The 114,152-nt window shown below is 31.4% G+C and overlaps 2 protein-coding genes and 1 long non-coding RNA gene across 6 annotated transcripts; 1 reads left to right on the top strand and 2 right to left on the bottom strand.

Annotated features, from left to right (window-relative positions):
• Positions 1-17,941: 17,941 nt before the first annotated feature.
• On the bottom strand, positions 17,942-53,996 carry LOC143082602 (uncharacterized). Of its 2 annotated transcripts, none has more exons than XM_076258362.1 (15): positions 53,976-53,996; positions 45,954-46,085; positions 42,424-44,991; positions 41,233-41,327; positions 40,604-40,683; positions 39,825-39,978; positions 39,101-39,241; positions 34,810-34,955; positions 28,580-28,695; positions 27,897-27,994; positions 27,132-27,197; positions 25,691-25,804; positions 24,432-24,527; positions 23,087-23,173; positions 17,942-21,461 (listed from the first exon to the last, which is right to left on the bottom strand). In XM_076258362.1, the coding sequence occupies exons 2-15, from the start codon at positions 46,042-46,044 to the stop codon at positions 21,423-21,425; spliced, it is 3,891 nt and encodes a 1,296-aa protein (XP_076114477.1). In that variant the 5' UTR covers positions 46,045-46,085; positions 53,976-53,996; the 3' UTR covers positions 17,942-21,422. The 2 variants fall into 2 exon arrangements, with proteins under 2 accessions (XP_076114477.1, XP_076114476.1); XM_076258361.1 differs by lacking the exon at positions 53,976-53,996 and adding an exon at positions 53,840-53,972.
• LOC143082600 (uncharacterized) lies at positions 53,967-107,205 on the top strand. 2 transcript variants are annotated; one of them, XM_076258359.1, is made up of 24 exons: positions 53,967-54,263; positions 54,393-54,481; positions 55,607-55,713; positions 56,119-56,302; positions 61,654-61,793; positions 62,101-62,253; positions 63,303-63,434; positions 65,054-65,170; positions 66,370-66,489; positions 67,163-67,255; positions 67,925-68,059; positions 70,989-71,243; positions 72,265-72,363; positions 74,578-74,977; positions 91,920-92,009; positions 92,415-92,553; positions 93,326-93,449; positions 93,841-93,881; positions 94,204-94,295; positions 94,817-94,943; positions 99,388-99,593; positions 101,244-103,115; positions 103,821-103,928; positions 104,834-107,205. In XM_076258359.1, the coding sequence occupies exons 1-23, from the start codon at positions 54,257-54,259 to the stop codon at positions 103,917-103,919; spliced, it is 4,821 nt and encodes a 1,606-aa protein (XP_076114474.1). In that variant the 5' UTR covers positions 53,967-54,256; the 3' UTR covers positions 103,920-103,928; positions 104,834-107,205. The 2 variants fall into 2 exon arrangements, with proteins under 2 accessions (XP_076114474.1, XP_076114475.1); XM_076258360.1 differs by lacking the exon at positions 103,821-103,928.
• LOC143082603 (uncharacterized) lies at positions 80,015-84,032 on the bottom strand. 2 transcript variants are annotated; one of them, XR_012980420.1, is made up of 3 exons: positions 83,973-84,032; positions 82,412-83,244; positions 80,015-80,712 (listed from the first exon to the last, which is right to left on the bottom strand). It is a non-coding gene; the product is annotated as an uncharacterized LOC143082603 (long non-coding RNA). The 2 variants fall into 2 exon arrangements; XR_012980421.1 differs by lacking the exon at positions 83,973-84,032 and adding an exon at positions 83,441-83,548.
• Positions 107,206-114,152: the final 6,947 nt, after the last annotated feature.

Genomic DNA, 114,152 nt, shown 5'->3' on the forward strand with positions numbered 1-114,152 from the left:
ATTACTAGAACCAATGTGATTTGAATAACATCGGCTTGACATTTCTCCCGCAGTATAGTGCAGACAACTCAATGTGTTTTGAACAAATTGACGATGAGTTCATCAATACGTAACGTATATATCAGTAAATAAGTGTTCTTTATTGTTGATGTAGAGGTTATTGTACAATGGTCAGTGCATAAATGATGCAAAGTAGACATCATAATGTTGATGTTTTATCTCTTATTCACGATAAATAAGGTGTAGTTCAAGAAGACAAATCCTTCCACAATATTGTTTCATATACATAAAACATTGTTTGAATACTTGTAAGCAACACCAATTTAGAAATCCCATATAAACCAACAAAATACACGAAAGAAAAGATTTTAGAATAAAACAATTTCGTCCCTTTCTCTTTTTGGTATTTTAACCAAGTAGGAATATGAAAATCAGACGTCTTTCTATTGGATTCCAAACCTGAACAATAACGATGTATTACAGGATTATCGAAATTATCTACAGAACATCTTTATCAAAATAATTAACTACTATTCGTTCTACAGTACGAGATGACGTTCACAATATATATGATAAGGTAAGTATTCTCAGATAATGGTTCAGGCAGAAGTGAATTCTTTATAATTCTAAAGACCTGTTTACGGCGAAACTTAAATTCTTTATAAATTAACTTTTTACCAAACTTTTGATTTTTTGAAATACTAAGGCTTTTCTACCTCAGTAATAGATTACCTTAGCTGTATTTGGCAAAACTTTTTTGAATTTGGTCTTCAGTGCTTTTCAACTTCGTGCTTTATTTGGCCTTTTGAACTTTTTGGGATTCGAAAGTCACTAAGCAGTCTTTTATAGACGAAACGCGGGTCGGGCGTAAATACAAAATTTAATCCTGGTATCTATAATGAGTTTATATGCACGCAAATGCTCCAAGCACATTTATTACCATTTTGCTTTTGCAATAATATCAAAACTTTTTGTGCAACACAGTTCACTTCCTTTCCTTAATGTTTAATTAGAAAGTCAACTCCATCTTCTGACTAGACGTTAATTTTTCTACCAATATAGAAATCGAAGATTCCAATTTCTAGTTTTGGTCACGAATAAACAACGTACTTTGAAAAGAATCACATTGATGTAACAAATAAACACCGATAAAAAAATCATCGATAGAGGACGATATCATTATAATATGTTTTTCATTTAATTTGCGTTATATTTGTCTAGTTATTGTGGTTAATAGATGAGTTTCCAATAAATACTTAGTGTGCACCCTTACTGTAGGACCTGGTATTGTATTCAAACGCAGTACAATTAAAACAAAAGTGTTAGAGACTATTACAAAAACCATCTACTAGCCAAATACTTGGATGTCATGTTCAGATATACTGATTATAACCTGTTGCTAATTAACTGCATATATTTCATAAATCACAGTCAACTTTGCATATATGATACCTCGAACGTTTGTTTCTGTCTGTATCTTTTTCTGAAGTTTTACATTGATGAAACTTGGATATATTACAAGCATGACGCTTTAAATTTCACCATTGTTAGCTTCTCAGTATTAATCATTAACATATCTTCTGACCCATTGTAATTTGTATGGCGTTTAAACATATTAGCTGATATCATAGGCGCGTGAAATAAACCAATCAAAGATATGATTTATAAATAAATATAAATTTGTAATGTGGGAATACAGTAGAAGACTTCTACTGATACAACATTTTTTGATAAAAACAATTGGGTCTTTATCCTTGAGAAGATTTTGTATAGATTTTGTTTCATATGAATACTATAAATACAAATTTAAAAAAAAAGGTCGGCCCATTGGGATGCACAAATAATATGTTTACCTATGGAAATATGAAAAATCAATCCATTGGTCTAGAAAAAAAACTATTATCTCTTTCATCAATAACTTCCAGCAATCAAATCATATAATGTTCGGTATATTTGATGTTTGGGTAAGTGGTTCATCACAAACGATGTAAATAATATTTTATTCGAATTCCTTTAATCTTCAAAGAAGTCCAAATTGTATGTGTCGTAGCTTTATCTTCTTTTTTTTTAATAATTTACAAACTGACGTATAGTTGTTAATGTCTGTGTCATTTTGGTCTCTTGTGGACAGTTGTCTCATTGGCAATCATACCACATCTTCTTTTTTATATGACAATATCAACAAGAACTGTTTGCCATCGAGATCAGAATAGTTGCTAAATAGGCCTAAACCCAAAATGGTTTTCAACGAGATAAAAGACCATAATATAAGAGGCCCCCTTATGGTGGTGTCCAAGTAATCACATAATCACATTTTTTTTTTTTGCCAATTTCATCACATCATCATTTAATTTATTTCTTAGTAAGGTAATCAAATAATCAAATAATACAGTCCTAGATTATCACATAATCATATTATCATGAAAAATTTGGTCTGATAATCAAATAATAAATACAAAAATGACCAAGTAATAACATAATCAAAAACGAAGTTCACATACAAAAAACATTAAAAGATTTATGTCAGGTATGAGAGACAACTAGGCAGAAGCCACTTAATATGCAAGTTAAATGAAATTATTATTAAGACAACGAATTCCTATAGAACATTATTGTTCCATTTCGTTCATTGAATATCTAATTAATGACCATTCAGACATCATGTTATTAGTGGCTGTTTGTTTTATGTTCAAAAGACTTCATTACAATGTTTACTATTTATTAACATAGTAGTCAAATGAAACATCTTACATATAATCATTAACATGGCTCTATGTCGTGTTAATGTTAATTTCATATTATCCAGGCTATGTATGTTCTAAAATAAATCCCAATTGTGACATATTGAATGAGTATATAATGTCTTGTCGGTTGATGCTTGCATGACTGTCGACACACCCGGGCTGGATCTTCTTTATGCGGTTTCCTCAGATTTTATTTTCTTTTTCCTTACCTTGATTATTATCTTCTTGAAGAATTTATGAGTTTTGCAGATCACTTTAACCGTTGATTCCTAGAATTGCATATGCAAAGTATAAAATTGAAATATCAGTGAAACTTTGATAAAATCCTTGAAATCAGACATGAATGTAAAAATCACGGAAGCATTTGCTCATCACCTAATTATTATTTTGTTTACATGATAACAACATTTATAACTTATTACAGGAAGGGAACTATAACGTGTATTTTGTAGAATTGAAAAAAATGTAGCACGTATAGCATAAATTAATATTTTGAATGATGCTTTAATTGTTTGTCTCATTAAGGTAAATCATAAATGTACATAAGACTAAATGAATTATATTAAATAGTGAGGAAGTATTTACAACATTTGAATAAAATATCTCAACATTTGATTGGAGCACGTGGGTGTTACAATTCAACACTATATATATGTATATATATATATACATTTATATAATAATTCAAATCGATATTCAGTTCTGGGTTTTAGTCTGCACACAAACTGTGGCACGATTCTGATTTGGGACTATATTATTTATTATATATTTATTCTAACCTAAATTTGGCAGACTGTTTTAATAATCCATTTATAATCAGACATTCTTGAAATATAAAAGATTTATGAGTTTTGTTCATTGGTGATTCACAATAAGAGACGACTATCGATACAACCGTTTTTGGTGTAAAGGAATGACAATGCTAGATTACATTATTTTATTTGGATTTTATTCTGCCATCGTTAGCTCTTCAGATTTTGAATTTGGTAAGATATGTTTTATTTTGCTTTTATATTTATGTTCCATTTTTCTGATAGATTTTTTATAAAATGACAAAAATCATGCTTCTACATACTGAACTTTTGATTTTCATATATATATATATATATACATATAACGAATTAGGTTAATGCATCGTTTAATATGCTTAAGACATAAACCTTTTGACTACTAAATGATTTTACATTTGCATTAGTATATAAATCTATATAAAGATGACATGTAACTTTTATTGATATAAACCTTTTATATGGAAAAGAACACTCAATGTATCAAGTTCCAAATTAATAACTGGTAAATAATATGCCGTTCAACTGGGAAGTCCTATATATCTAAGCCTGTAAGAGCCTATTTAAAAGCGTCAAATTAGCATGTTCCTGAATTGAAAAAAGTACACAATAGTGATATAATGAAATGGTATGCTTAATATATTTTTGGCAACTGTACTTTACTTACAAATACGTCAAGGTCCTATTTATATATGAATACAAATAAATTGTATATTGAGAGTACTGGATATATCTGTAATTAAAAAAAAAACACATGCATACTCTTTAATGTTTCACGTCTGTTTATTTATTATTTGAGATACATTTGCATTTCTTATAATATTCTATCTGATTTGATGATAGGTTTTGGGACCCAACATGGCATAGCAGTGGTAACACAAGTGGTATCAGACAATGACCAGCATTTAGAAAATGAAATGCCTGAAACACTAGACATTAAATTAGACCTATTGTCAGATGAAGACGGTCCACATGCAATGCGGCTCGAGTTAAACAATGACGATCTAGAATCCAAAGCAGTATATGTCGTCAGAGAAAATTCGGACGGTCAAAAAACTATTGTGAAAGAAAATATTGCCATAGAACAGGTAGCTTATTCTATATGGTTATTTTTTGTACTTTTTAATAATTTGTAGTAGTTTACCCTTGCCCTGATTGCAATCTATCATAGTAAGTACTCGCTATAAAATTAAACATTATTTTTATCATATGCAGTATTCGATTTTTTTCAAAGTGTATTTACTCTGAATTCGTAATTAATGATATACTAGTATATGAATATTAAACATCAGAATGTTCGTTATTTTTTTGAGTTTTTTTTTTTCTTTCTTTTCTTGGATATCGCTTGTTACAGCGGCGACTTGCTACTTTAATAGATGTATAAAATAACGTTTATTCACAAATGTACTCATTTACCCTGGAAAAAGCTATATAACGTTTGACTGCTTCGATTGCTTTTACTTTTAAAAAACGTGTTTAACTGTCAATCACCTTCATCACCATGACAGACATAACATAATTATGTCGATATCCGCCCTTTTTTGCTTTTAAGTTTGACTGATGCATAAATTTTTGTGTAATATATGAGTTTGCGGTTATAATAACACTGACTTCTGATTTAAGCTTTACAGGTCGTACAATGACTTGATGAATTTATTGTTACACTTAAACTTGTAAATGTGATTTATTTAATTAATTATTGGCCACCTGTGTTCAACATGATTTAGTTACTGAATGTCTTTGAAGGTACTTGCTAAATTTCATTTTACAAATTTCCCCAAAACTGCCTCTTCATTGTCATGTTAATCTCATGCACAAAAATGTTCCTATTGATACATATTATATGTCCAGTATTTTTTATCAATTGTGTCCGAGATTTTGCTACGTTGCAAAAATCATTATATTATAATTTTTTTATCTTCAACTCCAAAAGGGCATATAAAGCACCAAAAAATTTCCCCGGACTTTTTGCAACCTATTTTTAATGTTATTTTTATAACTTGCTAAATGCTAAATGAATGTTAAGGCTGTTTCATATATGCAAATGATTAAAATATTAAGTTGGTAGGATAGATATAATGTACAAGGTGTACATTTTTCATAATGAAAAAATGATAAGATACCTTAAACCCAATAAAAATATAAATTAGATAGCAACACAGACAAAAAGACAAACATGACAAAGAACAGATTACTTAACATGCATGCATATATTTAGCGACACTAACCAAATTAGGGTGAATATTAGTGTTTTTCTCATGCTCATGAGAATTGAAAATCAGATGACACGTCGTTTCAAATGATGCTACAAACGAGGTTAAAGCAACGGGATTAGTTATACAATGAATGAAACCTATTTTAAGTGTATTAGATGGGAACACGTGTTTCGATATTTACTAACATAGGGCTAATAGATGTATATACTATTTCAGAATGTTGGATTATACCAGTGTCCTGATTCTCTGGCGTCTTTTACTGTAACGTGTGAGGGATTGGAATATGGAATGTGTAAACCTTATATTGTAAGCATTTATTTTACTTACCCTGTTTAAGTTCTTAATGATTTAATGTTTGTTTTTCTTTGCTGTTAGTTCGTCTACTCGACGCCTGAATAAAACTCTAAATTTGTAAATGCAACTTGTGGTATTAAATTTTTGTTGAAAAACATTACTTGGGATGACTGAAATAGTTGTCAAATATGATACATGTGACCAATTAATCTGAAACTCTAGGCATACGTTACGCATTTTAACTTGTTTTACAATTAAACTTTCAAAAATAAACACAACACGCATTTTTAATACCTATTCATATGCAAATTGATAACATTAGAAAATTATTATCTTTCAGTTAGGATCAATCAACCTAAATGGTACGGATTTCGACATAAAACCTAACAGTGATATGGCAAATACTGGTTTTAACAGAAATTACGTGTATAATGTATACAACAGAAAACAACCAGAAACAGAAGGGAAAACTTGCATAGCTGGAGGTACTGTTTATTTGTTGTTTTTTTTTATATAATTTTACAGCTAATAATTGCACGTGTGTTCATAGCTTGAGCATTTTCGACTATATTGCAAATTACTTTCGATCTTTACCTTTGACTTCAATGTAAATAATTGGTTTTTGATGAAATTTTATGGCAACTCAAAATCATATATATTATGTTCATGATGTTAGATTGTTTCAAGTGCGCATTAGATGTTGTCCCTAGTGATCATTCACGTACAATTTGAAATGAAATAACTGGATACCAAAAAAAGACTTTTCTTTTTCCTAAACTATATTTTTTGTCTTCATTCAAATTATCATATTTTCTTCTTTGTTTCCATATTCATACTATAGTAACATTTGAATATATTGGACATTATGTTCCACTTGTATCGAAACAGAGCTGCATGTATTTAGTAATATTCTTCTTAGTAATGCCAATCAATGAACAATATAGAATAAATATAATTTAAGAATGTTTTATTCTTACTTTTTAATAGAGGATCAAGAAATTGCAGCTGTTACTACAGCGTTTCAAAATGAGGAACAACAGACGGAATTTGAACATTTTGCAATGAGAAAAAGATTTCGAGCTATTAATAATGCCGCTGGATCTTCTTTCACTGGTCATCAGACCATAGGGATGGGACAACATGGACAGACGTCCGGCTCCTCTAATACATATGCAGTTGGACTACTTATTTTAGTAGATGATGTCATATATAGAAGGTAGTGAATCTATTCGGTGCTGTCTATCAAATACGCTATTATTGTAAAGTAAGACAAGATGTGGGTTTACATCCAAAAGATAACAGTACATTCTAAGAACATAGTTCAACAAGAAAAAAACGAAATACTTTTAATACCAATATTAAATTGTATGTTCGTACCTATATAACTTGTGTTTTAATACCATTTTAAGATGTTTGATATTGAACCCCTTTAAACTATAAACTTAACTTAACAAACGTTTGCTTATTTTTTTATATATTTATTTTTAGGTTTTACTCTATGAGTAAAGGTTATACGCATTCACAAAAAGAAGCAGACACTAAAGCATTGATTCGACAATATTTTGCTCATGTTGTAAACGCTGTAAGTAGTTTCCTATTTTTATTTTTACACGAATTTATACTTTTATATATATATTCATGACCAACAAAAACATTTACGATCTGAGAACACTGGAAAATAATGTTTGGTAATACTGCGTCTTTTAGAGATTTATTAACTGAAAATATTACTGAAATCTTTGACACTCAAAATTATTACTTTGGTATTTAAAAAAGAAAACTCCAAAAGAACAACTTTTATTTATAGCATATTATTTTTTTTCCAGATGGACATTCGTTACAGAAATATCCGACATCCAGTATATGAAATCCGAATTGTTGTTTCTGGATATCTAATCGATGATGTAAGTTTATATTTTTTTCCATTGATGTAAAATGAAAATGAAAATAACCAAAAAAATATTATTTTGTCTGTCTCATAATTTATTTTTTTGAAGAAGTGAATAGAGAACGCAGTTCTTAATAAAAGTAGAAAAGATAAATCCTTCTTTTTTCTTTTCGTATATTTAAAAATATAAAGCCGTATGTCACCTTGCTTTTAAGTAATTTTTATTTTTTGGATCTAGAACCAGGTGGTTAACATATGGAATGATCCAGCAGAGGCCGCCGTTGAAGATGCCATGTATAGAGCCATTGAATGGAGGAAAATGATGACGTCAGAACTACCTCCACATGACCATTTAATGATTTTCACGGGGTAAGTGATTATCTGTTTGAAATCGTTTTCCACTTAAAGTTAAACATTTGAAAATTAATCTGATATAGAATCGTATTCCCGATTTGTTATAAAATATAAGAACAACCTATGGAGTAAATGGCTAAAATAAACCAAAGGAGACCGAAACCAGCAAAACATGCCTTTGCAGATGGAAGATCAAATTTTTCACCAAAAAATACATTTTACATTTATCAACATCACGATACAACAAGTGAACCAAACAATTTTATATTAAATTCATTTGGCGAGATGGTATTGCTCATTCATTGTTTCTGCTGTGTATTTTGTTTCGGAAGGTTTTGTTTTACTCTTCGTCTTTTTTTCTTAATCTACATAATTTTGTCATGTCTTCGCTGTCATTTTTGTACTTTAATATCATGGTGTTTTCTATCTTGTAGGAGAGACCTTTACACCAAAATATCACGTGATTACTCTGTTACTGGTAAGTAATGTTTTGTATTTTTGTACTTTTCGTAAAATTTCATTGTATTAAAATACTTCAAGATTGGGTCATTTAATCTGCTTTATTTGTATTCTTGACTTGAGTCTATCCATAGAGTATTCGTTACAAAACACAATTTCAGCAATGAAGTAAAGATATAGATTGCATTTCCTCTATAATCTGATTATACTCTAATCAAGATATTTTCTTTTATATTTAGGATTTGCCAGTCTCGATTCAGTATGTAGACAAGATAGCGTGTCCATTATAGAAGACAAAGGTGGATTCGATTGTATTATAACAGCTACTCATGAATTAGGTCATAGGTGAGTGCATTTTATTTATCTTAATCTGTTGACGATATCCTCCGTTTTTCATATTTTGATTTGCTATTGATTATTTTCCCTTTTCAACTTATTTCATTCAGTTTCAATAAAGAAAGATTGCAACTTAGTAAAAGCAAAATATTACAGTATCATATCTTTTAATGAAATTGCCATATTATATTTTGGCTTTAATTTCATTTCATTTGTACTTTATTTCAGTCTGGGAGCTAGACATGACGGAGATAGAAATATCTGTACTCCACAAAACAAGTATATTATGACATCGATTGGTGGTGGCGATGTAACAAAGCAAACCAGACTCAATCCATTTCGTTTTTCTGAATGCTCAAAGAGTTACTTTCTAGACAGATTGCAAACATTGTAAGATATAATATTGTTTTCTTAAAAATGTCCTGAACCAAGTCAGGATATGCCAGTTGTTATCTTATAGTTCGTTTTTGTGTGTGTTGCATTTAAATGTTTCTGTTGCTTCGTTGTTTTCCTCTTATAGATTATGTGTTTCCTTCGGTTTTAGTTTGTAACCTGGATTTGTTTTCTTCCAATCAATTAATGACTTTCGAATAGCGGTACACTACTGTTGCCTTTATATTTCTGATTACTACGCATATTCAGTCTTGATGTATTAGTACACTTAATTAAAGGAGATCATTAAATATATTAGTGTCATCTTCATAAACTAAACGGATATCTATCATTGATAAATCTTATAATTGTGTAACAACTTATCCGACTCAATTTACAAATACGAACAAGCAGGTATCGTATAAAAACAAAAGTACAAAGCAATTATGTTCTGTACCTTTCTGTTCAGCAGTATGATCCTTATCTATCGGAACACTCCCACTTGGGAAAACATATGAGGATATCTACAGAGTGTGAAGGGATGCTAAAATTTGTTATCAATCAAAATTAAAGTAATATAACAAAATGAAACTAAAATAAAATCGATCTCTGTCATTGTTTTGCTATAATTCACCATTTCTTTCTACAGAAGTAACCAGGGACACAACTGTTTATCTGTGCGAAAATCATACTACGATCCAAGAGAGTTTGCAGGATTAACAAGTGTAGCAACTGGTCAATTATTTAGCCCCAACAAGCAATGTCAAATGAAACTTGGCGACGACTCTTTCTATGGATGGGTACGTATATTTAATTATAATTGTTCAAGTCTTTATTAATGCTTGCCATATTAGCATTTTGTTTATTATAGTTGCATTCTTTTATTATTGTTCGCAAATTATCAGTTAACATTGAAGTTGTTATTCATGTCCAAATTATATAATCTAGTTTGAGGTATACACTGTAAAGCAATTACATGTTCTTTGTCTTGACGCAGGGTGTCTCTAATTGCATTATGTTTTAAAAGTTCTTACTTTTATTTATTTTAGGGAGGCAATCTTGGGTTATTCAAAGATGTATGCACACATATGGCTTGTAAAAGTAACAAATCGTCAACCAGTTATAATCTGTACAATGCAGCACGAGGAACGTCATGCGGCAATAAAAAGGTATTTACCTTATATCAAAATACGATTCGATGTTCTTATCTATTGTTGGTGCAATTGCATTTAAAATATGTATCTGACCATGGAAATATCATATTCAGTTTATCAACTCATAAAATGAACAATATGGCTGCGTTCGATTTGGCTTGTCAAATTTTAGAATGATATACCCGAAAGTACATAGTTAATGGACATCTTCTTTTTATTATTTATTTGTTTCGGATAAAGCCAGTGATGGCTATAATATAATTGATAATCAAAAACTAATGGGAATGAAACTGACAAATTGATTTGGTCAATATTTATTTTTACGAAAGAAAAACTTGAGCTTTTTCTTTCTTAAAATCTAAATGAAATTCTAATTGATATGGAAGTAATACAATTAATTTTTCCATGTGTCACTCAACAGAGACGTGAAAATATCCCTGATCCCATTTATATGATAACTAAAATGTTACGATCACAACATAATTGATTAATGGTTACCAGTGAATAAATTATTCTAATTTTTATATAATTGTAAAATTTGATTGCCATATAACGTCCAATACATGTATATAAATTAGTAACAGGTTTTGATGTGAATTGAAGTTGCGCTTTTACTTTTTTAAAATTAACAAAATATTAAAGATGGGAGTGATTTTGGACAAGGTAAAGCGAACAACGCAATTGAGTCCACTTGGTATGTTTGAGTGGGAAAACCAAAGATATACTTATACAAGTATATCATATTTGTCTATATAAATGTATCCTTTAATGTTTTTTGTTCCAATTAATCGTATGGATATGATATCATGCTACCACGATCTACCAATAAAAATTAAATGTGAAAGTTTATAATTTCATACTAAGTATTTATTAAAATAATGTTATTTTCTTTTTTCAGTGGTGTGTTAATGGTGAATGCATTTATGACCAAAAAGCTCCGGCAAAAGATGGTATGTTAAAATACTTGAAACTTCACTGTTGGCACTGTTTCTATAACTCGATAAAAATATTAACGGTAAAATTAAAAATGGTTCAGTAATTTACAATCCCAGCTTTACGTATAATTGAATATGTGCACTAAATCCGTACTTTCCAGACCTTTTATACAGTTTAAAGAGTGTGTGCTACATATGATTAATATCGCTTCACACATATTCCAAAAAGGTGAAAGCTGTTAGTCTATTCGATATTTTCGCCATCTTAAAATTTAAAATTCAGAAAATATTGATTCTGATTGGTTTGCACCATTCTAAGGTTCTATTGGCTAAAATGAAGAAAAAAATGACAACATGTTCCTGAAAGGAGATATCAAATACGGACGATTAGCAATACAACTACAGTTTAGATATTCAAGACCCGATTAACAATTATCCCGTACCTTTTAAAATAGGTTTAACACGTATGCATTAGTCTTTACCAACGTTTGGTGCCTCACCTCGTTCGTTTGCGTCAATGAGACAGTAACTACAGATAAAAAACTAGACATTTACTGTAACACAAAAATATTTGTTGAATAGATATTTTTTAAATTATCAACTTTGATTTATCTGCATTAAAACACATTAAGTTTAATCTAAGTAGCTGTAGACTTTAATGTATTAATAAATCAAAATAATATTCTTAGTGTTTTACGCTTCTTCTTGTATAATAAAGTCTTTTCTTTTTTTTTCTTTTACAGAATCATGTATACACGGAGATTCCCTACGATCCTTTGCAGCCTACTATTCGTGTTCCAATATGATTTCTTCGGATCCATCTAAATGTACGGATAAATATTATCGACAGTTTTGCTGTGAATCATGTAAACAATATGGGTTGAATACCTTTACCCTTCCTGGAGTAAATACTAGACGAAGGGCGCCAAATGTTTTGTCTATTCCTGTAACACAGCACATGCAACGAGTTTTACCAAATACCTTTTCCGCCAGAGGGCGTCAAGGTGGATTCGGAAGTCCAAGGAGTTCAAGTCAGCACGTGTTTTCAGCTTCTCCAGTCGTTAGAAATTTTAACGTTGCAAATCAAATACCCAGGAATCGTGGAAATACCAATGATAAATTTAGAATATTTTCCACACATAATAACATGCATAGTGGTATGTCCGGGCCAGGGCAAACTGCAAATCATCTTACAGCCCCGCAACATCATCAGCACCAATACGACCAGAATCAGTTCCAATCAGATTCTAATACATATGGTCCCCAGACCGATTCTAACCAATATGGACTTCGTACCGATTCTAACCAATATGGAGTTCAAAGCGATTCTAACAAATTTGGATATCAGTCAGATTCTAATACATTTGGTATGCAAGCACCTAGACCAGATCCATCCATCACTTTACCTGACCATCAACGTCTCGGGTCTTTACAGTCATCATTTTCTTCTATGAATCCTGGTGATTTGACATCTTTCAGAAATTTGATTATGCGAACATTACATCTCCTGGCGAGAACTGATGGCTCACAGAATAATCAGTATAACCAGGTGCCTTCACATAACCATCATAGTTCATATTTTCAAGGTTCAAATCATGAACAGCTTAGTCCATCTAATGGATTTTTCAATATGCGAGAAATTCCACGAGTGGTTGTTGAAGGAGGAGCTATTGCTACAAACGATTCATTAGAAACAAACAGTACGTCAAATAATAGTTCTAACAATACCGTCGTAACAGAACCATTATCTTTTTCAAAATCGAAACTAGAGGAGGAATTGCGAAATTTTAACTTGAACATTGCTTTGCCTGAAACCGGAGCAAAATCTACCTCAAAAGTAGTTATTAATTCCAATTCTCATAATGATAAAACTATTGTGAATAGGTCATTAGATAACATTATAGACCCGTTCCTTAAGTGAGAATGAATCAACTGAAGAGTGAAATATCAAAAGTTAAATACTACCTTCTGTGAACGATCGACAACCCAGTCGAAGCAATCATCCCGGTTGATTGCCATAACAACGACAGATCAGTTCGTGTTACAAGTACATGAAGTCAGGGTTAGGTGAAGTACAATAAGACAATCAGTTACACGGAAAGCAAAAGAAATTCCAGTGATAATATGAATTTTCTAGCCATTGACTATTAATTGGTGATTATGTTCTGAAAACATTTTAGAACCTTACTGAAATAACTATAAAATATGATAACGTTATTTCTACCACCATGTTTCATCAGAAAGTAGAAAAATTGCCTCATGATCTATTAAGGTATTAAAATTGAGTGCGAATTAACATTCTACAAGTGGCTATCACTGTAATTTCCAGAATGGTCAAAGGAAGAAAAATTTGAAAATGTCAGTGTTTTGTTTAATCTTTAATGTCTGTGATTTCTATTTATTACAACTTTCTCGTTAATTTTTTATCCTAATTGTGTTATATTTTGTATATTTCTATTAAATTTGTTACTGTTAGTGCTGGTGATTCTTTTTATTCGCCATCATCATTTCTTGGTTTGTTTGGTTTTTTTCAGTATGGGTTGGGTTATCGCAAAGCAACAAATGGAGCAGAATAGCTATCATTCATATAGCGCTATAATAACAAGTAATTGCAGATAAAAAGAATGGATTGAATGCGGCTATAGGCAGACAGTTAGATGAAAAATACATTCTAAACTTACTAAGATTGTAGTTTTTCTACGAAAAAGGATGCACACATCTTCCAAATAAGAACAAGAGTAATCTATTGTTATCCTAATTTATAACGTTTTATATGTACAAGAACACATGTTTTGTAATATGAAACCGCTTGGCGATTGGGCGCAGAAGAGGGTCTAGATTTGTTCAAAATGTGTCAATCAGTTGGCATTTTACACGTTATATATGCAGAAAATTTTATAATCTGTTTGTCGTGTTCCTCATTTGAAGATACTTCAAATTTTACAACTTTCGAGTCAAAATTAATCGCGTTTGGTCAATAATAACTCGTGAAAGCTTACGCTATGAAATTGGGCGGCTTAAATGCAGTTTTAGAGATGATGATATATAATGAAACAATTAAAACTTGATAAGCATTTCAAAAATAGGGTATATAAAAATCATCAAAGATACCAGGCTTGATATGTTACTCCAAACGCGCGAATCTTCTACACAAGATTCATTACTGGTGCTCAAATCAAGACGTATGGAAACGTACGCCCTGAACTAACCATTATTCCTTTTTCAAATTCAAACTTAAGGAATGGAATATGAAAGAAGGGGAATATGATGTGAGAGAAATGAACAATTAGTAGACAGACAAATGACTTTTGCAATAAATATATATAAATTTCGTTCAAAATTTTCAAAACAGTGTGATGAAAAGCTAAAGCAACCACAATGTTTCGCAGCCAGATATAACAGGAAGAAAAATTGAGATCTTAAACACTAATAAAAAAAACCTCCGTAATAGTTTAAGGACTCTACTCCAAGTAACATGTTCTAAATAACTAGAACTGACTAACAAAGAATGTTGAGACCTACTACTTGATAAGGTACTTTTGAAAGTTTTAAATTATCAGTCTTAGTAGGTACAGTTATACTTATTCTCGACGGCAGAAAATGCTCCATTATGGAAACTGTTCAATAGCAAATGACAAGCCAGATACACGAAATATATCATTTTGAAACGTTGTGGAGAACGTTAAATTAACAAACAATGCGTAATATGAACTATAGAGATATTGTCTTGCATTAATTTATTTTGTTCAATAGTCAAAAATGTTCAGGAACCTAATTAATTGAGGTCATATATTGTTTGTAAAAATATGTTTAATTAAAAATGTAATTATGCTTTACATTTCTGTTGAACCAAATATTGCAGCTTTGACAATTTTTTGTAAAAATTAAACTTTGACCAAACTGACACGATTGTATCTGAAATACATAAAGGCAGTAGTATACCGCTGTTCGAAATTCATAAATCGATTGAGAGAAAAAAAAACAAATCCAGGTTACTAAACAAAAAACTGAGGGAAACACATTAACTATAAGAAGAGAACTACGACACAACAGAAACACAACATTAAAATGTAACACGCATAGAAACGAACTATATGTCTTGTGTATAACTTGGAGTTTAGTATGACGTCCATTATCACTGAACTAGTATATATATATTTGTTTAGGGGCCAGCTGAAGAACGACTGCGGTTGTTGGAGTTCCTCGCTGCATTGAAGACCTATTGGTGACCTTCTGCTGTTGTCTGTTCTATGGTTGGGTTGTTGTCTCTTTGACACATTCCCCATTTCCATTCTCAATTTAATATAATATAACAAATACGATCATCAGTAGAATTTTGGTTTAAACAAAGGATTTTTAATAAATTTAAATGTGTTTTTTTTTTCGCTGACACTAACATTTTTCCAAAATACTAGTATATTTATATGAGCTGCGTCAGATCGACCTTAAGCAAGTGCACATTTACATAAACAGGTAAACAACTTAGATTGGTTCTAGGATGGTTCAACATGTTCAAATACGAAATGAAAGATGGATGTTGATCCGTTTTATAGGGTTCTTATCACAACTCATTTTTTCAAATAGTAAGAGACTGTTGATAGAGATTTTATTTCAAGCCAAAAAAGATAACATATATATTGATATTTGCTTGCATAAGGTCGATTTCTATCCTACGGAGCCAATATCAAAATTCAAATTTATTCATTTTCCTTATACTTTTACTTGCAAAATTATGCCATTGGCTCCTTTTGGGGGCATGTGTCATTGAAGAACTCCCTCCATCTAATTCGATTTAGCGCCAGTTTTTCTTAAAGTGTTATTGTTGTGTCCCTGTTGCTTTATTTCAAATGTGTTCCAGTGCCAGGTGTTTCTGAGTGTTCCTCTGTTATTAATTCTCCCAAGTGTTCCATATTAGTGTCTACCGTGTAATGCTGCTTGTTGGTTTTCGCAGTATGTAGCCTATTCATACCCATTTTCCTTTCTTGGTTGTCAATGGGTTAGTTGTCATCTCTTTTCCAGATCTTCATTTTTATTAATTTGTTAAACCATCTGATGTTCATGATTCTTCTCGTGCAGTAGTTAATGAACCTTTATGAGTCTTGACAGCATTATTTCAACTGTTCCCTGTTTTTCCTGTTCAATCAAGAGCACAGATTATATGTTGGAGTTTAATATTTTCATTTCTGTGCTGCAGATTGTTTTGGCACTCCATACGTTTCCTAGAATATGACTTCGGCTTTGTTGATTTTTGATTAAATATGATTTATCAGCTTTTGTACCATATCCTCTTCCTATATTGACAATGCTTACGAGATATGTAAACTCTTTTTGTTCTTCTGTTTGTGTTTATCATTTTAATGGTTGTTTGCTATTTGTATTGATCTTTATTATTTTTGTGTTTCTGTTGAGTGCAAGCTTCATAGATGTTGAAGAAAGAAGGTATGTTCGTTCTTGCATATTTTTTGTTTGTTTTTTGGTGTGGATATTAAGGCTATACCACATCCACAAAATCCAAGTCTTTTAGTTGTCTCTTTCTTTTACCTTCAGGAGTTTCTGCCATGATGTAGTCTATTGCCAAGCGGAAAAGAAACGGTAATAGCACCCTAGTTTTACTCCCATTTTGACATCAAATCTCTCCCTGAGCTTGCCTTTGATATAACTCTGTATTACATTTTGTCATAGGATTTCATTGTGATATTTATGAATATTTGCGGTATTCCATGAGCAATGATATTCCAAAAGGTTTCCCTGTAAAGCTGTCAAATGCCTTTTCAAAGTCTATAGCCTTAATCAGTAGGGAAATTGTCCAATCTAAAAGACTGTTCTATTACTATGACAGCAGTTGCTATCTGCCACTGATAGTTTTGGGATTCCTCTGAAATGTTTGCTTTCTTTTTAGTTAAACTTTCTTTGATAATTTGATTGGTATACCTCGCTCCATTCTTGAGGCATGCTGCCATATATCACTGAATATCTTATGAAAAAGGTTAGCTATTAGTTCTCAGCTGGCCTTTAAAGATTCTGGTGGAAAGTTGTCTTGATCTGCTGCTGCCTGATTTCAACTTTTTTACTGTTTCTTTGAAACTTGTATTTAATTCAAACTTTAGATTTTACCCCGTTAAAGCTGATAGGCAAGATATGTTTTAGTGCTAATTAATTTTGTAAAGCTAGGATGTTTATTCTTAATCAAGTAATCAATAAATATATCACAAAATTGTTTTCATTAAAAACTATGAAATCATTTCAAAATCTATCTATGCTATTTATGATTCCAATACATATTTATATCAAATCTATTAAAATTGAAAGACAGGTCTGGTGTTATCAAGGTGCTTTTTTTGGTATTCAATATTGTCCTTTTGGAGGTTAATCAGTCACCATTTGACAATAACAACAAGTGAAACTGCAAGCTACTGCTCACTGATGATACCCCCGCCGCAAGTGGATAATATTAATAGTGTAAAAATATGCAAGTGTTCGGTAAACAGGAAGTTGTCGAGTGATGAATCTGAAAACGCATCACACGGTATAGCTGACTTATAAAAATCCTGAAACCAAATTTCAGAAATCCTTGTATTGTAGTTCCTGAGAAAAATATGACGAAAATTTTTAACTTGGTTATCATGTGTAAAATCATACAAGTGTTCGGTAAACAGGAAGTTGTCGAGTGATGAATCTGAAAACGCATCACACGGTATAGCTGACTTATATAAATCCTGAAACCAAATTTCAGAAATCCTTGTATTGTAGTTCCTGAGAAAAATGTGACGAAAATTTTCAACTTGGCTATCATGTGTAAAATCATACAAGTGTTCGGTAAACAGGAAGTTGTCGAGTGATGAATCTGAAAACGCATCACACGGTATAGCTGACTTATATAAATCCTGAAACCAAATTTCAGAAATCCTTGTATTGTAGTTCCTGAGAAAAATGTGACGAAAATTTTCAACTTGGCTGTCATGTGTAAAATCAGACAAGTGTTCGGTAAACAGGAAGTTGTCAAGTGATGAATCTGAAAACGCATCACACGGTATGGCTGACATATATAAATGTTGATACCAAATTACAGAAAGGGTGGATGTGTAGTTCCTGAGAAAAATGTGACGAAAGTTTCATGGGACGGACTGACTGTCGGACTGATGGACGGACGGACGGACGGACTGACGGACGGACTGACAGACAGAGGTAAAACAGTATACCCCCCCTTTTTTAAAGCGGGGGTATAAATAAGACAAGAAAGATTTTTTTTTTAACTTTTTACTAAAACAGTATTCTGTACATCAATAAATCTGATATATAGGTTCGAATGCAATGATTCAATTATAACTAAATGTACATTGGTAAAAATACTAATGATAAATGAAATGAAAGGTATTAAAAAATGTTACCTGAAAAAAATTCAGTAACCACAAGTATAAACAAAACTCAAGGAAACTGTAACTGCTACTAACTGTTAATTAATTGATCACATCCATGTGAACATAGCTTTATTATAAAGCACATAAAATATGGACATACTTTACAATACAATAATGAATTAATTAAACCAACTGAAATTTTCATTCTTTTTACGCCAAAGTTTAGTGTCTACATTCATTTACATAGAAAGATATTTCGTAAAAAAAAGAGCTAAATGCATTTCTGATTCCAACTTTTTTTATTTAAATTAAAAAACGATTTATCCACATTATGACAAATGATGATATTTTATAGCTCTTAGTTAGATGTGTTCACTGAATTGCCTCTTCTTGCAAAACAATTATCATAAAGGAACATTTCATACAGATATAAGGAAAATGATTTGATAATAGATTGTTATCGAGTGAGATAATGACTGCTAAAAATACAATGATAACTTTTACAATCTGGGCTGGTTCATATCGAAGTACAACAACACATCAGATATACTTTATTAAATGAAGGAGTATGTTTGGTAAGGCCATATTTGGTTCCAAATATTAGCTCATTTTTGCAAGATTAAAGTGTTTCAAGTTGATGAACAGACATGTAAGAAAGTGAAATATACTATTTTTGTCAAGTATTTTTAAATTAAGCATTGACCAAGTATAGGAATGAGGAGGTTTTTTATGAGATTTGACCAACTTGCTGGATTTCAAATACATTTCAGGCCAGGACTACTAAAACCAGCAATCTATCATGTTTGAACATCAAAATATTGTTAGTTTCTATATCCCTAAACTTCAAAAACAAGCAGTTGTTAATATCTGATGACATGCATGTACCATTATAACTTAATGTTGCTTACTAAAATTAATTTGGCTCGTTTAATTTTCTTAAAATTTTGACAAAGTATTTACTTTGACCCTTTGACAAAAATATAAAAAGTTCAAAAAATTTGAACCAACCGTTTAATCAGAAAAATTACATTGGTTATATAGCGGTTTGACAAACACTTATTTTGATCATTGAGAAGCTTGATATTCTCCTAAGAACACAACGTCATTAAAACGTTCTGCTGATTTTACAGAGTTATCTCCCTGTAGTGTTAGGTACCACCTTAATAACTAATGATAAGTAAAAATTTCAGAACACCATACTTTATAAAAATCATTTCAATAACAATGTTAAAAAGTTTCCAAAAATGCTCTTTGACATGTAGGTATTGTAAAAATAGAAGCATGCTTTTATGCTTTTAAAAATTTCGAGGAATACATTTTTATAAAAGAATTCTAGATGGACTCATAACAAAAAAATATTTTGTGACAGTTTCAATAAAATTTCATTTGTAATTAAATATTTTTTTACTGTTTCTTTCAATCATATCTGACACACAATGAGGGTTAAATAATTCACACACTTCTGTTTCATAAATAATTTGATGTAATTGAATTGAAAAATGAAGTATGAATGCATCTTAATTAGTGACAAAGATGCGTATGGCACATTTCCCCCTAAAAAGACATAGATATAATGAAAAAAAAGCTACAAAGCACAACCGTTCTTAGTGCATCTATCTTAAACCACCTTATACAGGAAATGCAGACTTATACCCCTCTCATAGACAGGTATCTTAAAAAAGAGACATAACAAAATATAAATGCATCCCTTAGCTATCTTTTTCAAACTTAATATGTTCTGTAAACAAAATTAGTTGGCACTGAAACTGGGTTTTCTAATAAAATTGCATTTAACATCTTGCAATTCATAACTTATTCAAATCCTTGGGTAGTTCCCAATATATTAGTAAACAATTTGAATGAAATGAAAATAATAATTCATTACAATTAAACTGATAAAATAACAAAATTGATAAATTGATCATTTCCAAATCTGAGAATACTCACCTTATTTTGAAAAACAAAAATAATTTCATTCACCTGATTTGTTTGAAATCAAATCAAATAAGAATTCAATAACAGTAAAAAATATATCCATTTAAATCAACAAATCAAACATTAAATCAAAGTGGTTCATTTTTATATCAATAGTTTTTGAATGTAAAAGTATTTTGTAGTTTAATTCACTGGTGGTTTGGGTAATTTTGATCTTAGAGTAGATATAAGGAGATGTGGTACAACGGTATATCTTATCTATTCTATTTTTGAAACAGACAAAAATCTATCATATAGTGGACTTGCATCCTTTCAAATCTTTGTTAGATTTAACAAACTATGAAATCATCTTTCTAACAATAAATAAATTGTACAACTTAATAAGTGATTTGTGCCCATTCTCAACATATCAATAACAATATTGTCCTGGTTTTATATTAAAATAACAGGACAATTATATTTAATCATATAATTTCTGACATACATAAAGCATTCAATATTCTCTTAATCACTCATAAACATCAGATCTCTATCTCTCACAACACTATGATGAATTGATTGCTTTGTACAATGTTATGGTCAATCTTCTTCATCCTTTTTCTAACATATTTTTTAAGTCATCAAATATCTGTAATAAAATAAAAAAATAAATATATTCAATGATTGTGTTTTCAAAACAACTAAAAGTACAATGCTTTGTAAAATAAAATTAACACTGTGTCTAAGGACACAAATGCCCAGCTCAAGCTTTGCAATTTTTCAAGGTAAAAAGGACCATAACTCTAGAACAGTAAAGACTCACAACCCAAATTTGAACTTTGTTTGTGTGTTGTGGTTCTAGGCATTGTTAATGAGTTTGCATAAGTCTTTTATAGCTTACTATGTGGTATGGGTTTTGCTAATTGCTGCAGTCTGTATTGTGACCTGTAATTGTTCACCTCTAAATCACTTGGTCTCTGCTGAAGAGTATTCTCATTGGCAATCATACCACATCTTCTCATTTTTATAATATAAAGCAGGGCTTCCAAAATTTTTTTGAGCCAGCCGGACATTTTATGTCTGATTCGGATTTTAATCCCTAGGACTAAGTCACAAAAGGCAACTATGGTAATCAGATGGCCATCTCAATGATTGACATTAGATTAAAAAAGAACGATATTAAACTTTACTTTGTTATGAATTTGTTGTTCTGACGTAAACTGTTAAATTGGCAGTGCATCATTCAAAGTGTGCACATCAGCGTGATCATATCTCCTGAGACTCTTTATTTGTGGAAAATGACTTTGTCTAAAACTTTAATTTCGCTTTTAAAGTCACATTTTCAAAACCGGATGTTGACTTGACAATGGTAAAACATGGACCATAAACGGATACCTAAAATCTGTGTATGTTACAAAGCACGACTGAGTGAAGAAGTTCTTTTCATGTTATTTCTTCAACAAAATACTTGAAATGAACGTTAGATTCAGGTATCAATGATAATTTTAGCATTTTTGAAGAAATGTAGGATGCATAATTAAATTTCCCAATGTCTGGTACTGAAAATAGTTTACCTGTCACCTGAACAGGTAGTTTTTAGCTGGATAACAACTAATTAGCCTTGATTAAAATTAGAAAGGATTGAAGGGTTGTTTTGATAATAATTAATCGTCATGTCACTTTTATGACCCGAAATGTGTTGCTGTTAAAGGCAAAAGGTTGGGTCAAAAAGATTGTGAATTATGTTAAAATGACCGAAAAAAACTTGAAAACTAAAAAATATATGACCGTTTCATGCTTTGCCCAGCAGGACTTTTACCGGACATAATACCATTGTCCGGAATATATGACCATTTTGGAAGCCTTGATATAAAGTATGGCATTTGGCAAATGAAGCTTGGTGCAATATATCATAAATGATGACATGCAACAGACAGAAAGACCTAGGTGAACTTGTATACCCAAACGTAGACAGGAAAACTTTTTTGGCTGTATTATTTCTAACAATTAGCTTCAATTAATTGTTCTGAATTTTTTTCTTTTACTGTACATACAATCTTCGAAGCAGAATAAATATTAAGGGAATACTTGTGCTTCATTGATCTACATGAAACGTTTTTATCCTAGATCAATACAGGGGTACCTCCTTTTCATGAGTTGCTCTTTAAGTTTGATCTTGAACTGGATAATGCCTAGTTTAATCACTTTTAGTTTTCTTTAATAAGTATAGGAATGAAAGTCAATGTGTTGTAAGGAATGACATATAACACTTACCTTAAGCACCCATGTTCTATTATTTAAACATTTATCGAGGATTTCAGAATTATCTAAATTTGTGTTTCCTTCTCTTACTATATCAACCTATAAAATATCAAATTATCTAACCTTTCAGATATTGACAATGTGTACATTTTCAAAAATAAACATGCTTATATGTATATATTTTTTCATAAATAAAAATGCTTATATATATATTTTTAAAATACATGTTTCATAATCCATATAACTCATTTAAAAAGACGCTCTCAAGAGCCTGAATCGCTCACCTGTTATTTTTTGCTTAAAATGTTTCCACAATTGTAATTTTGCTTTTCGATATATATTAATGAGTGTCTTAAAAATTTCATTCAAATGTTCTTTGTATCTTGTCATATTTTCTTCAAAAGAGAAATAATGCATTTTACCCCCTTTCTTCCATACAAAATTTATACTAGATATTCTGAAATTCATTCAGCCCAAGTTTTGCTGAAATTGATTCAGCAGTTTTAAAGCAAGCTAACTAGATGAACAAATTCTGAAAAATTGTCTTTAAAAGGCAGCAACTCCTTAAGGCGTCAATTGACAATTTTGGTCATATTAACTTTTTTGTAGATCTTACTTTGCTGAACATTTTTGCTGTTTACAGTTTATATTTACATTAAGAAAATTCAAGAAAAGCAAATACTGCAAAATTTCCTTAAAATTACCAATTTAGTGGCAGCAACCCAACAATGGGTTATCAGATTCATCTGAAAAATTTCAGGGCTGATAGATATTTACCTTATGAACAATTTTATCTCACATCAGATTTGCTCTAAATGATTTAGTGTTTGAGATGTAAGTCAAAAACTGTATTTTACCACTATGTTCTACTTTAGTCATGGCTGCCATGTTTTTTGACGAAACAGAAAATAAAAAACTTTATTCTAGATACTCTAATGATCATTCAGCTAAAGTTTGGTAGGAATTGGTTCAGTAGTTTCAGAGGAGAAGATGTTTGAAATAGTTTAAATCAGATCGACGTCGATGGACAATGACAGACGCCAAGTGATGGCAAAAACTCACAGTTCCTTCAGAATGGTGAGCTAAAAAAGGTGATTGGCACTGATTTTCGAATTTGTCCCAAGACATTGCTGACATAACATTTGATATAAATTTGATGGACATCTGGCAAAAATTGCAAACATGCAATGGCTAACAATACAGTTGTTATTTGGATCGTTTTTCAGAACGCAACACTTGTTCAAAGCGCCTCTACTTGAAGTTGAAAATAAGGCCTAGCCCATGTTGCTTCTACATTTACCATCTCATCAAGATACTTTTCTTTAAAACAATACAATATATACTTGAAATATCCTACCTTTGCTAAGCACCTTTTATACAGGTTATACTTGAAATGATGAAGACTATGGTAGGCCCCTATGTAATGTGATGCTGATTTTCCTAACAGGTATTCCTACAAAAAATAATATACTTAATACTTATTTTTGAACTGAACATCAGTAGCTGCTAGGACTCTCAGATAGCTAATTTGTATCACAAGCTGTTTTAGTTAGATAGTTATTTTTTATTTTTTAGTTGCTTGATATCTCTCTGATGAGCGAATATCCTTTCAACTGATTTCTATAGGTTGTTCTTCTGCTGTTACACCACTGTCAGTCTTGTCAGCATAGTTGGGCACCGGCAAAAAATGTTTAGCCCCTAGGGTATTGCACATAGTTGAATGCAAATCAGTGAGTTATAGTTGCTAGCATCTATGATATTTGGGTCTCTAGTGGATAGTTGTCTCAAGGGTAATCATACCACATCTCCTTATTTTACATGATCATCAATGCTTTTTAAAACTAACTATTGTATGCCACAATCTTTTTTACTTTTTGAATAAATAACTTACTCAAAAGAAAACAAGTGAAAGGTGGTCTCACAGAACTAGTTTAAAATTGCATTATGTTCCTATGCATGTAAATAACCTTGTTATTCTTTTAAAATAATGTTGTCCTCAAGGACTGGATGTTGTGTTGTCTTAGCTAAAATAATCTAACTTGCATAGACCCACCATGATTCAACCCTGTCCAAGAGTGAGCACCCAACAGAACCTATAGATATCTATTTCTGAAGTGCTTGTTTTCTTTGTTTGCTATCCCATGCATTGATGTTAAAAAAAATCTCCTTTTATTTCTAGCTAATGCTCATTATATACAGTGTGACTATTTATGTTCTGGCTTTTTAATGGGTTGCTGTCTCAAGACATAACATGACACCCAATAAAATATATAATATATGTAAGTTTTTGTATGTTACTTAAAATGTGAATGATGGTGTATATAATTTTATCAGTTTTCTTACCACACTGCCTTGGTGTGATGTATTATGAAATGTGAATGATGGTGTATATAATTTTATCAGTTTTCTCACCACACTGCCTTGGTGTGATGTATTATAAAATGTGAATGATGGTGTATATAATTTTATCAGTTTTCTTACCACACTGCCTTGGTGTGATGTATTATGAAATGTGGATGGTGTATATAATTTTATCAGTTTTCTTACCACACTGCCTTGGTGTGATGTATTATAAAATGTAAATGATGGTGTATATAATTTGATCAGTTTTCTTACCACACTGCCTTGGTGTGATGTATTATCTGGAATTTCTTTCAAAGTTGTTCTATCATAGGGTTGACCAAACAAGTGCACAGACTTTATGGCATTCTGTGTGGCATTCTCTGTAGCCTGCAATATACAAATTGACATTCCATTAATATAAAGGCAAAAACAAATACTGTAGCAGGATTGAGTTTAATTTTTGTGATTTCTAGAACTAGAAATGTGAGTGAGATTTTATTTTTTTGTTTAACTTTTCCTATCTCTTGATCTTCCTTTAAAAATACTTTCTAAAAACAAACATTTGGTATGATTACTACATGAAATTCATCTTGATAGATCTCAATTGATAAAATCTACAGTACATTACATTTTTATAAATGATTTGCTACAACAATCTGGTATTTCTAGATAAAAATTCTGTTAATAGAAAATTACTTCTAATCAGGTATATGTAGTTTTATACAAGTTAATCGATAATTGAACTTAATATTGAGTATATCTTTTGCCCTGTTCCTCAGTGTACCCATGTGACTATCTTTAATGCTAAAGATTTCTGACAAAGAATATTGTTCATGAATTTCAAATGGGAAAGTGTATATTTTCACACATTGATTTTTAGTATTTTTTTGTGTACAGTGTTATAATTCCTATAAAAGATGTAGTTTTGGGGTTATAATATTTTACCTGACACAAAATTTTGAGGTTATAATATTTTACCTAACACAGAGTTTTGAGGTTATAATATTTTACTCGACACAGAGTTTTAATGTTATCATATTTTACCTGACACAGAGTGTTGAGGTTATATTTTTCCTGACACAGAGTTTTGAGATATAATATTTTACCTGACACAGAGTTTTTTATTATATTTTACCTGACATAGAGTTTTGAGGTTATAATATTTTACCCGACACATAGTTTTGAGGTTATAATATTTTACCTGACGCAGAGTTTTGAGGTTATAATATTTTACCTGACACAGAGTTTTGAGGTTATAATATTTTACCTGACAGAGAGTTTTTAGGTTATAATATTTTACCTGACACAGAGTTTTGAGGTTATATTTTACCTGACGCAGAGTTTTGGAGTTATTATATTTTACCTGACAGAGTTTTGAGGTTATAATATTTTATCTGACACAGTTTACCTGACATAGAGTTTTGAGGTTATAATATTTTACCTGACACATAGTTTTGAGGTTATAATATTTTACCTGACGCAGAGTTTTGAGGTTATAATATTTTACCTGACACAGAGTTTTGAGGTTATAATATTTTACCTGACAGAGAGTTTTTAGGTTATAATATTTTACCTGACACAGAGTTTTGAGGTTATATTTTACCTGACGCAGAGTTTTGGAGTTATTATATTTTACCTGACAGAGTTTTGAGGTTATAATATTTTATCTGACACAGTTTACCTGACATAGAGTTTTGAGGTTATAATATTTTACCTGACACAGAGTTTTGAGGTGAGGTTTGTCAACTTCTCTGATGTGAGGTCTTTTCTCAGCAGTTTTCTGAAAAAAAATGTTATTTATTAGCTGTATTTTTCCATAACTGATCAGTATTCACTATGGATTATTTTTTTTTTTTTTTTTTTGTGGGGGGTGTTCACGGTCTAATATTGAAAATAAAAACCTATTTTGTTATTGTTAAAGATTGTTTGTTGACCTTAAGATAAAAAATAAGTTTTTGTGTAGTTAGTTTGCTGTTTCAGTGACGTTTACCTGTTCCATAATTGATTCAATGCAACATCACTCATACTTATAGATAATAGTTATTCATCTCAACGAGAATAATTTTCTCTTTTGAACCTGTACAGCGAAAGTGAGAAAAACAATTGAGTTGAGATGACCAATGATAATCTGTGTATCACTATGCTACCTATGATCATTTTTCATATTACTCGACGGTGAGGAGAAAGTAAATTATCAGTCAGTTAGATCAAAGAAAAATTTTGTAAAATAGCGATAATAAAATTTTCTTGTCATATCTGATTATCATATCCAATCCTTCTTCCGATATAGACTTCACTGCTGTATAGAAAGAACTATTATTCTGTGATCATATACAGTCGAGACATGCAAATCAACTTTATACACAAACAAAAAAGGGATGACTGCAATACCAGGTGAATTGAAGAAATAAATTAAGGTTATCTATTAAGTTAGTACATGTATCCCACTTATTAAATTTGGCCTTTATCTAATACCAACCTTAAAATCTGTCATCCATCTTACTTTACTGTTAATTTCTAGCAGCTTTTTAGATATGATTTGATCAATCTTTTTCAATGGTTTCAAATAGAAATCATCTGAAAAAAAAGGTACATATGTATACTGTAGTTAAAGACATCTATACCATACTGAACATTAAAACAAAGCAAAACTTGTACATAAGGGAATAATTTATCAAAATTTCTCTACATATGTTTCTGAAGTTTGCAGGTGACAGTGTACTGGAAAAGCATCTACTCCACTGTCCCATATTTAGTGTTTAATGCAGAATGTAAAATAATGTAAAATAGTAACTACATTTACTGTGTTTTTGGGGAACTAGATAGGTAAGTCAATAAAAAGTTTTGGAAGCCTGAGAGAATTATATTGTAGACTTCTATGAGGATTTTGTTGACACAAAAAACCAAGGTTCCACAAATCTAATCTATAATCTTCCTTCAAGCCATAAATATTGGTACCTATGAATATTATTGATTTCTTAATATCTTGTGATCAAATGTGATTCAATCAAAACCTTCTATTTGAATTTATTAGCATAAACTGTCCCTTCTAAAAGCAAGCATACAGTTAAATTTACTGTACATCAAAAATTACATTTCTGTATGCTTTTCATACAAAATTTAAAAAAAAATGGATTTCAATTATTTTACAAATAAACTTACCACCACTTTCATGTATAGCTTCCAGAAATGTTGGCTCCATCGCCTGACTTAGGAATACTTGCATAAAGACATTAAACATGTCCGCTAAAGGATCCTTCTCGTACTCAGTCTCTTTACTGAAAATATCTAATATAGATGAGCAATAAACACATCAACAAGGTGATCACACTCCTTATAGCTAACTTAAAATACTTCATTATTGAACAATATAATATAAGGATTTATAACTACAGGGTTGGCAAAGTATTACCCGCCCGGGAATTTCCGGATGGGAAAACCTGGGTTTTCCCTGGGCTGGGCAATACTCCCAGAAATGGGTACTACTGGGCATTACTAGGCAATATGATTTTTTAAAGGGAAATTCCGCAATTTTTTACTTATCATCTAATTATGTTCATCTTAACATAAAAAACACATTTGCTAAGTTTTAAATTTATATTCCTTCTAATAACGGAGAAAATCAAGTATTTGTAACTTTTTTGGTTGAATTCTCGAGTGGGTCGTGACGTTTTAGCCCGATTTGTTGAATTCTGGGAAAAAATAAAATCTGTTTAACTCTTATAGCTTATCGACAATATACGTAATTAAAAGCGCACAGCTGACGAATGGTCGTAGTTATTAACCACAATATAAGAATGAACGAAAATGAATATGCATATACCGTTTTGTATTGATTGAATTAAACTCCTATAAAATTATCTCTAGTAAATGTTTTCGAATAAATTTCATTAATTATTGTTGAGATTTTTTTCATAAAATATTTATTGAACATTTTTACTGATATTGAACTGAAAATATTTCAGTTCTATTTACCGTTATTGTTTTGATAATCATTTCAATGCAACTAATGTGTGAGCAGAGTGTGTATATTATTTTGTAAAGGTCACTGTATATTTCTCGGCTTGAGGTCAATTCGTTTACCTTGTAGCTATTTAGCCGCAGGTGTGAGTTCAAGCGTACACAGGTATGAATGTTTTTATTTGGAAAGGATAAACAGAAAGGATTAGAAAGAGTATGCTGTATTTAATACACTAAGATTTAATACACGATGAGAATAAAGATACAATAATTAAATTGTGTAAATTAATTGAAAATAAAATTCAGATTCATAATTCCGAAAGTGTATAAAAATAAAAGGAAACAATTTTGGATTACTTTCTTAGCGGCAATTGGCGTAAAGATTCAAATATGAAGTAAAAAATAGTAGTTTTAATCTTTAATAAAAACTAAATGCAATATTTCCCAATTTGATATACCATTGCACATCTGTTTGATATCATTGACTTTACCGGAATTTCTTAACTTGTATTCAAATCTGGCTGTGTTTAATGCTCATAAAACTATCGCAATCACAATACAACATACAACATGCATGATTGTTTTTTGTTTCTTTTTAACATTTCATTCTTACATAATTAAATTTATTTGACAATCATTTACATGAACTTTTTGTGAAAAGAATACCAATGATCTAAGCTAAGGCATTATTTTTATTTGAGGATTTTTGTACATTTTTTTTTTAAATTCTATGATAATATTTGTGCAATGTTGAACATGATAGCCGTCATTAATCCAAATAAGTAATACAGTAGTTGTAATAAAACTTATATTTTAGTCATGCATAACTGATATTGACGAATTTAGAATAGTTCGTCCATACATCGTTGTTCTTGAAACAATCATTATTAGTATACATGTAAGTTTCCTGACGTATAAGCGCCATTGAGGATGAGCTCTAGAGAAAGCAGACTAGTAGCGTTTCGTTAGTTTGTTTGTTGGGAAAGGAGAGGAAATGCAACCACTTGTACAGATAAACGACAGAATTACCATACAAGCATTTATAGTCAACACAACCAGAAAGAGTTCCCATCGTTGGACGGGGAATATGAAGGCTTCCAAGAATGAACAAGTGACATGTCTAACTCTGAACAGTTAGAAAACGGACTATCGACATCGACCGCTTGTTCTTGATATTTGAAACTGCATGCATATATACGTATACGTTTATGATAGTGATGAGTTCTTGCGTCTGACAAAAACTAAATTCCTTCATGGCTATATCTTGCCATACGTTTATATTGGTTTGTAAGGTGATTACTCAAAATCGTTATTTGAAGATGTAGATTCATTTCAATACAGAAATTTCGTCTATATATTAATTTTCACAAGTGTATACCACAGAGAAGCTCTGAAGGTACATTACTCCCATTTTGTTTGGGTGTGAACCATCGATGTTTACAGCAATATCAAAAAATAAGATGATGATGGTAGAAAGAACTATGGGCGTCATGTGGCAAATATTACATGCATATCGGACCATGAGTTGTCAATCTGTATGAAAAGATTTCCAATACAACCATATTATTGAGAAGGAATGTTTACATGCTATACTCTCGTACTAGTATTACAGGGTTCTTGTGGTGTTCACCTTAGACACACATCTTTCTAACGATGTTTAAAAAAAAGACAGAACCAATTTAATGTCATATTTCCCTTGAATATACCAAGAAAGAAAATAAATCCCGAAATTAATTTGAAACTTTGATACTCAATAGTTTCCCAGCAAAATATTCACATCCCTTGGGGATAATTAGTGTTTGTCCAGTGGCATATATAACAATTGTGATGACGAATTCCTTCCTTTGTTCGAGAACAATCTTATTGAAATATAAATCTGTGATTTTACTATGTCCACAACTTCGATGAACCAAAGCAAATTATACATCGACCTGTATTTAAATCAAATTGGTTCTCTTCTTCTTCTGGTATACAATAGTCTATCGACATTCGATGATTACATACTGTTGGCATACGTGGACTAGTCTATTTACAAAACTTTTACCCCAATTTATTCAAAATATATGTTTTTTTCTTATGTTCAATGTATACACGTATATATTTTAAATTGCGCTATAGTTCCGTAACTTTCTACCCAGTCGTATAAACGAATCGTCGACAAGTGCGTACATTTTTTTAAATCAATATTTCTGGTATGTTCCAATCTGTCCTTCACTATTGACAATGAGTATATATTACATTTTCCCAAATTCACCCTTGGAAAAAATATTTAAATAGATTTTAATTTCATCAAATCTTATTTTTTGGGTATTATTTATATTTTTATGAATAATATTCTTTACACCAGAAATGTTATTTATAAACAAGCGTATGAGTTTAGTAATGACAAGTAAGACAGAGTTGTATATTATACATCTGATAGTTCAAAATGGAAAGTTATAAGTTATCCGCTGTGTACACTGATCAATACCTGCAGAGGTGAAACGATGCATGAACTTGTAAGCCTGACAGGAAATCGCTTGAATACCTGGACATGTCACCTCACACCCCTCACAATACCTTTGGAAGTAATACCTTTAGCCATGCTGGTGATCAGATGAGGGAAGATCAGAATTTATTTGAAAAAAGTTTATTACTTTAAAGAATTATGAACAAACTAGATTTTCGAAAACAACTTTCACGGAACAATTATTTATGATTTCAACTTTGACTTTTTACCTAATTCCAATATCAACAGTTTAAAAACATAAGAATATTTTCCGTATCAAGTTAGTTAGTCGGATAAAACAACCGTACGATAAGATATCGACACGCAATTACGACTACATCGGTTACTGTAGTTTTGTTCCTTTGTGGTTTATAGACATATCGTTGTTATTAATCGGGAAAGAAGACAAAATGGCCGAACGCAGAGAATTGATACTCTAAATTTAAAATCGATGGTGATCGCTTATCTAGCGGAATAAAACTTTAATAACTATGAATTTGAGCATTTTTATACTGAATGAACATAATATCAATTTTTGATTTTTTTGCGAAGTTTCCCTTTAAGCTCATTTTAGCACAGAATAGTTAACACTTTGGTGTAGTTTCATAGTATTACAGCTAAATATATACTTTTTGAGTTGATTCTAGAAGAATGAAAAATTCAATTTCATTCTGTTCTTCATTAATTGTATATGCATGATATGTAAGCAGAATACAAGATTTGCACATTTAAGGATAACTTGTTAATTACAAAGCAGTGCTTCCATAGGTTCATTCCCTCTATTCCCACTTTTTATAAATCTGGTAAGAAAAGGTAAAATTTCATGTGGGAATAGAAGGAAAACTTGTGCAAACAAAGGATTATACTGTACAAACATTTTTTAATCAACTGTTAATTGACCAGTGTTTTTTTTTATTAGAACAGGTAATAAGTTATTTTTGCATCAGTTTGATTTTTTTTTTTTTTAAACAAAATAAATAATGAAGTAAAGTTAACAGTTTTCACCCATTATTTTATATCTTTGATTATTGGTCCAAGTAATTATATTTTAAAGTATACTTTTATTCCACATCTTAAGCCAACAGGAATCACCAAAAGCATTAAATTATCGTTTATTTAAAGTTACTTTGGAGTTTGAGAAATATTTATTTTGGATGACCGGCAGATATCCTTATTTCTTAAATTTGGAACTTTGAACATGAAATCTCCAATAGAAACTGGAAGATGGCAAAACATAGAAAGAGAAAACAGAAAATGTGTATTGTGTAATTCAGATGCCATTGGTGATGAATACCATTACATTTTTAATTGTTCAGCTTTCGATAATTGTAGAAAACAATGTATTGCATATTACAATAGAAATAGAACAAACACATTGAAGTTTTATGACTTAGCGAATTCCCCAAAATGTACAGAACTGAACTAACTTTGTAAACTTATTAAGGAGATCAATAACAAATTGAACTTTTCTGGGTGAACAATTGTGAATGCCTCTATCTACTTTCGTACATTATTTATTTATGTAATTGTATTGAAATGTGTATAATTATCTCTATACCTTTCTGTAATTTGGTTTGTGAGAATAAAGATATATATATAAGATTATACTTGGTTATAATATTATATATATCATGATTTATTAGTAAAGCAGACAATTTTTTAAAGTTACAAATTCAAAAATTTAAAAATAAATCTGACTCCAATCTATTTATCATAATTTTTCTTTATTTTTAAGTACAAATTCAAAAGTTTAAAAACAAATCTAACTCCAATCTATTTATCATAATTTTTCTCTATTTTTAAGTATTTATTTGATGAAACATATTACAAATAAACAAGGTATTATACCTAAACAGTGTACCAAATATGTTATGCTTTAAAAAAAAATACAGGTAAATCTTAAGTGAAATTCTAATTAACCCTGATTGTTATAAAAACAAATTATTTATCAAATCATCTACTGTTATTTGCAAGTGGGAATAGAAGGAATAGTATTTTTTAAAAGTGGGAATAGGAGGAAGACACCCTTCCATAATCCAAACTTTGATAAAAATACATTTTTTTAAGTGAATTGTTATTTAGAATTGTTATACATTCATATTGCTTAATAAACACCCTAAGGGTCATGACATTAATATTTATAGAATTGAAAGGGCTGATAATTGTTACATAAACAAATCTGTGTTCTAATCTGAATAATTACTTGTTAATTAGTGACAGTACATATACATTATTTAAATGTAATTTTTCTTACATGTAATTGTTAATTCTTAATAGGAGTTATACTTATTTGAAAAACATGATTTTTTGCTTTATATTTACAGTTTGACCAATCTAGACAAATAAAACAAGTTATAAATATCTTAAATGTATTACATAAAATGTGTTTATTCACTGAAGCCTCCATAAAATTTAGACCAGTATTTTATTACCCAGTATTGCCCAGTATTACCCAGTAAAACCCGGGTTTTCCCAGTATTTCCCACTGGGCTGGGCAATACTCATAAAACCCTGTATAAATAACAAGTTAAGTTTGAATACCGTTTAATCTGTGAATTGAAAATACTTTAGAATTTTACTCACAGATGGAAAGTTGTACTCTATTTGCTACACTTTTTCATTAGAATCTATGGAAGGGATTTTTTAAACCAAATGTTTAAAAGATATTTGTTGACAAAATTACATCATAAAAAACATTTAAATATGAAATTCCTAACTCAATATTAAAATGCCTATAATTTTTTTGGGAGTTAAGAAGGTATTTGATTTACATTTCATAATTAGTTCGTCTTTTCAACAATTCACAATGTAGGCATTTTCAAAACTGTAGATCAGAAATTGATTTCTGGTGAATCATGCAAACCAGTTATGTATGGACTTAAATCCTAAATATTTACTTGAAAGCTTTTCTTTTAGAAATAATCATAACATAGTATTTAAATACCCTGAATCTAGTTTTGGTTTAGGCCTATCTTCATCTAAGACCTGTACAATATACTGACTATCTTTAATCGTGGCACGAGTATGAGGGATCTGTTTAGTTCTCACAGATACATAGTTCTTCTCCATATTTGGTAGCCAGCTGGAATACTGAAATCATATTCAATAATATTTTGAATAGCAATAACAAAAGATCATTCACTAGTTTTACAGAGCTGTGTGAAATAAATAAGATTAATGGATTTTTTTACTTTTTGATACAGACTTATTCAGCAAATATATCAAGCTATCCTTCTATCAATAATTGATAAATTAACACAGATGGATATGAAATTGTGATGTTGGTGCATTGTTAAGTGACATCATTGCCTAATATTGTAGAGTATCACATCCTGTCCTAAACTGAAGAAATATTGTGCAGTAGGATGAAAAGAACAATGTAACCAGATGCTCTGCAGGGCACAGCTTTATACGACCACAGAGTTGGAACCCTGAACAGTTGGGGCAAGTATGGACACAACATTCAAGTTTGATACAGCTCTGAATTTGGATTGTGATTAAATAGTTGACACAACATAGGTTTCTGACACAGAATGAATGTGGTCTAAGATCTTAAACTTAAAGACTTTAAATTGGACATTTACCTACAATGGTCCAATATCCAAAATCTAAATACATGGTTAGATTCAGCATATCAAAGAACCCCAAGAATTCAATTTTTGATGAAATCAAATAGTTTTATTTTGGACCCTTTAGACCTCAATGTGGACCAATTTCATAACCAGGCCCTAATATCAAAAATCTAAATACATGGTTAGATTCAGCATATATCAAAGAACCCCATATATTAAATTATTAAAGGAGTTTGGTTTTGGCCCAAGAAAATAAAATATTTGATAACTATTTCAAATTGGCACATAATGTTTAGAAATACATAGGGTCAAGAAATATTAAAAAAAAATATAAAGATTTTTATCTGATGACGTCACAATTATATCATAATATGTACTGTTTTTCACAAAAAAACGATGAAAAATACAGAATTTTTGCAGTTTTCTATCTATATTTCCATCACGGAAACATCGTGCGCAGCCAAGAAACAACAAAATAACTTAACTAAAGCTTTATTATAACTATTGACATAATCTCACCAAATATAAAGTTGTTTCTAGGGTGCGCATATACTTTTTTAATCTAAAATATACTCAAAATATGATGAAAAACAAGGAAAATCATGAAATTTTACAAAATATGCAAATTAAGTCATGTTGTGTTGCCACGGTAACTTGTTCAATGTCAAATTCGTTTTGTTTTTCTTCATACCTTGTACCTTAGTTAAGTTTTCAGTAATTTAAGAATTTATATGATAACTTTTAAGTTTGCAGTAATTTTTGGGCAAAATAAGGGCCTTATTGCCCTACTCCTTTAATTTTGGACCCCGATTTGGACCAACTTAAAAACTGGGCCTATAATCAAAAATCTTAATACATGTTTAGATTCAGCATATCAAAGAACCCCAAAGATTCAATTTTTGTTGATATCAAACAACGGTTTAATTTTGGACCACGATTTGGACAAACTTGAAAACTGGCCCCATAAGCAAAAATCTTAATACATGCTTAGATTCAGCATATCAAAGATGTCCAAGAATTCAATTTCGTTGAAATCAAACAAAGTTTAATTTTGGACCCCGATTTGGACCAACTTAAAAACTGGGCCTATAATCAAAAATCTAAATACATGTTTAGATTCAGCATATCAAAGAACCCCAAAGATTCAATTTTTGTTGATATCAAACAATGGTTTAATTTTGGACCACGATTTGGACCAACTTGAAAACTGGCCCCATAAGCAAAAATCTTAATACATGCTTAGATTCAGCATATCAAACATGCCCAAGAATTCAATTTTGTTGAAATCAAACAAAGTTTAATTTTGGACCCCGATTTGGACCAAATTCAAAACTGGGCCCATTATCAAAAATCTAAGAACATGTTTAGATTCAGCATATCAAAGAACCCCAAGAATTCAATTTTTGTTAAAATCAAACTAAGTTTAATTTTGGAGCCTTTGGACCTTAATGTAGACCAATTTGAAAACAGGACTAAAAAATAAGAATCTACATACACAGTAGGATTCGGCATATCAAAGAACCCCAATTATTCAATTTTTGATGAAATCAAACAAAGTTTAATTTTGGACCCTTTGGGCTCCTAATTCCTAAACTGTTAGGACCAAAACTCCCAAAATCAATCCCAACCTTCCTTTTATGATCATAAACCTTGTGTTTAAATTTCATAGATTTCTATTTACTTATACTAAAGTTATGGTGTGAAAACCAAGAAAAATGCTTATTTGGGCCCCTTTTTGGCCCCTAATTCCTAAACTGTTGGGACCAAAACTCCCAAAATCAACCCCAACCTTCCTTTTGTGTTCATAAACCTTGTGTTTAATATTTATAACTTCTATTTACTTATACTAAAGTTATTGTGCGAAAACCAAGGAAAAATGCTTATTTGAGCCCTTTTTGGCGCCTAATTCATAAACTGTTGGGACCAAAACTCCAAAAATCAATCCCAACCTTCCTTTTGTGGTCATAAACCTTGTGTTTAAATTTCATAGATTTCTATGAACTTAAACTAAAGTTATAGTGCGAAAACCAATGTGTCTTCAGACGATGACGCAACACCAACGTCATACCAATATACGACCGCAGTCGTATAAAAATTGCCATTAATGTGTTATATGCAGTCTTGTAAAAACAAAATATGTTGTATTGATCTAATAAATATCATCTGGTTGAACAAGTGAAACTGCGAGCTACTGCTCACTGATGATACCCCCGCCGCAAGTGGATAATATTAATAGTGTAAAAATATGCAAGTGTTCAGTAAACAGGAAGTTGTCAAGTGATGAATCTGAAAACGCATCACACGGTATAGCTGACTTATATAAATCCTGAAACCAAATTTCAGAAATCCTTGTATTGTAGTTGCTGAGAAAAATGTGACGAAAATTTTCAACTTGACTATCATGTGTAAAATCATACAAGTGTTCGGTAAACAGGAAGTTGTCAAGTGATGAATCTGAAAACGCATCACACGGTATGGCTAACATATATAAATGTTGATACCAAATTACAGAAAGGGTGGATGTGTAGTTCCTGAGAAAAATGTGACGAAAATTTTCAACTTGGCTATCATGTGTAAAATCATACAAGTGTTCGGTAAACAGGAAGTTGTCAAGTGATGAATCTGAAAAACGCATCACACGGTATGGCTAACATATATAAATGTTGATACCAAATTACAGAAAGGGTGGATGTGTAGTTCCTGAGAAAAATGTGACGAAAGTTTCATGGGACGGACTGACTGACGGACTGATGGACGGACTGATGGACGGACTGACGGACGGACAGACAGAGGTAAAACAGTATACCCCCCCTTTTTTAAACTTGACTATCATGTGTAAAATCATACAAGTGTTCGGTAAACAGGAAGTTGTCAAGTGATGAATCTGAAAACGCATCACACGGTATGGCTAACATATATAAATGTTGATACCAAATTACAGAAAGGGTGGATGTGTAGTTCCTGAGAAAAATGTGACGAAAATTTTCAACTTGGCTATCATGTGTAAAATCATACAAGTGTTCGGTAAACAGGAAGTTGTCAAGTGATGAATCTGAAAACGCATCACACGGTATGGCTAACATATATAAATGTTGATACCAAATTACAGAAAGGGTGGATGTGTAGTTCCTGAGAAAAATGTGACGAAAGTTTCATGGGACGGACTGACTGACGGACGGACTGATGGACGGACTGACGGACTGATGGACGGACTGATGGACGGACTGACGGACGGACAGACAGAGGTAAAACAGTATACCCCCCCTTTTTTAAAGCGGGGGTATAATAAATATATGCAGGATCCAGACTAGACTTGAGTTAAAGTAATTCAGGCACAAACTTAAGACTTGCATATAAGGCACGTCAAAGTGTAAACAACTATTTACAGCAGTAATACACTATAATACATAAGCATTCGTTATATGCCATTAAAATCACAATAGCTTGACACAAAAACAGTTTTATTGAATAATAATATCCAACTATAGTATATTCATGACCACTAAATCTGTTTTATCTGTACTGTATTTCTTTATTAGACAGACATAGGCAACCAGGATTACAAGAAGATGTATGGTTCATGGCTAATCTTTGTTCAGTAAAGAAGAAATTCAAGCATCTGTTGTCCTTAATTTGCTCAAACAAGCTATAAAGTATACTTACTGTTGATAATGATCGATGTAAGATTTCTCCTTTCTCAACATATAATTCATATTTTCTCATCATTTTACCAGCTTCAATTTTCCAGATAGGAAATCCTTCAAAATTGTTGAGATCTTTTTTATTAATGACAAATGCACCCATCTGAAAGATATAACATATTTGACAATTTGTCAGGACATACTATGATATCTAACATAACAGCTGTTTTTGAGTCTGTAAATTGAACATTTTAAAAAAAAAATTTTAAAAATACAAATTGGACCAACCAGTGAAGTTCAACTTCAACAGATATCATCCATGCAAAAAAATGTTGAACAGTGTTTTACACTATAACAGGAAAGTAGCAGAGAGTAAATGATTAATAGTAAGTTGTAGATCTATAAAAAAAAGAATAAACATGCCCTAAATATGACACTTCAATGAAAACAGATTATCTATGGTATTACAAGTCTGACAGTCAACACTTTGTTTGTGAGTTCACAATCAAGACAAAAAGTAATATTATATCATTTTATCTGGGAAATGCACTTTCTTAAAGTACTGAATGCTTTAAGAAATTCATTAGATAATTGACTTATCCATAAATCTTTGGATTTTCTTGTGGAGACAACTTTGTCACAAATACTTTCAAGTGGAGATACTCAAACTGGATATTGCTGCTAAGCAACACAATTATGAACTTTTTTTTCTATCTGGATACAACCTATAATATAAATAGTAATACCACAAGTGCTTGTGATGCTGTTGCATTATCCTCGTCTGTATCTTCTGATGATGACTCAATTTCTGGACTGGGAACTCTGGGATATGCAACTCTTTCCACCCTTGGCGATTTAGCAGGAATAGATTTTACTGCTTTTGATGGCCGTTTCAGTTTCCTACAAATGAATTTTAAGTTTCATTTCATATATATTGAACTTCAGTTATTATATATCCAATATATGCCTCATTTTATCTTCGGTTATTAGATAATCAAAAATCAATTATTGGAAATATTCAGTGATTTATAACTGATTTTTCATCGTTTGTATTTTATTTGCATGCATTTCTTACGATTAGAAAATAAAAATAAAATTTGATTTGTATTCTTTCTCTATTTTATTCCGTAAAAATAGTTATTGAAAGGCAACAACTCCTATAAAGAACTGTTTGACAATTCAGGTTAAGTTGACAATATACCTATTTGTCGAATTTGTCTTGCTGATCGTTTGTGCTATTTAATTTTCTTTCATGGTAAAGTTATCTAGATAAAAAGCAACTATTATTACAGAAAAAGGTAAAATTCATCATCTAAGGGCAATAACTCTGGAGAGCCTTTAAGAGTTGCTCTAATAAATTTTTCTCACAACGGACTGTAGGTTGATTTTTACACTTTATAAATCCTGCAACAGTGAAATTTTCTATATCTGTAGAAGTTTCCAAGATAATAGACAAAACATGCTTTTGGCTAGATGATCTAATTCTAGGAAGGACAATGAACAAAAGATGATTTCAAATATTTACATTTTGATTTTTGTATTTCTTGAACGACCTTTTCTCCGTGAACTGCCTAAATCTCCATCAAATGCAGGCTCTTTTTTATCCTGTAAATAAAAGAAAAATATACAGATCGTGTTAATAAAAGGACTGTTTTGCTGGTATTTCTAAATTAACAAAATAAATCAACAAGTTAAAAGAGTTTTCAATCTCATTAAACTGACACAAGAAGTTTGTAAAAAGTGTAAAGAATATTTTCAAAATATTCAGTAGCTTTCAAATGAATTAAAGGCTACATGAGGTAAAACACATTGATTCAATAAGGAAGTAAACCAACTATACAAAAAGATGCTTACAGCTAATTTCCTAATGCATGCAGGGTAAGTCTTTGGTTAGCTTGCTTTCTTTGTTTGAATTTTGACAATTGTAATTGGGATAACATTCAATCAAATCTAAATATATTAAATACTGGTTTGATAATGCCTGTCTATATTGTTTGCAGATGTCAATCTTAATTGCAATGCTTGAGCTAATGTTTATAAAAACAAAGCAAGCAAGACAGCCAAAGTTTTACTCTACAGGCATTAGGAAATTAGCTGTAATGACTTCGGGAGGCTAACATCCTGTATTCCACAATACATTGATTGTTGACTTACATCTGCCACTGGTGTCCATGCTGGGTCTGAGTCAGAATCATAGGTTTCAGGAACTTTGTCTCCTTCATTCTCACTTTCACTGTCTTTATATTTTTCTGCACAAGAAAATTCATTACTTCATACTATGAAAAAAACTTGTCTAGTAATTTTTTCAACATTCAAAATTCTGCGGGAATTTACAATGGACAATTGTTTAAGATTGTGTCTATGTGTACCATTTACAAAGTTTCTGAGTAAAATGTACTCAGAAATACAGTTGCTGATTTTTTTTGTAGGAAGCTGAAACAACTTCAGCTTGCTTCCCGACAGTAAAAGCCATTATATTCATCATAGTTTGGTAAAATATTGTTTACTGTTGGTTTGCTTAAGGGTTTTGTTGTTTATTACAAAATTTTATGGGTTTTTCTTATTTGATTTTTAATCGTGTGATCTCAAAGTCTCTTCTGTTAACTAGCCTGGGGTCCTGGCTAATCTTGTCAGTATAGCCAGGCGTGTATCAATGTACTGCCTGTCAATGATTGGTTAATACTGCTTTTGTCGCGCAATGTTTGTTTTACATCTGTATCCAATCAATTCTTGTGTAACATCAATTAGTAAAAATTAGACTAATTTTTTTTCTTTATGAATTGATGTATAGTGTTATCATATATAATTATTAGTATGATGATAATTAGTAAGCAGAAAAGGGTTCATTCTTTTCAGCAATCGCCTGGTGAGAAAGTTAAAAGTTTAAGATTTCACATAACCAAGGTGTGAATTGGATTCAATTTTGCTGGTTTACATCAAACATCAAATTTATGCAAATATTTATTCAGCCTCACTTTAGATTCGGAGTCAACTGGCACTGAATCGATCACATGGTATTTGTTCCCCACCTGGCCCTTACGACGTTCAGCTAGATTGGGCCGGATGCCAGGCTATTCTGTTAACCTGCTGATTGGGGTCGTCTTAAGTTATATCTGAAAGGTTTTGTCATTTATTTTTAATTTGGTGTTGAAAGTCGATCTTTGATAGTGTCTTAAATTCATTCACAACTTTTCTAGACTTTTTACGGGCAATAAAGAGCTTGACACTCTTTATCTGCCCATATCCATTTTTGAAGGTTGTTTGTCTAGATTGTTTTCTTTTATGTATTTGTTTTGCTGTCTGTTTGACCCCTCATCACCTCTAATTGTATTGAATTATACTTACTCGTTTGAGCTAATACTTTAGCTTTTCTTGCAGAAGTTCTTCTAGCTGGTACTACAGGGGAAAGAGTTCTCTCATTTTCTTGTTCTTCTTCTTGTGAGGAGCCAACCTGATATTCTTCCCCTGAGGACCGTCCATGTTCATCGTCACTTTCTCTGTAACTCCTGGAACGTTTATGTTTGACTATTGACTGTCCAGATGTTTTTGACCTCTTCTGTTTTGGAGGTGTTTTTTGTAACTTAATTCTCATTTTTAGACTAGGATGGTCTTTATCACCAGTGTCAATATTTTTTACGGTACCAGTTAAGCCAGTACTTGCTTCATCATCATCATCTGACATTTTTGTTTTAGAACTAGATGTATCTCCATTAGATAGAGAATTAGTATCTGATTTATTGTCAGTGTCAGGTTTAGGTGTGCTAGCAGCACTATCACTACTCTTTTCCACTGAAGTTTGACGTGGACGTTTTGGTTCAGGGATATATTTAGGAAGTTGTGGTTTTTTGGTTACAGCAGTATTTACACTAGATAATGTCTCAGGTTTCTTACCTTGAATGAAACTTAAAAATGAGTCCATAAATGCATTATTTTTATTACTTTTAGCAGGTGGTTGTTTTTCAACAAGTTTTTGAGGCTGAGGAGGTTCAACTTTAGCTTGACCCTGAAGTTGAATTTTTGGTAATTGCGTTTGTTCATTGGTTATTTTCTCAATAACAGGTGGTTTTTTTAAATGTTGAAATTCATCATCTTCTTCTACTGGGTTTAATACAGCAGTTGGTGGCAAAGCCGGTTCGGCTATAAACGGTTTATTTTGTGAATAATCTTCTGTAAATCCTTCAAAGAGTCTCCCATGTGGATTTGGCGGCTCTACATGTGGATGATCACTAATAAGACTTGATAATGCTGCTTCATCCACAGTAGAGGATGGATTACTTTGTGGATTTGCACAATAATTTTGTTGAGTCAAATTTTGACCATATGAATTAAATGTGTCTAAATTACAAAGGTTACCATTTCTTGAATATACTCCTTGGTCCATTTCTAATGCATCAAATTCACTTGAGTTTAACTGAGCCACAAAAGAAGATTGATTTGGAGCATCTTCATAGGAATACTGATTATTATCCATAATCCTATTTTGTCCTTGTGGATTTTGCATTGGAACATTTCCATCACTGAATCCATGTGGATTGTTTGCAGACATGAAATTATTTCTCGATGAAGCCATCACTTGGGGGTTAAAGTTTTCATTATGAACAGGAGAATTATTATATGAATCATTGTTTATATTTCCCTGTCCTAAATTTCCCATCATGGTCCCACTTGCAGCAAAATCATAACTTCCATGTGCCTGTGAATGTTTAGAGGGACTTTGGGAATATCCAGCACCCATCATATTTTGGGAATGAGATATAAGCTGACCCTGAGACATATCTGGAAGTTTTGAACTTGTAATTTGTGAGCTCTGCATACTGAAAGGAACTAGGTTTTGGTTATTGCTTCCATAATTCTGTCCATAAATATTACCTGACATTAATGATTGACTTTGTTTATACAGATTTTCTTGACCTCCTGTATGTGAGAAAGCCTTTAATTGTTGTTCTTGCTGAATATAAGAGTCAACTAATTTCTTCTCGTTGGCAGATTTTGTTTCTTCTATAATAATTTCTTTCTTTTTCCGACCTCGTCCCTTTTTTGGTTTTGTTGTAGAATCAGCTACAGCTTGAATTGTCACTGGTCCTCGATTAGAATTAATAAAAGAATCAGAATTCTCCTCAGAGACAGATATTCTTTGTGAGTTGTAAATATTTTGTTGATGATTGGTAGAAACTATTCTTTGCTGAGATTGCTCAGTACCTAAACTTTGTTGTTGTAGTGAACCTGGAAAAGACAAATGTTCTGAAGGATTTCTGTAGGCGTTTCCTGTTGAAAAATATTGATTGAAATTGTCTCCCCTGTGGTCAGGTAAAGACACAATTGGTCTCACTTGTTCAAATTGTGAACCATGTTTTACATTATCTATATAAGGCTGTGAAGTAGGTAGAGAATAATTATAATTTCCTTCTGATGATCTTAACAACTGTTCCCTCCTAGAATTTGAAATGTCACTTTGTTCCTGTTGAAGATGTTGTGAATTTCTTTCAAAATTATCAAATCTTTCAGAAAACTGAGGATTAAATGCAGATGAAAGTGTAGAATTTATAAGGGTGTTCTGAGTTCGACTCTCTTGAATAGAATTATGATGCAGGGTAGAAACTCCACTATGTGCTGGTGGTGGCAAAAAGCGTTGACCAATGGGAGACAAATCAGTTGGTAAACTTCCAATTAAGTTATGTGAAGTTTGTGCTAAATTAGGCTGTCTCCAACTATGATTTCTCTCCTGTGTAAATGATGGTTTTGGAGGTGATAAATCTAGCCCAAAATTAACAGGCTCTCTTTGTCGAACTCCCTCAAATTCAAGGGGGGATAATGCTGTTGGTTTAAATGGTCCTGTAAATCCTGTGGATGGACCAGAAAGACCTGGTACTGGTCTAGTCCCAGCTAAATGAGGATGAGGTGATAAGGCTCCAACTGAAAGACATAAAATAATAATGAATGTACTATTCAGGTTGAATAAAAATGTTCAAGATGATTTAACATAAATAGTGAATGTGTCAATAAGACACAGATGATCCCCCGCTAGTATATCATATTAAGTTATAAAGTGACATAAATGAATTAAAAGTTATGCTACCCAAATTTGTACTTGATCTTAGTTTTGTGGTAATAAGTATTGTGTAAAAATTTCATACAATTTGGTTGAGGCAAACTTAAGTAAAAGAACGGAAATGAACAATTCAGCTATTTTTTTCATTTGTAAAGGGGCATCAACAGTGAAAGCAGTGACAATACTAAAATTCATATATGATATGTGTTTTCTGGTAATAAGCACTGTATATTATTTTCATAACATTTGGTTGAGGCAAACTCAAGTTAATGAAAAACTTAAAATTTCAGCAATTGTAAAGGGGTATTACTCTAAAACAGTTATAGTGAAACCACCAACATTCAGTTTTGATCTGTTTATTGGTACATTGTAATGAGCATTGTGTATAAGTTTCATAACATTTGGTTATGGCAAACTAAAGCAGGAGAACGGAAACCAATATCCACTTTCCTATGGAGGGGCATAAAAACCAAAGCACCTTCTAGGATTTTCAGCTGTAATTACATTGTACCCAGATGGCTTTAAAGATCTACTGGAAATTGAAAAACATTGCATTTAAAATTGTGAATCAATCATCTTTTAGCCATACACAATTATAAGAGATTAATAAATGTTGTAGATAATTTAACCTGATAAAACAATCTTTATTCAGAGAAAATTGTTATTGGCATTGATCAAGCTTCTTCAAGAATATGCAAACACTCTTACATGTATATCTTTACTTTTCTTTCTTTATGTAACTTGTTATTGTAATTTACACATGGTATTATTTCATCTGATTTTTATTTTGTTTTATGTGGTGCTGTCACATCCCTGTCTTGCGTACCTGTTTGTTCAGTAGATATGTATGGATCTAATGAGGGAAATCCTTGTACTAGAGAGTTATATGCTTGATTTCTCCATTGGTTTGGATCCATAACAGGTCTACCGTACACCCATCATGTCTGCAATATCACAACTAGAAAGAAATTTACTCAATTTATCAAATAATCATCAAATTCTTACATTATGTTTAAGAGTTTCATGAAGCCAATTATATCTTCTCCATGGGTAATTCTAGGGATGTAACACGACATGTCTTTTTTTATTTGACAACTGAACATGTGCCTTATTTTTATTCTATCTTTGAAAATTTTCCATTTAATTTGAAATATATATACTTTTCTTGATAGCCTTACTAGCTTTGTTTTGGTAGCATGGCTCACACAAAAGGGGGAGTTGACTTTTTGTTTTGTCACTTTACCATTGACTGCTGTCAAATACAATATCATGTCCACATTCATTTGTCAATGTCATCCTAAGTTTATTTTTATAATAAATTTTCTAAAAAGTGATGACAAAAATTAGCACACAATTTCATAGATCTTAGAGAATTTTCAGTATCTAAGTAGGCATTTAAATTAAATGCATATTCAGAAAAGAATATAATAAACCTGCTTTGTAAAAGACCAACTTGCTAAACCTGATTTTTAATGTGCTAGTTCACAATTAAACAATCACAGGAGACTTGTCACCATACTGAGACATGTTACTCCCTTCACCATTGTAGGAAAGACAGTATCCTCCTGTAAAACGACTTCCATTCATAAATATTTGTAGTCATGTATTGCAAAGTTACCATGTGTTGACATCATGTTCATCGGTTGTTTTAAAATTCATATTGAATTCAGCATTAATATAAGGAAAGCTACGCGTACAGACTTTCATATTTGTATTGCAATCTTTTTCCTCAACCATGTCAACACTGAAAACAAGTGTCCAAGAAAAAAGTTTATCTATTTAATGATGATCTATAGAATTACACCATCTGATAAGGCAAATTAATAATGGGGTAATTTGGTGCTAGGCCATGAAAAATTAATTGTTGGTTTCCCCTCACATGAGAAATTTTTTTTAAAGACCCGGCAGGCAGGCTTTTTTTTTTTTTTTTTTTTTTTTTTAACTATGCGTAATTATCTGTGCATTGGAATTCAATGAACTTGTTCCCAAAGTTAAAAACATCTCCGACACACATCCCTCCATCAACTTGGAATGGCTGCAACTTGAGACTCACTTATTTCAAACTGCTTTTAAGGATTTCATGTAGATTTTATATAATTTTAATTGACTGCACATGCACGTTAAAAATTGACCCGGTCGGGTTAGGGGAAACCATCAACAGGGTTTGACACTAACGGTAGTCCGGTGCCCTCCTAAAATCTAGCAGGACTACCAAAGCATGGTTAATCAGTAGTCCTGTGGACCACCTGGAAATTTGTATATGGTCTTGCTATTTCAATGCTAAAAAATGGCATAAAAGTCCTCCCAATAATGTTTACATTTTCAAAAAGTGATGGCATTGATAGTAAAGAACGTAAATTTCATTTGATATTACGAATTTCAAAGCACTTTTGAGATCCAGGTTTCTGATCAGAATCATCACAGTGTTTGTAACACATGAGATTTTCAATGAAAATGAAAATGTCTGATAACCAAAATATATGTGAACTGCAGCAAAGGTCAGAAATAAAAACGGAGATGAGTTAAAAAAAAACTTCCCAAATTTGGATAACAAAAATCATATCCCCCTCCTCCAAAAAGAAACAAGTAGAGGTAGTTTAAAAAAAGAAGATAACAATATCTTTTTGGAAGCTTTCTTGTTAAAAAAAAAACATAAGCATGCCATTCAAAATAATATTAAAGGCATTTTGTTTCAGCAACATATCCACTGAAGTGCTTTCAACAGTGGTGATGAAGTTGACCTCTAGTACACAAACAAAGGCATTGTATCACTTCAACAAAAATCTTACAAACTGATTGAAGAATTAATGTAAACTGAAAACATTGACTGATTTTTATCCTTTCTTCTAAATAATTATGGAATAAAAGGTCAAATAACTCCTCCAAACAAGGCCTTAGAAAATGGCTCAGAATGCAGGATTTTGCATCTCATTTTTCAAAATTTTCTGGCAGAAAAGTTCAGGAGTAATAAAACTGATTCACTGTCACTGAATGTTAACTTTATTTTATCAGAAATAAAACCAAAATATTTTCAAAACTCAAATGAACATTTTTGTGCTTTTGAGGTGCTCAGAGGACAGGAAATTGCATCTTATTTTTAAAAAATTTCTTGGGGGGCATGCCCCCAAACCCCCCTAGATAGTTCGGGCCTGGATGCGGCCCTCACCTGTGATAGAGGTGGCCCTCCAGGACTACCCAAATCATTCTTGGTAGTCCTTTGGACTACATATCCTTTAATGTTAGTGTCAAACCCTGATCAATTATTTTTCCATGGCCCCATATAGATTTTCATTTCAGGCCAAAAAAAAATTACATATGTATCATTGTCTGTTAACTGTTACCCAAACAACCCTATTTTTGAGCGCCAACCCTTAGTCATTTTATTTCCGTCGTAAAGTGAAAAATAAAATGAACTTGTGTTAAAAGTGAAGTTAGTGCTGCCAATAATACAAATCAACTAAAATACCAAAATTATCAGGATTCAATTATCATACATTTCATGATAGAGAATGAAATTAACACGCTGCAGGATAAAAATTGAAGGGACAACATTCGATTGAGGCGCTGTGGGAACAATGAAAATATTTTAAGAGGGCTGTGGTCCATCATCTCGACCAGGGGAGAACACTGCTGTCCTTACTGACACAAAAAAGCCATGGTTCCAGTAAAAAATTTTAATTTTTGACATATTAAAAAATATGTAAAGCCCCAATGGAAAAGTGATTGTTATTTGACATCAATAGTTCAAGAGGTGCATATTCTTAGTTCAAGCTGTGAAGCCAGGCCTCTACAATAACTTTTTTTTCAACTTGTCCAGTAGGACAAGTACATACCAAAACTTACTTGTCCGAATGAAATTGTTACTTGTCCAAATTTTTTTTACCTTTTTACATCTTAAGGAACAAAACGAATTTAAACAATAGAACAGAATTTGATGTTTTTCTTTTGAAATACTTTTCAAAAATATGAGTCAAGTACAACTGAATCTAGTCATGTCACAGGACTTAGATTCTAGTTTTCATCAATGCTAGTCTCATCAGACTCTGCACATGAGGCACCATCTGATAGGCCTGTACACTCATTTGAAATTTGTATCCTATATTTTTCTAAGTTGAAAAAAGTGTATTCAAATACAATCAATAAAACGAAGATAAGGTCTGATTGTCAATGAGACAACTCTCAGCAAGAGACCAAATGACACAGAAATTTACAACTATAGGTCACTATAGTGAAAGTATTGTTTTTTTTTTTTTACTTATGATCAAATATGATTTTGTGAATTTTATGGTAAATAAAAAAAAATATTTTTGTGAAAAAATTACTGGTATGGTATGTATTATAAGGAACGGCAGGGCTTTCCATTGAAGCCGGTAGCCGGTGGAAATCCGCCGCTTACGGTGGCTTCAAGTGCCGACTACTTCACTGACAAAAATATAAATTCAAAAAGAAAAAAATATCTTTTTCAAATGTTTACAGGCAGCCGAGAGACGTACATGTATATTGTCGCAAAGTCGCGGTCACGATAAACAAGGATGAAAGTCAGTGTTTACCTTGGGCTAAATATAGTTCACATGAATTCAGGTCACTGATTGGTTGTCTATTTAAAGTCAGAATGCATCTTTTCTTTTCAAACATAACAAGAGAGACGTTCCGGTGGTCATTGAACAATAACAATAGATGGTCATTATTTCTCTGGCTTTTTTTGGCTTTTAAAACGTGAAGACAATCAGATAGGATGACAATCTTATGTTATGGAATAATATTAGTCAAATTAAAGAAAGTGTAGTAGATCATATTGTTCAGAATCTGGAAAACAAGTATCTTTTGAAGTTCATTTTTCAAAGCCCACGTGGTGTTCAGAGAATCAAGGTCAAAAACGAAAGTAGAATATTGTTGACTCGACCTCAAATAAATAACATTTCCAAATGATTTATGTATCCGACTTATTAAACAGTTTACAAAAAAAAGAGAAAATCAGAGGATATATCAATTTTCTGTCAATGCTTGAGAAATAATTGTATGATTTAAATACGCGTAACAGTCTTTAGAGAGAAAAGGGGGGTCATTTGTTTACAAATGCACGTAGTTATGCAAAATAAATCGATCAAGATTTCTAACAAACCGGATGATTATTTAAATAAAACTCCTTTAAAAGTAAATGAATTTTAAGCATAAGGTAATGAAAATAAAAAACTAACACAAAAAAAAAAAAAAAATGAAATTTTGAGTTTTTTTTTTCTTTCTTTAATTTCATACATAAAAAATGGTCATTTGAAAGATTAAATTAGGTGCCAGGAGATTGCAAGAATGCAGGATTTTGTTCTATTTATGCCAGAGCTTCTGGGGGCCTTAAGTGGCCCCCAGACCCCCTGCCGGAAGGCACCAAGCTTATAGCTTGGTGGGCGTCCGGCTTCGCCGAACGCATGTTATAGCCGCCTATAATTTTAATTGAGCCTTCTACTTCAATTTCAATGGAAAGCCCTGGAACGGAATAAGGTAGCAAAATGAAGTACTGATTTGTTTTGGTCCCGAAATGTCTCCTGCCTTGCTAAACTGTCTATCAATCATGTCTACTAAATATGGACCATAATTTGCTATTGGGCTCCGTTTCCTATAACTATAGAAAAGTGATAAAATTTGAATTACTGTAAGAAAAGTTGTAACTACATCTAAAGATGCCATTATTTTTATTAACATACAAGTGTATGCTACTCTTCCCTAGAAAAAAAATTGAAATATACGAATTTCAAAGATTATACAACCGTATTTTTGTGTCGTTTCTCGCGTTACTTTTTGCTTCCGAAGAGCATAACGCTGACTGATTTATAGATAATCGTCACCGGCAAATTCGTAACTTTTGCTTTCAAATAACAAAGAACATCGACCAATAAGAATAGTGAGAAGAAAATGCCGAGAACTATAAGTATTTATGCAGCAGATGTAAGAACAGTGGCGTGATTTTTGTGTCCGATTTCGTAACGCAAATTTTAGATGATGTAATCTGCTTTGTTGTAATAGAATTCTTAAAAACAATATGCAAATATGAACTCTCGCGAGATGTTCAAACAGGTAAATCAGAGATGATTTACATTCTTGTTTTGATCTTCGTAATAATTAAGTAAGAAAATGACGTTATCGTTATGCGTTACATTTCACACGAAACAGAAGTCCAGTTATTTATTAAAATTGTTTTTGTCCTTAAGTTCTAATCATTTCCGGTCATACGTGAAACATGTGACTAACATGTGATCACGCCCTTACAGCCGGACATACGATATACTAGTTCTAAACATTGTTTTTGTTTCCAACGGGATGTTAGCAAACATAATCTGTAGACTTGTTTCGACTTGTTTAAAAAAGGAAAATACAATTTTCAAAGAGATTGCGCCGGGGGTCTATTATTATTCCTATGTGCATAATGTTACATACGATCTTGTGTGAAAATAAATGCCCAATGACTTGACAAAATCGATTTCAAATTTGACCGACGTTTAAACACACTACGTTTCCCAATAACGATGTAAAGAGTCCTTGGAAAATTCAATCGAAATTACGTCTCTTATCATGTTGCCGATGTTCGTTGGATTGATTTTGCTTCATCAGTAAATATTACTGGATATTTTAGGTGAATAAAGATAATTAAATGAAAAATGCATGTTAATATACCGTTACACTAGGAATGTACAAAGTTGGTAACTTTGTCACAATTTTTAATTATTTTTTTTTATCCATGTTCTGCAAACACTTTTCAGAAACTCAATAAACTTGTCAAAGGAAAAGTAAACTTTTACCAGGCATGACTTGAAAGGAAGTACTTTATTGATTTTAGCCCACTATAGTAGGTTAAAATGTGGAAACCATGTAGATGATGTACAGGTCACAAATATCACATGGTGCCTATTTTAAAGATTTTAATTCAAAGTTAAAAGTTTTTTTCTTTACTGGATTTAAAGAAGTTTACATTGCCAATGATTTGGAATAAATTTTATATAACTGGAATTTCAAAACCAAATATAAATATATTTTTTTGGCCAAAACATCAAGATACAACGATTATGGTATCCTGTATCAATGAAGAAAATATGGAAAATTCTGAATAAATTGTACTAATTGTTTTCAAAACAAGCACATATTTAGGAATTTTATAATACTGTTAAATTTAAGATGGATTTTAAGAAAAAGTATACTGTTCAGATTATTTTAAGCAGATTTTGCAATAAAATAAAACTAAAAAAATGCTTTCGGTTTCTTATGGTTTCCTGTCACGTTTAAAAAAAACTTTAATATAACATTGAAAATAGATTTTAAATATTAACATGAAGCAAGTAACACTAGTAATGGTGTTTATTTATGCCTTTTGAATTATATTGTGCAAAATAAAGAAAATAAAGATTGGTTTCCTGTTTGGTTTCCTGTCACATAAACGGTGAATCAAAATGTATTAATTTTTTCTCGAAAAACTCAATTGTTCCATTCATACTATTCTAACACCAACACAACCCACAAAATAAAAGTTAAAATTTTAGAACTTATAAAAAAGGATACAAAAAGAAACCAAAGGCCGAATACCAAATTATGGTCCATATGTCTCCTACAGTGCCTAACTGTCTATTAAACTTGGGAGCTAAACCTGTCAAGGTGACAAACTGTCCTGTAAAGTTACCTTATCTACAAAGCGCATCATTAATTCGGATCAATTAGACTGGTTTCCGAGAATAGTATACTTTTTACTATTTAAAATGTACCTGACAAAGAACCAGTTAAAAATTATCGATTGCAAGTAGAAAAAGAAGAAGAAAACGGTTTTGCATTTGAATAAACAGAATAGACACATTTCAAATCAATATTTGTTTTCTTGTTTTTTGTTTAAAATTATTTGTTCATCAAAGTTGGACTATTAAAATTTATTTTCTGCAAAGTAATTGAACTTGTCCCGATGGACAAGCTTGATACAGCTTTTATTTGTCCGTACTTTTTTTCCCTCTGGTACCAGACAATCGGACAAGCTTAATCGTCGAGGCCAGGAAGCAGTGAAGATTTCCAAATATCGATAAGGTGTATTCTCAGATCTGCAGTGACATCACAACATGTAACTGACCAATCAATAATTAGCATTTGTGTTATATAAACAATGTTGAGAGGTGATGCGGATAAGAATCCTCTAGATTTTTCCATAGACTTCAATGCAAATTAATTTAATTGATATATATTGACATCAGTTGAATCTAGTAATTTTACCCACTTAATATTGTTAAAGACACTATATAATATCTCCATTTTGATTTTTATCATACTATATCATCTGGTTAAAAAATAATCAACAATAAAAATAATCAGTTATCACCTTCAAATAGATGAAAAATCTAGAGGAATCCTATCTGCATCACCCCTTGAAAAATTTAAATGCCAGGATGTCCGGATCTGAGAATGTATTCATGGTATTTGTATGTTCCTCAAATGTTTTCATGTCATATGTGGTCATTTGTGACAGGTTTACTTCTATATTTTACTGTAACTTTGATCAGATCAATGTAAGCATGTTTTGATAAATAATAATCCAGAAAATAAATGAAATAAATATACATCTGCCACAGCCTACAGCAGACTGAGCAGTGTACAAAATCATGAAAAACTGACAGCAAAATTGTGAGGGTGCACTTGCGTTGAAGGTATTTAACATGCAGCAAACATGCACGAGAAAATGTTCTCTACCTTATAGTTGTTAAGGGTGGCAGTTTATTCAGACTGGTTTGTAGTTTAATGCACTCAAGACTTATTTTGAATATAAAAGTGTGTATTTGTTTTCTTGCGCCATGTTCAGCCTCTCAAATTACCCAAAGTCCCTTACCGGAAGTCAATTTTTCATTGGTTGAGTAGAAGAATGCAGCGCACCGACTTGGAAGGCTTGATTTTTATAGAAAACCCATTCTCACAACAAATGTCACTCCATATTCAATAAGCTTATCGCCAAGTAGAACCCTTTGACATAGCAAGTTCTAAAAGCGAAAGTAGATGTCAAGAAATTGATTATCAAATTTTAAATGACATGCGGACCGGAAGTCACAAATTTTGCCTATAGTGAAGACAAGCTTGATTGAAATTTCAAATCCCACTGATATTTTCACCATAATGGAAGGTAAATTGACATTTTTAACATACTGTTATTCATAAATTCAAATGTAGCTTTGTTCAATTTGAGATTTAGTGCATATTTTTTTTGCATCATCTAATTATTTATGCATGTTTATTATTTCATATTTTTCAGCACTGAGGTCTTGGTGGGAAGTTCCAAGTATTGCTCATTTCTGTTCATTATTTAGAGCGGCATTTGATCTCCCAGATTTTGACATAGAGGTAAACAATTGGTAGAGCATAATCATTAATAACACAATTTAAATGCGCACATTTTTCATGTATCATTTGTATGACTTGAATGTTGAGAGGATAAAAGACATGTCCAATGTACTTTCATTTTATATTGTGTGATTTTAACTTCATTTAACTTAATGCTAATGTTATTATAGGGTTTCATTTTTCAAAAAAAAACATCGAACTGGTATTAGTACATACATGACATACTATTTAATATTTGAACCAAATCACTAATTTATTAAATATTGAATTTAGATAATATAATGTTCATTTGTTTACAACATAGATTTAAAATTCAACAACATCAGCTTTATAATTCATGGTTTTCAGTTTGTTAAGAACATGGCTGCTTTAGATTTCATGACTGACAATTTTAAACCTGCTTAATTATGCTCTTGGCAGTCTTGTTTATTTATATTTATAATGTCATTTTAACTATTTCACAATTAATAATCAGTGTAATACTTTAAGTATTTTTCATTTTTTGAAAAGCTATAAATTAAGGAGGTAATATGTATCCAAAAAGGAAAGTAAAAAAAATTGCTGAATTAAACAGGTTTTACTGTAAATTTGTATGCAAAGGGAAGTAACTCTTAAAAACTAAGGTAAATCATCGTTTATTAGATTATGAATTAGACTTGATTGTTAATATTCCTGTCCTTTTATCAATAAATTGATTTCTGAAACTAAAATTTACAAGTCATTCCCATAAAATTTTTTGTAATGTTGATCTTAGCCATCAGTTTGTCATGGATTATACCAACATTTTAAGCACAAAAATTTATATGATTGGGGTTCGATAAAAACTTCATCAACCATTTAAATTAATTATAAAGTAATGCAGGGAACAAAATTCTTCTGAAGGACACTGTTAATTTGTAACATAGTTCAGATCTTTTCCCTATCCCATGCTGAACACTTCACACTGACACCACAATCAAAATCAATACCAATTATAAAAATAATTAGTTCAGAAAAAGGGCAGGTTGGACTAAAGAGACCATTGTATATGCTTTTACATTACATATAGATTTATATATATATTTGTATGTTATAGAATGATACCTTATTTTTGGATGCTTGCTAAAAATGAATTTATATTTTCAGGATTTAGAGAACTGTTTATATGCCTTCTGTGAAGATCAAGAAAGTCCATTTGTAATAGACTTAATCTGCAGACTACTTAGAGGATGCTATAGCAGAAAAGATATTGAGTATGTTAATATTATACAAGATCAAATGCAATGAATGAAACCTTCCAAAGTATGATATAATGAGCAGAAATAAGGTACTATGCAGGGGCTAATTACAAAAGTTTGAAACCCACATCAAGAAGGTCTTGCAATATTTTTTGCATAAATACAATAAGGGATACAATTATTTTATTTTAATATTGGGCTTGGTTATGTTCGTGAAATGAATATTTTTCACATTCAATAATAAAAATCATGGAATACCAAGGCTTTTCTTTATGTAAGTTTTGTAAATAATTTTGTAAAATTGACTGTTTTGAAAAGAATTTTGAAAATAATATGCTTGATACATGCATACAAAATCTGTAATCCATTAACTCATCAAGAGTCTTCCTTCAATTTTGACTGTCAATTTGGTATTTACAGATCATATAATTATGAAGTTTACTTGAAAGACATATTTAAATATCGAGCTGCTACGGAGGAAAAACAAGAAAATCCATTTGTGAATTCCGACTTCAAGTCATTAGATTTGAGAACTAAGGTTGAAGTACTCCATCAGTTGTGTGATTATCGTCTAGATGCTGCAGATGTTATGGACCAACTTAAGGTATTAAACATTGTATGAAATAATAGAATGTATTTTTTAAGCAGTTAAGCTGCTTTATGCGAGCACCCTAGATTTATGTTCTACCCAATAAATGCTGAAATATGTGCCACTTTTATTATCTGGCTGGCTATCATGTTATTTATAACTAATTGGACACTTTTGTCATACTTTTTATTCTGGAATATAAAAAATATTATCATAAAAACGTTAAATGGTCGTCGATTTTCCCAAAAGTTTTGAAGTTGCACATAGGAAGTAGTGCTTGATAGAAATCCTTCTATAGTTTATTATCCCCTGTGCTGTTGGCTAAGATGCCAAAGAACAATTGTATGAAATATTTGGTCGCAGAAAATCTATAAAGATGAGTCGTTTACATTTCCCAAATGGCAAAAGTCGTAGGAATATTGTTTGTCATCGATACGTATTACATACGTCAGTAGTCTATTAATAAGTTGGTGGCAATTTCAAATTACATAGAAGACGAAATTTACGTACCTTTTAAATTGAGAGGATTCTGATGATCAGGGCTTTCGGTGGCTTCAAATGCCGGCTACTTCACTGACAAAAATATAAATTCAAAAAGATAAAAAAAAAAATTTTTGTTTTCTTGGGAGACACGTACCCAAATGAAGTGGACTTAAGCAGCTATATAAGTCACGGTATTGCCTTCAACAGTGAACAATAGTAAAAGTATATTGTATAATTCAACTAAATGTGAACATGAAAGAATTAAAGCAGGCATATATATTTTATCTATACATATACAAAAGAATATTTTGAGCCTCAAATCTAGCATATGTCTATTTTACAACTATTCCGAGTCTGACGTGTCAATTTTACATTCTTTGAAGCTTTCATAAACACCATCTTGTGACGGAAATGCTTCCCTAATAATGTTAACAACACAAGCTGGAATAGTCACTCTGTTTCTCTTGCCAAGTGGTTGCCCTTTTCTGACCCAACAAACAAACTGACGATAAGCCATTAGTCGGCTTTGGCTGTCAGTTAGTACGTCTGGAGCTCTCCCTCTATGGCGCTTGTACCTCAGAAAACTTATATAGCTGCCTTTTGTCCAATCCCTTTGTTTAAATGTACATTTGATACTTGAACAATAAAATATTTTGAATTGAATATAGCTGGTTTCAAGAATAACCGGGTTCATACAAACTGTTCTGAAATCGATATTGTCACTAATGCATTCACCCAATTCAATATTACCATCAAAGAGAGTAAATTCGTGGCAACAAAGACATTCCGTCAATAACGGCATAACTATGCATTTAGTACACGAACACCAATCTGTGTTAAACTGGCTAGGGTTGCTTAGGATATCTTGATTTCGGGAACTTTCTGCAGCTTCCATTTCATGGAGCTCTTCTTCGGTATACTCTGGCTCTAGTGCGTACCCAAATTGACCATACTCGTCAAAATCTGCCTCTCTTGACGGACTGGAACCACTGTTAGTACTATCATTCTCCGAACAAGACATTTTCATTTATGATTTTATGATTAATTTTTGGACCATATATACACTGTCCTATAGAAACAAGCTCGCACAAATCATAAGAGAAAAAAATATGTGAGTAAAAGTTAATTGAGATTTGATGCCAAGCAGTAGACATATTTTAGGTACTAATTAAGTAATTAAATGAACAATAGATAACAATAATTAATCATAAATGTGCAAAGATTTAAAAACAAAAGTATTTTTTCTTTATTCGTACATATTATATTCTGCTTTTTTTTTTTTTGCCTAATAAAGACAATCAAAATGCTTTGGTAAAGCTATTTCTAATTTCTAAGTTCCCCTTTTTTATGAGTCATAAATCAAGGACAAGGGGTGTATATCATTTCATTCTAACACATGAATTCAGTTTCCTGTCTTTAACCGAAAATTGTTTATTTCTTAGTAAATTAATTTATTTGGATTCAAATAAATAATAACACCAAATATAATTAAATAATTCCACGGCGATCTATTTTCATTTGTCACCAACTTGAATATGTATTTCAAATGTGTGTATTAAATGCTCCCTTGTTTTATAATCCACTGATCCGAATAGACAGTCACACCTGGCAAGGTGTGCCCTAGAGGCGTGGTTAAATACCGAAGTGCAAATAACAATTTACCTTTCAATAAGCCATCTACGAGTATTGCCACAGAACCGTGAATACACACATCGTATAAACCTAGTCATAGCAGAGACAGAAAAAGGTCAATAAGAGTAAACCAACATATTGTCTTTACAGATTATTGTACTTTAATTTGTTCACCTTATCAGTCCAAAATGCATTAATTAAAAATGAATTTATAACTTTTGTGTTGTCTAAAAAAATTATTCGAATATATACGTTTAACATAAAAAAATTATCTCATGAATGTGTACAATTGCACGTATGTGCGTTTTATCTTCTTATTATCGGCTGGTTATTAGATAAAGCATAAGTCATCGGCGCGCTTACGATTACGTTAAAATATGATTAAAAACCAAGACTTTTAATGATTGTATTTTAAATCCCGGCATGCAAAAACCAGGAGAAAACGTCACGACCTACAGGAAGTTGTTAATATTTTTCCATTAATTATTGAATTTCTCCTTTATTACTGTACATATAGCGATAAAACTTTGTGAATATATATATTATGTCATAATGAACATATTTAAACCATAAGTAAAAAATCGTGAATTTTCCCTTTAAAGGCAGCCGAGAGACGTATTGTCGCAAAGTCGCGGTCACGATAAACAAGGGTGAAAAGTCAGTGTTTACCGTGGGCTAAATATAGTTCACATGAATTCAGGTCACTGATTGGTTGTCTATTTAAAGTCATAATGCATCGTTTCTTTTCAAAGATAACAAGAGAGACGTTCCGGTGGTCATTAAACGATAACAATAAAGACGTTCCGATGAGCATTAACTCGTTGGCTTTTTTTTTTGCTTTTAAAACGTGAAGACAATCAGATAGGATGACAATCTTATGTTATGGAATAATATCAGTCAAATTAAAGAAAATGTAGTAGATCATATTGTTCAGAATCTGGAAAACAGTATCTTTTGAAGTTCATTTTTCAAAGCCCACGTGGTGTTCAGAGAATCATGGTCAAAAACGAAAGTAGAATATCGTCGACTCGACCTCAAATAAATAACATTTCCAAATGATTTATGTATCAGACTTATTGAACAGTTTACAAAAAAAAAGAAAATCAGAGGATATATCAATTTTCTGTCAATGCTGGAGAAATAATTGTATGATTTAAATACGCGTAACAGTCTTTAGAGAGAAGAGGGGGGTCATTTGTTTACAAATGCACGTAGATATGCAAAATAAATCGATTAAGATTTATAACAAACCGGATTATTATATAAATAAAACTCCTTTAAAAGTAAATGAATTTTAAGCATAAGGTAATAAAAATAAAAAACTATAACTTAAAAAAAATGAAATTTCTTTGAGATTTTTATTTCTTTCTTAAATTTCATACATAAAAAATGGTCAGTTGAAAGATGAAATTAGGTGCCAGGAGATTGCGAGAATGCAGGATTTCATGCTCTATTTATGCCAGAGCTTCTGGAGGCCTTGAGGCCCCCCCAGACCCCCTGCCGTAAGGCACCAAGCTTACAGCTTGGTGGGCGTCTGGCTTCGCTGAACGCATGTTACAGCCGCCTATAATTTTAATTGAGCCTTCTACTTCAATTTCATGGGAAAGTCCTGCATTAGTGGGTCGTCACTATGGACATGTGCATACAGAATGTGGCGGCTTAAACATCTTAACTGGCACAAATCTCTCCCCTAACATAGGACAGTGTATGTGTATAATCTCAAACATTGAATCTTTATACATATAAATTTGAAATAACTTTTGAAAGTGGTAGGATTGCATAACATAAACATTACTGTACAAGCATTATTTGATACTTTAGAAATAGCTGAAAACAATGCCTGAGATATATAATTGACTAATTCTTTACACTATTCATCTGAACTTTGCCAAGTTTGCCTTTGGGTTTTTGATTAACTGCCTATAGCACCCTTTGGTGCTTTGATTATAAAAGAAAGATAAATGTTACCATGATCAATGCATGCAACACAGATATTTCAAAAATGATCTTTATTGCAAACACTTGCAGTTTATTCTTTGTAAAAATCAAAAGATTGAATTATTTTTGGTGGAAGAAGACTTCAAGTCTTCTGAAGGCCAATGGTGCCGACTTTAAAATCATTAAATTCTCCGTATGCCTCATTCGTTTCTGTGTATTACAATTTCATAACAACTTCTGATTCCTGACACCGATTTTTACACATGATTAAGCATCTGAATCATTTAATTTGTAAATTAGGATTGAAAAACAATCACTATCGTAAATATGTGCTCTTTTATATATGGGACAACTCGCCCTGTTTACATGTTCGTCCTTTAAGTTACAAATTTGCAGACAAGAAGATTTTGTTTTTAATAAATAGAAATGATCTATTTCTTATTAAATTGGTTTCTTTATTCATTGTTTTCATTTGTCATGTGAATTAGATGCCCTTCTACTTCAAATGGTTTGAATCTATTTATAAAATTATTCAAGACTTAGTTGACAAGAGCAGTACGTTGCTGTTCGGAGAATTTTGATTAAACTCTAAATGCTCATAGAAAAAGAAATATAATCTAATCTGAATGTACCTCCTTCTGAATAATTTATTGCAATATAAATATAAATCTCTTTTGACAAGAGAAATCTGACTTTTGTCAGAATTATTTGTTTCACAGTGCAAAGGTAATCACGTGTGGCGTCCATATTTGTTTACAAATATGTGAAGAAGCCTCTAGAACCATGACCTAAACATAAATAGTCTTCCGAAAACGTAACTTTACACACTTCTTTGTTATAGTAATCTTAAGATCTGTATACTTTTTGGTTTTGATTCAAAATTTTATTTTAGTGATATTTAGTTTTTTTTTGAAGAAAAAAAAGAGGGGGGGGTTTCATATGTCCCTCCATATCTCAAAAACAATAAATGGAACAAAGCAGCCTGAGTTAGTGGGGCTGCTTTTATGGTAATTCAAATTACCTTTTATTCACCTTCTTCCACCTCAGAGCTATCAGCTCTTTGATTTCATTCATTTTATTGTCCCTATTGCAACACAGTTTTCAACATAAGACAGCTGTCTACTCAATAGGTCAAGCTAATTTAAAGTATATAACATTTATGTATGAATTTACCAGAAACAATCAACATTGATCAAAGATCTGCAATGAAAACTCAATTCTTTGAACTATGTCAGATGAGAATATTTTAAATATTGAAAAATCAGATAGAATTATTTATGTATTAAGATTTCTCTTTTTTAAATGTTTAAAAGGGATTGGAAGGTGATAACATGCGTGTGTCACCCCTGGGATCAGAGGATAGTGGTGCCACCTATTGGTATTTTTATGGAAACAGACTGTATAAGGAAGATCCAGAACCAGTTATTGAGGAAGAAAAGCCTCAAAAGAAAAAGTATACCTCCTTAGAATGTATTTGATAAAAGTCCTTTCTTCTATTAGTATTAATGCTTTATTCAGGGATTTCAGTATTTGAATACTTGTTTTAATTTTCATGCTACTGTTAGAATAAGATTTGTACATGCTTCCTTTGCCAAATTCTGTCTAAAAGAACTTGATTATTGAACAAGTCTGCTTATTACATTATACATGTATATTATAGTTTAAAATCAAATATCCCCCAAAGTCCATTTACTCATCCAGTCATATTTATTCCACAAATTCCACTGTTATACACATTTTGTTGTTTTATTATAACTTAGGAAAAAAGAAAAAGATAAAAAGGAAAGCAAAAAAACAGAAAAGAAATCCAAAGGAAAGAAAGGGAAAGCCCAGAAAAAGAAAACAGAGGAAACCCCTCGTTCTAGAAAAGGAAGAATATTGTCAAAAAAGAGACATTTTGGAGCAAGTGATAGGTATAGACCAAGTTATGATATTTAGTTGAAAAGGTTGCAGTGATATTGTTTGCCTCATATTACAGCCGAAATTCGGCTATTTCCCTCAGAGGAAATTCCAAATTACTAAAATGGATGCATACTGTCATGTCCATGGTAAAACAAACATTGTTTGAATGAGTTCTACTGTTTTTCTACTGATATGAGGTTGTTAGCTATACAGTTTGTCATGAATAGTTTGTCAACTCTGGTTAAGTTTGTCATGAATAGTTTGTCTACTCTGGTTAAGTTTGTCATGAATAGTTTGTCAACTCTGGTTAAGTTTGTCATGAATAGTTTGTCAACTCTGGTTAAGTTTGTCATGAATAGTTTGTCAACTCTGGTTAAGTTTGTCATGAATAGTTTGTCAACTCTGGTTAAGTTTGTCATGAATAGTTTGTCAACTCTGGTTAAGTTTGCCATGAATAGTTTGTCAACTCTGGTTAAGTTTGCCATGAATAGTTTGTCAACTCTGGTTAAGTTTGCCATGAATAGTTTGTCAACTCTGGTTAAGTTTGCCATGAATAGTTTGTCAACTCTGGTTAAGTTTGTCATGAATAGTTTGTCAACTCTGGTTAAGTTTGTCATGAATAGTTTGTCAGCTCTGGTTAAGTTTGTCATGAATAGTTTGTCAACTCTGGTTAAGTTTGTCATGAATAGTTTGTCAACTCTGGTTAAATGCAGATACTAAATGATTCATAACTTAAATTTTTGTCACAAGATTTTTTGTGAAACAAAGGCTAGGAACATTATAGACAAAAGCAAAAATATACAAGACTACAACAAATATATGATAATATGATATGAAGATAAGGAGAAGTGGTATGATGTCAATATGATACAACTACATTATGGCCACCACACATAGATTTGTCATAATTAAAAATCATGTAAAAAAGAAATAAGTACAAATAGTGATGAAAATGTTTGTTATGGTAAGTTTTTCAATGAAGCTTCGACATACAAAATATGTCTGGATAATTTTTTAGGTGTGCTTAGTACTTTACTTTTTTGTTATTATTTTGTATCAGTGAGAAAGAAGAAGCTGAGGAAGATGAGGATAGTAGTAGTGAAGAAGATGTTACTCCAGCAAAACAACCAAAATCTTCATCTAAAGGGAGACAATCCAGGTCAACAAGAAAATCTAAAACAGCTGAAAAACTGTAAGACAATTGTATCTCTGCTATATATACACATTCATTGCAAAGCTTAAAAAATACTTTCTTCAATCTGTTTTGCAAACATTTCCGCTGCTAAGTTAAGGAAGCCAATAAACATATATATACTGTATATTCAAAATTTTTTGCTTTGTTTTTATATTTTTTTATTTTGAATATGAAGTGATCGGTTTTGCATAAATAATCCCCTTCATTAGATGACATGCAGGATATCATGAAATCACAATCTTTATAACATTTGTGATGTTTGTTCTATTGCAGTAATATAATATTTTATTATTGATAAATTTATTGTAAAATATTGAATCTGCTTGTGAACACAATAACTGCCCCTTCTGATAATAATGGTTATTTAATCCAAAGAATAATAGATTTTATACTTGAAACCAAACTTAATTTTTTGAATTCTTTTGTTAAAGTTTAGTCCTTTCTAGCTAACTTCAAGGGGATTTATTCTTCAATTTTCTTTCTTTCTTGATGTATTGTTACAAGCAAAGATACCAGTTTTGACATATTCTTGATATCTACTAGTGAAAATCAGTTGTTTGAACAGTGAAATTTGAACAGATATATCATGTTAAGGAGGGGTATTTGCGAAAAATACCAGTCGAGAGAATGTTAAATTTCGTGAGCCGTAAGGCCAAGGAAATTCATTCTCAAGACTGGTATTTTTCTCAAATACCCCTCAAGAACATGCTATATCTGTTTAATTACACCAAATGTTGATGTTCAAAACGCATTGATGATCGTGACCTTGCAAGCACCCAGTCGAATAGAGTATTTTTTGGCAAATACCACGGCAGAAACGGTAAAAAAGGCATATCCTTTTTGCATATACCCCGGCGGCGTTAAAAAAAACAATATTCATTTGATTGCAGTAAATTGGTGAAAAATACACTGGCTATTAGCAAATCAAAACCCAGGATTCTTACATAAGGTGTTATTACATTAAAAATATTATTGAAACGTTGTAATGACATAATTAAGGGTGCTCACGGGTCTAAATCATTTTTAAGGTATAAAAGATATGTGTTGGGTACCACCTTAATATAAGATTTCGCTAATTTTTTCTATAAATGAGAACTTTTATCTTATACCCAATAGAAAAATAAAATAAAAAAGAGAGGTCACTGATTATTTACACTCACAATCTGCCTTCGAAAGAAGCATACAATTTTGTAAAGGTACTTTTTTTCTGTTGAACTAATAGGACAAAAAGAGGTATTAAATATCGAAATAAAAAAAGAACTAATTACAGAAATCGCTTAAATTTTACAATTATTTAGTTTATGTATAGCTTATTTGAAAACAATAAAAAATTTAGGTCACCAATGAGTAACAAAAGATATTTCAATTTTAATGCCAAAAATTAGCATTTTTGCATCAAAGGGAGATAATTTGGAGCTTTTTCAATGATATAAACATTTTAAAAGTCATCTGGGGCCAAACAGAATCAATTATTTTGGTTAATTTTTGTACCATATTATAAAGTAATAACTAATAATGTAATAAATCAAAAAAATTATAAAAAAACAAATGTTTAATTTTTTGCTGAAATTTTTGTACCTGCGGGCCTCCTTAATGATGATATTTACATTACACAGTGAAGAGGAACCGAAAGATTTGGGTACCAGACGATCCAGTAGAAGGTTGTCTGCCCTTAGCACACCTGTAAGAGAGAAGAAAACCAAAGGTGGTAAAAAAAACTCTACAGTTAATGGGTAGGTCATTTTTACATCTTTTGTTTTACAAGCAGTGTTGTGTTACACTTAAAAAGGCTTAGGGTGAAGGAACCAACACTTTAGGATGGGTTAATATGGAGGCATCAGCTGAAAAATTGCCAAAAAATATATAAAACTTGTTGACCACAATATAACTTATTTGCACCCTCAGGGGGTGTTGTTTTAAATTCCTGTATAATTAAAATTCTAGATCAATAAGAAATTGGCCAATCTATCTCTCACTATAAATAGAACCATAAACTATTGATATAACTTGGAAGAATGAGCTAATTTGATACTTTGTTTTTAGTGTAGATCAGTTAAAAAGTGTTCTACGAAATAAAAATGAGTATCTCAGCCTTAATAGGTTTTTTATGCCCCACCTACGATAGTAGAGGGGCATTATGTTTTCTGGTCTGTGCCATCGTTCGTCTGTCAGTGCGTCCGTTCGCGTCAGGTAAAAAATGTTGGTCAAGGTAGTTTTTGAAGAAGTTGGAAGTCCAATCAACTTGAAACTTAGTACACATGTTCCCCATGATATGATCTTTCTAATATTAATTCCAAATTAAAGTTTTGACCCCAATTTAACGGTCCACTGAACATAGAAAATGATAGTATGAGTGGGGCATCCGTGTACTATGGACACATTCTTGTTTAGCCATAAGCTCAAATTACTATTTTCATAACCCACCTACAATAGTAGAGGTGTTTTATGTTTTTGGTCTGTGCGTCCGTTTATTCGTTTGTCTGTCCATCAATTCCTTCGTTCTTCAGCCTGTCCCGGGTTAAAGTTTTTGGTCAAGGTAGTTTTTGATGAAGTTGAAGTCCAAACAACTTGAAACTTTGTACACCTGTTCCATATGATATGATCTTTCTAATTTTAATACAAAATACAATTTTTTATCCAAATTATACCATCCACTAAACTTAGAAAATGAAAGTGCAAGTGGGGCATCTGTGTACTGTGGACACATTCTTGTTGGTTAGTCATTAAATACCATTAATATGTATTGATTGCGATCAAACTTGATACTAATATTTACTTTTTTAAGCTAGATCAGTGAATAAATTAATGCAATTATAACATACATTAAAAAGTTTTATGATGATAAAAATACATTTAAAAAAAATAATTCTAAAATGAAAAGAAGTTTTAAATTATGTGTGTGAAATTTAGTTGTAATTTATTGTGATTTTAGGAATTTATCCGATGATGATAGTGATGATGATTGGAACACACCTTTATCTAAAACAATGGAGAAAACACCAACCTCATCTAGAGGCCGTGGCAGGAAAGCAAGGCAGACTTCTGTTGAGAGGTCAGTTCTTCAAATATGTTAAAAGGAGGGTTTGCAGAATGTAAAAGGGCTTAAACATATAAAATATCAGGAACACAAATGAATTAGCATATGAAAATCTAAGCCTAGGGCAAAAACCTAAGGACAAGTATAAAGACATTTTATATCCTGTACAACCTAGAGAAAATTATTTTCTAGATATAGAGGTAGAGTGGTAAGGTATTTCTAAAATTGCAGATTCTACAGAGATCAGTTAAAATAAAGTAAGTGGGCTAATTAAGAAATTATGAATACATCATTGTTTTAGACATCAATGATTGGGTTTTTCATGTCTTGATCAACAATAATTGGTTTCTAATGTTTTGGATATCACTGATTGTTTATGTTGACATCACTGATTTGCCTTGGGATTATTTATGATCTGAAGATTGCTGAATTGATGTTATTAAGTTAAAGAAATGTTGAATGTATACCTAGGCTTATTGTTTACATGAGATGTGTTTGCCGATGTTAAAAAAGGTGTTTTTCATTTTCTATCCTGATACACTGCTCAAAGTTTTATCAATATAAAGGACACTCCAACATTACATTTTGTAGATGTGTTCTAAATTTGATTTTTACTGGTATTTTACCACTCTTGTCATGCTTTTGTGCCTAACAAATTGCAAAATGCTAAACAATGATTATTTTGTAGTGCTGAGTGTGAAGCAGAAGAAAGTGAAAAACCAAAAAAGAGAGGAAAACCCAGGAATTCTGTGAAGATTACACCAGATTCCTCAGTTAATGGGTAATTATGACTCCATTACACAAAACAACTTGAACTGTTAGTGATTTTAGCTTAACCTCCTCTCAATTTTGATAAATCTGTTTTTACCTGAAATTTATGCTACAAATCTACTTATATTTTTGACTATAACTTCATTTGGAGATTACTGGTATTAATGAGCATTGTTGGAAGTTGATTTGATTTTGATTTTTTTGTGTTTTAAAGCCACTTTTAAGCACTGCATATAGGCTATTTCGTGGAGGAAGCTGGAGTGCCCAGAGGAAAAGACTGACCTTTGATAGGAAAACTGACAATCCTAGTCTATTAAGAACTCACAACCTCAGTGTTGACTGGCTAGTGATTACAGTAGTAACTACTTAGACCACTTCGCAACTGAGGCCCCTGTTAGAAGTTAAAATGAATACCTAATTTTCTTTCATATTTTAAAGTGTTGATATATCTTAGCATAGCAGAATAAAGGTTTGTATATATACAAACATATGTTGTATGATTGCAAATGAAACAACTCTCCACAGCAGGTCAAATGACTCAGAAATTTAGAACTATAGGTCACTTTACAGCCTTCAACAATGAGTAATGTCCATACCTTGTTATATTTTTAGTACATCCTTATGATATACATTGATAAGTCTGTCACAAAATATTAAGTATTGTGATTGTTTATTATAGTGATGCTGATGACCAGAACATTGATGACATGATGGATGAAGATTTAGATATGAGGTTTAATAAGATAAAGAACAAAGTTAGAGGTCAAGGCAGTAGCTGTCAAAGTTCAAGGAGAAATAGCATAGAGAACAAAGAGTGAGTGCAGTATCTTTGATATCCCACAGAAACTTTACAACAAAAACATTTGCAAGGAGTTAAAAAATATGATAATGATATTTTGACAGAATTTCATCAGACAATGTGACACACCGGATAATAACTTTAGTTTAAGTAAATAGAAATCAATAAAATTTTAACACAATGTTTATAACCACAAAAGGAAATTTGGGATTGATTTTGGTGGTTATGGTACCCAAGGTTTAGGAATTATGGGCCCAAAGGGGCCCAAAACAAGCATTTATCTAGTGTTAGGACAATAAGTTGTGTATAAGTATTTCAATTGTTCTGAAATTGTACCGCAATGTTTAATACCATAAGTAGAAATTGGGATATATAAATAAAAAGTTAAAGGGTTACGGGGAAAACAGTCTAGGAATAAAACAAGCATTTTTGTAGTTTCAAGACATTAAATTGGAGTTATCTTTCTTTGTCCAGAATGGTTGTTGAATCACCTAAAACCAATTATTTATGAAATCTTCTTTGAAAATTGGAGTTATCTTTCTTTGTCCAGAATAATAGTTGAATCAACTTAAATCAATGCTATACAATATACAATGCAATATTCACTTTTACTACTAACTGTTAAATTAAATCAATCTTTACCATTCAGTGATTACATCCACTTTGATTACCATTCTAGGGTTATGCCCCTTTACAAGTGGAAAAATTGAAGAATTTTTTCGTTTCTGTTCTCTTAACTTAAGTTTGTCTCAACTAAATTTAATGAAATGTGTATATAATGCTTATTACCTCTAAACTCAGTTTAAGTTAAATTTTTGGCAGCTTCACTTTTACAGTTCTTGAGTTATGTCCCTTTATAACGTTATATGCTAGCGAGGGCATCATCTGTGTCCCTTTGGACACATTCCTCATTTATTGTCGAGCCTGCAACTTTTGTTGCAGAAAGGTCGACATAGGGATAGTGATCCGGCGGCGGTGTTAGCTCACTTCTTAAAAGCTATATATTTTAGAAGGTGGAAGACCTGGATGCTTCATATTTTGTATATAGATGCCTCATGTTATGAAATTTCTGTCAGTCACATGTCCATTGTCCTTGACCTCATTTTCATGGTTCAGTGACCACTTGAAAAAAAAGTTCAGATTTTTTGTAATGTTAAATTCTCTCTTACTGTAAGTAATAGGATAACTATATTTAGTATGTGCGTACCTTGCAAGGTCCTCATGCTCGTCAGACAGTTTTCACTTGACCTCGACCTCATTTCATGGATCAGTGAGCAAGGTTAAGTTTTGGTGGTCAAGTCCATATCTCAGATACTATAAGCAATAGGTCTAGTATATTCGGTGTATGGAAGGACTGTAAGGTGTACATGTCCAGCTGGCAGGTGTCATCTGACCTTGACCTCATTTTCATGGTTCAGTGGTTATAGTTAAGTTTTTGTGTTTTGGTCTGTTTTTCTCATACTTTATGCAATAAGTTTACTATATTTGTTGTATGGAATGATTGTAAGGTGAACATGTCTAGCGGGCAGATGTCATGTGACCTTGACCTCATTTTCATGGTTCAGTGGTTATAGTTAAGTTTTTGTGTTTTGGTCTGTTTTTCTCATACTTTATGCAATAGGTTTACTATATTTGTTGTATGGAATGATTGTAAGGTGTACATGTCTAGCGGGTAGATGTCATCTGACCTTGACCTCATTTTCATGGTTCAGTGGTCAAAGTTAAGTTTTTGAGTTTTGGTCTTTTTATCTAATACTATATGTCATAGGTCAACTATATTTGGTGTATGGAAATATTTTATGATCTATATGTCAGTCGTGCAGGTTTTATTTGACCTTGACCTGGTTTTCATGGTTCATTGCTCAGTGTTAAGTTTTTGTGTTTTGGTCTATTTTCTTAAACTATAAGCAATAGGTCAACTATATTTGTTGTATGGAAGCATTGTTAGCTGTACATGTCTGCCTGGCATATGGTTCAACTGACCTTGACCTCATTTTCATGGTTCATGTTAAGTTTATGTGACAGTCGTAATAAAGCTTTATATTTAGGAGTATCAACATAATATCAATGATTAGTAAAGAAGGCGAGACATTTCAGTGTGTGCACTCTTGTTTTTTTTTAAGAAGTTACTGTTAATTAATATTAATTTTAACCATGACTGTATGACATTTTATATTTTAATACTTTATGATGTATTTAAATGAGTAGTTATTGTTGCAAACTCCATTAGAAATTTGAATTGAGATCATTTTTGGAATAAGGGAAAGGGGGAGGTGAAAAAAAATTGGGGGTGGAGTCAATTTTTCTCATTTCAGATTTCGGAAATTAAAAAGAAAATTTCTTCAAATATTTTTTTTTGAGAGGATTAATATTCAACAGGAAAGTGAATTGCTCAAAAGCAAAAAAAAATTGAAGTTCATTAGACCACATTCATTCTGTGTCAGAAACCTATGCTGTGTCAACTATTTCATAACAATCCAAATTCAGAGCTGTATCCAGCTTGAATGTTGTGTCCATACTTGCCCCAACTGTTCAGGGTTCGACCTCTGCCGTCGTATAAAGCTGGGCCCTGCGGAGCATCTGGTTTTACATAAAATGCCTTTTAATTACAAAAACACTTGGAATGAGCATTGTTTGGTGTAAGGAATTTGTATAACCAAGTTTAAACGTTCTAACTTTTACAATTTTGGATAAAAAATCATGAATTTCGTCTATTTTACTATTACAGCTATTGGTGAATGGGTTAATGAGAAGTCTCATCACAAAAAGTATTTGTCTTTTTACGGAAAAATTAAGTGTGGTAATTTTGAAGTTACTAGTTATAGAAAAAAGTAGAAATTATCATATCATGTTGAATTAGTATGACATCTTATTCACAGAGGTCAACTTTAATTTAAAAAAATTGTAGTGTAATGATCTATTTTGCCAATTAATTTGTTAACAGAACATTGGAATCTGACAATAAAAATGATGATGAAAATGAAAAGACGGAAGAAATAAAAGAAGAAGAAACTAATGGAATAGAAGAACCAATGGAAACAGATGACCTTAAGGGAGATGAGGTTAAAGTTGAAGAGGTTGACAATGCAGCAGATATGAAAGATGTTGAAAATAAAACAGAAATAGAAACTGCTTCAAATAAAATTGAGTCAAAGGTTGACATCGATAACCAGGTGTCAACAGATAAACAAGATCCAGGGTAATTTTACAATTGTTTTATTTATTGTCTCCCTTTAGATGAAGATTTTGTCTTAGTAAGCCAGAATATTAAATATATATTGAAGTCCATTTCAGTACAAATCAGAAACTATAAAATTTGACTAGCTGTCCTCCTTTCTTGATAATGCTGAAGATGGTTAGTGTTTGTCTGAAACAGTTGATTAAAAGATATTAAGTTTTGTTTTCAACTCCTTAATATTTTTTTGCTGACTTAATCCAAAAGACACAGAATTGAGAATTAGATGTGCTTTTTATAATGCATTGTTAGCAACAATAATTATTAAAGTTTGATAGGTTATGCAGTTGAGACATTTGTCTGTCAATAATGATAAAGCGTCATGCGAAACAGTTTTTTGACATGGACATCAGACTTGACCTTCTTTTAAACTTTTTTACTGTGCTTATTGCCGTCTTTTTTTTCTACATTGATTAGAAATATAGGGGGAGGGTCAAGATCTAAAAAAAAATTTGTTTACAGCTTTTACATTAATGCTAGCAAGACAAATCTTTGTTTGGCTTGCTTGCTTTGTTTGTATCAATGTTTGCTCAAGCATGGCAATTAAGATAGGCAGGTTTTCAGCTTGTATACAGCATACATCAGCTGTAACCCTGCCACATTTTTGCACCTGTCCTAAGTCAGGAGTCTCTGGCCTTTGTTAGTATTGTAGGATTTTTAATTTTAGTTCATTTATATATTTTGAAGTTTAGTATGAGGACCATTAACACTGAACTAGTACACATTTTTGTTTAGGGGACAGCTGAAGCACTCCCCTGAGTGTGGAATTTTCTGACTGAAATGAAGACCCATTAGTGGCCTTCAGCTGTTTACTGGTTGGGTTGTTGTCTCTTTGACACATTCCCCATTTTCATTCTTAATTTAATTTATTCATACATAAGGCTTTAAACTTGTCATTGAATTAAATGTTTACTTATTTAATAGATGAGATGAAATCAACAATACAAGCTAGACTAGAAACTAAAAAAATTGTTTTCAATTTTAGGGAAGAAGATACCAAGCCTGATTTTAAATCAGAACAAGAAGAACAAGAAAAGAAAGATGTTGATAGTTCTGTACCAAATACTAATAACAACCATGACAGGTATATTGTGTTAAAAACAACTAAAATCATGACCTCTAGCCTGACGTTATTTCACATTTTGATATTGGCTTATTTACATGTATGTTTACAGAGAACTATGGAATGTTGGATATTTCTGTAGCGCCGACCGTTTATTAAGTTTACCAATTTCAAAGCAATGAATGAAAAACTGGTGTAAAATATATTTCGTTTATTATAACAGAAATAAATGTGAAATGTATTGCAATTTACAATAAATAGTATTTAAATAGTCTCTATGTGTTTAATTACCTATAAAATATCTAATCTGTGAAGTTATATATATTCTGAAGTTCGTTTCTGAAAGCAGCTGATCGTTGGCAATCCAAATTTAAAACTGACTATAGTCGACCTAGTTTACAAAGTGAATACACAAAAATATATTTTCCCTACTTCCGGTTAACGGTTACAATGTAAACATGAACGCTGTGTAGCAAAAGACTACAATTATGAAAGATTATCGTTATAAATGAATGTGTAAAAGGTAATTCCATACAACTTTAACATATATAAATGATTTGTTATGCAGTTCCTATGAAAATTACTCCGCATAACATCTGAGTCGCGAATGACAACCTAAAATGTGCTACGAACTCCTGGTAAAATCATTACCAAAATATTGCGGGAATTATGAAATATAAAAATGAACTTCACAAACTATTTGCATTAAACAACGTAATAACTTCTATCACGAAAGTAAATTAAGTTAATTAGCTTTGGCATAACAATTTCTTAAAAAAACAATGTTTGAGAATCAGTTCACTCACCTGTGGTTTATTTTGGTATCATTTACCTGTGTCTAAATAGACACATTTTGAAGAATAGCAACTTAAAAATAACCACAATTCTTACACTGAAGTCGGTATACTTTTTGATTGTCATGTACAGATTACAAATTTAAAGCACTGTTGCAATAATAAATGTATGTAGAGTTACTTCCCATTGATTTGAATATTCCTGCTGAAAAACAATCTACTTAAGAAATAATTCATGGGGGCTTGAATATATCGTGATTTTACCACGGGTTGGCCCTTTATGACAAATATTTTACCCCTGAGCGATAGCGAGGGGTAAAATATCGGCATAAAGGGACAACCCGTGGTAAAATCTAGATATATTCAAGCCCCCATGAATTATTTCGATTCTGATAGGACACATACGGCAATTCTTTTGGATCGAAGCGCTCTAGGTGTAGGCAAATATTTGCCGTTCCCATAAATAAACGCACTAATAAACTAGCGTAAAAGAACGGAGCAAACTGCATTAGTGACATGCTTAAACTATTTAAAATAATGTATTTAGACAGTTTTGGATGAATTTGAATGATAATTTATTTATATGTCTTATATGATGTACAATAAAGGGCTTTTGCCACATTTTAGCATCATTTGTGTATGTTTCCTTGTGATGATTTTCGGATTCACAAGCGTGTATTTTCCCGTAAAATGCTTGTTCTATGACGTCGGGTATCTCATTCATAAAAAAGCATATGACGTGGGAGTACAATCGGAACAGCACTGGCAATATATTCATATTTTACCACGGGTGTGTACTCAAAGCGTTTGAAGGACATCGTTAGAATTTCTTTTATAGAATTGAACGAGTTAGTACTTTAAAAATATATGAATAAAAGTAGGCATGGTGTAAATATTATTTAGACAGCCCTCTAACAAAACAATGAGACAGCCAAGACATATAGATACAAGCATTTATAATAAGAAGATGTGATATGATTGCCAATGAGTCTACTATCACACAGCCTTGTACAAAGATAATGGCCTGATTTAAATTATGGCAAAACAAATGAAACAAACAGCATGTACTGAATTACAGGCTCCTTCCTTTGAACAGGCATATAAAAAAAAATTGCAAGGTTAAGTGTTTGTGGACACTCAACCCTCCTTATACCTGGAGCATTGGTGTAAGAACACAACATAAGAAACTCTAAAATCAGTTGGGAATGGCTTGAATCAACAGATAGACATGAAGAACAAAAAATATCTTACATAAAGACAAAGGACAAAGTACTTATCTAAGAATACTTAAAAATACTTAAAGCCAATTATAAGTAATAAATCAATTGTGTTATTCCAGACTGAAAAAGAGCCTTATATTGCCTCTTAATGGTTATTCTATGTCTTTAATAATCAAGCATGAAAATACGGTTATATGATTGCAAATTATTGTCTGTTTCAGTCAATCTCAAGAAGGTGGAATTAAAGAGGAAATAAAAAATGAAATTAAATCTGAATCTGAAGTAAAAAATGAAAGTAAATCTGAATCTACTGAAGTGAAAGAAGAAATAAAATCTGAATTTAATGAAATGAGAGAAGAAAATTCCAATATGACTTGTAATGAAGATGAATTAAATGTAACTGATTCTAATGAACATGAGAGTGAAGTGAAGTTTGAGAACAAACCACCCCCTAAACCATTATATCATAACCCACGATGGCATCTAGTGTGTTGTACCCTGGAGGAATGGACAGCTGTGTCTGAATCGTTAAAAGATAGCACAACAAAGAGTGGAAAAGACCTGTATAAATGCATTGTCAATGATTTCTTACCTGAGATGCCAGCCATCTTGGAAGCCAGGGTAAGTTTTCATTTTTTTATGTTGTATTTTGTAATATCATGTTTTGATGGTAAGTTTTGTTTTGTTTATAATTATAGCAAATGTGAACCATTGTATATTAGTTTCTATTATAGCAGTCTTTTTTCTAATTTCTGTCATGTTGTCATTGTTTCTCGGAACTTCCATCGTAGAGATTGTAGCTTTCGATTATATTTTAGTTAAGCATCCTCATGAACAAAGTAAATTATGAAGGATGTGTTGTTTTTTTTTTTGTGTGCATTAAAACAAGAAATATATTCCTAATGACTGAATCCAACTTCTAAAGAGTTTTGGCTGAATATTTGTTATGGAAAATATTTCTAGATTTTATAAATATAATTTCCCTTTTTTATTGTTTATGCCCCACCTACGATAGTAGAGGGGCATTATGTTTTCTGGTCTGTGCTTCCATTCGTTCGTCCTTCTGTCCGTTCGTCCTGCTTCAGGTGAAAATTTTTGGTCAAGGTAGTTTTTGATGAATTTGAAGTCCAATCAACTTGAAACTCAGTATACATGTGCCCTATGATATGATCTTTCTAATTTTAATGCCAAATTAGTGTTTTGACCCCAATTTAACGGTTCACTGAACATAGAAAATGAGAGTGCAAATTTCAGGTTAAAGTTTTTGCTCAAGGTAGTTTTTGATGAAGTTGAAGTCCAATCAACTTGAAACTTAGTATACATGTTCCCTGTGATATGATCTTTCCAATTTAAATGCCAAATAGAGTTTTTACCCCAATTTCACTGTCCACTAAACACAGAAAAAGATAATGCGAGTGGGGCAACCATGTACTATGGACACATTCTTGTTTTCAATGAGACATCAAAATATTTTGAAAAATATATATTCCTCTGCATTAAAGAGGATTGATGTTGCTTCTCGTGGACTTTTCTAAAGGTTTCATCTCTCCAGTAATCTGTGATTTAATATTTGCAAGACCTAATGATGTACTCTTATTGTAAATTTTCATTTTTCAAACTACATGTATCTATTATTGTAGTTATATAAAAGTAAGGAGATGTGGTATGATCATTAATGAGACAATAATGATCCAGAGACCAGTAGATGAGAATGTAAACAACTACAAGCTACAATAAGGCTTCAACAATGAGTAAAACCCATACTCTATAGTATGTTATGAAAGACTGCTATATATGACAAAATGTGAAACAATTTGAAGGAGAAAACCACAACCTTCTAATGTTATAACTCCATATATATTGCAAGGTGGACCTATTCAATTTTATCTTTTCCTTTAGGCATGTTTGGCTTTAATGCATGTCTGGTGATTTATGAATTATGGACTCATTTAACATTTGAGCATACCTGATATAAAAAAAGAAGATGTGGTATGATTGTCAATGATACAATTCTCAATAAGAGACCAAATGACACAGAAATCAACAACTGATGTAGGTTTTTCAGGGGAAAAAGATATTTTCTTTATGGGAAACCCTATGATATGTAAATTTACATATTTTAGACTGTTTCATTAGACTTAGGTTGCTATGTGAAGACTTTATCCTTGTTACTGAAGTAGTATGTTTCTGGGTTTTTTTCTGCAAAATACCATTATGGCCATCCTGTTGATATATGTCATGTGTATACACTTAACCACAAAACCAACAGCCCAGGCATGTAAAATTCTTCTCTACAAGCCAACAAAATCCAACTAAAATTTTTTTTAAATTGAGCTTCTGGCTTGTGGATTCATAAGAATATCAAGAAGACTAGGGATGTATACATCATAAATGATTCCAAGGTTGCTTACATTGTAGAACTTGCTAGATTTAGGTCTTACTAATTGAAATACATTAGAATTCAAAACATTTGTAAAGAAATTCTCTGAAGCATTTTTGCATTTTTGTTCGCATTGACGACATTGTAATTATCAATATTCCTGCAGGCATTGTATTTAAGGAATTGAACACATTTTGTTTTATCTAAAAAGCATGAACAAATAAATGCATGTATAACTAAAAATGTATCATGGGACTTAGTTCCATTCAAAGTTGTTTCATTGGCACTCATATAGTCTCATACCACATCTTATTATAACAATGTAAAGCGTATAGAAATCATGGAATGAAAGCTTTATGTTATGGTTATATATATCAATAAACATAAATCTAACTTCCTGTATTGTACGTCCAATTCCTGGTACTGTCTCTGACCCCTGATATATTCCTAGATATATTGTCAGTAGGCCTGTCAGCCTGAGGGCAATATTAGGTCAAAGTTTTCATATGGCAGATCAAACAGAATTATACATCACAATTTTATTATCAAAAGATGATACAGATAACAAAAACAATTTTCTATAACAACATACAAATCAATAACAGATATAATAGACGAAATGTTTTACCCAAAGGATTCCAGCTTCCTGTTTCTTTTATATTTGATAAAGTATTTATCCAAATGGGAATGTATGACAATGGGTACTGATTAGACGGTCACGATTTTTCACCAGAAAATTGGAAGGAATATTTTGCATATTCATACATTTCGTATTTTATTAAATGAAATTTATCACAAGTTAAACATGTTAATGTAAAATTGACTTTCAGTGCTAAACCTGTTGCAATGAACATTGTTATTATACATATTCATGCATTTCATATTTCATTAGATGAAATTGCTATCAGCCTATGACAGGACAAAGTAAAATTGACATTCAGTGGTAAACTTGCTGCCCTGGACATAGTCATTTTAAAATGATTAACTTTGATGGTATAGATAATGACCGCATTACTAATATTAAAGACTTATTGGTAAAAAAATGTAAATAATTGATTATCATATTAATAAAATAGTTTATTCAGCAATATTTATTAATTGATTGTAAAAGGGAATTATTAAACATGTTAAATGTATTTAGCAATATTTATAATTGATTGTAAAAGGGAATTATTAAACATGTTAAATGTATTTAGCAATATTTATAATTGATTGTAAAAGGGAATTATTAAACATGTTAAATGTATTATAAACAATGAAAAGTGTTCATTCAGAAAAAAAAATAATTGGTGAAAAAAGAAATAATTTAATAGTTTATAAACATTGAAAATTGAATAAATATCCATCATGTATTATTTGGCCCAATTTTTTTTCACAATACCCCTCATCTTTATTGAAGCAAGATTATCATTTATATTGATCATAGTGTAATTTGTGTGTGTCCATCTTTAAAGGACAAGATACGATAAGGCTTGATTTTGGCCTCCCTATTTTCTCATTTTATAAATTTTGTTTTGGAAAGCTACTTATTATGTTAAAATATTACCTTAGGTATGAAGTTTGTTTGAATGAACCTCAAAACCATTAATTTCCCCTTTTCTGAAATTAATGGTTTTGAGGTTCATTCAAACAAACTTCAACCCTCAGGGAATGTTTTAACATAAAAAGTAGCTTTCCAAAACAGAATTTGAAAAATGAGAAAATAGGGAGGGGGGGGCCAAAAACAGCCCTTACCTTGTTCTTTGTATTTGCTCTTTCTCCTAAACAAAGTCTTTGGATAGCAATGACATTTACAGTTAGTTGTCTGTACAATTTGGCATGTTTGTACCACAAAAACATATACCTTTAATAATGATAATATAATAAAAGTTTGAGGCTGCACTGGTTGCCAAATAGTTCAGACAATGATGAAAAAGGCAATTTTTGATCTCCTGGTAGCTTGTTGGCATGCATATATGTGTGCAGACGATTCAAACCAAGACATTAAAATCTGTTTTTGTAGATTGTTCACCAAACATGAATCATATACATGATGTATGAGCAAGAACAATGACTTGTTAAAAGTTTGTTTGAGTCAGAATAAAGGAATGTATTTCTGAGGACTGTTCCTTGTGAGGTAGCACATTTAAAAAAAAAAACTTAGCATGTCAGTCTATACGAAAAAGGATATTTTGACATCTAATTTGTCATCTTCATAAGTAATAAAGTAATATTTGTTGCTGAGTATTAAGTGTAATTTATCAGTCAATTTTTGGATTCAGTTCAAATGGCACATCATTATCTGCATCCCATGAGCATGAAGGTGTATTGAAAATGAGACCCCAAATGATCTCTTACCAAGGGATATATCCTTGGATGTGCATAGGTATCCAGTCATGTGTGGTCTGAATTGGTAAATTACTGGTAATTACAATCATAACAATACTGTGTTAGTATTCAACCTCCCCTGCACTACTCTTACAACCAACACCTGCTGATGGTTGTTCTATTTGTGGTTTATGTATAATTGAACCATATCCTGTTTGATTGAGATCACAGAAATGCATGGACACGTCAGAACTAGAAATGTTGGTCATACAAGTGTTATGTTTGTTCCACAATAAAAACCGGAATCCCCCTATTATTTTCATTAGAAATGTCAGGAATATAAAAGTTACAAAGTGACTATTCTTATGATGCTAGTTTAACAATATTGCCATTATGCTGTGAATTAATATTATTTTTGGGATACCAGTTTTTTGTGGATATCATTGAAATAGGTAATCCATGAATTTATAAATTTTCAACAAAATATAATTTTTTAAAAAGCTTGTATACAGACTTTGGCAAAGCTGCAAACAAAATAACCATGTTACTGTATATACATTGTACATAAATGATTTATTTCTTAATTTTATCATTATAAAAAAAATACCTATATTTGAATTATTGTTTTGGGGTAGGTGTACTTTTCTTGAGGGACAAGACTATTGAGTGCACTAGACCTGACTTACTTAGATTCTGTTACAGTAGCTGATATTTACAAGAGGAAGAATAATAAATATAAAGTGTAAAGTAGTTAAGGAAAAATGACAGTAATTTATATAATATTACATAGACCCAAGGTTAATGACTTGTTTGTATTGCAGTTTCTAACAACCCATTGCTCAAATAATAAATAACTATAATCAATTCTGACCCCCCACTTCAAAAGAAATATATTGAAGTCTGTAATTGACCCACTAATATGAAGGAGAAAAAAAACGGCAGAATGTAGAAAGATGAGAGAGAAGTGAACATTTGTTAATGATATTTATGTTATCTGAGCACATTGTACAAGTAATTTGTTACTGTTATTACTACAACCACTTGCCAACAAAAATGTCTCACAGTTCCATTTTTGTCAGAAGAATTTTCATTCTGCGCCAAAAACCTGTATTTCACAGAGTCTGTATCTTTGCTGCTAGTTCCACAGTAAGAAATCAACAATTCCAACAGATTTAATGGCTTATATTTTTGCACAGAAGCGAGTTTTTGTTTGTCTGCGCCATTTGAACTATTTGGCAATGAACTTCTTTGTTGTGTCGTCTTAGGTGCAGATCTGAACACAAACATTGTAATGATTTCCACATCAGTGTCACTGGAATGCATTAATTCATTGAAAAGGGCACTTTTAGCCAGATCTTCATTCATAGGTGAATGAGAATTTGTCATTTGTTTCTCAGTGAGAATCTTATTTTGATCTCCATTGTCAATAGCATTTGAATCACTTAGTATTTTATCCTTGTCCCTACTTTTGTATAAATCTACACTTGTCTTGTCTTTTGACATTTGTTGATTTCTCAAATTTTTTGATGAATTTGATTGGATATTGCACATTTGATTGATTTGTATTACCCAATCATGTCCAAGTTTTTGTTGAACAGTGCTCATAGTGTCTATAGTTTTACAGTTGGTAAGCAGCACATGTATGCACAAAAGCATTTTCTTGTAATTTCTGAAATACAAGATGAAACAATGTTAGAAGACCTACTACAATAGCATTTATTTGACAATAAATTATAACGTATAAAATCTTTGAAAAAAATACTCTGTTTCTTATAACTCAGTCTGCAATGGTTTAGACAATTTAATAGATATGGTGAAAGTTGTTTATGAATAATAAATTATTTTCAAAAATTTTGTTTCGATATTTTTTTTTTTTAATGATAATTTTTCATATCACACTACTTGATAAAAGTTTTTCTTAGTCGAGGAATTTATGAAGTAGGATAAGCAACTTCTTTATTAATGGTCTTTCAGACACTTTGGACACTTTCTCAACTACATAATAACATCCATCTAAGGGCTGTTATCATTCAATAAGATTGTAACTGAGAAACACCCTCCCTTTTTAAAACTATCGATAATCTATAAGTTAAAAAAAATCATGTATGGAAAGTAACCCACAAAAACTCAGAATGCACCTGTTTTGCACTAATTTTTCGGTAATATTTTAAGTTTCAGATCATTTAAAGTCAGCTTGTCACTTTTGTTGAGTAATTGCTTTTTTATGCTAATGAAGTTTTTTTGTGTTAACTTTTAAGTAGCTTTCATAAAAATGAAAGGTTTTCGGATATAAAAGGATCCAAGTTTCGATTGAAGCTCTTGAAGACATTCCACACATGTTCTATGTTTGTCCTCTTTGAATGATCTTTCTGATCATATTACATCAGTTTGTTTGTATGGATAGTTAACAATTAATTGTCAGATGATTATCAGTGTTACTTTGACTTGTGTCATTTTCTGCTCCCCATCTGTCATTCTAATTTGCATATATTTGTGGAATCAATATTGAAGGCTTTATTGAAGCAGGTTTTTTCTTCTTTTTTAATCCATCAGTTTTAGTGAACTTAGTTATAGTGTATATAAGCAGGGAATTTTAAGCCTGCTTTACAAAAAAAAATCACCTTTCAATAATTTCTTGATTATGATATCAAAAGAATATGGTTCTGGACCACAAAATAAAGGGCAATTACTTAGTCAATTATAGATTATAATATCTTGTAATTTCCCTACTTATCTTGGATTATTAACAAGACCACATTCATGTCTGTTATTAATAATATTTCAATATTTTCCCAAAATAATTGCAGGTTATTGTGGGGTCACAGTCTGAAATTGATGCTTCCATTATGAATTTGATCTATTTTTGTATCATCATATTTATAACATGCAGTCTTCTGTAAAAATTTAATATGTTAATCTCTTTAGCTGTTCAAAAATATTTTAATTTTAGCATGTGTAGTAAGGAAGCATGTGTCATATGCATACAAATTGTGAATAACAAATGGGGCACTTATAAAAAAAAAAAGGCTTAGCAAATTTTCTTAGTTAACAACAATAATCGTTCCTCCCTTGTTCTGCAAATGGTATACCACAATGGCTACAATATAGCTGTTATTATACATTTATTTAATTAAACAGGCTTTACTTTGATTAAAACGTAAAAAAAATATGAATATCATTTTCAGTATTATAAAGACAGAAACATTTAAATATTTTGATTGCTTTGCAAATGTATTTAAATTCTAAAAATAAAAAAAGAAACCAAGAGCCATTGAAATAAAAATGTTAAATCAAGATGCTACACTGTATGTACTGAAAATTCCTTGGATTATCAAATTTACATAAATATTAAATAATATTAAACTTACTTGCAAACATGTGTTACAAAAACATGATGTAAGAACGGATCCTTGGGTTTGATCCCTGTATACTGTTCTATATAAGGCGTAAATGTATCCATACATTTGTTTAAACGGTCGGAAAATTGGTCATTACAAGTTGTATGTTTCTGACGATGTGTCGCCATACCACCAATCATGGTACATATGAATGTGATCATTTGATATAAATTCATGATACCACACTCCCGTCAATTACTACTGTGTAAATTCCAGGTAGTATGTACACTGTCAAAATCAATTTCAGTCAAAACAAGATTTTTTGGCCTTTATGTGCTGACTGTCCAAAGTTGGCTCCCAAACTTCTTCGTTATAATTTGCACTTCAACTGTTCCATTTGCACATTCAAAACAAAGTCTTCATGGATTAAAAAGCAGTTTAATACATGATATAAGCACATTTTAAAGTTAAATTCCTTCCAATTGTTTTGTTGGGGGTACAAGCATGTTGACAGGAGTCATCATTTGTTTTACATGAATGTATTGTTTTATAAGATTGTTGTCTAATATCTACAATTTCATCACCATGAAACAATACCTTGGATCTATTGTCCTATGTGAACCAGCTGAATTCTCGCCAGGTAAATAAGATCAAAATATAAAGGTAAATTACCTTTAATTTTTACAATATTTTTTTTGACTCCCTTGTTGAAGTTTACAACAATTCAAGTCAAATTCTTGTATGAATTGTCAAAACTTATACATTGTTCCTCAGCTATCAAAGATATCAACTATTGTAAGGCTGATAAGATTTCCTGTGCTGATCACAGTTCTGAAGTGAAGTGATTTTCCTCCGAGTTTAACCTGTGAAAAAAAGTTAAATACAAAAACTAAAATTCATTATTTATACAGAGATATTTGAAATATCATTCCAAACTTATAAGATTTAATGTAAAAAATAGTATTTTTAAAAAAATTCTTACAATCTATATTTTAAAAAAAGATAAACCCAAAAAAGTTAAAATATTACTTTTAGTCCCGGTCCTGCAATGATAATTACCTCTGAATGACTTGACTACTCTGCCTGTAGTAATTCTCGATTTACTGATGTTAGAATATTGATCAGTTAACATCAATGGATTTATAAATAGTTTGGTCAGCCCACTCATCAATATCTCAGGGGTATCAATAATGCAATGCTAATTTACGTAATTATCATATTTAAAAAGCAATGTTACAATTGGTTTATTTATTGACATAAAAATAAATTTATCTGAAATTGTTTAAATTCATTCATTCCAAATTTAAAATGTTTATTCATAGATTCAGTTGTTGTACCAAATAACTAATCTATTCATTTAAAAAGAAGTAAAAGTATAAATATAAATTCATACTTTGGTCTATTGATTGTAAATTTACAAATATATTTATACAACCATTCATAAATGTAATATTTATTCTCGTAGATTATGCATCGAGCTCAGTTGCTACAACTGTTTTTATGCCAACCTGTTCCAAGATTATTTAATTTTCATAATTTAAATCATGTTTAAAATAAGTTAAGTTTTACATGAAAATATAAGAAATTTCACCTGTACTTTCTGGTGCTGTAACCATCAGATTTATGAATGAAACAGGTGAAAACTGTCGGGTAATCAGTACTTGACACAGTTAAGAATGTGACATATGAAAGTGGGCGTTGTCTTGATGTCATGGGGTGGAATCTCCACCAGATTAATCTTGTTTGTCACAATTTTATTCAGATGATTGCTAACGATGTCAGTTCTAATTAAATTATAACACCCTAATAGGGGTAAGAGAATGTATTGGGCTTGGATCAGCTGCTTAGTCTAAACTCTTAACCAGGAAGTCCTGTTGAGTCTTTGTTTGGTCAACTAATCAGCGACTATTATGGCTAAAGAAAATGTTTGGCAAAGGTATTTGTAGAGGGTGATGAATCCCTGCTGGGGGAATCATTATAAGATGGCCATATTTATTTGGTAGAAAGGTATAATCAGTGTCAGCAGACAAATATATGAAAGTTTTGGTATTTTATTCTAATTCTATATTATAATAATAAGAAAAATATAATAGAAAAATAAAATAATTTCAGAAAAATAACATCCATTTCTCTTATATAACTCCAGGTTATCACCAGCTCTCTTGTTAATGGGTTGCTTTGGGGAGGAAGAGTTATTAGGCTAAAAAAAGTTTGTCTTGCCCTAAATTATTATGCTTAGCACACAACACATAGATATAGGAAGATGTGGTATGAGTGCCAATGAGACAACTCTCCATCCAAATAACAATTTATAAATTAAAGTAAACCATTATAGGTCAAGGTATGGCCTTGACTCACACCGAACAACAAGCTATAAAGGGCCCCTAAATTACTAGTGTAAAACCATTCAAATGGGAAAACCAACGGTCTAATCCAAGGATCCGGAAATTTTTTCACCTAATTTCGGTCATTTTCATATAACTTAAAAGTTGGTGCCCCTTTTCAAAAACAGATTGTCAAAATCTCATTACTGCATGAGTATGCTCCTGATCGTAGCATGATCAACGAACTTGTTTAACTGTTGCATCGCGTTTACTTCATGATTTATCCTAACATTTTCCTAAAATCGATCAAGAGCAATTAAGGGAAGGCAACAGTTTAAGAATAAAATGATTTTAATGACTCAAAATCGTAATTTTCTCAGTCATCGCTTACGTTTCTTTCGATTCTGAAGTCGAAATTCAAACCGGATGTAATGCGACAATACTAAAACGAACAATTCCGGACTTATTCCCAGGATTAGTTTTGTTTATCAAATTCACAGGAAAACATCGGTTTTTTAATATTTTACCTTTAATAGTGTAAGAATATTAATGAAAATAGTTGCACTTGCTTTATTTAGCAAGAAATCATTTTAAATATACGATTTAGTGTCAAATCTGCGGAAGAGAATTTCAGGCATGCGTATCATAGTAAACAAAGCATGTGTGTTAGTAGTGAAAAAAATCTTTTTTCTACGTAAATAAAATCAAGTTTTAATTTAATTTTAAATCATAATTGACAATTGTCTTAGCTGAAAAGTAATTAAATAATGAAGACAGTTGGTATTGAATTTTAATTTCTTTATAATATTAGTTCGGAGCTTGTGATTAATAGCCAGGTGTGAATTAAAAACACAGGTAAAGAGATTAGCGATCATTAGCCAATAGCTCCCCGAGGCATTAATATAGTTATTAGGAGGGCCCTCAGGATTATAACACTTTACTGGAGTGGCAGTTTAATTACATAAAATTGATAACAAAACAAAAATATGTTTAAAATGGCGATTTGAAACTCAATCTCAACGAAATGACCGAAATTATTTCTGTTGAAAAATAAAATTTGACCTAAATCCCAATAAATGATTTAGGACTTTTGAGTTTCCAAATCGGTCATGTCTGGCATATATGACCGTTTCCGGACCCTTGGTCTAATCTATATAAAAAAACGAGAAAAGAGAAACATGTATAAATTACATGCATTGTTTCTTTAGAAATGAAGAAAACATTTTTTATAAAATTTAATTTCAAATTTGGACACAGCAAAAGCTCTCATACCCAAACCAAATATAATATTATAATGGTCTTTATCTGCACAAATCCTATTTGCTTTTACATTTTTATTTGACCATGTTTAAATTCTAAATGTTTACTTGAACTGTAGTGAAATGGTCAGATGTCAGTTAGGAATGCCAAGTTGTTACTCATTCATTAATTAAAGCTTTGTTATCCCATCACTGTGTTTGTTGAAGAGGACAGCAGAATTAATGGACAAACCTCTTACAAATGTTATGTCCATTAACTTTGTATTGCAAATTTGTAACATCTCACAATGGGAAAGCCATTCCTTGTTGAAAAGAAAATTCACCACAGAAAATGAATGAACATTAGCACCTTGTGTTTCAGAAGTTTAGGTAAACATCAAGTCCAGGCTGTAACATTTTGACTCATTAAAAATGCTTTTCCACTAAGAAAGAATAAAAATATAGTTTTAGATCCTATAGACCTAGTTTAAAGCAGCCACAAGTGCATGTGTCTGTCCAATGCCAACAATTTGATCAGATATTATTGTTATGTTTTATGGTGTGTGCGTACATTCGTCGTCCCACTTCAGATTAAAGTTTTTGGTCAAGGAAGTTTTGATGAAGTGGTTGTCCAATCAACTTGAAAGTTAGTAGATATGTTACTTATGTTATGATCTTTCTAACTTTAATGCCAAATTAGAGTTTTTACCCTTTTTCACGGTCCACTGTCTGAACATTGAAAGTGATTGTGTGTGAGTGGGGCAATATGTGTACTATGGACACAGTCTTATTCTATGTTAATCTATATCTTTTTTTTTGGTGTTAGATCTTTGATTACATTCATCCACAACTTTCCTATAGGACTTGTGACAGAAAAAAGCTAGACATTTTTGGACACTTTTTTTTGTTGAAGACCTTATGTTGACTATCAGCAATGTGTTATGGTTTTGTTGGGTTGTTGTCACATTGAAAAGTAGTAGGTATACTGTTACAAAACCACTCATTCCCTAATGCATATGTAGGTTTGTAAACTGATTCCTAATTACATTCGACAACTTTTCATAGTTTCTCTTTTTAATTTTGTTCTCACTGAGGTGAGATCAATTTACGGAAACTGATAGTTTTTTATTTGATTTACTTCTAAATATATATGCATAGTGAATGAGAAATCGACAGTGATGAATTTATAAGTAGGTGTGTGGGGGAGGAAAATTGGAATTGACATTTTATAAAATGAACAATATTTTGTTGGAGTTCTTTATACAATTAAAAGTACCAATATTCCCCATCATTTCAGCATCATATTTCTGCCTACTGGACGAATTGATCAATTAACGACAACTCTCTATTGTGTTTTATTGTATTATTACTTGAAAAGATGCTAATTTTGTTTCAGCATGTTGAGTACAGATTTTAAATTAAGAATAATATTTCTATTAACCTTTTAATCACACAGAGAGTCTGCATCCCAAGCAGCTTCATCTGGATTGATGCTGTTTTTGTTTTTTGTAAGGCAAATATCTGTTTATATTAACCTTTAAGGATTCGGAACTAACTATGGAGTGTCAAATGCCTGGTCTGTGGGTCTGGTAGAGTCATATTTTTTTTTCAGCAATTTTAGTTCTATTGTTATGCTTGTTAACATATATATGTATGATCAAAAGTACTTTTTGGAAAGTCAAAGAAAGAAGTCCAAATCTGGAATAACGTTTACTCATCTGGTAAGCTTGAGACCAATGTTTGCTGAACTCATAACACCTAATTGGAGCACAAAATTCATGATGGCCTAAAAAAAAAGACAATCTGGAAAGCATGCTGTTGTTGTCTCAAAAAAGTGACTAAAAACTTTTTTACTTAAACTTAAAGTTAGTTGTACTATTTACAGTTTCATGCATTTGTAAATGTATGCTGTTTCTGGCAGCGACGGCAGCAGCGTTGTCTTCAACAATGTATGAGTTTGTGATTAGGTCTAGTTTATGGTGAACTACTGTGGTAGGTCAACTATATTTGGTATGCAGTTGTATTAGCATTGACACATCCCTCATCACTATAGAGATTATTTTGCTCCGCCCCCTCAGTCATGGTCTATTGACCTTGAAACTTTTGCTTAGTTTACATGTATTAGTTTGTGATCGAGTCAGTTTAAGATGAACCAGAACCACTAATATTAAGTCTGATAATGCAAATGTACTGGCATTAGGTATGCAAATGTACTGGCATTTGCAAGTTTGTTTTCCATGGAGATTATATAACCCCACACCCTCATTATGGTTCATTGACTTTAAAACTTTGACATAGTTTGTTTACAAGTTTGTGTTTAGGTTTGTTTAAAGCGAACAACTTATGAGATTTCAGTGGTATTTGGTATGCAATTGTAAATTAGCATTGACACAGCTCATTTCCTAGGAGATTGTTTAGCCCAGTACCTATAGTCATGGTTCATTGACTTTGAATATTTTCATAACTTGCATATTAAAGTATCATTGCTATTTAAATTTCAACATTTGCATTATCAAAAAAACAAACAGGTGAGACATATCTCTGTTTTAAATGTTTATTAGGGAATTTTTCAATTTCAATTATAGTCTAGGGGAATATTATTGGTATATTTATTAGAGTTCTGAAAATGCATGAAACATTTGCAACTGGACATAAAGCAGACAATAATCAATCAATCTTGCATCTGGGATACTTAAGTATCAGCGGTTCTTTTTAGGCCAAATAAAAATATATGTGTGGTTCCAGTAACCCTACCGTCCCTACTTTTTCGGCTTAAAAATAGCCTACCCTAAAGATTTTATTGTCATTTTCCATTAAGCACTGTTAAAGTCAGAATGTTGCTTCCATAGACTCAATGTAAAAAAAAAACATAAAATAAAAAAAAATCCCTACCTACCTACCCTAACTTTTTTTCAGATGTAACTGGAACCACACATACTTTTTTATTTGGCCTTAGAAAAAATCTTATGAGTGAAATAATACAATTATAAGGTTTTTTTTTGTTGAAAGAGTCGTCGTATTTTTTCAAAGACAAGTAATAGGTGGTGTTACAAACATGAATTTGTGCAAAAGAATTAGCCTAGTTTTGTGTCACTCCCACTTGATATAGAACATGTGCTGCACTCAGGGTTTTTATGCATTTAGGTTTGAAGTAGTTTATAATTACCATGTTAGTTTCATTGTGCACAAATATAGATTTACGTCTTTTGATAAAAAAAAATTAACAATGAAATATAAAATATTAATATAATTGAAGGAGATCATGAATTTTACATATATCTTTTGATCATAAGAGTCTTGTAAAATGATCAAAAGAAATATCATCCCAGATATTTTCAATTGTTTTTCTTGGATCAATACATGTATGTTTTTGTTAAAACAATTAAAACCATTTAACAAAATTGTTTAAAAGTGTCATCTACTTAAAACAAAAAAATGAAATTGTTCTACAGATAAATGGTTCATTAATGTTTCAAAAATGTTTGTGGTCTTTACCAGGATGAAGGATGTTGTATAAACTATTACCAAACTAGGACTCCAAGACCCTTAACATAACCACTGACATAAACCTTGAAACATAACAATTACAAATGTCCATTCAATACTCTTGAGATATATTTTGATAAGCTTCAAAGACCTAAGCGTTGTATATACTAATACCATGTAGTGTTTCCCAACTGACAGCTGTAACAAAATTCTCTTTGAATAACCTAATAGAGAGGCTCATTAGTGTTTGATACCTAATCCATAGCCTCAAAAAGGAGGGAACTAAAATTCACCAAGTGTATGATGTCCTGTATGTGGAACAAATTCATTGTCTTAAGTCAAATAAAGTTAGAATGGTTGGAACCAACTGTTGATTCAAACATAAAAGACCTTTGATTTTTGGGGGATACAATCTGTTTAAAGGAATTTAATGTGTTCAATTAATTATTAACAAAGTAAATAAGGCCAATTTGAATAGACACTGGATACTGTCCAAATCATATTAGAAAAAAACTAACTCAAATTTATAATAGATATTCATTTGATTTTCTACAAGATGTGAATTGGATGTTAATTTTTCCCTTTTTGCATCTGTTCATCTTATTCCAGGTTTTTGCTAGATTGGTGTGAATTACAGCAATTAACAACATAATTATGTTATTTATCTAAAATAGAGGCCCAAAGTATGTTGTTGGCTTCTTTTCATAGTTTGGTGGTCATGGTATTCACAGTGTAAAATTACTACAGAACCTATGTTAAGAGAAAGTGTGACCTTGATTCCATGGTACAGTGGTCATGTGTCATAAACTTACTTTAGTATTAACTTGTGAGCCAACACACTTTTAAGACCAACTCAACATGTGTGTGAACTACTTGGTACTTAGATCAGGGTTCACATAAAAACTCATAACATCCTGAATATGGTTGAGAGAATACCAGCTGTGGATATGAATTGACAAGCCTATCCCTAGGTTAAACATCATTTGTTATATTCTTTTATTGATGATTCTGAGAATATAGTGCACAAAGCGTGACTGTAACTTCCTGAAATACTAGAAAATAATGAAATTTGATTTTTCTGTATAATATTACAAAAATGATATTCCATGAAAAATATATATCTATATACTTTGTGTAAATATAAATTGTGATGAACTGTTGGTAAATGGTTATCAATTTGCCATCATATAAAATGAAGCAGCCAGTGTAATTACATTATATCTTTATAAAGTAGATGGAGTCATTGCAATTTCCTTTTGAAAAGTTATAGAAATTGATAAGTTGATTTTGTTATTACATAGTCCTATATTTATAGAACAACAAAGAAACCATCTGTTGCCAAATAATTGACTGATAATAAAACATGACAACTTCTGTCATAACTTTAAATAGATTGCCTTATTTATTATAGGGAATTTCTGTTGTCTATTTATAGAGCTTAGTCATATAAGTTGCTGAGGAGATTCAGTGCTTTCTCTTTATTGTCTTTTGTTTACTTATGTTTTTGAACAATTTATTGGGGAATGGAGGAATTTAGTTGTGTTTTTGCCTTTATTATTCTAGCATGAATTTCAAAATGCTAAATTGCAGATGCAAATATCTTGTCTTCAAATTGTTTAACTTATAATTTGAATTAAACCACTGGGATTAAAATGTTATCTTTAAGTCGTTATAGTTTTTGGTCAAAGTCAAGATTTTGATGAACTTGAACTCCAATCTGAATCAACTCAAAACTAAGTATACATGTTCCCTATGCTATGATCCTTCTAATAATATTGGCAAATAAAGAGTATTTACACCAAATTTATGGTCCATTGAACATAGAAAATGATAGTGTGAGTGGATCATCTATTTACAATGGATATATTCTTGTTTACAACATATATTTTGTTATTGATATTGTTTAGAGGACAGGTTTTTTAATAGTCAATCAGCATTCCTATGGTTACCAATAGTAACTTCTTCTTTCCAACTTGTTCTTTTATTCTTATGAGGCTTGTTTTATACAAGAGCTTCTAAACAATAATTAGAAGCTGGCATTAACCTTCAACTTCAGGTACTGCTGTATAGATGAAGTACTATCACTAAATAGTTGATGTTTGGTGAAACAGTGTTAATGATAACTTATGATCCCAATAAACTTTAAATAAAGGATGCCACAGACACCATTAAGTCTACTTTCATATAGAAATTAACCATCCAGGTTGTTTTAGACAAAGAAAATGATTCTAATTTTCTCATTGTAAACTTTCCATTTCTATATTGCAACATTCATACAGTTCCTTCAGATGGAGTATCTTTTCCTTGTTTGCGATATTTATCTTCATTTTTTGAAGATATATGACAGGTGTTTCAAGTGGAGAAGGAACTGGTATTGATGCATCTAAGCTTAAATCCATTGTAGGAAACTGTATACATAAATACAACAATTTATCAGCAGGTATGATAATAAGAAAAGTACATATCTTAAATATTTCCTTTACATTTCAGGAATATGACAAGAGAAAACGTCAAGCAGAAATGGCTCCTAGGCGAGTGTCAGCAAGAATTACTATGAAGATGAGAGAGTTCCAAGAACAGGTATTTATAGTAATGTGATCAAGATTAAAAAATGGTTGGCAGTGTAGTTCTCTAAATACTAATTTTACTCCGTCGTAGTAACTACAGGTAATAGCTTCTTGCTATATGGCACTTAGCTTCATCTAGAGATGTCACTCCATGGCTTGTACCAGATTTTAATTTCCTGTAATGTTATACTTCCTGTCTGCAGAAAACTTGTGCGTTTCACATTTATAAATTTTTTAGCCAACACCATTTAGTTGGGATATATTTAGTGAACAGTAACTCAGATTTCTCTTGCCTCCAAAATATTCTCATTACAACCATTATCACAAGGTTTATAAATATATATCAACTTCACTGATTTGAAAATATAAACAAAATAAATCTGTACTGATCCTAAAAGTTGCATGCTGAATTTTTCAGGAAAGAATATTAGAAGAATCGCATCAGTTGGAAGAGCAATCAAGAAAAGAAGAGGAGGAAGAAAGAGAAAGACAGAAGGAAATAGAGCGACAGGAGGAAGAAAGAAGATTGAGAGAAGAAAGGCAAAAAGCTAGAGAAGGTACATTGCTATTTCTATGTCTACTAACATCATTGATTCAATTTGTCAAGTGAAAAAGTAGCCTTCTCAATATCAAAATTCCTTATGTCAAATGTTTAATACTGTGGATTCGTTTATTTTTCGTGAGTATCATTTTTTGGGGATTGAGGAAAACCTACATTTTTGTGGATATTTGATTTAGTTGTTATCCCAGCTTCTGCTTACAATGGCTATAGAAAATGTGTGGTTCTTTAAATATTGAAATTTGTGGTTCACCTGTATCCATGAAAACAATGAAAATTGGTATCCAGTGAATAATAATGAATCCACAGTACCCTAATTCCATTTGTCAAATTTGCACATGCTTAATATCCCAAAATCCTTATATCAAATTAGCATATAACTTTGGCATAAAAATGAGCTGAAAACTTGTTTCTTGTTTAAAAATCACAAATTTTAAGAAAAGTCTTCTTATGCTAGGATTTAAATAAGGTATAACATGCTATTTCAAGGTGATCCAGTGTGCAAAAAATAAACAACTAAAACTTTGTGTTAAAAAATTTAAACATGATTTTGTGGTATAATTTCAACAAAAAATAATACAATGTTATGCAATGCATTCAATATTATCCCGGGTATCAATGTTGTGTAAAATAATTTTTATATTTTATTTTTTTTGCCGCTGCTTTCTTTTTAATTGAATACTGAGCTTCTTTTAAGATTTTCCTATATAGAATAGAAACATTGTATGAAAGAAGATCAAGAGATCATTTTCACACTTGATTTATTTTAGATAGACAGAACCGTTTGGTGCAGAGAGAACAACGAGCTGCCCTGCTGGCTTTGGGCAAAGAGATTCCACCAGAACTTATGTACACAGGAAATTCCTCCAACAGTAAATACATAGATGATGACAGGTGAAGTTTTATTGTTACAATAATCAACACACATAAGTTGTTTAAAGAAAGGATTCATGCAAGCCATAGATTTGATGGATATTATTCACATGACCGGGATAATTATATTTAAATTCAATCATGAGATATAAAATCAACAACTTTAACAACTGAGCCAAATAAAAATGACTCTTTTTTTGAATTTTTGCCTTCGAATTACTATTTATATAACTAAACAGGAAATAATATCAAAATGAAATATATTTTTCACAAAGAGAGCAATTCAGGCTCTTGGGAGCCCTTGTTAATTGTCACCAACTTATTCCTTTAATGTTTCTATTAAGTCTGCAATTCAGTTATTATTTTTTTTAATTTTATACATATTATGATGTATTGTCTTTCTGTTTTACAGAGTAGAATTGGACAGAGAAACTTTGGATGATATGGAGAAAAGTTAGTATTGTATTGTAGTACCGCTAGAGTTACCTCCCATTAGTATCTCTTTTACATTTAGCATTTTGATAGGTTCCATCTTGATAAACTCACATTATTGCAGTGAAAGATTTTGAAAAGCCTACAATATATACTTTATATTAACATGAAATACATTGTAAATAGGATTGGGATATAAGATACATTAATGACAAGAACTTTTATATTTATATAAAACAGATTTTACAAAGTGTATTTTTGATAAGAAGTAAGAAGATTTTTTTATTATTCATGATCCTGCTAATTGCTGTATTTAAATGCAAATTTTAATGTTTTATTTCAGTGATTGAAGAAGTTAAGTCCCATAAAGATTCCTGGCCTTTCTTGGACCCTGTTGAAGAAGAAATTGCTCCAGGATATCATGAAATTATAAAAGTAAATTATATATTTTATCCCACTTTTTCCTGAAACCACAAATTACTGCATATAAAAAAGACTTCATCACACATATAAATAATTATGATTGAACAGATGGACTTCATATTTGGCCAGCAGAAACACTCATTAATGAAAATCCTCAAGTTGAAAAAGGTAGTAGAAAAAATGAATATGATGGTATCCACAGAATGAATTACTTTTTAGCATCAAATTTTGCTGAAGGTATAGTGTGTATTCTTCACAATGTTGTATCAGGCACTAATTCCCAACTTCTTTGTTATTTTTACTCTCATTGTTAAAGAAAATGATTGATTTTAAAGTAACAATACTTGTTTATAACATCTTCATTAAATACAATATACAAGGAAGAACTGGGAATATATTTATTTTCATTTATTTATGGCAGGACCTCCAATATTTCAAAATGTGAAATGCAAAGTATAGGAATAAAAATAAATGCATGATTTCTAGTGTACTGCATAAAATAAATTATCATCATAAATTGTCTTTTACAACAGAAACCCATGGACCTGTCAACAATAGAGAAAAGGCTGACAAGTGGGGGATATAGGACGACAAAGAAATTTGTTGCAGACTTTAATCTGATGATCAACAATTGTTTCCAGTTCAGTGGGGCTGACAGTGGTGAGTAACAATAGGAAGGACATACATAGATTTACTTATTATGTTATAGTTGAGATATTTGTATTCATGAACTCCTTGATAAGAGCTTATATAAGTAAAAAGATGTGGTATGAGTGCCAGTGAGACATCTCTCCATCCAAGTTACAATTTATAAAAGTAAACAATTACAGGTCGATGTACAGCATTCAAAACGGAGCCTTTACTCACACCAAACAGCAATTTATAAGGGCCCCAATATGACCAGTGTTGCTGTTATTTATGTTTACTGTACTGTTATGGTAATGGTCTGTTGTCATCCATCTGTAGACTCAATACTTTTTAGCTCACCTGGCCTTAATGTTTTACTATCTCTTAGCATCTGTTGTCTGTTTTGTTTTTATTTTTTATAAATTTTTGATATGATAGAGAAGAACTGATCATATTGAAAAAAAAAAAATTGGCAGTTATGTTACTACAAGGTTCTTTCGAAGTGTTGTTACTAGGGTGTTGATATAATGATATGTCAATCAAAAGACATTTTTGGACTTTTGATTGGTTGAACTTTTGAAAACATATTCTCAAGATCTTTTAAACAATTTATATACAGCGGTGGGAAAAAAGTAAGGATAATATGTAACAAACTTTGAAATATTCTTTTTGTTTGTCTTTTGCCCATAATTATCATTTATCCCACATTTCCTTTCGTGTCATATTAAACACACTTCTTAAGTTTGCAAATGACCAGTGCTATTTTGATCCAATTGTGTGTTCATGTTTGTGTTGTGTTCTCATGCCATTGAAACAGTTTTAAATATTTTATGCATGACCCCCTGCAACTATTGGGGGAATAAAAGTGTACTGTTGTGTTTTTCTTTATGCACCTGCCATAGCGGAGGGGCATTAAGTTTAACACTTGTCCTTCTGTCCTTCGTCGTACCGTCCAAAATTGATTTCTGGTCTCTAACTTAAGTTTGCTTCAACCAAATGTTAGAAGATTTATACACGATGCTGATTACCAAAAAAAAAAAAAAAAACACAAATCTAGTTGAAATTTTAGTGGCGTCACTTTTACCGTTCTAGAGTTATGCTCAATAACAAATTGAAAATTGCTACATATTTTGTTTCCGTTCTCTAATTTAAGTTTGCATTAACCAAATGTAATGCAATGTATTTGCAATTCTTATAACCATAAAACTAAGATTAAGTACAAATTTGGGTAGCTTTACTTTTACATTTTTTAATTATGTCACTTTATAACATTATATGCAAGCATGGGCATCATCTGTGTCCAATGGAAACATTTCCCTATTTATTTATTGTTTGTCTTTCGGCGGTTTTTCGTTTTTTTCCAATGGCATTGTTATTTTGTTCTCAGCTTATGATTCAATTTACCGTTGCGCGGTATATTTTGCCTCCCTTATTGTGAAGCAGTAAAATTGTGGTCGAAAATGTGAACATTGAATGTATATCGTCATTCGGAGAATCTATTTTAATGACAGATCTTTTATCGTTTCTGTTTGATATGTTTATAAACATATGGTTTTTTTTAAAGATGTCCTTTAACATTGTGTTTATTAATTCCAGAAATACGTTATCAATACTCAGGATCTCGTATAATCACTGAAAAAAAAAAACAATAATAGGTAATCAATCCTTTTTTACACAGGATAATATGCTCAATAGCGCATTTGAATAGCCAAACATATTATAATGAAGAAGGCGTTGTCTTTACAATTCTGCTGATAAAGCCGTGACGTTGCGTAATCCTTTCGGCGACGTCGTGTTTTTTCTCTCTTTTCCCGTAAGCATCACCCTTTCAACGATTGATATATAAAAAGGGAGTTTGGTAACCCCATGAAAATTATACATCAAATTACAGGAAAATAATACCTTAAAAACATTTGATTTTTATAGAAAAATGGTAGGATTGGTTTAAACTGCAGATGAACTAAAGCTTGAAATTTCGTTATTTTTATTTAAATTTGACGTTATGTCTATGTACTTTATGTTGTTTCCTAACCATTTTCAGATGTCTGGAACTCAGAAATTAGATCTGTGACTGACTGAAATTTTTTGATTTTTGATTTTCTTTTAATAAGTTCTACGTGTATGCAATTTCTGCAGGACAAGCCATTTACGTACCTGTTACCTTAAGATGAATACATTGTATTCCAGTATTCTAGTGACTACTATGCAAATAAAAGGGAAAATAATTAATTGTTGGCTGCAATACAAATATTCAGCGAATTTTTCAACAAACTTTAACATTATTCTGTTTATATTATAAACATTATGCAACTAAAACAACAATATGAAAAAAAATAAAGATCAGGGTGAATGGAACCTAGGCGATCAGGTATCAGGGCGAACATGAATCAGGGCAAACGGACCATCTGGATTTGGATGTTGACGTTACAAACAATTCATCATTATCTGACAAAAAAATTGTGAAATGTCTGCGTCATGATATGATCGGGAAAGTTCCCCATGAACAATTAAAAAACTTTAATGTTGTAATAGAAGAGATATAAGGGCCAGTTGTGCCTCCAGCAAAACCAATGGCAATGGCAATGGCAATGGTACTGTGACGCCTGAAAATACACCAGTCGATATTATTTCTAACTTAAACAACTTTGGTTTTGGGGCATTTTTATACGCCCGGGACGGGACGTATTATGGTATACCGTTGTCCGTCCGTCCGTCCGTCCGTCTGTCCGTCCGTCGTCCACACTTCGGACAATAACTCAAAAACACCATCAATTTCCATGAAACTTAAGTGAATTGTTTATATCTATTGACGTAAGCTCCCTTTCGTTTTTTTTTAATTTCAGATTTTAAGTTTTTGATTTATGGGGCTTTATTCATAAAAAAAGGGGGAATTTTCAACACTTCGGACAATAACTCAAAAAGGCTTTCACCAATGTCCATGAAACTTTGGTGAATTGTTTATATCTATTGACGTAAGCTCCCTTTCGTTTTTTTTTAATTTCAGATTTTAAGTTTTGGATTTATAGGGCTTTATTCATAAAAAAGGGGGGATTTTCAACACTTCGGACAATTACTGAAAAAGGCTTTCCCTAATGTCCATGAAACTTTGGTGAATTGTTTATATCTATTGATGTAAGCTCCCTTTCAATTTTTATAAATTTCAGATTTTAAGTTTTGGATTTATGGGGCTTTATTCATAAAAAAAAGGGTGATTTTTAACACTTAGGACAATAACCCAAAAAGGCTTTCACCAATGTCCATGAAACTTTGGTGAATTGTTTATATCTATTGATGTAAGCTCCCTTTCAATTTTTATAAATTTCAGATTTTAAGTTTTGGATTTATGGGGCTTTATTCATAAAAAAAAGGGTGATTTTTAACACTTCGGACAATAACTCAAAAAGGCTTTCACCAATGTCCATGAAACTTTGGTGAATTGTTTATATCTATTAATGTAAGCTCCCTTTCAATTTTTATAAATTTCAGATTTTACATTTCCATGTTATGAATTTTTATGCTTAAAAAAGGGGGGATTTTTCCAATTTTGGGACTATAACTAACACTTTCACAAAATTTTATGTATGGATGAAAAATTAAGAAAACAAACTTAGTTAAATTTGAGGTAGCCTTAATAGTGCCAATTTTTTTGTGCATTTTTTTTTATTATTTGTATTTGACAGGGCTCACACTATTTCTAGTTGATCATATAAATTCATTTAAAGCATAAAAGACAAGTTAAAAGAGCAACGGGCGTATCATGCGCCTAAGCGCAGCCCTTTATTTGCTTTTTCTTTGAGATGTTTGACTAAAACCAGCTGTGCCCTTCATGATGGTGAAAGTTTAAAAGAAATATTTACTTAGCTTTTCATTTATTATAAGGAACTATGACTTAAAGGTTTTCTCTATATACTGTAGAAATTAAGTTGCTATTAAAAGTTTGACAAAAAAGAAAAAGATAACAATGTGCATTTGTTTTAATTATTTAAAAAACATGTTTACTCTTTCCATGAAATGCATATTTCACTTAATACAAATATTTCTGACAGATGCATGTTTATAGAGTTGATACAGTTAGTTTCTGGGCTTCTGTTTATACTTTTAAAAACAGTGCGATATGCTCTGTCATTAAAGGTGTTGACATGCAATATGCTCTTCAATTTGCCTTTGTCTTTAAATTTTTTTGTGGCTGAAAACAGTAAACCAAGTAAAAAAAAACAACCTGAAAAGATCAAGTTTAAATTATTTTTTTGCCCTCCTCCTACCCTAACTTTTTTGGGCTGATGTCCGTAAACCAACTTATTAAAAAAAAATAGCCTTATGAAGTTCATATAATAGTCACCTGTCAGGTGTGAACACAGCTACCAATAGTTTGGGAATTATTTTCCTTAAAAATTTTCAAATTATGATAGATGCCCTCAAACTTTCAACTATAATGGTTGTCTTGAAATATTAACTTTCTAATTTTACTTTTCTACAGAACTGGGAAGAATGGCAACCAGATTGAGGAAATACATTAACAAATGTATCAAGATTTATGTAGACAAAACTGATCAAGATCAGGATGATGAAGATTTCCATGGCAGCGTTGCCATACAAACAGAGAAGAAATGGCGTCCTCGTAGAGCTGCAACATCCAGAGCCTTAGATACAATTAAAGGGGCATTTGATGATGACAAGTTTGAGGTAGACTATGAAAGGAATTTTATCTTCATTTATTTTAAAAAAGGAGATGTAGGGTATACATCAAGGAGACAACCGCATAAACTTATCTAGAGGTCAATATATGGTCTTCAACAATAGACAAACAAAATTTAGTGTCTTAATGTATATCAGGCTTTTCATCACACTTAGTTAAGAGTTGTTATTGAGAATTTTGGAATAGACCATTAGATATTTATGGTCCATACTAAATTCCTTAAATAACAAAATCTATTGATTAACAACATGAATTTGTGGTAGGGTTGAACAAGGGTTTTATGATGTCAACTTTTTGCTTTTTAAACCCAGTAAGTAGACTATTAAGCAGCACATAAAAACATATATAAAAGATACATTGAAAATTAGTACATGAAAAGCAACCAGCTCTTAAAAGATTTCATTATAAGAGATAATTAACCATAGTACAAGAAAAATAATCATTAAATGTATTATAATGCTCATAGTCATTGAAAACAAGCTGGAAGTACTAAATCTACTGATAAGAAATCATGATATTTTAAACTCTTTTTTTTATTAATTAGCTTTTTCTATGAAGTAGATTGTTTTACTGTAATGACCTAATCAGTTCAGGAAGACACAAGCCTCTATTGTGCTTAGATAAAAAAAAAAATCAGAATTACAGTCCAGAAAGCAATTTTTCAATATCATTTCTGTACCAAGAAACAATTATAGTCACTGTAGCTCTGATTATATGAATGAATGAATACTTTATTCTCTTAAAACAATTGTTACATAGAACATATACATATTAACAATATACAAACTTATATAGCATGTGTGAATTACATATACATATATAAAGTGATACTAAGAAGTTCTAACCTGGAGGAACGACCTTCTCTTGGACGTTCTTAATAAATTTACATAGTTTTTCTAATACAATTACATTGTTGGAAGCAAATATCTGTTCAAACTTATAAATGTTAACATTTTCATGACAAAAAGGGGGAAGCAGATTTATTCTTTCATTGGTAAAGTATCTACATGTCATAATATAGTGGTATTCATCATCGATATCCATAGAGTCACATAGAGCTCTGAGATATATTTTCAAAACAAAAATGATTGATTGAGGTTTGATATGTTGTGTTATATTAAAAAAAAATTGGCCATATCGTATACACTTTATGATATACATGTACCTCAATATACAACCCATTACAATGTTTTTCATTAGACATGATGTCATACAGATTAGGGGTTTGATAAAACCTTTGCAACCATGATTGATATCAAAATCATCATTTCTACTGATTATATTTTATACAGTTTACTTTTTATGACTAAGAATATAAACAATTAGAGAAATTATGTTCTTTCCCAAAAAATACAAGACACAGTGAGCAACAACAGTAAAAATATTACTTATTATATATGCACCAGTTCAGTAAAGATGTTTCCAAATTTCCAGTTGTAAAATAGATTCTGCATAAAAAATTGTATTAAAATAGTTTTATAAGGTAGCTGTATTTGTATATTGCTGCTGTGATAAAATGTAAGTTTAAAGATGTCCAAGCATTATTTAAAGAAATAAGAGGGAAGAAAGTGCAAGGAGATAAGTCCGGACAGTAATGACATTAGAAAAGATAATAATTGTAGCTTGATATTTTACAGGAACTTACTTCTACTCCTGGGCATGAATATGCTTCTAGCACACGAAAGAAAAGACTGATTCCTGAGTTATCAGCTGATTCGCCTTCAAAGAATGTTATTAATGGAGAACGCATTTTCAAAAATCCTGAACTTAAAGCTAATTCTGCCTCGCGCGTGTGGACAGAATCTACAGAAACAACCAACGAAACCAAAATATTAACAGTCAATGGGAAAACATTTGTGTACAAGTTTAATACCACACCTATGAATACAAAGAAGAAAATCATTGAAAAACCAGCATATAGTATATCAGAATCACCCGAGAAAACTACAACTATTAAATTACCAACTGTGACTTATAGTGGTATGAATACACTTAATACATCCCCTAAATTATTAGTGAGACCTCCGTCGGCTGGAGGAGCTATTTTACCAGTGTCATCAATGCCTGCCTCCTCACCATCAAGTATAGCCACCGTCAATACTCCTACTGGTCCAAAAATCATACGGATTATGTCCCCTAACATGGGCCAGGGTAAATCACCAGTACAACCAACAGTGCCTACAAGTACACCATTGAAGGCAATTCGTATATCAGATGGTATGCTTCTGTTGGACGGTAAACCAACTGGAATTCATATCTCTGGAAAAACAAAAATAATCTATCGAGGGGCAGTATCAAGTAGTCAAACTACTTCAACAGAACAAAGTGCTATCATGGTAACAAGTGGCCAGGTTAATCCAACAGGAAGTACTAATCCAGCCATCAGATCAAATTCTCATGTAGTTGGTCAGGTTATGACACCTGCCGTTACAGAACAAAACAATAGCCTGTTATCAACAGGACAGGTCAGTGGACTGACTACAGTGCAAGCTTCTGCACAACCTATTGTACTTGCAAAAGCATCACCTGTAGTTATCAACCAGTCGCTGGTTCAAAGTACAGTACAATCGGCAGGACAACCTAGAAGTCTTCTTTCACAACCTGTTGTAACAGCAAGTTCAGTAACTCCAGCAATAAAAACAGTGCAACCATCTTCATTACTTAAATCTGTTGGACAAATTTCCAGTGTATGTGATGAGAGTTTAATACCAAAGTCTGTAGGGCCATCAGCTACATCCTTGGCTACAAGTTTATGTCAGACATTTTCTTTATCATCTCCCATTTTATCCAATCAAAATTCAGCATTTTCTCCACATACAAATACTGTTGTAAAATCTAGTCCTGTGCAGGTTAGTACTGACCAAGTCCTAGTCACAGGAAATATACCAAATATTTCTGATTTAGAAAACACACAAAAGACTAATCAATCCCAGATCATAAAAAAATGTGAAGAATCTCTAATGGGACCACCGTTACTGGTTCCGCCAAAAAGAAAACTGTCCGGGAGTCCAGAAAACAAATCAATTCTGCCACCAAAACTTCTACATGTGATAGGGCATTCTCCTTCTAATAATGTTATTGAAAACTGTGATAAATCTGAAAGTCGTGTATCACCACCCAACATTGAATTCATGGGATCCTCCGATTTAACTGATACGGCAGACAATTTGTGTTGTGATAATGACAATTCAGTCGGTGCTTCTGTGAACAACCAATCTCAAAATATGGTCAATAGTACCAGTGCTAGTGATATATTTCCACCGTATAAAATTGCACATTCAAATTCTCCTGATAAAGGAAATCTATTTGAAATATTAAAAACAAATTTAACAGAATCTTCAAAACCAGCAGAAAGTTCAAGTTCACAGGATTCATGTGATTCTGGGTTGTCAAAAGGCATGATGGACAAAGTTTCTACATTTGCTGCTAGTTTACAGTCAAAAACTCTGTCTGGTCAACTTAATATTCCATCTCACTTACTACAGAAATCACCAACGAAAGATGATCAGGTATGTTGTCATGTGATTCATCATTTATTTACCTTTTTTCAATTGATAAGTATGGGTTTGATAATTTCAAGAAATATTTTTTTGAATTATAATGACATGATCATAATTTGAACAAATCTTGGCATGCATTTATATTTTAGTTGAATTCTTTATTAGCAGATATGCTTACCTGTGCTTTATACTTTCAAGTCATTAATATTACTCATTTTCATGGACTTCAGGTCTAGATAAAATCACACAAATTTAGGTGCTCAACAAAATTCAAAACTTCTATACATTATGTTTGTATACAGAATTTGTCAAAACCATGAGATAAAGTAGCCATAAAGCACTAATTTTCCTTATACCACAAAAGTTAATACCAACAAGAATATATTGAATCTACAGTATTTTATACAAAGTTTTTATTAGATTTTTATTGTAAAATAGCAATAAATCTTTAACCTTTGCATATTTATTTACGATTTTGCAGATAACAAGCAGTTTCTTTTGCCTCTGATAAATATTTTTGACCATTTGTTAATTTATACAAGTTCTGTTTTGATCACTGATTGTTTCAACCATTTCAGACAATCATACTTTCTATTTTCATAAATGCACATATCATTTAAATGTCATTTAGTTTATTAGTTCTAGTTTGACTATCGTTTCTAGCTGTATGCTTCTCACTGCATGGCTTTAACTACAGTAGCATTCCTTTTTCAGCTTATAACAGAATTCATTGAAGATTCCAGCATTGTTCCTGTTAGTCATACAAACTCTCAGAGTTCTGTAGAAGGTCACCCTGAATCTCCCAGTATATGATAGAATTGTGTAAGATATTACATGTAAAACCAATTTGATTTCAACTGTAACACACAGTTTGCACTTCCTTTAAGTATAAGACATATTGTGGTCACTGTACAGACACTCATTAAGCATTCTAGCATATTCTCATTCTAAATTGAAAAAATACATGATAAAACTTGAATATAGAATTTCCCTCATTTTGTTGATTAGGGCTATTCCAGAAAAAAATGTATGGGGGGGTTGGAAGGCACATTATATTAATAATACATGGGTGATGGGTATCAGAGCAACTTTTCACACTATAATGCACTACAATTCTCAATTACAATTGTCTGGGTGGTGGGTGCTGACAAAAACTGCCTTCCAACCCCCCCATACATTTTTTTCTGGAATAGCCCTTAGATCAATATGTTAACATGAAGAAAGGGGAATAATGCCTGAGAGATATTAACACTATAAATACACATCTATGCTCCAGCTACTACAAAGTGTCTTATATGGGCATGCTTCAACACTTAAGACAAGGTGTGAATGAATGGAGACAAATGAAAGATTTAACAGGAGTTTGCCTTAAACATGTTAAAAGAAGATATAAAACAGTAAAAGCACTGTCAAAAATACAAAGCTTTTAATTTTATAGGAAAGATGCATATTTTGTCTGCTAAAGACTCAAGTGATACTCGAATCAAAAAATGTAATTAAAAATGGAATACAAGTATGCAAGACCCAAAATTCTGAAAAAGATTTGCAAAAACAGTGATGGTAATTTATTTCTGGTGTATATAAATACGTAAACATGATTCTTACAACTATTGGAAAAATATTTTAATTTTTTGTTGTAGGGTGAACACACCAGAAGGCAATTCCTGTTTCTGAACAGATGTACAAATCTTATGTATAAAATAAATTTGTTTTATTTATTTTTTCAGAAAGGACAAAATTTATCTGTGAACAAAGAAGGGAATCTACCATGATGGATTTAGATACTGTGATAACTACATGTCTAGCATATCTTTACAAAAACTACTTTTATGTCATAATCTTCTATATGATGTCACAAATGTCTAAGCAAATGTTTGAAATATTTTTATATATAAAAAAACACAGACTGTAACAAAACATGTAAAATTTGAGTACAATAATGACAGTCACAGAACAAATGATAAAAACTGTTTGACACTGCGTGTGATATTATAAATATTTGCATGTGATACAGGGTTTGTGTACATTATCAGTTTATACTAGCTTGTTACTGAAAGTTTTATCAGAGGTAGCTGAAAGCAATGGTCCTATTTATTTAGTTAAACAATTGTCGATGCATTTAATTTTTACCTAATTATTCTATGTAAATCTTCAATTTTCATATAAAAATGTTATGTGTGTTTAAATGGTTTCTAATTTCATGAATTTCTTGTATTTTTCTTTTTTTATGGGTAATTGTTTCACCTTTGGTTATTCCAGAAAAAAATGTCACTAGGGAACTGCATGCCATTTATAAGTTATTATGTTTTGAGGAGGTTAAAAGTTCAAAATTTTCTATGTAAAAAAAATATTGTACCTTAATCTTGGTGTGTCTCTGGTACCCTTTAATTTCATTGGTGTCCCGTCTCCCATGATACACCTTTTTCTGGAATATCTCTTACCTTTTTGTTTTAATTTTCTTCGATATAGGAAATTTTTCTTAGATAAACTCTATGTTACAACATTCTTTACAAGATGACATAAAATATTGGCATCATAAAAAAAAAAAATACCTTTTGCATGTTTTTACATAAATTATTTAGGGAGAGATTTTCTTGGGGGGGATTATAATGTGATATATGTATGGCATTATAGAAAAAAGTTGATTTGAATAGTATATGACATTTTGCTGAAAAAAATAATTTCTAATTCCATCTAATTTCTCATATTTAGAAGATTCAGAAAACGGTTGTTGTGAACTGCTTTTTTATTTCAACATTTTTCAAACTTAAAAAAAGACCATTTTTGTTATTTTTTATTGAATGCTGTAAAAATGTATAGTTACAAAATATGATTTTTGTGTTTTGTATGTTAAGAATGAATTATTTTTTTTGATATGAAGAATGGACTGGTTTATAGGGTGACATTTTATTGATATCTCTTTCTTGTGGAGCTGTTAGTGAGCAGTGAGATTTCTTTTTTCATGAACTTCTTGAATCAAATTAATGTTTGATATTCTCTGCTAATGTCAATGGAGGGGACATTTGTTGTACAGGATGGAATAATTATACCAACAATCAATTAAACTGTGGAACTGACATATATAAGAGTGAGATTTGATGCCTTTTAAAACCTAGTTCAGCTTCACAAGTTTCATTTGAAAGACTAGTGTGTAATATTTGAGGGTCTGGAATCTCTGGATGGGGATTACAGAATAGAAGGCCCCCACAAAAATGAGTAGGGAATATTTGAGTGCTATAATATAAAGAATAGAGAATATTGAGGTGCTAGAATATAAAGATAGAAATTGTAAGGCAAAAAAAAAGTTTTAAAAAATGAAATTCAGACCCTCCTGTGTGGTATATGTCAGTCATTTATCAATTGCTGGAGTATCAATTGCTCTGGTGAATATCTCTATCATTGGCAATGAATCCACATCTTTTTGTTTTTATTAAAACTTATTAGCTTTGATATATTTGAATATTTCTATTAAGGGAGGTAAATGTATGTTCAAGTGATTAAAAGTAGATATAGGGTTCTTTTAATGATCTGTTTCAACTGTTACAAATGAGAGTCCAGTTTATGGAATATCTTCTACCAAGCTGTTCAAGTGATTAAAAGTAGATATAGGGTTCTTTTAATGATCTGTTTCAACTGTTACAAATGAGAGTCCAGTTTATGGAATATCTTCTACCAAGCTGTTATCTCACAACTATCATTCTTTCAATATTGCAATCTATGACGGAGAAAACATTCAGCTTTATGACCAAAATTTCAAAACTTTTTAATTTGTACAATCATTATGTATTTTTTGTAAAGAAAAAACTATTTATTTACAAAAGAAGTTACTTAAAATACAAAATATGATTGCATATGATTAATCATGAAAATCTAAATGCTTATAAATGATAACAATGCATGCATACAGACAGTACATGTAAATCCTATCTATCTCATGAAATATGAGCTTAAGCTATTTTATGGCTCCAATAGACCATAGAGAAAGATATATATAATACATATGTTTATAAAACAAGTCTGAAATGTTGTTTCAGTGTGTTAGACATGTTAGATGATCAGATGATAACTTGTGTATTTTTTAATAAATGACATTTTTGTAGATTTTTTCCTTCTTGACCAAGCATCCTATCTCATTTTCAAAAGAATAAAATGTTGCCTTAATCAGATATATTACTCAATGGGAAGACTAGCACATCACCATTAATTTTAACTTCAAAAAAGTTTTAGTGCAGTTGACCAAAAAGAATTCTGGAAAAACAGAAAAATCCTCAATTCGCCCAACATAATGATGAAACAAACTGTTGGAATAACATTTCACAAAAACTAGTTAACTTCTAGTTCTTTACCATTCTATGATAATGAAAAGAATTACTGGTTCAAAAATAATAACCTAAGAAAAAGTAATCCAAATCTGACTGGTTTAGGTGTGCTATCGTTTGAATAATGTTGAAGGAAACTGTTGCTAATTGCACTAGACACACTATGAACCACCTATATTTTTCTGGCAGATAGAGTGAAGAGGTTTCAAGACCTGCTTTCTCCACTGAGGTTACAGGTTGAAAACAAATTGACAAAATGAAGATTAAGGCATATCAAAATGAGAGGCTTGTTCTTATATATAACACATATCTGTACCGACAAAATCATTTTATAAGCAAGATAGACCTGGAAAGAAAGGCAAAGGGCTGTGATAAAGAATACAAAATCAACCAAAGTAGAAGAACCAATAGTCAATCTTGAATCTTCAATGAGGTTAATATAAAGGGGCATACAACTGAACATTAGAAAATTATGCCTCTTTAATAATGCAAAAGTATGGCAAATTTATTTTGTCGTACGCATTTCATAGTATTTAGTAACATAAAACTATCTTATACCTGTATCCTAACAAAAATAACTGAACCATGAGTTACACCAATCTTGGATGTATAGCTCATATGGTAAAATTTGTGGGAACCTTTTTCATATGAATGAGATGAAACTTGGGTACAGTAATCAAAGAACATCATAACCATAGAAGACTATCTTAAAGTACAAACAAGAGTACACACGCTGAAATGTCTTGCCTTCTTTACTAACCCTTGCTTTGTGTTGTAAGTCCTAAATATAAAGCTTTAGAACAATTATTTAAGTTTAAAATGATCTAAAAAAATGATGTTAGGGTCAGATAAACCAAACTGGAATTATATGTTCACCTTACAATCATTCCATACACCAAATATGCTTTAAATATAGTTGACCTATTGCACATCGAAGAAACAAACTTAACCAGGTAAAATTAACATTGCCATCAATGAACCATAAAAATTAGGCCAAGATCAGATGAACCCTGCCAGACAGACATGATCACCTTATAATCATTACATACTTAACATTTAGTTGACCTTTTTCTTATAGTATTTATGTAATAAGCTAAACCAGGAAAAGATTGACCAATGATTCAGGAAAGTGAGGTTTGGAAAAAAGGATTGGATGGTATTTGTCAGGCAGACATGTTAACCTTAAAGTTATTCCATACAACGCATATAGTTGACCTTGCTATTAGTAGTATACTAGTAAAACAAGCCAACAACAAAAATTAGCGTTGAGCATTGAACCGTAAAATGAGGTCAAGGTCAAATAAAACTTACCAGACTGACATGTACATCGTAAAATATTTTCAAACAGCAAATATAGTTGACCTGTATACAGTATTAGAACAACAGACCAAAACATAAACTTTTAACTTTAACCACTGAACCACGAAAACGAGGTCAGTGTCAGGTAACACCTGCCAGATATACAATTTCACATTACAATCGTTCCATACACCAAATATGGTTGACCTATTTCTCACAGTATTAGAGGAAACAGACCAAAACACATAAACTTAACTATGAACCTCTGAGCAATGAAAATGAGGTCAATGTCAGATGACACATGCCAGTAAGACATGCACACCTTTGAATCATTCAATACACCAAATATAGTAGACCTATTGGTTATGGTATCTGAGATAAAAACTTAACCTTTTTTGTTGTTGGTCTGTTTTACTAATACGAATAGGAATAGGTCAACTATATATGTTGTATGGAATAACTGTAGGATGATCTAAGAAATGAGGTCGAGGTCAAGTGAAAACTATCTGACAGGCACGAGGACCTTGCAAGGTACGCACATACCAAATATGGTAGTCAGATTACTCATAATAAGAGAGAAATTAAGATGCTCAAAATGTTAACTTTTTCAAGTAGTCACTCAACCATGAAAATGAGGTCAGGGACAATGGAAACTTTATAACATAAGGCATCTATATACAAAGTATGAAGGGTCCTTCTGAACTATTAAGCTTTTAACAGGTTAGCTGACTCCGTCGCCGCCGCCACCAGGATACTATCCCTATGTCAAGTTGTCTGCGACTTAACTTGGTGTCTACATTGGGTCAGGCTCATTAGACATATATATATACACATGAAGTGTATATGGCTTGGTGTATATTCTAGTGACCCTCTTTTGTCGAGTGAATATCAGAAGGTTAATGAAAATACACTGAGTCAAATTTTGAAAAAGAACATATTGATACTGAACATACTGGCGAAATATTATGGATAAGTCATATCTGGAATGTATTCTAAGTTAAAGTAAGTTGCATTTGGCAGGGGTGGATACAGACGGGTTTTTTTTTTAAATGGAGGGTGGCGGGTTCCACTGACCATATGTCAAAATTCAAAAGCGTTAATCGTCAAAAAAGGTGGTTTGTGATTGTTGTAAAAGTTATATTGTACAATATAAATTTGATACATTACAAGAACACAAACAAGTAAGAACCTTACAAGAGTACTTTGTTTGCTGACAGTATTTTAGTCCATTTAACTGCTCAATTGCCTTGATCACCTGCATGGGAAATTGGAAAACAATACAAAATATTTGTGAGCGATGGTGTTGAAATTGTTGTTGTGTGTGTAGTCTATCCAGAACACGACACATGGGATTTGAGAGCAGCAGAACGGGATTTGAGAGCAGCAGAACGTGACTTATCTTAGCCCATGTATGCAGTGAACGTATCTTGTCTTATACCATGCCGTATGTAGTGACGGTTTGGGTTTCAGTATTGTATTCTATGTATTGCTGGTAGATTATTTAGTCGAGGATCTCGTTCCCATCAGTTATGTTAAACCTTTACTGACTTTACTATTGAATTATATTATAGAAAGCAAAACAAATGGTTCGGAAGTTCAGGTTACTTTATATCCAAACAGGATAGTGTGAGCCAAAATTTGTTCCTGTGAAAAAAGTTCCAGTGGAACTAATTTCACAGGAAATATGTTCTGTGAAAACTTTTTTCACAGACAATTTCTATATAATTTGTTCCATCTCTATGAAATAAGTTCCACACTTTACCTGGTGAAATAAGTTCTGGGTCGGTGAAATTTGTTCCTTACCTAGTGAAATAAGTTCCATGTTTGTGAGATTTGTTCCTTACCTGGTGAAATAAGTTCTGGATTTGTGAGATTTGTTCCTCACCTGGTTAAATAAGTTCCTTTTCTATGAAATATGTTCCTTTTCTATGAAATATTTTCTATGAAATATTTTCTATGAAATATGTTCCACTGGTTTTAAACGAGTTATCATATATATACTGAGCACTTGTCATCAGTGAGTTTAAAGTCATTATAAAAAAAACATGTATTATATTGATAATGTAATAAATAATAAGTGTAAACATTCAATTTGGATCCTGTGGAGTAAAACAAAAGAATAACATTCTCAATTAATAATACTAAAAATTACACTTATGAACCAGGAAAGAGTAGAATAAGAAATAATAATAAAAGTCATTCCGAAAAAAAAAGTATTATAGTTAAAGATGAACATTTGTACTAATTAAGTAATTTGAAAAGGACAATTAATGTAACTAATCAATTATATTAAATTGCATAAAGAAACATAAGACACACTCTTTTAAAACTGTGCAATGACCATAGCTAAGTACATATATGAACACCCATGACAGATCAACAGGAAATAAGGAGGTTGAATACCACATAAATGATAAAACATACATTGTAGAAACAAATTATGATACATTATCATCATTCACTTTTATTTCTTATCTTCATCCTACAGTCATGCCTTCAATTGTAAATGTACCCCATGCAAGCATAGTACAACTATTAAGTGTAACAAGAAAATATTTTGCTGCGTAATATGTTAAAGGTACTTATTTTCTGTGAAATAGATTCAAGCAGAACATTTTCAATTTTTCATTGATTCCTGTAAAATACTTTCGTTCAAAACTAATATCACAGGAATTTATTTCACTTTTTTTTCCACAAATTTTAATATTGGAACAAAACTCATGGAGCTGTGATTTTTGTTCCGGAACTTATTTCATATTTGGTTAAAAAATTAGTTCCGGAACAAATTTTATAGTGCTGGAACAAATTTTCTGTAATATAAGTTCCCATGGAACATATTTCCTATGATATTTGTTCCGACGGAACAAATGTCACGCTGGAACAAATTTTTTGTTACAATAGCACATCATAACTTTTACGTTTAGTCCTGTTTTATAGCTGAGAGTTTGCAATGGGTTTTTATACGACCGCAAAAAAATTTGCGGTCGTATATTGGTATCACCAAGGATTTACTTATACAAATTATACCTTTACTATACAAATCCTTGGTATCACGTCGTCGTCATCGTCAGCGTCGTCCGAAGACGGATGGTTTCCGGACAATAACTTTATCATAAGTAAATAGAAATCAATAAAATTTCAACACAATATTTATAACCACAAAAGAAAGCTTGGGATTGATTTTGGGGGTTATGGTCCCTAAGGTTTAGGAATTAGGGGCCCAAAGGGGTCAAAACAAGCATTTATCTAGTGTCAGGACAACTTTAGTATAAGTAAATAGAAATCAATAAAATGTTAACGCAATGTTTATAACCACAAAAGGAAGCTTGGGATTGATTTTGGGATTGATTTTGGGGGTTATGGTCCCTTAGGTTTAGGACTTAGAGGTCCAAAGGGACCCAAAACAAGCATTTATCTAGTGTCAGGACAACTTTAGTATAAGTAAATAGAAATCAATAAAATTTTAACACAATGTTTATAACCACAACAGGAAGCTTGGGATTGATTTTGGGGTTATGGTCCCAAAGGTTTAGGAATTAGGGCCCAAAGGGGCCCAAAACAAGCATTTATCTTGTGTCAGGACAATAAGATGTGTATAAGTATTTCAATTGTTCTGAAATTGTACCACACTGTTTAATACCATAAGTAGAAGGTTGGGATACATTTTAAGGGTTATGTGGCAAACAGTCTAGGAATAAAGGGCAAAAAAGGGGCCAACAACAAGCATTTTGTAGTTTCAAGACAATAAATTGAAGTTATCTTTCTTTGTCCAATCCAGAATGGTTGTTGAATCACCTAAAACCAATTGAAACATTGAAACATTGAAACATTTTATTTCACTAAAGGCCTCACATGAGGCATGATAGTACAACAATATAACAAACATATTTACAAATGCATGAATAAATGGGAAGGTAAATATCATTTGTAAATTGACATTACAATTTAACAGAACTTGGCTAAGCCAATAAGAACAAATTTATCTTTGCTATTCATTAAATTAGAGAAGCTCATAGTATTTTTAATTTTACAAATATCTGCAGGCAAAAATTTCAGCCTTTCAGCATTAAAGAAAGTACAATCATATATATAATGAAATTCATCTCCTAACACATTGCTGTTACATAAATCACATATTCTTTCTGATCTATCAATGCTATAAAATCTACCACATTCAATAGGTAACCTATGACTACTGCATCTATATTTACACAAATTAATTCTAAGATCAAAAGGCAATGTAGTTAAATAATCTTCAAAACCAAACTCAGACTTATACATTCTATAATTTAAACATTTTGAGGTATTAAATATCTGAGCCTTCCATTCATTTACAAACAAATTGTGGTAATAGTGTTTCACATTTTTAGACAACTGACAATTTGTATCTATATATTGATTATTCCAGGCATTAATAAAACCACATTCAGATATAATATCTTTTACACAATTCAACCACTTAGAGTGGTAAACATTACCAGAATCAAGTTTATATAGCATTTCATACAATGTTCGAGAAATTTTCTCTTTTTTGCCAGTAACAATACGTTTCCAAAAACCAACCATTCTTGCTTTAATATTAACAGACATTGGTACTCTACCTAGTTCACCATATACAATGCAATTAGGTGTACATTTTTTAACTTTCATACTTTATGAAATATTCTTTGAAAATTGGAGTTATCTTTCTTTGTCCAGACTAGTAGTTGAATCAACTTAAGTCAATGCTATATACAATATACAATGCAATATTCACTTTACTACCAACTGAGAAATTAAAGAAATCTTTACCATTCAGTGATTACAAGCACTTTGATTACCATTCTAGGATTATGCCCCTTTACAAGTGGAAAAATTGAAGATTTTTTTAGTTTCTGTTCTCTTAACTTAAGTTTGTCTTAACTAAATTTAGTGAAATATGTATATAATGCTTATTACCTCTAAACTTAGTTTAAATTCAATTTTTGGCAGCTTCACTTTTACAGTTCTAAAGTTATGTCCCTTTATAAGGTTATATGCTAGCGGGGTCATCGTCTGTGTCCCTTTGGACACATTCCCCATTTATTTTTTTAGAAGTTACTATTAATGAATATTAATTTTAACCATGCCTATGACATTTTATATTTTAATATTTTATGGTGTATTTAAATGATTAGTTATTGTTGCAAACTCCATTAGTATTTGAATTGAGATCATTTTTGGAATAAGGGAAAGGGGGAGGTAACAAAATTTGAGAGGATTAATATTCAACAGCATAGTGAATTTCTCAAAAGCAAAAAAAAATCAAGTTCATTAGACTACATTCATTATGTGTCAGAAACCTATGCTGTTTCAACTATTTAATCACAATCCAAATTCAGAGCTGTATCCAGCTTGAATGGTGTGTCCATACTTGCCCCAACCGTTCAGGGTTCGACCACTGCGGTTG

This window comes from Mytilus galloprovincialis, chromosome 7 (assembly GCF_965363235.1).
Source record: "Mytilus galloprovincialis chromosome 7, xbMytGall1.hap1.1, whole genome shotgun sequence".
Lineage (NCBI taxonomy): Eukaryota > Metazoa > Mollusca > Bivalvia > Mytilida > Mytilidae > Mytilus > Mytilus galloprovincialis.

Coding starts and splice junctions, on each gene's coding strand:
- LOC143082602 (XM_076258362.1), bottom strand. CDS start 46,044: ATGGATCCAAACCAATGGAGAAATCAAGCATATAACTCTCTAGTACAA. Junction 39,979..40,603: donor AGAAATACAAAAATCAAAAT/GTAAATATTTGA, acceptor ATTCATTTGTAG/GAAACTGAAACGGCCATCAA. Junction 34,956..39,100: donor TACATCGATCATTATCAACA/GTAAGTATACTT, acceptor ATATGATTTCAG/TATTCCAGCTGGCTACCAAA.
- LOC143082600 (XM_076258359.1), top strand. Junction 54,482..55,606: donor TCCCAGATTTTGACATAGAG/GTAAACAATTGG, acceptor TTATATTTTCAG/GATTTAGAGAACTGTTTATA. Junction 92,554..93,325: donor AAGGCAAAAAGCTAGAGAAG/GTACATTGCTAT, acceptor GATTTATTTTAG/ATAGACAGAACCGTTTGGTG.